The sequence below is a fragment of the Anoplopoma fimbria genome, chromosome 5, assembly GCF_027596085.1.
Source record: "Anoplopoma fimbria isolate UVic2021 breed Golden Eagle Sablefish chromosome 5, Afim_UVic_2022, whole genome shotgun sequence".
NCBI lineage: Eukaryota > Metazoa > Chordata > Actinopteri > Perciformes > Anoplopomatidae > Anoplopoma > Anoplopoma fimbria.
Window position 1 is genome coordinate 6,990,904 of NC_072453.1, and position 122,127 is coordinate 7,113,030.

The 122,127-nt window shown below is 43.0% G+C and overlaps 6 protein-coding genes across 6 annotated transcripts; 4 read left to right on the top strand and 2 right to left on the bottom strand.

The window, feature by feature from the left end:
- Positions 1 to 55,582: 55,582 nt before the first annotated feature.
- Positions 55,583 to 93,297, top strand: capn15 (calpain 15). The gene is given in 15 exon segments (XM_054599393.1): positions 55,583 to 55,798; positions 70,663 to 70,982; positions 70,985 to 71,314; positions 71,317 to 71,508; positions 71,511 to 72,304; positions 77,323 to 77,531; positions 79,467 to 79,650; positions 80,861 to 81,084; positions 81,827 to 81,952; positions 83,560 to 83,712; positions 85,867 to 86,028; positions 86,621 to 86,856; positions 86,955 to 87,124; positions 88,284 to 88,462; positions 89,975 to 93,297. Coding segments are annotated over 14 exon segments (3,435 nt in total). The 5' UTR covers positions 55,583 to 55,798; positions 70,663 to 70,684; the 3' UTR covers positions 90,153 to 93,297.
- A 2,325-nt stretch (positions 93,298 to 95,622) lies between these two features.
- On the top strand, positions 95,623 to 103,251 carry LOC129091725 (putative protein MSS51 homolog, mitochondrial). Its single transcript, XM_054599422.1, has 6 exons — positions 95,623 to 95,780; positions 95,985 to 96,134; positions 98,455 to 98,579; positions 98,923 to 99,486; positions 102,472 to 102,565; positions 103,044 to 103,251. The coding sequence occupies exons 1-6, from the start codon at positions 95,623 to 95,625 to the stop codon at positions 103,249 to 103,251; spliced, it is 1,299 nt and encodes a 432-aa protein (XP_054455397.1).
- Positions 103,252 to 104,944: 1,693 nt separating this feature from the next.
- Positions 104,945 to 108,383, top strand: LOC129091719 (putative protein MSS51 homolog, mitochondrial). Its single transcript, XM_054599416.1, has 6 exons — positions 104,945 to 105,022; positions 105,936 to 106,085; positions 106,215 to 106,339; positions 106,509 to 107,072; positions 107,210 to 107,303; positions 108,179 to 108,383. Exons 1-6 carry the CDS (start codon positions 105,006 to 105,008, stop codon positions 108,381 to 108,383), a joined length of 1,155 nt encoding a protein of 384 aa, XP_054455391.1. The 5' UTR covers positions 104,945 to 105,005.
- A 712-nt stretch (positions 108,384 to 109,095) lies between these two features.
- Positions 109,096 to 109,938, bottom strand: LOC129091784 (myeloid-associated differentiation marker-like protein 2). The gene has a single exon (XM_054599479.1). The coding sequence runs from the start codon at positions 109,936 to 109,938 to the stop codon at positions 109,096 to 109,098; it is 843 nt and encodes a 280-aa protein (XP_054455454.1).
- A 1,326-nt stretch (positions 109,939 to 111,264) lies between these two features.
- Positions 111,265 to 112,131, bottom strand: LOC129090926 (myeloid-associated differentiation marker-like protein 2). The gene has a single exon (XM_054598314.1). The coding sequence runs from the start codon at positions 112,129 to 112,131 to the stop codon at positions 111,265 to 111,267; it is 867 nt and encodes a 288-aa protein (XP_054454289.1).
- A 1,337-nt stretch (positions 112,132 to 113,468) lies between these two features.
- Positions 113,469 to 121,654, top strand: cog7 (component of oligomeric golgi complex 7). Its single transcript, XM_054598803.1, has 17 exons — positions 113,469 to 113,955; positions 115,177 to 115,325; positions 115,601 to 115,717; positions 116,153 to 116,321; positions 116,433 to 116,515; positions 116,657 to 116,779; positions 117,555 to 117,753; positions 117,835 to 117,962; positions 118,141 to 118,295; positions 118,447 to 118,563; positions 118,697 to 118,762; positions 118,899 to 119,085; positions 119,236 to 119,376; positions 119,547 to 119,630; positions 119,828 to 119,942; positions 120,338 to 120,481; positions 120,579 to 121,654. Exons 1-17 carry the CDS (start codon positions 113,790 to 113,792, stop codon positions 120,743 to 120,745), a joined length of 2,310 nt encoding a protein of 769 aa, XP_054454778.1. The 5' UTR covers positions 113,469 to 113,789; the 3' UTR covers positions 120,746 to 121,654.
- The last annotated feature ends 473 nt before the right edge of the window (positions 121,655 to 122,127 follow it).

Sequence of the window (122,127 nt, forward strand, 5' to 3'; positions counted from 1 at the left end):
AAAACAAGCATACATGGCCATGCAAGGACAAAACAGAGCAACAATGCCCGGTATAAACAAACTATCAAAGTAGACAAATTATGAGCAGCGGTCACACACACACACACACACACACACACACACACACACACACACACACACACACACACACACACACACACACACACACAGCACACACACACACACACACACACACACACACACACACACACACACACACACACACACAGCTGTTGTTAGCGGCCAGCCAGGCAGGCTGACAGAAAGGCAGACAGACAAATAGAGTGAGAGATCCCCGTGTGAAAGACAAAGGAGGGTACAGTAGTGGGTAGCAGCAGCCAAGGGAGACTTCATTAGTGAGGTCAGTGCCCCAGGGTACTTAGTGTAACACTGGAGGCCTATGCAGCCGCCCCCGGCCCCCGGCCCCCCACCCCCGGCGCTATGCCGAGGTGGATATTGCATCTTTGCGATAACATCTCCCTACATAGGAGGGGGGCCCCAGCATCACAGCATAAAGACCCCTGTTTTCGGCAAGTTTGAAATAAGGCTTTGTTCCCCCCAAGGCCTCGGCACCCCCCACCCCCACCACCCCCCACCACCACCATCACCACCACCACCTCCTCCTCCTCCTCCTACTCTTTCCTCTTGGGTGGGCCAGAGACTTTTCCAAAAACTGAGCAACTTGTGTCTGGGGATAGACCCCCCCCCCCCCCCCCCCCCCCCCCTTCTGCGCATATACACACACACACGCAAAAAAACACACTCACACAAGCACGTATACAGGCACGTGCACACTGACGCACACACGCATGCATTGACACACACATATCTCCCATCGCCCCTCAAGCCCTGATCCCGATGGTGGCGTCCCCTGGCTTTTGGCACGTCTGCGTGGAGCATGGTTGGTAAGAGAGGTGGAGATCCAGGGCTGCTGGGGGACGAACAGTTCCAGGAGGGGCCCTTTTGGTGGGCTCATCTCACCCAAGGGAGAGTGGAGGGGCCCACAGAGAGGTGTGTGTGTGTGTGTGTGTGTGTGTGTGTGTGTGTGTGTGTGTGTGTGTGTGTGTGTGTGTGTGTGTGTGTGTGTGTGTGTGTGTGTGTGTGTACGAAAGGCCTGAGGGGGCCTAGTCCTGGTCAAAGGTGCCTGGCTGCCTGGGCACTCCAGGGAGCTCCAGAGACAGGCAGCCTTTACATGGAGCCTCCGTCGGCACAGACGCTCCACAGTCAGTTACATACGGTTTACTGTAAAACAGCCCTCACCGCTCATCAATAGCCACACTCACACTCAAACACACAGACAATAATAGTAACATTCATGAATCAACACATACATTTCTTTATAACAACAAACAAGCTTCATATCAACTAACAAAGCAGCAACAACATAACTGTCGCTGTGAAGGTAAAGAGAAGAAAAAAAGCCGTATGCTAATTTCCTTGTCCATTCCTGACATGTGAGGGGTTTGTCAAGGTCTTACAGTAGGATGGACAGTATAAATATCCCTGTTGTGATGCTGGGATGCGTTGCCAGGTAGGAAAGACACGCATGCCCCCATTTATACCCCACATCAGCTGGTTGGATTTATAGGACCCTTAAAACGGATCAATCATTTTCCACTCCCAGGTCTCTACACCTCTCATCCCCTCTCTCCACACTTTCCCTTTTGATTCTACACTTAGAGTGTATATGCAGAGGGGGGTGGGGGGGTTATGTGTGTGTGTGTGTGTGTGTGTGTGTGTGTGTGTGTGTGTGTGTGTGTGTGTGTGTGTGTGTGTGTGTGTGTGTGTGTGGACATTGTCTATGAGTGCACCTGTGTTGTACCAGACTGTGTCTACCTTTAATGTGTCTTTGTCTGTGCACATACATGTAGAGTAGACTATGTGTGTGTGTGTGTGTGTGTGTGTGTGTGTGTGTGTGTGTGTGTGTGTGTGTGTGTGTGTGTGTGTGTGTGTGTGTGTGCGCACGGCTGCGTGTGCTTAGCGGCTCAGTGGACTACCAGCACTGGGTGCTTTTCATGTTCATTATCACTTGTTTTATAGTGGAATATTTAAGTCTGGAGGCCTTGGCACGGCTGCGGCTATAGTTAGAGAACAAAGGGGAGCGCTGGGGGTGTCGGGAGGGTGTGGCATGCCGGAGCGCCGCGCAGAGCTTTTCAGTAAGTGTTGCGCCCCACACTTCATGGAAAGCCAGGGGGCCAGCCGTACAGGCAGACGGGGCTAAATTCAACTCATTCCTGTATTAATGGGAGCTTATGTGCCATTCCGACTCACTGAAGAGGGCATTAGCCAGAGCCAGACAGCCAGGATACACCTCAAAATATCTCCTCGCTCTGGCCTTCTCTGTCTCTCTTGCATTATGTATTTTTTTTCTTCTTACATGTTTGGCTGTACGACTAGAAAGGCTTAAGTTGTGTTTGTGTGGGGAGGCTATCGGATAGATTGTTGTGTCTAAAACACAGCAATTTCTTTCCAATTTATTCAAAGCCTTATATAAACCAAATAAGGAATGTGTCCGCCCGGTATGTAAGTGGTTTGGGGTAAATATCAATATTAATAAATACATTATATTCCACACTACACCAGAAGGAGAGTTTGATTTCTCAAGAGGTGGATCTATAACGCTACAAGCTTTTCTCACCTGCTGGACAGCTCGATGATATCCTCAGTAAGCTCTGTTTTGCTCTTCTGCTTTTGACATGAAACAAACATTAGTTCCATCTGGCAAAGAGTGTGCTGAGCTTTCTGGGATTCTGAAGGAATCCACTTTTCTTTTTTTTTCAAACTGCAAAATTGACATTCTGCTGGCATTGAGGTGTGGTCAACTGGCCTCACACCAAAGACCACTGTGCATGGAGTGACCCTGGACTGGGTGAGAGTCCAAAGTGAATTTACAACAACATAAACAGCAACAACTTAAACTTAGAGGAAAAAACTTAGAGGGAAAAAAAAAATACTGGCCCGTCTTGTCACTGCCATTTCCACTGACGGATTTACAAACTGAGAGGATTCATTTTTACAGTTGAGCTGAAATTATTCTTCCAACAGATGTAACCTGTGGCGCCTAGTAGGTAGGGGGTGGCTAGTAGGGGTCACATATAAGAAAGGTGTACATTTTTTGACACAACAGGAAGTAGAAAGCAGGACTGAGCACATCAACACAAAGTTGCAGACTAGGAAGATTAGCATAATAATGGTCAAATTTAAAACAACAAGAAGCTATAATGGCAGCAGGGGAATAGTATTTATAGTATAGCACATGAAAAGCATCATTTTCAGTGGTGATAATTCATTTTAAAGTGATAATGACAATATATAGTAAAGCAATATATACAACAAAATCACAACTTTTTGTTATTGGGAGGAAATTGCACTCTCCCGATGTACTGCTGTATTATTGTTCAACACAGTCTCCTACTTTCCACCACTTTGTGAGCTGTCAAGAACCGTTCTGAAGTGTATTGTTCTGCTTTGAATTGTTCCGATTTAATCTGGTTTGTTTTGTTGGCTGCCCTCCCGCTCAGGAACGGCGTCTCCTCATGTGTTAAAAGAGATACGAGTACGCAAACGGAACCACATTCATTGTATGAAGGGGAATTTTGTGAACGGAACGAGCCGAGCAGTTATTAGCTGGCAGGGATAATTGGACTCTATGTAGGTGGCATGACCCAGCTGTCTGCAGCAGGAAGGCCCAGAGCTGAGCGCGACCTCGACCGCTGACCTTACAAATGCAATACAGTGACCTTTGACCCCCACCTCCCCACATTAAAGAGACAGCGTTGTCTTTCTGCAGTCAGCCGGCAAATTAGAGCACAAGGGGCCAAAGAATCTTCACCTATTCTTTTTGTTCAGATTGGTGTTGCATCCTCTTGTATTGTCATTAAACTGCTACAAGAAACATCGGGGGGGGGGTCTGCTTTTGACTTGTGGCAGGGAGATGCAAGGTGAATTTTAACCGCCTCTCTCTCCTCCCTCACAATTATTACAAAGACCCAATCCTTTATTGAGGGAGTTCTCATACAATTTTGGTCCTGGGTACAGTAAAATAGCCAGCGTAACCAGAACATTTTTCAGTTCAAGGTATGAAAAATTCATGGTGATCATTTTCATTAAGCATATTTGCTGAACAGCATTCCACTGTTCAGTCTGACTGTTCAACAAGTGTCCATGAATGAGATCTATAACAAAAGTGAACGGTAACAAGGACTACTACTTCAGTTACTACAGACTTTGGGGTACGATCATGAATCTCTACCACACACATCACAAAAAAAACAGGCAAACTCTTCAGACTTTTGCGTTTCCTGATGTGTCCTTTGTCGGGTGATGTAGCACCACTGCTAGCTTTACCATAAGCTTAATAAGACCAATGTTATATTTAATATAAATGTAATATTTAGACATGAGTTGGGACACTCTTTGTCTTGGGGCGGTGATGGATGGCGCCACTATATTCAATCTTTACAACCAGATTTAGGATAACAGTATTTTTGTGATGGGACAAAAAACTAACCATGACAGTTACTTGGTGACCAAACTGAGGGTCAGGTCATCAAAAAGTGTGACTCCACTTGCAATTCATGTATACACAGAGGGCTTACACACACACACACACACACACACACACACACACACACACACACACACACACACACACACACACACACACACACACACACACACACACACACACACAAGGATAATCTTACAAAGTGCATGAGCACCTTGAATCTATGATACAATCTTTTAAGAGAATCCCCCCAATGTCCCTGTTGTCTCCCTCTGTGGATCAGTCACCAAAGAGAGCGGGTGGGCCTCTCTTGGGGACATTAGAGGACAGATATCTGTCAAGAAGGACGCTGTGCTCCCCGAGGCTGCCACTGAGCGACAAGTGTGTCCCCTTTGCCTGCTCTCCTCTATCACAATACTGCTGTTGAGTGACTGGAAAGCCCTAATGGATGCAGGTATCTGCTGTTAGTCTGATCTTCTATAAAAGCCCTTGGCAAAAAGAATATAAAAAAAGATAAGGGGGGAAAAGTCAAGGGGAGGGAGAGAATGTGCGTGGGTTTAAATGTGTTTATATGTAGGAACTCCTTTGATGGGGAAGTGCGTCTGATTTGGTAGCTCACGCATTGGTGTGAAGAAAATATAATGAGGAAGAGAAAGTGTGCACACGCATAAGTAAGTACAGGTGTGTGTGTGTGTGTGTGTGTGTGTGTGTGTGTGTGTGTGTGTGTGTGTGTGTGTGTGTGTTGCTAAGTGAGTGTCCAGCATACACGTATAGTGTGTGTGTTGGGTCATTAGTGGAGCTTTAAAGGCTTGGCGTCCATGCTGAAATCTGCAATAAAGCAGAGGAATTCAACAACTCACAAAGTCATCAGGGGGAAAAGAGTTGGCCAGCCAATCAATCATCTAGATTAGAGTTTCTCAACCTTTTCAGCACGCAACCCCCCAAAAAAAAAGTTTGTTTCAGGCAATAACACACAGAGTGGTGAACTTTAACACCAAAGGATGGATTGTATTTCCTTTCACAGGATATTTTAACTTATTATTTATTGGATGATACTGGATAATAAAACAACATAACATTGAAGAAGCATCTCTGATCATATTTATGATTGTCTTTTCTACAACGACACAAATTGACATAATTGTGAAGTTGTTCTCCTCAATCTTCTCTGTATTTCTCTGCTCACAGACGCCACCATGAAGGTTATTCTCTGGAACGAAATAAACTTTTGAACAGTTGAGCAAAAATATTCCTGTTGTATTTTGTCAAAGGCTACTCTCGAAGGAGACGTGAAGGGCTTAGACTTAAACGGAAAGTTTTCTATTGCGAGCATTGCTTGTGAGACTACAAAATGTGCAAACTGTAGAGAAAGCACAATGCTTCCCCTCACTGGAAGTTTGACAACACCTCAAAATAGTTTTATAGTGTCATAGTCTCTGAGTCTCACTTGGACCACCCTGATTCATCCCACCCCATTTTTCATTTCACAGCCTAAATCCCTCTTTCCTCTTTACTTCATCCTCTCCATATCCTCTCTCATCCCCGGCGCTCTTCTCTTTCTTGCCCGGCATTTCTATCCGAACCTCTCCTTGCAGTTCTTTCATCACCTCCTCCTCTCCCTGTTGTAGTTTTCTTGTTTACTCCACTCATCCATCTGGCCTCCTGACCTGCATGTTGTCTGCAGCCTGAATGAGCTATTGCCCAGCAACCCTTCCGTAAAGAGTATTTTCCGTAAAATAAAACAAACAAAGAGAAAGAAAGGAAATTCCAGTCGGTTGAAGGTGACTGATGTTTAATACGGAAAAAGTTAAATGATGGTGCAAAAGTTGAGAAATTGTTATTGTTTGAAATGTGCTCAGCAGTCCAGTCCTCTTAAGGTGTTGCTCTTAGCGTAGTCAATGCCTACTGAGGATTCTTTTTAGGTGAGCTTTAGCTGGATAGCCCTCATTTAAAAATAGTTGTCTCCACTTTACTATATCTCCATCCAACCCTCCATCCACAGAAGGTGAGAGTGTCCAAGAAGGGATGTGAGAGATTAGAGAGATTAGAGATTAGAAATAGGAAATGAAGAGAGACAGAAAGGTGTCTAAGAAATGAGAAAAGGGAAAAAGTGAAGGTGAAGAGACAACAAAGAACCGACAGAGAAATGGGGGAGAGAAGTTGAGGGACAAAGGAGAACTGACAGATTGCAGACAGAGGCTGACTGGATGGCGTGGCCTATTGTTTCAAGCTAATTTCATGGGATCAAACCAAAGCACGTCCCAGACACAGAGGGAGCTACAGCAATCTGTTGGGAAATCTCCCCTCTAATTGGCCCCATAAAAAAAAAAAAAAAAAAAAAAAAAAAAAGAAAAAGAGGCCACCGCCAGTGCACTGCGACTGGCTCTTGATTGCTTTTACCTCCCCGACATAACCGGCTATACAAGCAGCTAGGCCTGCCAATCAATCAGCGCAGTGACGGCTTTGCTGCGGCTAACACCAAGGTGCACAGGGTTAACAGCGAGTGATTATTTTATGGTGCTGGAACAATGTGTGTCAGTCTAATTTTGATTTAAAAGCAATAAGCAGGGCTTTCACTATCAATCAGTCAGTCTGGAGAACGAAAACACCCAGTTTTGGGAGGAAAGGAGTGAAAACTTGACAGGGATTGACTGTGTGTGTCGGTATGTGCGTGTGTCGGTATGTGTGTGTGTGTGTGTGTGTGTGTGTGTGTGTGTGTGTGTGTGTGTGTGTGTGTGTGTGTGTGTGTGTGTGTGTGTGAGCGGGACAATAAGGGAGAGAGAGAATGTTTTCTAATGAAAGAGTGCAGCAGCTGAAGGAGGAGAGAACAGACAACTCCATGCAATTTGTTTGCAAGCATCCTCCCTCTTTGTTCAACCCCCACCTGCCCATCTATACATCAGTGGCTGTCACCGGAGTGCACTCCACCTCTCCACACCTTCACCCACCCACCCACACACACACACACACACACACACACACACACACACACACACACACACACACACACACACACATACATCCACATACTCAGTATCCCATGAGATGAGGTCATGGCTGGAGTATCTCTACTATGGCGACGCCGAAGAACAATGCAGCTTACACAATGATTATAGAGATCAGTGTGTTTACATGTGGAGGTTTATGTACCTGTTCGTTCTGTTTTTCTTTGTTTGTGTGCAAAAAAAAAAAAAAAACACACACTCACAAACAACAATCCTGCATCACCTCATTCTGCCAAACAGAGCAATTCTGTCAAAAAATGGTGAAAAACAGGGAAAACAGTGAAGATCCACCCGCTCACAGGGGACGTGTCGGTAGCTAAAATGAAAAGCGCCGACATAATCGTCCCGCGCAGAGCAACCCGCTCGGGCCCGATAGCGGCGACGGTCCTGTTCTGGGGTGACTCATTGTTTCCGTGGCCCCTCATGTGTGTCGCATTAGGAAGGAGACGACAGACAAAACAGAGCTCTCCCCCTCGTCTCCTCCTTCACAGCTCCTCTGTCCTAGTCTCCTCATCTCCCCTCATCCTCTGTCCCCTGCTGTCAGTTTGCTTTTACTCTCGGGGTTCGCATCATCTCCACTTACGCCTCACTCTTATTGATGTTCCCCACTTTCTTTATATGATCAATCTGCTCTTTTCTCTTACCCTCGCCTCTCTGCTTCCCTACTTGGACCTCTCCTAACTGTCTGTACGGGGAATTAATGAGAAAATGTGGAAAATCTTTTTTATCTCGTCAACTTCAGATGTGTTAAATGCATCACTCTCCTCACTCACATACTCAATTTCATATCTACTATCTTACAAATGTCCTTGCATCATTTGCTCTGTGTATTGTTACTATTTTGGCAGCAACCTTTACCTTTACCTTTGTCTTGTTAATAACAGGGCTTCTGTCGCCCCCGTTATCAGATCAGTTAAACTTTCTGAATAGGAAACACATTCTGTTTTCACCTCTCACTTTATCTCTTTTGGTCTATGCCAACACATTAAGCAGTGTTTAAAAAACTGGAACCAAAGGTATTCCGGCTGGCAAGTGATCAAAAGCCTGCCCTTGTCCTGTCAACACAAACACTGTGAAAATACAAGATGAGAAAATGAAGAAAGGAGCGAGGAAGAGGTCAAGTGGATGGTGGGGTAGGGAAAAGTCCTGCCTGATTTGGACAGCCAATAACAAGAAGCTTTCCAACAAGTCTGCCTCAGTGTATGTGTGTGTGTGTGTGTGTGTGTGTGTGTGTGTGTGTGTGTGTGTGTGTGTGTGTGTGTGTCAGTGTGTGTGTGTGTGTGTAATGATGCGTGTGTCCCTGGTGACAGGCACTCTTAGTGACTTACAGTATGTGTATGTGTGTGTTATGAGAGTGTACGGGAGATGGGAGGAGAAGGAGGGGGCTAAGTCCTTCTAAATATGCATCTTAATGGCCGCTCTGTTCCCACCATTCACACCGAGTGATTGAGAGAGCGAGGGGGCGAGGGAGGCAGGGGACGAGGAGAAGTGGTGCTGCGTGTTTTCAAGTGGGCAGCCGAGACAGGGACGCAGACGGAGAGACAGCGGGCTGAAAAGACAGAATGGCGCAAAGCAAACGTCAACAAGAGAAAGGCTATGTAAGGAGCCGCCATACCTGACTCCTTCAACCGTGGCCCCATTCCACAGTGACACACACACACACACACACACACACACACACACACACACACACACACACACACACACAGGCCTCAGCCGCAGTAGTATTGAGGAGCAGAGGGGAGAACTAGCCTCCTCAGGCAGTAGCTGTTTGTCGCTAAATGAAGGCCGGCATTCTTTGGTTTCCCAGGGAGCTGGGTGCCTGCCAGTCCCCCTGGCCACTGAGTGCCATTTTATAAAGAACAAAATGGAGCCCCTATGAAAGGAGCCCAGCACTGAGCCTGCACAGGTCTCACTGAGCCCAGCTTCGGCATAAACAAACACCACCTTAAAGAGACAGGCTGGCAGAAAATGAGGGACGGCAGGGGCCCCGCAAGAGCCCTCTAAGAGATACAGACTGCTTTGGGATTGGCAGTGAATGCTACTGATGAGAGAGAGACACCGTACAGAGGTATGCTGAGGGCTGAGCTGGAGAATTCAATAACAAGATCGTTCTCCCATTAAAAAAATAAATAATATCATTTTGTTTCACAACCAGTAGATTACCAGTGGTTGGAAATGGTAAGATGCTTTCGATGAGATAATAAGAAAGATGTTTTCTTTAGTAAAAACAAGTGCCAGTTAATAATGAAAGTCTACTTTAAAATGGCCAAAGCTAAGCTATGTTCTATAACTCACACTGAAAGGAGAGACAGTGGAGGGAAACACCAACCGTTATGGACATGCAAGCACATACGCACACATATATGCAAACTTGAACAATGAAACAGTGCACTGACTTGAGTCTTGAGTGAGTGTGAAGCCACATTATTAGACAGGTGGAGCAGTGGATGGGTGGTAGATCCAATGATGGATGAATGGATGGAGGGATGACAGAGACACTGTTCCTTCTCCTCCGCTCCCATCCCTTTTCATGATACACAGCATGTTTCACTGGTTGTGCGGACTACGACTCCCATCTCTTCAGAGGACATATTTATTAGAGATTAGTGTAAACATACCGTAAATGTGACGGGCCAAATGTCCAATTCACTGTGTAACCATGCGGGGTCAGTAACACGGAGTATCTGCTGAAGATCACTGTCAATGTGTGTGTGTGAGAGAGAGAGAGAGAGAGAGAGAGAGAGAGAGAGAGAGAGAGAGAGAGAGAGAGACCTCTCTGGTTTGTGTATACAAATACACCAGAGACAGTGTTTTTTCAACAGTATGTGTGGATATATGTCAGATTTTTTTGTGTGTATTTGCATGTGTTTGTGCTGATTCTGCTCATAATGTATACCATGAAAATAAATAAAAAATAACGTCTTACATAAATTACAGTAGTGATGAATAACAATTTGTGTCGCTGTTCGATAAATATTATATAAATTATGAATTCATATATAGAGACATAGTTCAAGGCAATCTTTCAATGAACTGATCCTTTGATAACTGTGTATGGAATTGATGAATTTTGTATAAATGTTATAAGCTTTACAAATGATACAATCATCTATTTATTGATATTAGGACTGTAAAATAAGAATGCTAAGATGACTTCAATTTATTGAGTAAGTATTTAAGAATTAAAAGTAACAAAATAGTGTGATGTAAGAGTCATAAAAAACTGAATTCTTTCAGAAATATTTAGTTTTAACCACATGCCACAGCAGTTTAAGTTATTTGTATTTTCCTTACATTTTTTTATTACTACACATGAGTGACAATTATCTACAAACATGTAATGATTTCCAAGAAAACAAGTGTTCCCAAGGGGCTGCATATCAGTACTCTCCTTCTCAATCACACACACACACACACACACACACACACACACACAAAGTATGATGGGACCAGAGCCAACATCTGTCTTTGATATTATTTAACTAACCGCTTATTGTGGGAGCCCACCAGCACCACGGATGGCGTCTAGCGCTGTGTGTGTGTTAGTCTACGAGCGCGCTTCGGCGTCCATTCAGACACTTTGGCAAGCCGCCGTTGTGTTGTTACATCCTTCAGGGGTTGAGCTGTGTGTGTGTGTGTGTGTGTGTGTGTGTGTGTGTGTGTGTGTGTATGTGTGCGTTCGTTCGTTCAGTATGTGCGTCTGCATTTCTGAGAATGTGACTGCATACCAGAGCGCAATGTGTGTTTCCACAGACATGTGAGAACAGTGTGAGTGTGTGCGGTGGCTATCCCCCCTCCATAGTGAAAGCCACAACCTCAAACCACATCAGAGAGTGTGTGGGAGACAGAATGACAAGGCCAGGAACCAGCCAGCGTCTGCCTGCAGCCACACACAGGCACGGACACACGCTCACACACACTCATACTTCCATACACATTTATCACACTTACTCATCTACTTATTGACACATGCTGTCTCTTAAGCTCTCTCCTTGTCCCTCTCTCTCTCTCTCTCTCTCCCTAAAACACACACACACACGCGCGCACACACATGTTTAACACCAACCGTCACTACACCACAGGTCCTATCCAGTGGTCAGCGTTTAGGCCAAGGATGCAGTCTGCTGCAGAGCGAGATGTTTGTGTTTGCATACTTTCTCACAGGCAGACATTGACTGAGCGGAGGGCAAAATAGGCTTTCTACTGTGGATTTGTTTTAGCATCTTGACGTGGTGCAACTGTCACTCATTGGCGCGTGGGATGAATGAAAATGAAAATATTTGAATTATTTATTTATGTTCACCTCACTGGGTACAGAAATATAGGGCACACAAGCAATAACTGGGCTAACAAAAGCTCTGAAAACAAGATAATTACAGACGCGTGCGCGTGTATTCAATAGCAAGCGCAACTACACGTATTTGTCATGTGCATCATTTTAGCATGCATTCAATGTTAATCCATACGAAGCCGTTATATGCACACACTCATATTCATGAACGAACTGACAAACTCATGTTAGCAGCAGAGACGCAGTAGGAGGAGGATGTTGCATGCTTTTTTTGTTACACACACACACACACACACACACACACACACACACAAGCATGCTGCTACTGCCAACGAAAGACCATTCATGCAATTTCTCACGCTGACACAAGCGCGCACACACACGCGCGCACGCACACACACACACACACACACGGACAAAGACGCAGTGCAAGAGTAGATCATCCATGGGTCAGTGGAAGCTAGAAGCGGTGTTTTTCCTTGCGGTGGACACACATCAATTTCAAGGAAATTGCTCGCCCCATTATTGGAAAGTGTTACCGGAATGTCAATTAAGGGGGAAGTTTTTAACCTCGCACCACACAAATAAACAGTGCACCCCGCTCCCCCCTTATTAAAGGCGGTGTCAGCGCAGACAGAGAGTCTGGAGGGGGTAGAGGGTAGGGAAGGAGGGATGGCGGGAGGTAGAGGTTGAGGAAGGGAGGCCCGGCGAAAGGGAGAAGAGGGAGACAGGAGATTTGGTCCTCTCAAAGAAATGCTTTTGGCCCTCCTTTTGTGCCCCGAGGCCCTAGACCCTGAGAACCACTCAAAACCGGGACTCTGGCCCCGAATCAGGCCCACTTAAGGTTAACCTCAACAGGCAGGGGATATGTTTGACAGCTGGTTGGATCCTGTAGGTGCAACTGCAGCAGACCAATTAAGGGAAGGTCAGCGGAGGTGAGGAAGGAGAGAAAGAGGGGGGGGGGGGGGGGGGGGGGGGCACGGAGATAGAGGTGGAAGATGGGGGGGGGGGGGGCAGATGGCAAAAGAAGGGCTGGAGCAGAGAGGTGAAGGAGTGTGGGAGGAGCGAGGTGGGGAGGGTTGACAGAGGTGAGAAGAAAGATGAAAAAATGTAAAAAAAAAAAAAAAAAAAAAAAAAAAAAGGAAATTGTCCGGCCTTCAGAAATAACCCAACAAGAGAGAAAACCAGCGAAAGAGACAAAGATAATATGACGATACCAACAGAGTCAAAGAAAGTATTTCAGTATGAAGGTTACAAATTACAGGGTACAACTCTATTTCTGAGAAGAGACCGTTCTCTATTCTCTGAGACTATTCAGTGGGCTACAGAGCACTGTGGATATATACTTGGTCCAGGAGTACAATTCATAATATAACTACTCTGTATTGGGAAGTTACAGTCACATAACATTACAGCTTGTCTAGCAGGGTCCTAAGGTGTGGTTCATGGGGTAGAGCGGTCGTGCTGCAACCGCTAGGGGGCTGGTTCAATCCCTGGCCTCTGAGGTTCACATGTCGAGGTGTACTTGAGCAAGACACTGAACCCAAAGTTGCTCCCCCAGTGCCTTTCAGCAGCCCGCTGCTCCATAGGGATGAGTTAGAGGCAGAGGCTGAGTTTCATGTGTCTGTATAATGACCAATAAAGCTGATTATCATTATCCCACCTTACTATCAGGAAATACTTGAGTTTTGATGTTTCACGCAGATTAAGCATTTCAACAAGGTGATGTCATACAGTGTGGAAAACCTTCCCATGAATATTGAAAGATACATTTCTCCGCTATGGTTTTGAAACAAGGCTCCAAAGAGAGCCATGAGCACTACAGTTAGCTCCCACTGCTACCTCCACACCCTGCATGAAGCATTTAAGGAAAGTGGCGATGTGAGAGAGCCACTCTCCCTCCATCCAGGTCATCATCACCTGATGACAACCGGAGAGAGTCAGCTGGGGGGTGACTCAGCTTTAAAGGTGAAGCCTGAGGCACAGAGTAGCGCATCATCCAGCGTGTCACCTGACGTCCAGGTCACACTGCGCCAAGGAGTCACAGAAGTGCTGCCGTATGACGAAGGCACGGAAACCGGAGTGCTATTGGAAGATCACGGAAAGACTGGGCACATCCTGGATGTGTTCATGTGAGGAGGGAAAATGGTCGAGCCTGTGTATGCTGTAAGAGGGCGAAGCCAGGGGAAACACAACAAGAGAATTCAAAGCTAGTAAGTACAGCTTGTTATTCCACTGCTCCCAATACAAGTTGCATCAGTCAACATGAAGAGAAGAGAAGAGGAGAGTATTATACATCATCATTAGTGTACTACTGACTCCACAGTAATCCTCTGCAAGAGCAAGAGCATGTCAGAAAAAAGCAAGAGCATGTCAGAAAACCCCCCCCCAAAAAAACTCCAACTCCAACTGCAGGGTGAAAAGAAGCAAAGAGTGGAGAAAGAAAGATAAAGGTAGGGGGAGGAGAGAGAGAGAGAGAGAGAGAGAGAGAGAGAGAGAGTGATGGGCAGAGAGAGAGAGAGAAAGAGGGTGATGGAGAGCTAGAAAGAGGGGCAGATCAGGAGAGGAGCAATTCTGAATCTACATAGTTAATGAACACCATTTCACTGGTTACCAGCGGCAACCAAAGTGGCTGCAGAAAACATTCCCATACCCATTCTTGGTCTGTTTTGGGTGCGCATGTGTGCGTGCACGTGTGTCAAAGAAAGGTCTAACTGGACAAGTAGATTCAAATGAGTGGTATTTTTCTCTGTTTTCCAGAACAACAACCAGAATGTGGTGTTCCTCTCTGCGGCCCGAACTCATTCCATTAAAGCTACAGCTATTAGAGCTAAATCCTTTTTCAGAATTACAGGGAGAAATAACAGGAATACATGGAAAATAGCACAGTGCACAGAGAGAGGACGATGGCCGAAAATGGTGATGAATTATGTGTGACGATGTGAGGTTGTGTGTATGGGTACTCCAGTAAGTGCGTATGAGTGTGTACAAAATAGCCAACCGTAACCATTCTAACCATAAATGCGCATTTCCAAGCCAGACCATAGCTTTAATTCTGAACTACAACTAACTTTCCCCACTGCTTTTGGTGTCCTAAATACACTATAGCCACCGATGAAGTTAATGATAAATGACGTGTTGAGATCAGTTTACTTTCAAACCCTTATTTTAGTGTGGTTGTATTTGTTTGTTTACTCAAAATAATCATTTTTTGCAGCATTTTTCATCCATGTGTATTAGAGGGTAGAGCTGACAGAAATGATGGAGGGTAAGCGGCCAAGGAGCTTAGGAACCAGACCCAAAGCTGTGACTGAATGGGTCCAACCAGTTCACAGCTCCGATTGTCATACTGGTTTTCAGCATAGGAGTGCTGAGCAAACAAAAACACCACTGTTTTTTTTTTATTTTCATAAAGTAGCCAAGGGTCGTGTTTCTCCCTCTCTCTCTCTCTCTCCGTTTTTTCGCCCGCTGCTGTGCATCCCAATAAAAGTCTCCATAGATAATGAACGTTAGTAGGCCGGCGGCGGCCAAACCTTGGCTCCGATGGCAGCTATGACTGTCCACTGTGGTGTCTGTGTGTGTGTGTGCGTGTGTGTGTGTGTGTGTGTGTGTGTGTGTGTGTGTGTGTTAGTCATCTCAGGATGAATGAGTCACCGTAGAGAAAACCTCAAGCACCACCCAGGTAACAGTTCAGCCACACACACACACACACACACACACACACACACACACACACACACACACACACACACACACACACACACACACACACACACACACACACACACACAGAGAGAGAAAACACACAGCACTGAGATGAGCAAGGTGGGGGATTGTGAGGCAGGACTTCTGTTGCGTGGCGCTATGCTGCCCCCATGTGGCCAGTGTGAGGTAGCACTGAGGCAGGCAGCTGCATGAGCATAAAGCACGGTGGAGAATATCCTCCGGGAGTTTGGAGTTAAATGATAAAAATAAAATAAGTGTGCAGACCTGTGTGCAGAACATGCAATCAAGACCCAGGGGACAGACTGTAGGCTGAGCTGCTACTGTGAATGTCTATCATTGTTATTAAGGCACCTACATACCCTTTGTACAACACCACAGGTGCTCTCAATTATCATTGGCTGATTAGAGCTCTTCTGGGGACTGTGTGGGCGTGTCCACTTCCTGATTCCCATTTATTACACCTGTTAGAGCAGGACAACTTCTACCTTTTTTATTTTCATAAGTGCATGCATTTTGTTCAACCTGAGCAGATGACTAGTCAGCTTGCATGAGAAAAACTTTGTAGTTTTTAGGGCTTTTGAAGAGTCTTTGAGGTTAGGTTTGTTGTTTGTCAATGAGGACAAAAATCTGTTATCTTAATGACCAGACCTCATACCCCAAACTCGTATGGCTATTTGCATTACAGCTACATGATACAGAGTCATTGTATGTAATCTAAATTAGAACAGAGCAGGTACACTAAAAACTCACAAATACAAAGTGCAAATTCCTGCAATGCACTGGAGACAAAAGGCAGACAAAGAGCGCCCAAAGGTGGAATTTAAAAAGGCAGGTGTTCAGATAGAAAAAGAGCCAAATGTGACAGAGTCGTGATACGTGGAGCAGATGTGATGCAAAGGGAATAACTGCTGTTACACCTGGCGCTTAATCAGCCCTGACAGAGCACATTGTTTTCCAATCCGCCTCGCTGTATTTTGTACTGGAAATTTGGGGATTTTTAGTTAAGCTTGTTTGTGTGTCGCACAAATAAGAATAAGCTCCATGTAAATGAGAATAATCCACAGTGAAGCAGAGCTCGTCTGCTGATCTTGGCAAGCTGAGTCTAGATTTGTGAACCAGAGCAGCCTTCGGCAGTGCTATACAATACAAACACTGTTGAATATGAGCAAAACTCCCATCTTACAAGGGAATATGTGAAGCTTACTTGGTTGCACTGTATATGCTATATCATATAAGTTGAATCAATGATGGTTATAAAGCATAACAATAACACAAATAAAATATTTTTTTTAAAGAGGGAATATCCATGGAGGTAAGACCTGTTGTAGCTGCTATTGGTGCTCAAATTAGCAATGTGGCAAGTCAGCAGAGATAATAATAATAATAATAATAATAATAATAATAATAATAATAATAATAATAATAATAATAATAATAATAATAATAATAATAATAATAATAATAACTTTATTTATATAGCACCTTTTAAAAACAAGGTTTACAAAGTTCGACAGACAAGCCAGCAAAACAGTGCAATAGAAAAAACATTAAGAACAATCGTTAGGATAAAACTAAACAAAGAAACAAAATGAAATAACAAGTGACAATCAAATAAACGATTTGATCCCTACTTAGAGTCCGGTACCTTGGCTAACGTACTGGGAGTCTATTAAGCAAATAAAGAGTGTGACCACAGGACTATTCAATGCCAGAACAATCATCTTTATAGAGAGTGGAAGAGTTACTGAACACACGGACACAGATCCTGGGAAGGAAAAATTGGGAAAGACAGAGATAAAGACAGTAAAGATGATATCAGTGGAAGGGAAACAGCGTGGAGGAGTTCCCATCGCCGTGCCCTCCCCCTGACTCCACATGCACCACATCATCAGGCTAATTACCCCAGTGATTACTGTACTAATGCCATGAAGGCCTTGGGGCATCCTGTTTTGATTGAGGCTACTGGAAGTTGGGCAGCTCGGCGGGAATAGTAAAGCTTTGGGAACTGCTGCCAGGGCACCATTGAACATCTGTCATCCCCGGCCTTTCAGTGGAAGTGTCTGGGTGTTTGTGCTGTACGAGAACAATGACGCTTTTATAATGCTCCATAGCACAGACTTACCCCCCCCCACTCTGGACTCTAAGCTGGCATCATACTGGTGTGTCGCTACCAACAACCACTTCACCTTTTAAATGACTGTAATCAGAGAATTAAGTGGCGGTGCACACTGAGTATCTGTTTTTTCTCTAGAGCTAGAAGTTCATTATTAAATCACTCATTCATGCAGGCATGAAAATAAAGTAGGAAGCATGTTTTATCATTATCATCATCAAAAAAAAACTTCGTCCTCAGTCCTTAAGGTCACACATAATCAATTTAAGACATGAAAAAGAAGGTATTTTAATTTCAACTAACATCCTTAACTCAGAAAATCTTCTGTTCAAGCTCCATCATGTTGTTACTGTATCAATAATGAATCAATATTCATATATCATTTGAAGGGTTGCTAATATAGCCAACGCAGCAGAGAATAAAACACACAATTAAGCATGTTTGTCCCGCCCTCTGCCACTCTCAGCTCACTGTGTTGGTCAGTATAAAGCCTGATGTAACTGATATTCCTTTATGAAACTCTACACATCCACTCCCCTCTGACAAACTCACTAATGCTGACTATACACCATCTGCTCAGCATCCTCATGGAGAGAAAACTATTTCAATAGGTGGCAGCAGTTGACATAGAACCAACTTTATAGGTTGATTCTATGTTCTTTATCATATTCCCTTTCACTCAGCTACCAATAACTTTATCTGAGCACTGTAACAAACAATAATGACTCAGTGCTTCATGCACCTATTTTGTCTGACTGTATCTTTTGAGGTACTTCATGATCATCACATCTGATCAGACAGCATGCATGTATCAGATGGTGACTAAGCCAATGACATTAAATGAAGAGCTTTACAAAAACAACACATTGCGTCCATAAAGAGGTTTTTATTCTGTAGCACACAACTGATTGAAACAGATTGGAAGTAAACGACTAAACAGTTATCGCGCATAGAGTCCATTTTAAACTGTAAAAATGCTTTTATTTTGCCGAACTAAGGAAGATCTTTCTTCACAGGGACACAATAGATTCTGTATTCTTGGATTTCAGCAGTTTGTGAGGCTGTGAAAGCTATCGCTTTGCAGAAGCATTACTGCTACTCATGGAAATCTCTGAATAGCTCCCAGCAGTCCCTACCTCAATGCTTTCTGTTAGAGAGGCAACTGTGCTGGTTTACAAACAGATCCGGTGGGAAGAACTGACAGTTCTGTATCACTTCTAATTCTTCCATTAAAACCTTGTCACTGCTATTTAATATCTGATATCTGTATATACGCAACACGTCCTCTGGCTATCTCTCATGTGTGGGATGTGCACGCTTGAATGATTATGTGTGAGCACACTCTGTGCCGTGTTTCCTGACAGCAGATCCCAAACAGACACTTAACCACAAGGGACAGTGACATGTTTTTAAAACCAGTCCAGACGACCCACAGCCCTTTTGTCCAAAGCAGCATGCAGAATATCAATCACCTTATTGGAATAATTGGGAACCACTGAGTTTCCTGCCAGTACTGTACTGAGAGCCCTGCATGCGTGTGAGGACGAATTTATGTATATGATCCGTTTGAAATCTGTCTTGTTTGTTTCCTGTGGGGTTTTCGTTGAATCGGGAACAAGTGACAAACAACTATCTAAAGTCCGTGGTGTATGAAAAAAATAAAACTGGAGGAACATTGACTCCCCTTGTTTCATTTAATAGGGAGACTTTGTGAGTCATCACACAAACAGAGTGTGTGTCAGACTGAAGTGCTGCAAATCAGACTGAACAAAGCATGATGTAGTTACAGCCATTCAATCATCAGGAATGACACCGTCCTTACTTTGATTATGTGATTACTCAGCCCCAGCTGCATTTGCACACACACACACATTCCCACATAAATAAAACTCACACACACACACATTTAAAGATTATTTTTTTCGGGTGAATACCACCTTCAGGTATAATTTGTCATCATCTCAAGATGCTTCGATGAGCATTAAAGGTGACTTCAGATCCGTGCCCGGTGGTAAAACCAATAACGGCCGAGCAGTGGGAGGGAATGAGGTGTTACGTCATCAGGGGACAAACTCTTTTCAAAATGTCTAATCACGAGACAGCACTGGCTAGACATATACGTAACAGTTGAGTCAAATACATCCGTACACACACTGTACGTACACGCAGACACACAAATACGGCCGCTATCCAATCCTGCAGAGATATATGTCTTTGTAGGAGTAGCTGTGAGAAAGTGGATTATCGTTTGTTTTTGTCCGCTAGATAAAACGGTTCCATATCCTACAAGTGTTATCAATGTTGAACAGCAAGAGAGGGGGTGACCTTCAACACAGATGATATGTTAAAAGGGAGAGTGACACCCTTTGTTTGGGTTACATTCTCTTTCTCTCTGTGAATTTAACTTTTAAATGATTCAGTGTAACTCAGTATGTGTTGCTGCATCATTGTTCTGATATTAAGACATTGTTGTTCTGCTGTGTGCTGTAAATGAAGACGTACAGTACCAGTCAAAAGTTTGGACACAACTTCTCATTCAATGGTTTTTCTTTATTTTTTTTCATTTTTTTTTCTACATTGTAGATTAATATTGAAGACATCCAAACTATGAAGGAACACATATGGAATTATGTGGTAAACAAACAAATGCTCAACAAATCAGAATATGTTTTATATTTTAGATTCTTCAAAGTAGTTGAATGAGAAGGTGTGTCCAAACTTTTGACTGGTGCTGTAAAAACAATCCTTACAACGGAAAAAAAACTGTCTTTCACCCAAGATTAAACAATGACACCTGTCTCTGAAAGCTGGAGATAGATTAAAACAAGGGTGCTGTTAAGGGGAAGAAACCGGAACAACGCTCCCCTTATATAACCTGTCATTCTGACGATCTGTTAATATGTTTTTATTTTTGTCTATTTTCCATCTGGCTGGCAACATCGTCCCTGTGGAGCTGCACATAAAAGGGACGTTGAATAAAAGCATCCATTAAATGCATCATATGGTGTAAGTGTGTAAATAGTGAAAATGATGTGGTATTGAGCTATTACAGCACAGGAATAATGCTTTTCTAAATGCCCTCTAATGCTGCGTGCTATTACGAGACAAGATTGCGTGACATCTCACCCCAAAACACGTGCGGCAGGTCATCAGATCCAGTGCTGTCCCCATTGCACCAACAGAAAGGGGATGGAAGTTTGTATAGTGTGTTTCTTTCCTTTCTTTTCAGTTCTGTGATGAATCTCCTGCAAAGAGTGCTCGGCCCACGAGATGTGTCCGGGACAACTTGATCAAATATGAAAAGTCCCTTTTGAGTTCCGACATATGAATTCCAATTGAAGTTCAGACGATTCTTTCAACTACTTACATCTAAAGATTACATATAAAAAATGATTCCCTCATCAGTGCAATGTTTCCTTTCCAGCCATATTTTAAACAGCATGCATCCACATCCAGCTCTTTACTTTAGAAATAAACTTCTCCCCCCAGACTATCCCCTACCTATGCTGGCGTCCTCTTACACCTGTGACACTGGAGAATCAATTACAAAGTTCAGGCTGGTAATGAGGTCTCCAGTTACCTGATCCAGTGACAAAGGGACAAAAAAGAGGTCTTCAATCTTTAATGCATATTCACCTGCCCATGTCTGGCACCACTACCCCTGAAAGATCCAGTGGAACACACACTGAGGGGCCAATTCACTAAAAGGATCGTTCATTCTCAAAGCACCTAGAGTGAAATGCACCAAACTGTGCAGCTGAGCAAATAGCTCTCGTTGCTCCTTTGCTATTTGCTCGTATTTGAATTAGGTTAAATGGATACGTTTGACAGAATCTGACCCTTTCTGTACAAATGAGCCTCAGTCCAACGCACAAAGATTGCTAATAGCCACACAATGAGCCTCACACATTTAAAGCTAAGTTATGGGAAATGATCAGCGTCTCCAGAGAGTTGGTGGTAACTGAAGCACATTTATAAGTGGTGTCCGCTCGAACTCAATTATATATAATATCTTCTGTGGCACATAAAGGTTGCAAATGTTGCCCAATTCATGGAGTTGTCAGCAGCCGTAAACCAACTCTATTGAAATTATAACAAAATATACAAACATTCAATTTTCTGATAAAATATATTTATCTAATTATTGTTGCACAGTTACATAAAATATAAGGCACTTGGTCAGGGCTCCAAACTTTTGGAGGATGGAAACTAACCAGCAGCTTTGAGTTGTCAAAGTTGACCGCCAGAGTGACGATATTTAATTTGTTGAAACTTCATAATTTGAGAAATAAAAAGTCATGTAAAATGGATTGATTTGTTAGAACATGTTAAACAAAAAGGGGGTAAGAGAGGTTGTGAGAGAAAAAGAAACAGACGTGAGGTACAGTACAGAGAGACAGATAGTCATGACGTCATCATTTCAGAGCTGCTGTGAATGTCTGCAAGATGGCCCCTTCTCGCAGTGAGTAAGAAAGCTTAAGCCATGTTCTACTAAATGACCAAATGTATTCCAACAACCTCTAAATAACCTTCAATCCACCCAACACTTGTGCAATTGTGTGGTCTTGTGTAGTCTGTGTACATGTGCCAGCGTGGGTGTATGTGAGAACATGTGTCAGAAGGAATTCACTCCTTTGGACATGGGAGGTGTGAAAGGCGAGATTACTTTTTTGAGTCAAAAAAATAGGAAATAAGGGATCGAACTTACAAACTTCCTCTTCAGCTTGCCCTTGCCGCTGCGTGTCGGCTTGCTCTCGACGACGACCGCAGAGCTGTAGTCCGAGCCCATGTCCAGGTGGTCGTCTGCTGAGACGCTCTTGCGGAGGTAGGCGGCTCGCGCCCGGAAGTGGGAAAAGGGTGACTGAGAGCGAGGACGGGCCTCGGTGCACCCACCGTGCTCAGGCTCATCTCCACCCTCCATGTCATCCTCCAAACGCCACAGCTCGCCTGGAGGAGAGAAGACGGGAGGAACAAAAGGGACAAGTGATGGGATTAGAGAAGAGTCAGGAAGGAAACAAGAGAAGAAGAAGAAAGAAAAAGGAAAAAGGGAGGGGTTGGAGATATATGAGAGCGTGACAGATTGGACAGACAATAAATATTTATTTCTACAATGTGATTATTGCAAACGTACTCCCCAAATTGTGGAATGTCATCCACTGATTGCTTTCATAACATTTTTTATGAATGTAATCAAGCTTCCTTGTAAGGTGGAATATTTTTCAGACATTATTCTCAGCCTGCCTCCTTAACAACTCGATTATGATTCCATGCTCTCTAGAGAAACGATGGCTGGTGTATAATGAAGAGGAAGGAACTAATTGGCAGTGACATTGGCATTTTTCTACAGCTCTGACATGATGTCTGAGCCACCACAGACACACAACAGAGATGGATGCGTGCCGTCAGAACGTAGCTCCGCTGCAGCCACTTATCACAGCAGAGTAAAACACTTACTTGGTTCAGTTACTTATCTGATGCATGCTGGGTAAGCTACAGAAACTCTGTCTATCAAGGAGAGGGACTTTGTTGAGTTATTAACAGCATAAATAGACCCTAAATATTGAAGAATGCTCGCATCTAATTCTAATTAAAATGTATTGCTGACACTGTAACCTGAACAGCTGGAACGCTTTAAGCCAGCTAAGTTGCTAACATCTGCTACTGGACAGAGCAGCATTACCCAGTGTGTCTTCTGAAACTTCACCAGTAAGTAAACGCTGGTTTCATCAATTAAACATTCGGTTTGTTGATGACGTTATGACAATGGGTGTGTTTCTATCGTTATCCTTATTAACTAGCATTAGCATCAAGCCTGTTTCTGTAAACAAATGTTCTGACGGTATAACTTTACAGTCAGTGAACTCATCAGCTGTAGTAAAGGATCAGAGAATGGTAATCAGTTACTTTATTTAAAAAAAAAAAAATGAGAATAACTGAAAACATGAATCAGCTTTGATAACAAGCTTCTTTTTCTTCCTTAAAAGTTACGGATTTCAAGTATTTTTCCCCTCCTTACGGTCCTTACGTAGATGACTAGATGTGTCATTTATGATATGTTTTTTACATTTACATGCCACTGATCTTAATTAAGACATATGTTTTATATACTTTTCTTTATATATTATTAATTTGCTGATTTAAACAAAGTATAAAGATCATAAAAACATTACAAACCTAAATTGAATTGTTGCGTTCAAATATCTGTCAATCAATTTGTAACAATTGTACATTTTTTTAACAGTGGGATAATAGATTAGTTTACATAGACCTATAAATACAATAAGATGTTGAAGTTTCAGATAAGCCAGCAAAAGATTTTAGAGCCTTACCCAACAAGTTTTTGGAGTGTGTATCCAATGTTTTTTATAACTAGCATTCTAAGACTTGTGTCAGACTCTATTAAGCCTTAGAATTGCATTGTAACCACATATTCTATTAAAATATTTCAACAGCAGGTCTTTTGGCAGTGACCGTCTTTGTGAGTGCTTTGAATGATCTCCACAGTGAAATATTACATATCAGTTCCACTTTCTGAGCAGCAGCCAAAATGCATCTGGCTTCTAAAGCTGAGCCAAATAACACTGCAACAAATTGACTAGGGAGCAACTCCCAAGGCAAGCTCCCAGGCATACTTCTCACTAATATGGGATGTTGCCTAAATCCGTGAATGAAGTGAACCCTGGTTATTAAACAACTTGAATATATAATATTATTAAAAAAAGTTTTCTCAGCCCCGCTGGAGAGATTAAGAGAGAGCGAGAGGCCGTGCGCTAGACAGAGAGAGAGGCAGCATCCTGGTCGATGACAGCGGTTGCTAGGTAACAAGGGGCCATGTGAGACTCTCCCTCAATTTGCTATTTGCAACAGAGCAGCAGTAGGGCGAGGGAAAACAGACAGAGAGTCAGACAAAGAAAGGTAAAGTGAGGACATGAAATGGAAGCACTTCGGGCTGAATGAACCGATCACAGCGGGAGTCATTGAATCCAGGATCATTAGAGGTAGAAAGAGTAGATTTAGGATCAGAGAGGGCGGAGGCTGTCTCAATGCTCCTCTAAGTGGTGTTATTGAGGACACAGCATCCTCGTATTTCACATTAGAGGTTGGGACTGTAAAAGGTAAAAAGAGTTGGCAGGACAGGGAGAGAGAAAAAGAAAGTGTTTTAATCTTCTTTCATGTTTCCTACTTTAACTTTAACTTGAACCACTGCACACTCAATAAACTACCTCATAGCAAAGGTACTTATGGAAAAACATTTTTTAAGGTTCCAATACTTGGAATATGATGATGTAATATTCCCACTTTCTCTTGGTGAGTTGGAATGGAAGCTGTCAGGAGGACTCACATTTAGGCTGCTTCATATGATAATTAACTTTTGGTCAAAATGTATTTTAGGTGTATTTCATGGTGGCTCTGGGGTTAGCATAAACATAAGGTTCTGAGTGACTGTTTTATTACACTGTGATAACTTTGGGGCCCCTGTAGCTTCTGTGTTGCTGAATGTCTCTCTGTGAATCCAGTGGGAATTTGTTTTGTTTTTTAATTCAAAGACCTGTTTCAATAAGTTCCTTTTTTTTCCTAATGTTTGCAGTTTCTTTTGTAAAGTTACACTTTTCTATTCTCTCAAAAATTACAGCGAGGACAGAGTGCGGCTTCAGGAATCGGAGGGCTGATCGTTTGTTTGCCTACTGTGCAAGCTTCTCTTGTATTAAAGATCACAAGTAAGGATGATAATAACGCAGCATTTTTTTCCCCTTTTCCCGACACTTGAAACATGACAATTGTCATTCATCTGCTGGTAGTGGGGAGCTTTGATCAAGTGGAGTTGTGCGCCGTCAATCAGCAGAGACGGGCTGCTGTCAAACGCGTGTGCGTGTCAGTGCATGTGAAATGAGGAGGAGGTTGTTTAAGGATGTAAGATGTGAAGGCCTACTGACAGCTGTGGAGTCTGGCCATGTCTCATGTCTCGGGTGGTGTTAATGGGTCGGAGAGAAGATTACTTTACAAATGACCCAATTTGGGAAAGTGCTAGAGCTGCTCGAAGCAGAATCAACTGATGTTCAACAATCCGCTGAGAAATTATGAATGCATTAAAACATGCTGTATGTAGGTCGCTTTTGAAGCAAGCTCCAGCATAGACTTCATATCCTTATGAAATGCTCTGACAATTTTTAAATTCTTTGACAATTTTGTTATTACTAGTTGCTAGTTATGATCATCAAATATGTATTTTTATAGAAAAGCTAACCACCTGTAAGTGCTTTCATCCTTGAAAATAACCCTCAACCATCCCTAAGATGAAAGCTATCTCAGTCAGCAGGTTACAGGATTCTCTGTTACAGTTTTCCCTCTCAGGTGAAGGAATTGTGTTTGGTTTAAAAGCAACAGAGAGAGAGAGGCTTTATCTTTCTCGCACACACTTCTTTAGAGACACCTAGCGGCTTTGTGCTCGCCATCAGGTTAGGGAAATATCAAAGAAGCACTGGTAGATATGTTTGACACATTCAAGTTTAAGCTTTAGTGACCTCTTTCATCTTCTATCTCCAGCATGACAACCCTAACTGACCCATAGATCAAGAGGCACATTCATTATGAATTAGGAGGTCAGAGAAACAGTCCCCCTGACACCAACGCACAAGTGCGTCAAACAGTGCTGTTTAGAGCAAGACACTTATCTTATTGGGCCACTTACAGGACTATAGCTTTGAAGACATACAGTGATGTTAGTAAATCAATAAGTGTCTGCTGCTAAAGCAGAATGTATTAATTTCCTACAACATAAGTCAGGCTGAAAAGGGATGTTTTGATTGCCAATACTATAATTGTGCAAAGTGCATTGGGGGCCATTTACTCTCGGCTTTGTCAGAAGTGGATAAGAGATTTGTTAGAGACACTATGTGAACAACGGCTGGGGCGGCTGTGGCGTAGTGGAGAGCAAGGTAGTTCTCCAATCAGAGGATCGGTGGTTCGATACCCGGCTTCGGCAGTCGATGTGTCCTTGGGCAAGACACTTAACCCCAAGTTGCTCCTGAAGGCTTGCCATCGGTGTGGACTGGATGTTGCATGAATGTTAGTTAGAGTCTGATGGTGGCACCTTGCATGGTAGCCTGTCATCAGTGTGTGAATGGGTGAATGATATGTAATATACTACTGATTGTAAGTCGCTTTGGATAAAAGCGTCTGCTAAATGACTGTAATGTAATGTAATGACTGTAATGTAACAACGGAATAACAGAACAAACCAAGGAGATGAAAGAATCAAACAGATGTAGTCAATTCTAAAAAGATGCCTGGTTTTGTTTTGGTAAAAACACACTCCCAGAGCAATGAACAAAAATACTGTCGTTGTTAAGATGTTGGCTGGCATGGTACCTGCAGGTGGCAGAGTGCAGGCCTTCGGGTGGCTGGCGGCAGAGGGCGAGTTCTTCCTACGGGGAGGACTCCCACCAATGAGATCAGAGTGATGGACCCTGGAGACCGTAGGAGACTGGGGGATGCTGGGGAGAGTACGGGACTTAGCCAGTATGGGTCTCTGCAGCTTCCTTTCCAGTGACCTGGTTGGACAGAACAGATATATGAAAATGAAATGTCTATGAAAGTTACCCCCATCACTGGAAGCAGATCCTGGTCAGTATGAACAGGAGGAACGATTACAGCTAGATTCAGGGAGACAAACCGGTTTCAAGGTTCATACAGTATCTGTTTATTGACAGATTGTTAACCTGCAATACAATACCAGCACATACAATGTATACACACACTTGGACACACACTGTTACACACACACACACACACACACACACACACACACACACACACACACACACACACACACACACACACACACACACACACACACACACACACACACACAGCTTAACGAGCAACAAGAGAGCAGCTGCACTGATCAATAGTAAAATTGCTTCCACCTCAGCGTAATCAAGCTGGAGGCCATTTGGAACACAACCAATAGAAATTGCTTTCTTTTTAATGCGTTTGATACCGCACGCTCTCCGGAGGGACTCCAGTCAATAGCAACAATCATAAGATCGGCTTAATAGCAGATTGTTGCCAACTTGAAAGCCACAACAGTCAAATATTCCGCATATATCAATGAAGTGGTTTTGTATGTCAATATTTTTCTAAAAGCAGACACAGATGGGTGTTTTTTATGACTATTATTCGAAGACCAAATAGAAGCAACACCTTTATTTTTACTGCGGCGTCCTTCTGTTACAGCCGTACCTTGTTGTTTCTCTTATTATCTGGAGATAATACATTCTTCAAACCCTTTATGCAAGTCGCTGACACAAACCTAAAAATTCCTAAATTGCCAGTATTATATTACACTCCAACAGATGTGATTAATATTACATGAAATCTTTGTGTCCCATGTATAATAGAACTGAGACAAGACCTGAGAAAGACAAAAGTGTGATCTGGCTCTGATCAGCATAATGTGATTAAATTCAATAATGTGGCCAACATTTCAGACATACGAGTCTGGCAGAAGTGGATGACCTCCAGACTCTTACGTGACAAGTTTGGTCAAAGAAACATGTGAACCAAGGTTGAAAATGAGTCGAGGATATGCGAGCTGAGTCTCCCCAGGCTGAGGATTTCGTTTTCATTAATGTGGAGTGAGATTCCAATATGAACGTAGAAAGCTGATATTGAGATATGAGATTTATTTGTCTCATTTTGATTTTGACACAAGCATCAGTGGCAGATTAGGACACTGCATACAAACATCCTTCAAGCTGATAGACTGACAGAACAGTACATGTATGAGGATGCATGTGTGTCTGTACGCTGTCTGTGGGAATTTTCCGAACTCTCTGTCTTCTTCATGTGTTATTGTTTTTTTGTTCTCTTACACGCCACATTTTTATCTCTTCATCATGATGGATCACCCCAACACCCAGCTTTATTTCCCAAAACCATGCAAGCTTTGGAGTTTGGACACGGTGGCAATACAAATTCATGTTTCATCACCAAGTGAGCATAATCAAATATCATCAACATTAGCTGATGTAAGAGCTAATTATATTAGCCTCTGATTTATGCATTGGATCACATCTAATCCATTACATGCTTGACTTTACAATTGCAAATGATCAATCTTTCATTAATTAATGAGAGAATCAAATGATGCGGTCTCATTCAGTTGCTTTTGCATTATTCCACACTGAATGGCAGCCTTCCTAGAGCCAGCATGTTTTACAAGCTGCTTTTTAACATCATTTTACAGACAAGTGCGCTTCAGTAAAAAAAATGTGCATGTGTTGGTGTAAAGTACTTCAGTTCTCTGTTAACTCCCTCGGATGTCTGGCTCAGGATGTATTTTCAGGCTTGAGGCTATTTATCACTTGGGAGCTATCAGGTAAACCAACAGCCGGCTCTAAGTCAGCACATCCGGAGGCTGGAGAGGGAGAGTACTGACTTCTGCCTGCTGTCCGCTAGTAAACTACTCCCATGATAGAGAGGGTGGGTGTTGCAGTTGTGAACATTTGACCTGGGATCAGAGACATGGATGGTCTGATGATGAATAATGCTTTCATATTGCTGAATATCAGGTGCAGAGCCGATAGTGACTGTTTACATGCAGGCATGGCACACACACACACACACACACACACACACACACACACACACACACACACACACACACACACACACACACACACACACACACACACACACACTTGGATGGTAATAGAAACAGGCAGGTCTCTCACTCCTCAGCAATCCATACTGACTTACATGAAAAAAGCATTTGCCTGAAGCACACACTCACACACTCAAACACACACACACACACAACAAAACACACACACACACACACACACACACACACACACACACACACACACACACACACACACACACACACACACACACACACACACACACACAGACGTGCGTACACAAACTCCTCACGGTTTGCATGAGATGAAATAACTCAGGGTCCACCAGTAAACACATGCACACACATGCAACCGCACAAATGCACAAAAACAGTTGTTGGCCTCCCACTAGCACATCATGATGATCACACACTGGGCTGAACAGCCGGCCCAGGCCACTCTGACAATTTGGGCCCACTAACCTGTTGCTAAGCGACTCTGTCTACAAAAAATAAGGGGGAGCGGAGAGGAGAGGAATGGAGAGAAAAGAAGAGGAGAGGAGAGGAGAAGCTTTTTGTTTGCTTCCGAGCAGCAATCTGCATTTGTACGGGGAAAAAAAACAATGTCTTGCCCTGAGTTGTAAGCATCAAGCGTACCACATGTTTTCTGTTGCCAAATGTTTTATCTCTGGTGCTGCAGTCAGCGGATAAAAAAACTCACTTTCTTTGTTAGAGTCTGTGTGTGTGCCACCGCATTAAAATAGGACTAAAAATGATTAGGATTTAAAGGAAAAATAAAATAATTTCACAATGAGGTACTTATAAGTGGAAGAGAAGAGAAGCAAAAACAATTATAGCATGCCACTGGCTGTTTCCTTTTTTTTCCCTCTTTCCATTTCTGGACTTGACAATGAAGAGCGTTCAGGCGACCTCTGTCCTATTTCTTGCTACAGGGCCAAAACACGGTTTGCTCCCCGACTTCCAGAAGAAGAAGAAGAAGGTTTGAGTGCAGCAGATGTACAGCAATTCGTATCACTGACCTATTTTCAAGCTAAAAGTAGCACATGCAGCCCCTTTGACTCTTCTCTGCTAGACGATGAAAAACAACTGCAACTGTTGAAGTAATGTATCTACTCTGACACTAAATCTAAACAGTAGAGAAGAGACATGCATGGGGAGTTTATACCCCCAACCTTGACCCCCAGGCTGCTGTATATGAATGCTGTTTGATGGCCACAGTAGCTTCTGTAGTGAGAACTATCCATGGTGCTGAATCAACTTGTGACACATACACCGATACTCACACACCCAAAACATGTGTTACCCAACCCACGGAGGGTTCATGAAACTATCTCTGGTACAAGAAGCAGAAGATTTCAGTTCTATGATTAAACCATTATAAGGTTTAACACGGTTCAGACTAACGAGTGATGTTAATGTTTAATAATATTAATGTTATGTTCTGCTAAAGCCAGTTAAATAGCGCATGGTTATTCATTCATAAGTAAAAAAAACTAACTAAACTAACTCCTTTGGCCGTTCATTAAAAGTCTTATTCAGTATTAATGTGCTCTCGCTGTGTTTGAATGGGGATGTGTGAGTTGTGGTATGAGTTGTTGAATCTTGATGCTTCTTTCTACTTTTGTTCTCATCCTTTCTTTTGACTCTTCTCTTGTCTTTCTAATCTCTTTCAAATACTTTTTGAGACGTCACCTTCTTCACAAAGAGATTCCTGGATATTCAAAAAGTTGTACTCTAAAACCTGCCCCTGGTAGCAGAATTTATATATATCTTAGTGCTGAGTAGGTACGACTCTGATAACTCTCGGGAGGATTGTAGAAACAGCGAGGACCCCCATGAGGCAAAAGGGTATGAACGGATTAACCTCTGTCTTTATCCTTCAGTGAATCAAGTAAAAGGAGCAACTAGACTGAAGAGATTGTCGGAGCAGCTTTGAGCAGCTTGAGTGACAGGCAGGAGCAAAGGCCAGGCATTGTGGACTTGCAGAATTATCCCTCTACATTTCCAGAATGATGGATAATAACTTTTAAATTACATAACATTACAGCCTAAATCATAATCATCGTCCCTCATCATTCATTATGGATTGACTGACTTGTCACTATTCATTATGGCTGTGTCCCTCAGAGGGCAGAGTTAGTGCCTACCTGCTGCAAAATAAAGTGCTGAAACTACAGTATTTCTCTTTTGAGAGTAAATTTGCATGTAATCTATAAAATATGGAGGGCGGGATAAAGGGAGGAACACAGCAAAACTGAAAGACCTAAAAGGATGTGAGAAAGTGAAGGCAAAGTTATGGAAAAACATGATGCCTTATTAAACTCAATTTCAAGTTGATAAGCAAGGTGGAATTGTGTGGTTTTATTGTACAAAATATAAACATGGAGGTTAATATGGGCTAACATTTTAATTAAAAAGTTACAAAATATGTAAATGAAATATTGAGTGGAAGTGTGATGGCTTTAAGGCCAACGGGGGCAGAAGTTCTGTACAGTGTGAGCTCCTGGCAAATCTAAATTTAGAAGCAAGGTCATTAATTAGTCTCAGTAGAAGGTGGCAGGTGACATGGGTAGTTGCTCCACAATACTGAAACGTTGGAATATATATATTGTTGCACTATTCAGTCAGAAAGCAGTCGAGACAGAAAGCTCCGCTGTCCCGGTCCATCGTCTACAAACAGACTTGTCTTAACTTTGATACCAACAATCCCCTCCAAGAGACAAAGGGAGGATAGAGAGAAAGAGAGTGATAAAAAGAAACATCAAATAAATGGGCCAAAGACACAGCGAAAAGATGGGCTGAGATGGACGGGCGTAGGCAGGGGGTTGGCTTGTGAGAAAGAGACAGTGAGTGGGAGAGACAGAGACAAAGAGACGGTGGGGATGAGAGAGATGCTGGATTTGTGATGGCAGAGAATCTGAGAGCTTTTTTTGTATCGCACGTCCTCCCACGTTCACACTTGTGCTGTGAGTGAATGATAGGGGTTTTGATGGGCATTATTTCAAGGCTAGAGTAGTGGCAGTCTTTTTTTTTTAATTTTTTTTTTTAAACATTAGCATTCTGATTTATACTTTCATCCTGGTTATGTAATTTAACGTCAGCTCACAAGCAATTTAACAGGATTCTTGTTTAAGCGTAAAAGGTTCCAGGACACTGAAAAAAAACGAAAAAAACAAAAAAACAGGACTCTTCCTACCTAGCGTTCCTGCTCTAACAGCTTTTCAAAATTTTGGATGCAAATTGCAGCGCTGTGATACGAAGCAAAAAACTTGCTAAATTAAGTTTCCGGTGTGTGAACAGCTTCTGTGTGTTGCAGTGCTGCAGTGGAGGTGAAATTTCAAAATCCATGTGAGAAAAGTGCTTTAGACACTGTCTCGTGGCATATTCCTATTCAGAGGTTAGAGTGAGCACGAGAGATTAAACATGTTGCCACACACACACTTCAAAAGTACTTTCACATGTGATTATGAAATTAACATCTTTATGTATGATTGTATGGGGAAAATAACAGAATGCAAAACATGTCCCCCGCCCCCACTCTTTAACACCTGCTGTCAATCTACAGAAACCCCTCCCACTCTCTGCTGGAGTGTGTCACCAATCAACACTTGTGATATCACTGGAAAGCTCCCAGCGTGGAGCGGTATGATTTATGTCTCTCCTCCTCTACATGCTCCATATCGACTCCACCCGGTCTGATTCTATCTATAGAGGAGCCTCAGTATTCCACAGTGCGTCGGTGGGGAAGAATCCATAGTAGCCATCTGCAGCACGCCTGACGAGCACACAATCAATTGCACCTTCACACTTATGTAAGATAACGGGTCGCTCACACACGCATACAGACACATGCTGACATGCACACACACACGCGCACAATGTATACAAACACCTGTATGCATGCAGTCAGAAACGAATACGCGGATAGATTGACTTTTTTTTTTAAACATCAACAACTACCTCCAATATTGTATGTACATGCAAGGATTATCTCATCTTATGTTATCTTATATATGTTATATTCACATCAAATATATCTCCTAAGTAAATTGTGTGTGTACAATGTAGAACGATACCAAAATCCTCTCAAGACACAGCATGTAAACAAGCACATTTTGGTTGCACAGAGAGAGACACACAGGTACGTGAGGATGTGTGTTTACAGTCATAGACATGCCGTGGCCCTGTGTGCCCCCCCCCCCCGGGCATACCTGTGCAAAGACACAGACGCACACAGACGGACGCGCATGTTACCTGGCCTCTGCCACAGTGCAGCAGTAGCTGCCGCTGCGCTGCGAGCTCCTGCCCACCCGCAGCTCCTCCTGAGACTTGCGGCGATTAAAGTAGTCTGTGAGTTTCCCAAAACTCGCCATCTTCCCCCTCTCTCTCTCTCTCTGCTCACCTCCACCCTCCCTCTCTCCTTTTGCCTTTTTCCCCCTTTTTGATTCAAAAAAAAAAAAAAAACTACACAAAAAATGGTTCTGTCTCGTGAAGCTCCTCCTCACACGACCTCCTGACTCGTCTGTCGTCTTCTGCGTCTACCTTCTTCTGCTTGTCGGCCGCAGGTCCGAGTCTCCCCGCGCTCCCTCATCCTCCTCTCGTGCACGGCGCGTAATGTGCAGGAGAACGAGCCGAACCCCACTCTGCCTTTCTCTGCCTCTCTCCTCTTTTGGTCCTCTGCTACGACGCGCAGAGCGCATACATTGACTCTCTCTCGACAATAGTAACGTTTGTAACTGCCTATCAATCGACACGGCAGGAGCAGTGCCCTCCCCCTCCCCCCCCTCACTGGAGAGCAAACACGAAGGAGGAGAGAGAGACAGAAAGACAGAGAGAGAGAGAGAGAAAGGAGAATAAAGAGAGAGAGAGAGGAGGTGGTGGCTCAGCGTCGGTGGTCTTCTTGTGCTGGAGAAAGCAGAGCTAGTGGGAGAATATGAGCTGCTGTGATGCCTATATCAAAGACCCCCCCCCCCCCTCTCTCTCTCTCTCTCCATCTCTCGTCTTTTTTAGCATGCATTCTCTCTGCCTCTCTCTCTCCTGTGCATGAATTCTTTCACACGACCAATCGACTCTTGGTTAGCACACACACACACACACACACACACACACACACACACACACACACACACACACACACACACACACACACACACATACACACACACACAGACCTTCGATCAAAGCTGGAGAGCTGGTGGTAATGGTTGAGCTTTGTGTGTGTGTGTGTGTGTGTGTGTGTGTGTGTGTGTGTGTGTGTGTGTGTCACACTGTCTCGCTCTCCATCTCTCTCTTCTGTTCCTCCCTCCTCTCTCTCTCTCTATCTCACACACACACACACACAGTCTCACATTCAACCTTAAGTGCACCTTCTCCGCGATCATAACTTCCCAATGCTTGTGTGCGTGTGTGTGTGTGTGTGTGTGTGTGTGTGTGTGTGTGTGTGTGTGTGTGTGTGTGTGTGTGTGTGTGTGTTTGCTTGTGTCTATGTGTGCCGTGTACAAGGGTATAGCTCTCGTTAACTATATTTCATCAATAATGGAAAAACAAAGCGGAGAGCTTTTGGACAGAATGACCTCGGCCTCGTGCGTTCATCTATAATATAAAAAAGATGATGGGATGCAGCAAGGGAGCAAGTGAAGGACAGAAGGGAAGTATAAGAGGAAGGAGGAAAAGGAGATATTAAGTGAGGGAGGGGGGGGGCTCTTTGTGAAGAGCTCGTTAGTGAGAGAATGTGTGTGTGTGTGTGTGTGTCGTACATAAAGGCATTCCTCTGTCTAATCGCTGTCTCGTTCTCAATTTCTTTTTTTTAGAAAAGGTGTCTTCTTCTTCTTCTTCTTCTTCTTCTTCTTCTTCTTCTTCTTCTTCTTCTTCTTCTTCCTCCCTCTCTCTTTTTGCTTTAACTGTCAGAATCTCTCAGTGGCATCCTCCGTTTACCTCTCCATCACCCCTAGCTGTCTGCTCCTCCTTCCTTTTATCCATCTCACTCCGCATTACTCCCTTTTCTATACCTCTCATCCTCCCTCTCTCCCTCTCCTTCCCTCTTTTTCCTCTATTCAAACAGCCAAAGGGGAGAGCTTCTTAAATTTTTCTGACGTGACCGTGTGGACTTGAGAAGGTGCACATGAAAGCACAAAGTATCCTATATGTACATATCTATAGACAGTATATGCACTCACACTTGCAACAGGATCTCTAAAGCAGCCAGGACCCACACTTCAAGAAACAACATAACCTCCCACTGCAGTTTATACTTTCATTCTCATATTCACTGACAATAAAATACAGCGCTGATGAAAGTATCCCGGTTCAGCGGCACCAGAGGGGTCCATTCAGGATATTCATTTCAGGACTAGTTTGCTGGAATGATCCTGTGTAAGTACTGGTCAGCTCACATCCACTTTATCAGCCTCACAAGGAATGTCTATGGTTTTAATAAGATCAGCAGCCATCAAAGTTGCAACACTCACTCAGAATATACGCATTGCAATATTAATATGAGTAGGGTAAAACCCATAAGTCAGTGATCATACTATTTTTCTCCCTGCTCAAATATATATATATATAGAGAGAGAGAGAGAGAGAAAGAGAGAAGAGAAAGATATTGATATAGATATAGATTCAATGCAATGTGTAAAGGTTCTTGTCTAAGCAGAGATTTTTCACAATTTGCAGACTGATGTGTGTTTGTGTGCATCTGTGTGTGTGTGTGTGTGTGTGTGTGTGTGTGTGTGTGTGTGTGTGTGTGTGTGTGTGTGTGTGTGTGTGTGTGTGTGTGTGTCCGTGTCCGTTTGCTGTGGTCCCATGCTGCATTTAACGTTGTGTGAAAGGTGTGGGCTGTGTGAGCTTTGCTGGTTCCTGTGCTAAAGAGTTCAGACTATCGATCCTCCTCTACCATCTCCCTCCCTCGCCATCAAAATTCTCATCCTTCCCTCCCTAGATATGCCCCCCCCCCCACCACACACACACACACACAGACACCCCCCCCCCCATCATTGATCTGAGAGGCGTGTGCTGGTCTGACTATATTGCCCAGGAGGCATAGTAATATTTTGAGTCTCTGCGTCAAAAGAGCAGGGAGAGAGAGAGAGAGAATAACCAAGAAACAGAAATAGACAAATTGGGTGAACAACATGGTGTAATATTCATGACTCTTAAAGCCTCTGCATTCCTCATCCTTACTGACATTACAATATTACTAATCCATATATCTGCAGTATCACAAAAGGAACAAACACATTTGCAAAACGAATAAATCACTATTACGTATGCACACCCTTTGCAGGAATTACTTTTGGTACTGAGTATTCAAGTGCATCAGCACAGTAGTTGTAGTTGAAATGTTCTGAAACGGCATCAACAGAATCCTATTTTTGCCTTTTTTCAACCATATGGCAGACAGAACCGGAATGCTTGAAATAGCTGTTTTGTCTGCAACACTGCTGTTACCTAGCACTGCCATAGAGGCAGTGAAAGGCAGACAGAAAACATTATAAAAGAAAGTATTCTGAACAAATAAGACAAAATCTGCCTGTGTTCATTAAATACTTTAGATATGAATAGTCCTATGAATCTTATTTAGAAAAGCTTGTATCACTGCAGCAATCCTTGTATACAAATGTGCACACACCTTTTTTTGAGGATGAATAAAACAGAAAGAGGAAGAGTTGGGAGACAGAAAGGGCTGGAGCTCAGAGGATTGAGGCAGACACCAAAACAAAGAGTGAATCTTGACAAAAGAAACCTAAAACAGTTACGGCAGTAAAGCCTCTGAGGGGAATATACCTCCTCAGCGAGGAAGAGCTGAGCTCAAACTATTGACGGCTCAGGCTTCTTTTTGCCTTTGGTCCGCATTCGGCTTCAAAATGGTTTTGACTCATAAATAAATCATATTCTGCAATTTTTTTAAGGGCTATTTTCATTCAAACATAAAAATAAAAAAAAATCACTTTGGCAACATCCACATGGGAACCCAATATATTTGAGGGGGCTTGAGAAAGCTGTTTCCACCGAGCTAAAAATGGATATTAGGTCTTCTGTCGACAGTCAACTCTGTTTGTAAATGCTGAATAATTCAATCAGGATTTACATATGAATAAATGATTATTCATGACTTATTTATTAAATCAGCTGTCGAAACACAATGAGGTTCATTCAGATTTCAGGCCACCTGAGTAATGCCACAACACTTTGATTTTCCTTGACAAACAGACGCATTAAGTCACTCTGTAACTTTGGTGTTTTCCTCCTGTGTGCAACAGACCGTTTCTTTTCTGACCCGTCTGTTGCCTCCTTCTTTACACATGTCACTAGATGTGTTTTGTTTTTTTAACCGACAGACAGGAGTTTCACAGAGCTGGAGCTGCTGGTGCAGTCAGCTGAACATGTTGCCTCACCAGCAGTCAACTCACAGACGCTAGCAGGGCACAGCTGTCAGGAACTGAGCTGTGTCCTTCCGGCGGTGGACAAGTGTTTAACATTCGCACAACACGGACGGTATCTGAATATAGACCTTTTTTTCCGCAGAAGACATTTTGACATTTCCTAGTAGGTAAAGCACAAAGGCGTATTTCAAAACATTAATGATGGCTGGCTCACTGGAATAGCTAATCAGGAAAACTGAGACGTCGTTAATGTTCCCAGTTTCATGTCAAAATATCTGCAGTGAAAAAGGTCAGAGAAGCCGGAGAAACAGTGTCACCATTAAAGCTCTGATACGTTCATCTCTACACAGTAAAATGTTCTGTACTCTAATAATCAAATCTGAGATATTAACCACAAACGTCTGTTTGTGTTATGAGTTTACGTTAAATAAAAACCCAATATCAATCTGTGTAGGTATTGTTCTGATATCCTGTCTCTGTTGAAGGGCTGGGCAATACTGCCAACATCTTCTATCACCATATAGGTCATTTCATATCTCCATAATGATATATTTCACGATATAGAACGTTGGTAATTCTGGTAGGTTTACAAATAAATTGCTATATGAAATAATATTTGTATACTTCTTTGTGAATAAAATACTTTAAAAATAAAAACTACTCAGTATTTTCTCATTTAATTAGCGAATTTAGTGCAAAATGAGCACATTTTCAAGTGAAATAAAAAAAAATATTTATATCCATAAAAACGTTAGTATGTTAGTATGATCAATTAGACGACGTGATTGTTCGCAATATCTCGATATATGATTTCATTACGTTACAATCCCACTGAAAGATTGAATTATCCTACTGAATTATCGCCCGGCCTTAATCTGAGCATGCGCGTCATCGTGATGGTGAAATCAATCTGGACTTGTGACACATAAAAGTTCAGTGCTTACACCTTGACACATCATTCCACCCCACACCCCGGAGAAAGTGAAAGACAGTTTAGGGAAGCTTCTTCCTGTAATTACTGAGGCAGCAGCACTCACTTTACCAATCCCTACAGAGATTAGTCAGACAGGACCATTCACAAGACGACACACACCGACAATCTGAGCTCTCCTCAGTAAAAAAAAAAAGAAAAGAACACCATCATTTTTTTGGAGCACACTGGAAGAATTTTAAATATCCTCAGGGAATGATAATCACTTTCTTTATAGAAGCGCGCACACACACACACACACACACACACACACACACACACACACACACACACACACACACACACACACACACACACACACACACACACACACACACACACACAGTGCACGCTGAGGAGGAGCCCTGCCACCCTCTTTATGAGTCATGAGTTACGGGCCCCAGGATTAGCTCCCTCTCCCTCTCCCTCTGTGTGTTGGTGCCTTGACGTCGTTGCCTCTAAACCATCACCTGTTTTAACTTTCCTTCCTACTTTATTTCTCATCTTGACTCATTTGTTCCTTTAGCTCTAAACTCCTTTTGCTCTGATGTCTAGCCTCAATCTTTATCATAACAATCTGGTATTACTACTCCTTTAGAAGTTGCATTATAGTGCATAGAATATGTAAAGTCATTCCGAAAGATTGGTACCACACAGCAGCTTGTTTCAACAGCTAATTACAGCTTCCTGTGTCTGCTATTGGAGTACAATCACCCGTTACACCTGTGAGGTTAATAGTTCGAAAAACTTCAAACTGAAATGTAAGTCATTAAGTTTGGGGGTTACCACAGTGTGTTTCTATTAATTGCAACAGTACGTTTCCTGTGATCTTATCCTGCGTTTTGCAGATGAATCATCCATCCTACACATCAAATATTCCCACACATATCAGCAGCTTGCCATTTAAGCATACTTCAATTTAAGTTCACAGATAATTTTTAAGGAGTATCAACATGAGCCCACGCATGTGTGTGTGCGTGCGTGTGTGTGTGTGTGTGTGTGTGTGTGTGTGTGTGTGTGTGTGTGTGTGTGTGTGTGTGTGTGTGTGTGTGTGTGTGTGTGTGTGTGTGTGTGTGTGTGAAGTATCTTCTGTATCCAGCTCAAGGGGTGATCGGGGAGGAAGAAACAACAGCTGGGTTCCACATAATTGAGATCCTCTATTGATTTCACACACACACTATTATGTGTGCATTTATACACAAGAGAGGACTCACTCTTTGAATTTAATGGAGCATTAGCCTGACAACAACTGTATTATACAGAGACAATGTTAGAAATCATGTTTGCCCTTGAGCACTTGAGTCAGAGTGACTTTCATTCCGTGTTTGTAAATGATAAACAAAGAATGTGAAAGCTATTTGCTTTGCCTCTGTAGTCACGCACTTTTTCAATACGTTAATTTGTCATCTCTCCAAGACAAAGTTAAGTGACTTTTTAAAACTTGAATGTTGCATTTTGGAGAACAGTTATCTGCTTCAGAAAGACACAGGTGAGGTTAATCAACGATCCGTGGTATTGTGCCACTAGATGTCAATTAAAACCACTTTGAATTCCCAAAAAGAAAAAAAATTGGGAACTTAAAGTAATTCCTCATGCGATATGTCTACTTTCCAGCTTAAAGTGGAATAAATCGGCCACATATTGCCGTAAATATCACACATACTCACACAGCTCTTAATATGGGTTTCAGTTTACACTACAGCATGGCCATATCATATCACTTTGCAAGGGGTTTGTACCTTTCTCCCCAGAACCCTTCTGAATGTGAAATGTTCTACATCCATTTGATTACAAAAACAGTTGTAGTTTATAGTAAAAAATGATGTTCAAATGATCTGTTACATCATTTTGCCATCTTTCTCCGGCTTACAGTAAAAGCCTTTTCAGTCTAAAGTGTGGGCATAGACAAAAGCACATCAATTCCCAGGGAGCAAAAGCTCTGAATAATCTGTTAGGCTTGATTCTCATCCTTGAGGAGAAGCCGTCAGGAGATAAAGACAGCTCTCTTTTTTAAATGTGAGAGGTTCAGAAGAAGAAGCTGAGGCTGAGGCCTAAGGCTGTCTAACTCTAAAGCAGTAAACCTTTGGCCCTTTTAAGCTTTGTATCTTCTCTTTATTTTTATAAGCTTTTTTGTGTCGTTTCAATAGCCTTGGTGGTCACCAACAGCAAGATCCTCAACATTTGCTTGTATTTTGAATTGAGCACTGCTCTTTAAAAGGACTATATGAGCACTGTTCCATAAATACATTCACACACACAGAGACAGGCAGGCAAAGAGAGTAGAATGCCATATTTCTCTAAATTAATCATCCTCAGAGAGAGAGAAATGGAAATGCTCTGCCCGGAGGACTTGGAACCAAACGCCTATATTTCTCTTTCTCTCTCCCTCCATAACCCACTCTCTTCCTACCCGTCTATCCATCTCTTCCTCCATCACGCTATAACATCACCCTGTCCCTCCCGGTCTGCATAATAATGCCAGTCAGATATGCTGCAATTAAGAGAGCTTCTAGTCCTGAGGGCTGGACTGAATAAAAGATGAAGCGAGGTAAGTGTTGGCTGCTGGCTTTGAACTTGTCTTAAACTTCCTTAACCTCCCCCCAAAAAAAGTCCAATGTTTTGTTAATTACAGCTCTTAACACAAGCAAATACAGTATATATGGAGTTTGAACAGGTGATGAACCTGACAGGTTGGGGATTGTAAATATTCGTTCCCATAGTTCCTGTTCTCAGTAGTGGTTTTCCAGCTAAATCTCCAGGGATTAGAGAGCTAATCAATTCTTCAGGGTGGGGGTGGGGTGGGGGTAGGGGGGTCATTGAGGCCATAAAGTGTAGCTTACACATGCACACGCAAGCTCTATAGCAGCAAGTTGTTGTAATCAGAGCAACACACGTTGATTTCATTTTGTGTAAAAAGTTCACTACAGTTTTATTTTGCTTCTAGGAGACGCACTGTGAACAAGGACCAGTTGTGATTAGTTCTCTTGAATACCTATGTTGAATACACTTCCTGTAAGTCGCTTTGGATAAAAGCGTCTGCTAAATGACTGTAATGTAATGTAATGTAATGATTATCATTCTGGGCCATAATCATGCAGCCCTAATCAGGACTACAACGGCTGTGTAAGTTTGAAATGTTAAACAACCAGTAAAAATCTCATACCTATAGTAACATCGATACTAACCTTTTTTTATATACAAAGCATGTATATGTTTTTAGTTTTGTTTCTCTACCTGCCAGGCGTCCACAGGATTTTATTCATTTCACTATTGCAATGAAATAACCATGCAATGATGATGAAAATTATGTCAATCACCAAGCATGTGTAATAAAGCATATGCAACACTAGACAAACTTCCACTTTGTCCATAAATGCACAGAGGGAAACAGAATAAGTTTGAAATGTCACAGCCGTATTACTGTAATATACCTAAACATATATATATATGTTTTTTTACAACTCCTTAATTAATTTCTGAGAGAAACAGCAGCACAAGCGTGGAAAATATCCCTTCCCCAAAAATACTTAATTTCGGGCAAATAACTTATTTCTCTCCCACTGCACTCAGACACCCACGCTGTGTTTGTTTTTCTCTCACCCTCTCACCCTGTTTTGATGGGAGCCGACCACTGGTTCTGTTTTGCTCATGTCTGATGTCCAGCAGATCGCCCTCCATGATTCATTATGCGTCGGTTCCGATTTGGATTTGAACGGCGCTGTGTGTCACTCGTCATTGTCATCGTTGCCTGGAGGGGTGATTAAGCTGCCGCTGCTGTACGTATTTGTTGTGTGCGTGCGTAGTGTTCTCCGGCGAGAGATGAGTGCTCCTCCAGGGGTTGACGCGACACCTCAACGCAATCAAAATCCTAACAACGCTTGCAAACACTAAAATATACAACAATCAGAAAGAGATGACAGGAAAACATAATGACGATAAGAAGGATCAAGGATGTGTTAGTCCGTAGGCACAAGTGAGTGTTTGAGGAAGGTTTTTACAGAGTGCTGAGATCATGTCTATCAGCAGACACAGACATGAGACCTTCCAGCTATGCTGTTCACACAGCCTCGGAGAATCAGACACAGACGCACAACACGGGGAACAAAAACACAGTTGTTCCCCTGCGATGCAGCAATAATCTGTCTTCTCAACTCAAATGCATGCAGCAGCCCTTCCACTCGGCATGAATTAATAGTGATGAGTGTAAGAAAAATAGGCACCTCAAGGACTGAACGCTACGGATCAAACAAACAGGCCGGCTCGAGCAAAAGCAACTGGTCTGACGTCAGCGTCGGGAGGCCAAACGAATCCTCGACCTGTGGCTTGACGAGGAACCTTTAAGTGTGTTCTCGAAAAAGCTACTTTGTGAATGACGTGTTCATTTCACACTGTGTTGGAGGACTAGAGTAGGTGGGTGAAAAGCGCAGAGTTTTATGATCGTAATTAAAGGAAGTAGATAGTGAGAAGGCACTGCTATAAAGCTCAATGTACCGTGTGTTATTGTTGCTAAAATGGGGATTTGGCAAAAAAAATGGGCATTTTCTGCAGCACCCCATGAATCATCTTAAAAAAAAAAAAAAAAAAAAAAAAAAAAAAACATCCCTGTAAACTGCTGCTCTGCAAAGGCCAGAAGTATCAACATCAACTTGTCTGAGCGCCACCATGCATTCTCTCAGTCTGACAGCTCGGCCCCAGATGACCAATTATGGCCACTCTGGTTACCCGCCCACTGCGACAGATAGTACTCTGCTCATCAGAGGGAAATTAAGAAGTAAACATCTCAACTCTACTCCTCTAGTTGTACACTTCCTATTTGTTACACAGACTAACAGATACACAGGCATGCAAGAGCCTCATGATATCCGTGATGAGCGTCATGCTACATGTTACTCGCAAACCAGCAGTCTAAGTGAGCCTTTTTTATCGCGTGTACTTTATGTTACTTGACATCCTTTTCAAGGTATGTCACTCTTTGGGTTTTGAATAATCAGATTTCCAGTTGATGGCTTTTTCTAACATCAGCCCTCTGCACTATGGTTTTCTTGAAATACTGTGTTCAGTCCCCTAATAGACCGCGGCCATTACCTCTTAAAATAGCCTAAACCTCGATCTCCCTCCACCGATTCCTCCTTAGACTGTGAGAATAAATCTAAAGCCGGAGCCCCTCATCAGATTTCTGCCAGCTTTAACCTCACTGCAAGTAATTCAATCCCTAGAAAAGGGGACTGGGAAATTTGTTCTGGCCAGCTGCTCCAGACAAGTGTTTGTGATGTGAGCAGAGACAAAGAGGGACATTAATGAGCTATTAAAGCTTCCAATCACTGCAGCACTACAGCCATCTCCTTTATTTGTCGCCCAAGGCGGCCATATCTAAACCTTGGGATTAAGCTCTCAGGGATGGACGGTTTATAAGATGCGATCGAGTTGAAAGGTTGACCGCTACTACAGTATCCAGTGAAGAACGAGCCCAACCATGAACACACAACAGCTCCATCGGTCACATGAAATCCAGCACTACTCTCCTGACATTATGATGATGGTGATGACACTTTTATTGTCTCCAAGGGAACATGAATCATCTACTATGGGCTATCAGTTTGCACACATTTCAGAATCCAGCTCCAAAACACAATACAATACACACAGCAGCTTAGAACCATAAAACTTAAGAAAACGTTCAGCTCCTCAGTTGTTTATCAGAATAAGAAATAAAAAAATAAAAAAAATTGCCATTAATGACTCCAGTAAAAGTTAAAATAATAGGGAAATTATACTTAGGAATCTGAGCGCCATATTTAGACTGTGATTTAATGGCAATATGTAAAGCAGTGGTATGGTGTCCCATATAATTAACTTATGGCATGCTATTTCCTTTCACTATAACCTGGATAATTGCATATGTTCATTTCCATATGTAAACGCTAGTGTGATAGATGTAATAAAAGTGAAATTGTTATGCAGACATAGATGAGGTGCCCACTTCTATAAAGCTGTCAACACACCTGTGTTAAACTGTCAAAACATGACAGGTTGTATCATGGGACATTAAACAGGACAATCTAATATTGAGCGCCACTGCCTTTATAAAAATCTGACTGATTTCATAAACACATGTTCCATTTTCTGTGTGTATGAATATTTCAAAAAGATGAGCCTCTTAGGAGTTCAATACCGCACGGAGACAAAGGAAATGCGAAAAGATGATATGAGGCGTAAAGATGAAGTGGCAATATCGCCCACTCTCCAAGCAAATTTAGGTTTGTTTTGCTACAACTCGAGTTGAATTATGAACTGGCAACATCAAAACAAGTGACAAACATCCATCCTTAAAAAGTAAAAGAGAAATATGATGCTGTCATGAAAGTCAACATCGAATTCACATGAAGATAATAAAACATTATTATATTAATACTCACTCTCGACCTTTGATGCTAGAAACTAATGGTGGTGTCTCCCTCTAGTGGATGAATGCCCACCACTCTGAACCCAATTTACCACAAATATCAGAACCACCGTCCTCATCATTATGCTCGGCCTTATCTTACAGAGGCAACAGAACGATAATTGGAATGCACTGAGTGTCAAACTATTAATCGTTGTGCTTTTCAGTTCTCATCTGAAAAAGACAAACTCTATTACATCATGTTGATTAGTTTAAATATTGGTGTGTCTGTCTGTGTGTGTGTGTGTGTGTGTGTGTGTGTGTGTGTGTGTGTGTGTGTGTGTGTGTGTGTGTGTGTGTGTGTGTGTGTGTGTGTGTGTGTGTGTGTGTGTGTGTGTGAGTGTGTATGTACTTGGATACAAAAAGAGAAAAGGATGACAGTCAAATGACATCACAAATATACACACACACCACTTCCTTAAAATTACGATGAGACTCCAAAATACTTTTTCTAACAACAGAGAAGGCGTGTGCTTGTGTGCACAAATGCACCATGTGTATAACTATGTGTGGGTGCACTTGCTTGGGGGTGCTTTTTAAAGCCCCTTTTCCTGTTGTGATGACTCACCAATGAGTCACAGGCCGGAGTTGCTCAAGTCAGGAACCCCTCTCTGTGGTCAGCGGCAGGTTGGTACCCTCATCATTAAGAGAAAGCAAGTCACGTTGGCACAGGAGCCAGGGGGCGTCAGGTTATGACGAAGGTTATTCAACAATCACTGATGCGTCACAGTCAATAAGACACGCCGGGGGGGGGGGGGGGGTGTGACTACTGATATACTGTAAATGAACAGTTTCACTTGACAGGTCGGGGTGCAGTGAGTGGGAGGGAAAAGCACGTAGGCACACATCCCTTCCTGGGCACACACACAGGTATGAATTATACATGTGGCATCTACTCGCACCGGTGAGAGATAGGTATAATGAAATGACAGGAAGTGTGTGACTCACACACACATACTTCAATGAACAGTCACAGACACCCTGCACTTACTGTACGGCGTGTGCACACACCTCAGAGACGCAATGCCAATCCTGTTCCTGCTATCTGCAGAATGTGCTGCTAAGAAGAAGGGAATAGGACATGCAATATAGCCAAGGAGATACAGCTCCCTATGGCTGTTATCACACTCTGCCCAGCCACAGGACGGGAAGTGATATGTTTGCAAAGGACGCTACTATTAGGGGGGAAAGCAGGTTCTGAAGGAAAATAACAACACATGATGAAAGCTCAGTAGGCAAGGGATAGATAGATAGTTAGCTATCTGCAGAATGTGCTGCTGAGAAGAAGGGAATAGGACATGCAATAGAGCCAAGGAGATACAGCTCCCTATGGCTGTTATCACACTCTGCCCAGCCACAGGACGGGAAGTGATATGTTTGCAAAGGACGCTACTATTGGGGGGGAAGAAAAGCAGGTTCTGAAGGAAAATAACAACACATGATGAAAGCTCAGTAGGCAAGGGATAGATAGATAGTTAGCTACCTGGAGAAATGGCTAGTTAGAGCTAGATGGCTAAACGGAGAGCTAGATGGCTAAACAGAGAGCTAGATGGCTAAATGGAGAGCTAGATGGCTAGCTAGCTAGGTGGATGGATAGCAAGCTAGATAGCTAAATAGATAGCTAGGTGGTTACAAGATAGCTATCTATCTAGCTATTTATCTAAGTATCTAGACAGACAGAGAGTTAGCTAACTAGCCAGATAGATAGATAGATAGATAGATAGATAGATAGATAGATAGATAGATAGATAGATAGATAGATAGATAGATAGATAGATAGATAGATAGATAGATAGATAGATAGATAGATGGTTAAAGCTATCTATCTATCTTATTATCTTATTATCTAGACAGGCAATCAGACTGACAGTTAGCTAGCTAGCTAGCTAAATAGATTGTAGTCAGATTGTGTAAATCAAGTCTAGCAGTCCCCCCACAGAGGAGGACTGGAGGTATGTGGGGTTAGATAAATCAGCTCCCCATCCCCCAGCAGTGTGAGGTTGCCTGCACACAGACTCGAGGTTATCCCTCCTCTGTGGCATCATTCCCTATTTTTCATGCTTCTGCTGACTCAATGCTTGGAAAGGAGACGTGGAGTAAAAATGTTTGTGTTTGTGTTCCACAGAGTTTATGTTTAATTGTGTGCCTCCAGGGATTTGGGTGTGCATAATTCATGATTTTATGTGTGTTTTCTGTTGCTGTCCTCCCTGCTTCACTGTGACTGTAAAATTGTGTGTCTAACCCTGATTTGCCGAAAATTCCATTCATTAAATCTGCAACTGCAACCTTTTGCATACAGGATGATGATGATAAGTTCTGTGTGTGCTAAAAATAGGAAATAACAGGCTTTTCAAAATGCCCAGACATGTTGGGCTGTAAACCTTCAAGCTCCTCATCAACCTGTCCTACTAAAACAGTAAGAAACACACAGCATGTTTAGATGTCACCAGCTGCCAAAGAAGGTGTCCATAAAGAACAGTGTGGACTGGGCTTGTTTTCAATTTCTGTCAAGATGTTGTATTTCAAACAGACAGACAGTCAGTCGGATCTTCATGCTTCCTTTTCAAATAACACTTAATTACAAACCTTCAAGGCTGTACTGTCTTTTAAAAATGGGTAAAAATTAAGGTTCTTCAAAATGGGAGTTTTAGATTGCTTTAGATTCATTATATTAGATTCATTATATATATATATATATATATATATATATATATATATATATATATATATATATATGTATGAGGTAATCTGCAATAATATAAAATGCTATATATATGGCTGAAATGCTTCTCCAGTCCCAATGCAATGCTCACAACAGAAGTGTGGGCAAACACAGTACCAGGAAGCCCCAAAATAGAGACAGGAAGTTCATTCAGTAAACACAATAAAACATGTGAACAAACTGTGTGACAGCTACTCTTAAATTAAACAAATGAGTATTCATCTTACTCAATGAGTTGCTCCATTCCAGCACCCTGGGGCTCCAGCGTCTCCCCAGATTTGGTTTGGTAGTCCTCCTCTTACAGTGTGACTCGTGGCTTTCACCTGGGAACACACACTCACACACACACACACGTGTGTGTTAGCCTGGCAGCAGATGCACCTAGAAGTATGTGAAAGAAAGAGAAATGATGAATGAGCAGATTGGTTTTATAAGCACTCACTCATCAAACCATCATTTTAAAACCGGAGGTTTCATTGATGTTTCTGGAAACATACAGGACGTACAATCACTCAAACCATAGCCTTGTCTTTTTGTCTGTCTTCTTTATCTGTCACCCACTCTCTGTCTCTTTAAGGGCCTCTGTAGGCCTCTCAGATCTAGAGGTGTTGAGTTTCAAAGTTGTCTTCATACTGTGTGATTTATGATGAAACAGAGCTAGCCTTGGATTCTCTGCCGTCTCGGACTTTCCTGTATGTATTCACAATTGCTATCCAGGATCCCTGTACTTAGACATCTAAAGACTTTGAAGAGGTGGTAAAGCAAATAAACATTGTCAGGATTATCGTGTTATTATCACAAACCATTGGTTTATGTCTGATTTTCACATTTGGAATATATTTGAACAGCAGTGACAGTGAATAACTTTTTACATGTGTCTTTTGTCTTCTTCTTCACACACACAGCCAGACTTTATTCAATACAATGTGCATGAAAGCTGCTTTCCTCTCAAGAACACATTCAAAACACAGAAAGAATTTCCTAATCATCGCCCACAAATCTTTCAGTACACCAATAACACTGGCCTGTTTCTCACTCAAGGAAACAAACCATGAATCAAATTAATAATATTCATGTTAATGTGAGCTAATTATGCAGAGCTGGAGCACCTGGATAAACTGTGTATGGGTGGTGACACCTTTTCTGGCCCCGAGCCGGCGTGTTAATTAAGCAGAACATCTGGCGAGAAGGGAAACATACTGATTTGAACTGACGGGACTCCCGCTTGATTCCCAAGTGCTGAATGTTTTGGAAGGTGAACTTAAATTTCGGATGCGCGTATTTCATTGTGCCAAGACTTGCTACAGTCAAAATTGATAGGCAGCCAAGCACAGCTTTCACTGATTTTAAAATCCTGGCAAAGCAAAGACAGCCGACGCTGACAGCGCTGCATTGTGCTCTGAGGTCAAGAAATGCAAACTAACTTATCATACCTCAACATGCTCTTACATTTTGATATGTTCTGTTCTGTTATAGGAACGCTGACTGTTATCACAAAACTGTTATCAAACTATTAGTCACATGGATTAAAAGAAAATGAATCTCACCGTCTTTTAAACAGATTACTTTGCGACTTTAATTTGCTGTAGTTTGACGGTTGCTTATTTTTCACTCTTTCATATCATTGTAATTAAATGTCTTTGTTTTTTAGATTCTGAAAACAAAAATAAGCATTTTTCAAGATATACATGATGATACATCTCACTTTTTTGTACAAATGATCAATACAATTCAGAAAGAAGTTGTATTGGCTAATTTGACTGAACTAAAAGATTTTTTTATCTGATGTGGCAAACATAACATTTACCAACAAACCTAAACTCCGAGTGATAAGTCTTGAAAAATGATTTTTAACCCTACAAAAAAATTAACTCAAATAAATAGAGACATTCATTGAGCAATTTCCTAAATGACCTTGGACTGGGCTTAATCCTTGTCTGGGAAACTGTATGATAGAGTTTTTGTAACTGTGTCCCAGAACGACAAAGTTTGGGCAACAGACTGACAACCAGACAAAGGGACTTGTACAAGCTGCTCACAGCTAAAAGGGCAACAATACATCAAACAGTGGGGACAAAAGACAACTGCACAACGGAGGAAAGAGTTATTAACTCACTAGTGGCTCAGCTTTATGAAATGCTGCGGTTCTATCCAGATCTCCATTCACTTAACCCTAGCAGTAAGCCAAAACTTCATCTAACGCAAATTATGAAAGAAAGAGTATTCAACACATTTTGTCACGTTGCATTGCTGCTCTCATGTATCTGTGCTGTATCTACTGTCATTCCCTCACAGAAGTAATCCACATTCAGGGCTTTGCTTCCACCTAGTCATGCATACTAATCTGTGCTGTAACTTGGAGCAGTGGCCAGCCGCTGCCTGCCTGCCTGTCCCATCAAACATGCATAAGAAACAGATGTATCTTTGATGTAGGCTTGTTCATGTTGCCCCATGAGCATGACTGTATGAATGTGTGTCTGTGTGTGTGTGTGTGTGTGTGTGTTTATGTGTCTTTGTCAGTGTGCTTCCAGGCCCTGCGGGTGAAAGCCAGACTGGAGTGATGCGGCTGCATGCCCCAACACACAAAGTGTGAGGGAAGGCTGACATACATAGAACCCTGGCAGGACAGATAACCACTATTCCTATGTGTTGCCATACATTATCTTTAAATGCATAATTCATAAGACAAGAAGACATTTTGTGACTGTAATTTATAGCTATTGCTATTAAACATAGTGTGTGGATCGTGGATTTGGATAGTCTTTGTAATTATTCAGGATTTTCAAGTTTTCTTTTTGCTTTGACTTAAAAGATGCTATCACAAATATATTCACACTTCCATTTTAAGTGGAACTGTTCTGCTTTCTAGCATTTCAGCCTTATTACAGTACATTGTTATGTTAATATGTTGAAAAGGATAAAATTCCATGGACTTTGTAACATATTTTGTTCATCTACCTAGTTTGGAAGGTCATCTTACGCCATGGTCTGTGTGTCAGCACTGCGATTGTCTGGCGACCTGTCCAGGGTGTACCCCCCCGACCCCACATGGTAATAAGATGAAACGTGTCATGCAATGGTCATCACATCTAAAAGCGTCCTTCCAAAGATAAAAACATAAGACGATTGACCAAATAGTCAATCGAGAAAAATACTTGACTATTTTGATAAACTATTTATTGTTTAGGTCAACATTCAGGCAAAAATTCCCTCTTTCCTGAATTTTATGAGACAGGAAAGTGAATATCTTTGGGTTTTGGACTGAATAGGTCACAATTGAACTATAAAAAGGAGCCATTTTTCCAGGTCAAACATTGTTTGCTGTTTATTTTCAAAGCAAGGTGCTACTGAATGTCGCCACTTTGCTTTCAATGGGTTAATTAGAGAAATTAGTCACCAGAAACATTTGAGCCAATTCGATTTATAAAATGCATTGATAATTATACTTTAGGAAGCTTTCTGGCTCTGGTGTGGTTTAAATCTTCCTAGTGTTTTGCCCACCCAGTGTTTTATGTATAAACATGAGGAGGATATTTTGCTGGCATTGCACCTAATGAGGAGTATGGCACTGGTCCATGAGTCTGTCATCTTTTAGCACCTGGACTTGTGAAAACTTCCTTTGCACAAGATTGTAAATAAGAATAATCATGAGTCATGAAAGGTGAGAGCTTATCCTGCTCGTCATTACCAACATTCATGCCAGTAGCTGCCTGATTCGCTCTATCCGGTTGTACTGTATGTGTGTGTGTGTTTACATCAGTAGTGGTGATATAAATAAAGCCACCCGCTCCACTACCCCCTTGTGTGTGTGTCATGTCCTCTTAAGGGATCCATGACCATGTAAAGTGACCATGACCCCACCTTCCTACCATCTACACACACACACACACACACACACACACACACACACACACACACACGTGTATTTGTGAAGGCCCTATGAAACGTACAATGACACACATTTTTTTGTCCCTCAGGCAATTGTTGCCGCCACTCGCCCACACAGACATCTTTTTCCTTTTCCCTTAAGACAATTGTGTTGCTCACTCACTATTGTGGAAGCCAGTCATTTCCACACGTGTGTTGGCCATAAAAAAAAAAAAAAAAAAAAAAAAAAAAAAAAAGAGAGCCGAGTAAAAGCATCCTTTTCCTGGCTAGCGGGGTCACATTTTGTGTCATATAAACACAGGACACACCTTAGCCCAACAGTTTTCACATATCCTCCCTCAGACTCCCCTAACCTCCCAGAGTGCTCTTCTCTCCCACTGACACAGCTTAAGTTGATTTATTTGATATGGCCGTGAAGAAGAATAAAGCAGAATATCATAACACTTCTTGTTGGTGTTGTTTGCAGACTTTCTGTGGACTTTCAGGGGGAGTTTTCGTCGCTAGGGAAAGTCTTCAAACCGAGCTGCACCACTGAGGCCGGTGTCTTTTGTGTCTTCCAACGTGCTTCGCGCTGGGTTTCCCTAGCATTGTCATGACAACAGTGTGTACGCAACGACACTGGCCACTGGAAACAATACAGCCACGAAGACCTGCGTGGAGTGGGCTGGCGAGCAACTTTCAGTTGTTTTGTGAAAAAGTTAGCACACAAAAGAAAATTATATATATATATATATTTGCGACAGCGAAGAGCAAGTGCACAAGTGTCTAATGTAGACTACAAAACAAGTGTACAAAAAAAAAAACCGCATTCATTCGCATAACTACCTTCTTCACGAAGAATCCTTCTTTTCCTTCCAGAGGCGTGTTAGTTAACTAACCGTGTCAGCTTCACTCTCGGTAGTTTTTGTCCCATCGCTAACTTTACTAACATGTCCAAAAGCATGTGTCCTGTAGACACCAGAGCTGCAGGACATGTGAACAACGTCCAGCCGTGACTTTCTCCGCCCAGAGACTCGTTCTCACTGCTCTCTGCTTTCTATCAAAGGATGCTTTGCTCCGCCTCATGGAGATAAATCACTGTAATCCAAGACGTTCAATGATTGTGTATCTCCACTGATGGGAGGATGTATTCTTCCCCAAGGATAAGACTTCTCCTTATTATTCATTCGTGAACTTCCTTTAAGGTTACTATTATAGTAAGTACCAGTCAAAGTTTGGCCAGTAGTAAAGGATCAGAGAATGGAAATAACTTAGAAGGATATCTGAAAACATGAATCAGCTTTGATAACAAGCTTCTTTTCTTCCTTAAAAGGATTATGGATTTCAAGTATTTTTTCCCTCCATATGGTCCTTACCTACATGACTAGATGTGTCATTTATGATGTGTTTTTTACATTTACATCCTAATTAAGACATATGTTTTATATATTTTCTTTATATATTATTCATTTTGCTGATTTAAACAAAGTATAAAGATCATAAAAAACATTACAAACCTCAATTGAATTGTTGCGTTCAAATACAGTACCAGTCAAAAGTTTGGACACACTTTCTCATTCAACTACTTTGAAGAATCTAAAATATAAAACATATTCTGGTTTGTTGAGCTTTTTGTTTGTTTACCACATAATTCCATATGTGTTCCTTCATAGTTTGGATGTCTTTAATATTAATCATACAATGTAGAAACCCCCCCCCCCAAAAAAAAAAAAACAGTGAATGAGAAGGTGTGTCCAAACTTTTGACTGGTACTGTATTTCCTGTGGAATCACAAACCCTGGGTTCATTTACTACAATGGCTCAAACACACGTCCAAGTAGATTCTGGCGACTGATGGCAAACAGGAAAATCACCTTAATAAGAGATTAATGGGTTTTTAGACTGCACTCTGCCATCTCATTATCGGAGAGCACCGACCCTCTTGATATTGGCCTAATCCTCTGAATTTCCCCGGTTCAAACAACCCGGGTGACACCGGCATTACCAGAGATAATCCAGACCCACTGAATGTTTCACATGCTACTCTTTACCCTAATTATATTTACATTGCACTTGTGGTTTTAAAGGAATAGCAGGCGGTTCAATCTGGTAAACAAAATGACGTGGTAAGATTACATTTTCATTAAAATCATATTCTGTGGACATCTTTCTTGACCGCTTGGTGTTGGGGGAGTCAGCAATTATGCAATAGAATGGAATTATAGTAAAAGAAAGAAAAATCAACTATGATGTTTAATGAGTGAACAGCAAAAGCTTCTATAAAGATGTTTTATGAGTGAACAGCAATAGCTTAATCTATAAACTTTGCTGAAAATGTAGCTCCCTTTAGGAAAACAAAAACTTTGAAGGTTATAAATAATCCCAAATATAAAAATATAATCCATACAGCATTATCCAACCAGGCATATCTAGCTATAACATTGTACTAAGCGCAATATATCCTCATAAACTCACTTCATGGTACAAAAACAGTAGTTCCTTATTTTAGAGCCATATTTCATGATCATTAAGCCATATTTCCATGATCATGCAGACAAGGCAATTAGCATTTATTTAAGAAGCGTTTTGCTTACATCCATACATGGTGATGTAAAAGCTAATGTATGGCCTGCAACTGTGGTTGATCGAGTTAAGGTTATTAGAAGTAACTGTGCTGGCCACAGTAGTCATATACTACAATATGTCAAACTTCATTGCTCCTTAGGGCCAATGCATTTCAGGCTGCAGTTCAAGTGCTTCAAAGCGATCACACACAATGGATCAAAGTACAGCACCTACAGCATCAGCTACACTTGTGGTGGGTGGTTGCAACAGCACGTATAACCACCAATAATATTGTACAAGCACCATCAAAAGTGGTAGTAATATTATTACAAGCATTTTATAGGTAGTCAGAAGGACGTATTTGTTCAGCCCTTATATACAGTATATAGTTGAGTCCAGTTGTTACTCTTTTTTTTGGGTGTCAGGGCTCCTGTTTACATAAACCATAGCCAGTGAGAGAGAGGAAGCAGGTGAGGATTAAGATAAAATAAGATAATCCTTTATTAGTCACACACCGGGGAAATTCACAGGATTTACAGCAGCAGAGAGGATAGTGCAAACAAGAGACATAGTAAAAAAGTATTATAAATAAGCAAATGAGCAATAAAAACAAAAGTAAAAAACAGTAAAGAACAGTAAAGAATCCACAGTAACTGAAATATTATATATACAGACAGAAACTATTATAACTATTGTATTGCACAGTGTATTAGTGTATTCTGCCCCCCCATCTACTATATCATATTACCATTGTTGCATGCTTTATATAAAAGTAAAATGATCATTTGAGAAACATATTTAAAGAAGTTTGCAGAGGACATGTACATTTTCAAAATGTGAAATGATGTTTTAAAGATTAATTGCCACTAGATGACACTAGAGTGCCACTCTCTGACACTGGCCTGAGGCAGAAGGGGGTAATCTACTGTGACATTAGAAACTCAAGATTTAAATCTAGCCACCACCAGGGCATATGTACAAAATAGGGTCACAAAAGGAAAGGGAAAGAGGAATGTACACATCTCAAGATAATCTTTTTTTTATGTATAATATACATATTTATATATACATTTGCTTGTTTATGTTTGTCAAACGTGACGACCCTCGTACCCGGATATCCTTGTTGAAGACGTCCGTGCTGCTTGTGGGAAATCGAGTTCCCTACCGTCGGTATTCTGGATCGCGTTTTACGTCACTTTACGTGCGCTCGCCGCCTTTAACAACCACCCGGTACGCATTTGACGTCCGAGCGCTCTCTCTGTTTGCTCCTTGGGAGATTCCCCTTCCTTCCTGGGCTGTTTGAGGTAAGCCTACGCGGTTGGCATCAGTCTTGCGGAATACCTGACTGAGAGACTCAATTAAAACTGTAACCTTCATGTACGTGTTTGTCACAAATGTCTGAAACATGCTGCGGCCGCGGAGAGCGAGAAGCTGAAGCCCGGGGAGGTTACGGCGGATAAAAGTAGGACCCGGTGGAGGAACTTATCGTCTGGATGGCTGTGAAAAGTTAACGCACAGACGAGCTCAAAACAGGACTATTCCCCCCTTTCGACCCACTTCAGGTAAGAATAGCCGACCCGTGAGGGGACTCCACGGAGGACCGGTCTGTCGGGCAGCGTCGATAACGTCGATCAGATGATTGAATAAGAGTGTCTTTGTTTACAAGGTCCCCGGCGTCCTCGTCTCAATGGGACTGTTCAGAGTTTTGCATGTGGCTGCACTGTGTTGGGTCACGTTGATGCTGGTGACAGTGGCTCACAGGCTTACAGTCTGGACACAAATAGATTGATTATGTGACAGTGGCTTGTAATCAAACGTGGTTACACCTCAATGTCTGTGGAGATCATTCATCACTGCACATAACATGGTACAATGCAATAACAACATGGGCATGATTCTTCCACCTGTCTATTGAGGGGGTGGTCAGGTCAGAGGGCAAGGTCAGGTACATGAGGTTGTATCTAGAGGTACTATAGAGACACATTGACTTGCCATGTGGGCACTTCAGCAGGGTGGATGATTTGTGACCTGAGGCCTGACCCCCTTTATAGCTTCTTTCCAGCGGAAGGTTTGGCTGAAGAATCAACATCAGACTCAAATCTTATGTGTTTTCATTTCATTTTCATTTTTTTTTTTTTACGTGTACTCTCATCTTTTTGTGTTCTGCTTTTGCGAAGGTCCACTTGGGAGAAAACAAGTTTTGTGGCGGTCAGGACATTTTGGGTGGTGTAGAAGAAGAGACGACTTACAATGTACCGTGAAATCGGCTCACATCCTCCCTTTCCCCTCTTTTCCCTCTCCCTGGGGAATAGAAATGAAATCCAATATCTCTCCCTCTCTTTCTTTCTTTCTCTCTCTCTCTCTCTCTCTGGCACTGCCTGTGTCAGCTGCTGTATCTCTGGGGTGCCGACTTGCAGTGGGACAGGTGGCCCCCTGACAGGTGCACCCTTAACAAAGAGCCGCAGTCCTCTGACTTCCCGCCTGGTTGATGTGCAATTTGTTCTAGTGTAGTTTCTGCTGTCTACAATCTGTTTGTCCTTTTTTTTTTACGCTTTGTAATTGTGCATTGAGTGTGCTGTTAACGTAGTCAGGCTAAATCGAAACTACCCAAATGTGATTGCACAACCTGCACTTGTTTTAGGTAATGGAGTTGAGTTTAGGGAATACAAGGAAGCCGTTTGTGCCTAGCTTTCTGTATGATGCATGCATTCTTGACAGCTACAGCTACTGCACTATGGACTCGGGCTTAAGACTTATTGTAAGTCTATCAACAACTTGCATATCTTAGCCCATTGTGTTCTCTGCAATTTCAATGGAAGACAAGTTTACCAGACAAACCAGTTTACGTTATGTACGCACTCAACAAGGAAAAATAAACTATAGTCTTGCTCGGAGCTGTGCATCAGGAACACACCCTTACTGTGAAACTGAGAAGAGTTCCAGAGAAGTGACGTCACGCAGCCAGCCTGCTTGACCTGCATGTGGTAGTTCACAGTTAAACATTACATTACATTACAGTCATTTAGCAGATGCTTTTATCCAAAGCGACTTACAATCAGTAGTATATTACATATCTTTCACCCATTCACACACTGATGACAGGCTACCATGCAAGGTGCCACCATCAGACTCTAACTAACATTCATGCAACATCCAGTCCACACCGATGGCAAGCCTTCGGGAGCAACTTGGGGTTAAGTGTCTTGCCCAAAGACACATCGACCGGGTATCGAACCACCGACCCTCTGATTGGAGAACTACCTTGCTCTCCACTACGCCACAGCCGCCCCGGCTAACGGTTAACCCACTGCTTTTTATGCAACAAAAGATGCTTCCAAAGAATATGTGGCATAGGTATTTCCGTGTCATGGTAAGGCCTGTGCTTCGTGCATTGGTTTGGTGGTGATTTTTTCAAAGAGAGAGTGAGGGATCAGAAAAGAGGTCAGCGAAGGGATGTGAAGTGGAAGGGAGAGGAGAGGGAAAGTTTGAAGGCTTATCTCAGTAATGTGCAGGGACAGTTGAGCAATGATGTGTTGCCACTGTCTTCTACTTAACCCTTCACTTCCTCCTCTGGCTTTTGACTATTAGAAGATGAAGCTCTTCTTAAAGAGCCAATTGGAAGACAAAAAAAAAAGATGGATATTTAGCCTGTTAGACAATTGTGTAAGGTTGACATGTGACGTGTAAAAGGTTTTGTGTGTTTTTCCCCCCCAGAATAATTATGCCGCATCCTTCCCCAGACTGGTTCTGATACACTGGTCAATGCACTGGGATCCTATTCCCATGAATGAGTGAGTGAGTGAGACCTCTGCGTCTCTATTGTAGGTTTTATTTGAAATCTCTTGAACGCAGCCTTCCAAAGCTTTTTCCCCCCTACTCTGCTCGCCGGGGCCAGTGCGCATGCGCCCTGCTGACACTCCAGTAATCCGCTGCTACAGGAGGAGATCGCATCCCCCGTCCACTGCGCTCTCGCTACCAGTGAGGGGAGAATTAACAAACAAAAAAAAATCAAGAGCACATAGCGGGACCACGAACCATGACACCGTCACAGGCTGGCATTCTGGGATGGAGCAGCTCTCTGACACTATGACTGGAGCGAGGATAGCCTCCTAGAATGTGAGACAACGAGGCTCAGCATCTACAGCCCAAACGCAGGGGATGTGAGATGAACGCAGGCTGTAGAGGGACCCGGCGGAAGATGGGGAACTCGGCTACTTCCTGGATGAGACCTCCTCGGCTGTTTTGAAGGCTGCGTGTCGGCTCCTGCACCGGGCTCTCTCTCTGGCCTCTCTACCGCTCTGTGGAAACGGACTCAGACCACCTTTAAAAAAAATATATATATATATATATATAAAGTAGGCTAACGCTTTGCAGTGCAGTGCTGTGATATGATATGGGGCTTAATTGAAAGTATATTCGTTCTCAGTGATCGATCATCTTTGAACGACCTCAACTACAGCTCGAAGCCCACCAGACCACTGCTTCACTACATGTGGAATAAAGAGACAGGAAGCCACCGCGGAGCATCGCCCTCCTTTTAGACTTTTGCCTCAGGGTTTTTTTTTTTTTTTTTTTTTTTTTTTTTTTTTTTTACAGCTGTCGATACTCGTACCCTGTAGAGAGACGTGACATGACGGGCTGACAGGTTCCACATACATCTCAGAGCAAGTTGATGAACTGTAGACTGTACCGGCCTCGGCAGTGGGAGCAGACATTAAGCCGTGTCTCTCTCCCAGACAGCGGACACTAGAGGATCATCTCGGGTCCTCAGGGTGGCAGAGCAGCCTCCAGCCTACCACAACGCTATACAATCCATCTCTGGGACCTTTTTTTCTCGGATATTACACAGAACTTGAACGCTTTCGTTGAGGTTTTAAAGAGCAGTTCATGTGAGGTTGTGATTTATGTGGATATCTAAAAATTCTGCAAATTCCAGAAGTGGTCTAACTTCTGAGAAAAAAAGCCCCCCCCCAGCTCCCGAAGGGGTTCAGACATGACTCTTCATCCAGCGGGAGAACTGCAGCTGGGGTGTTTCACTGGTAAACTTCCACAGCAGCTGTTGGTCCGACTGGATGTCCGTAAGATGACACTTGGATATTAACATACTTGTAGTTTTTGGCAATGTATTGATTCCCATCATTGCTACCACATTGTAAATAACTCTCTGGATGTGTTTTGTAGGACTTTTATTCCCCCCGTTGATCACTATCGGCTGTCTTTATGGACCACGATGCTGTTGTGCGGTCCTGGATGTTTTATTTTATTGAACCTTACATTTTTCCAGAGGTGTCGCAATGTTTGGCTGCTGAGATTCTGAACTGCCATGAACACGTCGACTTCTGCGCCACACCTTTTTCCTGCTTTTGCTGATCGTTTTGATTTTCTAAGCATGTGCAGAGGAAAGACGAACCCGGCATGAGGCTGCACAGCCTGGGGATATGTGTCAGAAGGAACGCGGGGAGGAGTTATGAGTGGCACTGTGGAAGACGCTGTGCTGATTGTTTCAAGCTTAAAGTCTACAAGAGAGAGAATGCAGAGCCTTCGCTGTGAGAAAATTGTATTTGCGCCTCTCTGAGACCACTCACTGAATGGGAATTGAGAACTTCTTCCTCCTACGCTGTGGGATATCCGCCCTGCTCACTTGTTATGCTCGTTTTTTTTGAGTACTCTTATCTTGGATTCCCTTTTGCTGTGTTTTTTTTATTTGTTCTAACTCCAGCGCTCTCAGAGGTGTCGCGCAAGAGGAAACTCTACCTATTTGAAGTATATAAAGTTGTCATCAGAAAGTTTACAACAAATACAAACACATGATCGCAGTTGTGATCCAGACAACCCCCTTTTAGTGTATCTCAGTTCGTCTCTCTGAATGCCAGTGTGGATCCCTCGGCAACCTGAGTGCTCTAAGGAAAAGCAAAAACAAACCGGATCAGCCCATCAGAGTGCATTTAGAGACGGACTTCCTGTTGCCGTGGCGATGGGGAGCTCGGCCTCGTCTCTCACTGCAGAGACGGAGTCGGACCATGGCTTCCGCAGCACCCCGTACCCGTCGCCCCCCTGTGGGCTGGCTCAGGACCAGCCACAGCAGCCCGGTGTGGGGCACCACCTTCATCCCCCGTCAGCAGCAGCCCGCGCTGCCTCACCGGGAGCGCAGGTAAGAGTTGGCACCGCGTACCCTGCTGGGTGCTAAAGCATTTCTCAGTTGGGTGCACTCGTGGGCACAGAGAGCGGCGGTGGCCTGTTCCTGGCTGAAGCAGTTGTTAGGGGGGGGGGTGTGTGAATGAGACAAGGTGTTGTGTTACGCGCTGCCATTTGTGAGCGTGAGCGTACGAGCTGATACATTTTGAGGCTCGTGTTCTGATGTCGTCTCGACTTCGCTGCGAGCGTTGTTCTTTTGAGAAAAGGCACTACTTTTCCTTCCACTGGCTTTTAGAAAAGGCTTATTGAGGATTCGATAACCTCACAGGGATGGATCAAATCCCTGCTTCATCAAAGCTTATCTAATCAAAGCCTGCATTTTGGATGTGTTTTTACGAAGCGCCCAAAATCTGACTAAGCCGGATTTGTAGACCAAATCTCACCCCGTTGGTTCCTCCTGGCACAGCTGTACAGTACGTGCTACTCGTGCCGTGCTGAGTGGATTGCCTGGACAGATAGATTGACCTGACCTCTGTGAACCCAATGAAAACCAGCCCAAGGGTCATGGGAGGATGAGTTTTGTTGAGTTCTTATTCATTTTTTTTTAAGTGATAAAACACTGTTGTGGATACGTTATCTTGGCAAGTGTGGCTAGACTGCTATTGTTTTAGAAGACTCAAATCTGTTGTTTGTTATTTGCTGTGAATAGAGGCTCCCTTTTTCAGACTGTAACCTATCCAGAGTTTCTCTAAAAACAAACTTTTTTTATTGAGCTAGCAGCAGCTGTGTAATTGAGTGAGTCTTAACCATTTGTTAAGGCAACATGCTATTCATATACGCAGTTTTGTCAGTATCGGCCGTTTGGAAAACGGTTACTGTAAATACACAAAAGACAGTGCTGCAGTAATCCATTGTTCCAGTCACTGCCTTCTGAGTCACTGTCAACACGGAGAAAGGCCCATCAGCAGCGTGTAAGAAGCTCAGTTTTGAATGCGCGGCTCATCCAGCAGTTTTGACTGACTCTCTTCCAAAGGATGATCTGCTCAACCGCCCTCGCAGAAACTTCTTGTGGAAACTGTTTTTCCAGTTTTTTCCCTTCTTCTGTCACGTCTCCCAGAACGAGAACAGGCGGTAGTTATCGACCGCCTGTAGTGTATCGAAGTTGTTGCTGAGTCACTCAGGGCATCGTGGTCCGGTTGTTGCTTATTGATTTTCAGAGAGCTCGATCACATTTCCCCACAATGGATTGTCATTATTTATTCAGCATCAGCCTCCAGTTGGGCTTTCGTCTTTTCTTGATTCCCGCCCCGGCGCTGTCGATGCCTTTCTTTGCGGTTGCTCTGCGTTTCATAGTTAAGGCAGTCGTGGTTTACACTTCTTGCTCTTCTAAGAGTTTTAAAATCTCGACGGGTTTGGTTTTAGCCCCGCACTCACACACGCTTCCATTAACCATGCATGAGTCAAACGCTATCATAGCCAGTACTGTCAGCGCAGCTTTGCAGCGTACAGTCAAGTCGTCTTTTTTCATCCAGCAGACCCTTCCATTGCGTCCACGCATCTCTGTGGCAACAGGCCTCTGCCTCCATCACCAATCAGACTCCACCCTCGGTCAGCTGAGCGCATAAACACACAGGCAGACATGCAGAGACGTACAGCACACGCCGTTTCAGTCTACTGCTAGGAGGAGGAGGAGGAGAGAGTCAAACACACACACACATACTCTGACAATAGATGTTTTAAAATGCCATCCTATCTACCCCCCCCCACACTCCCTCTCTCTCTCACACACACTCCCTTGCAGTCTTATGCACATATACACACCGCTGTGTGAGCCTAACAATGTTAGGCAAGCTTTGCTGAGCTGTGACAGAGCATGAAATACAGAAACAACAGAACACTATGAGCCCAGCTTAACTTCAGCCGTTCTCTTATAGTTTTATTCTCCAATATATTGTCCTATAAAACATTTTTTTCTTTCCCCCCCTCTTGTTTTTTCTTAGCTTGGAGACTGCATGAACAGTCTTGTCCTTTTGGGAGATTCTCAATTTGTTCTCATCCAGCAGCGACCCATTGACTTTGGGAAGTGTTTGCGTGCACTGAATCAGCGCCTCAGCTGTGACGTTCCACTCAAGAAAACCACCCACTCACCGGGACAAGGATGTGCAGCAGAGGTGTAGTTGTGTGAGACGCGATTGTTTCATAGCTTTGGAATCTCAGTATTTTCACTCCCTTTTTAATAGCAGCGTGATGCAGTTTTATCCCCCGAAGCTATTATTGTTTTAAGTTAACAATGTGACTGGGCTCAGACCTTTAGTGCTGGTGCAGGTTTGCGCTGCCCCACGGCCTTCGGAGTCCTTAAAGTCAGCCCCTGCTCTCTCCAGAGTCGATTCCCGGTGTCTCCACTGTCCCAGCGTGATGGATGATGGTGTTTATCGCAGCTCCGTTCCAGCAGGGCTCTCCTCCCTTTAATTGGATTAAAAACGGGGCCACTTGGACTCCACCGGCATGGCCACTGGCCGTGTTTATGTCTGACTCGTTTCGAGGCATGTCCTCCCTGGCCATAGCCCCGGCGTTGTCTCACAGTGTGGCTTTCTTTGTAAAAACAGAGAATTCATGCGCACAAGAAAAAAACTAGCCTATTGGCACTGAAACTGACATGGTTCCAGATAACCCCCACTCTTGTTGCCATGGAAATCTGTAGCATATGTTCAGTAACCCAATTCCGTTGGGCCCCAGATAAGAGAGCACATGGTGACTTGGCAGCCTCACAAGCGGGAAGAAACACGTGCTGGCAAATTGCACCTCTGGAGGAGAACATACAACCAGCCGATTAACAAAAAACAGAAGCCAGTGAGCTAGAGGAACCTTCTACGGTTCAATGTGTGTCTTGGAAACAGGAAGTAGAGCTCCACTCTGTATGGCCTGTCTGAGAAGTTCCCCTCTGGCTCTTCCCTCCGGGTTTCGGGTGCCCTTCCGGAGCTTCAGATAAGCAGAGTGACGGCCGCACCACCTCTCCCCTGCCCTCTACCCCCCCCCGTCTTTCCTCCCTGACTCTCGAGCCTCCTGCCAGCTTCCTGCTTTCCCCTCGCTTTGCTCTGGGCCACTAATGCCTGCTGAAACCCAGTCAGACAGTTTCCTCTGTTTAAAGATTCAAATGTCTGAAGCTGTCTCCAGCGCTGACAGATCCACTCGTCAAAAATGAGCACTGGTCGTGAAATATTCACCGAGGGCACGGCTAGAGGTCACAGGCTTCTGTTATTCTCTCAGTTTTCTTTTCCCCTCTCTCTTTTTGACCACCAGTATTTGCATTCTTAGTGTCTACAGTCTCTTATTCAGCAGAAAAAGGTGGTGAGTTCGTATCTTATTTTGAAAACAGCTCTGGGGTTATGAGGCCTTTATCATAAGGGGGTGTGATTATCTGGGTCAGGCTTGCATAAAAACTTCAACTTCACGTCATAAAAAAAAGGCTTAACCAGACCCAGATATTCTCATGCGCGGCATTTCCCTGACATATAACATTTACACAACAACACCCTTGTTGCTATAGCATCACACCCTTCTTCCTTTTTTTTCATAGTGTATAGCCTCAGAGATGTTTTTTTGAGAAAAGCCTCAGCCGAAGGGACCTTATTCAAAAGACCTTTTGTCTAATTTGCTCTGGTCTTTGTGCAAACACTGAAGCAGTTTATCAATATTTTCTGTCTCAAAAATCCTCAATAAGAAGTGTACTGCTAATTGTCACAATGTGCATGAAAACTTCCCCAGTTATGTTGTTGTTGTTCTGTCCCTTATGACTAACGCGTCGGGGTCACCGATCCCTTATGTGACGTCAACAAGTCTCAACACGTCACAGCAGAAACTCTTCATTCTCTGCTCTTGATACTCCGCCTCAAGAGCAGCAATTTCAGTCGTCAGCTCCATCATGTTGGTTGGAACTAATTCCTTCTGGAGACCTTTCAGGGTTTAGTAATGAGTCATGTTCATGTCACAGCATATAACCAGGTAGTCAGGTAGAACTGAGGCTGTTACAGTTAAGTATTCCGCCTTTGGCCCCTCAGCTCATCAGAAAGACAATCAGGAGAGCAGGCTTGGGGAAAATGACTTCATTGTGAAAAAGGTCTTCTGATCTCCCGGACAAGAAAATCTCACAATGAAGTGACAAACAAAACCTTTTGCCCGTCAAACTGCTGACAACAGACTTCATTCATTACTAAAGGGGTGAGTAAATAATACATTCTCAGTTGATTCCCTACAGTTTGGTTAGAAAAAGCTGTGTGAAAGTGTTGATCTAATCCCTGTCAGAGAAGTTTTCTGTTCAGATGCAGTAGAATGTTTCAGTATCCATTTTTCTTCTTTTTTTTTTTCTAGAGCTTGTCTGATCAAATAACAAGCTGTGCTCTGGTAAACAAAAGACACCACTCGGCTGGCATCATCGTTCTGTCTGCTAGTGATTTCTAAAGTAAAAAAAGAAACATAAAAGCACAAGCAGTAACGTCAGAGCTCTTAATGCCTTTGCAGCTGCTAGTTATGAAACTACCTTCTCACTTCTATGGTTCATCGTCTAGTGCAAAACAACCGAGGCGTTTTTTCTAACATAAACATTTCATAAGCTGCAGTATCGACGTCTATTTCCCCGCGTTTAATCAAAGCTTCGGCCTGTAAATATGATTCACAAGAGTGACTCATTTTATTTGTGTGTGTGTGTGCGTGTGCGTGTGCGTGTGTGTGTGGGGGCTTCATCTGGAGCTCAACACAGTCGGGCTACTCTGAGCTGTCCAGCCTCACACCTCTTATCAGGAAACGCTGATGAGTGATGTTACAAAGCTGGTTATTAAGAAGATCAAAAAGGCAAATCAAAGACATTATCTAAGATCATGTTTAATATGACATAGGTAGTAAGAGAGGACTAGATAAAGCAAAGCACCTGACTGAAATTTTAAGAGGAAGCAACAGAAGTAGCAAAATGATAATAAAGCAATTATAATATAGGCCCTAATACCTTTTACGTAAATATAAATCTACAATACATTTAGGTGCATTACAAAACATTATAAAGGTAACACTGAGGCAAGCAGGGATAACTGGAGGAATATTGGTTTTACAGAGTAAGCGAAAAGGCAAGAATACCCTATTGATCATTTATTAGGCTTAGTTGACTCCACATGAGTGTCTTAAAATCGCTTTAACTTGCAACCCAAATATCCGTTTGCTAAGGATCTAAAACTTGTAAAGCTGTTGGCATATTTGATGCTATAACTTTAAATCATCGCTATTAAAACCGACCAGTTTATAATAAAATATTAGTAAATACTCAAGTTTTTGAATCGTTTTTGTTGTAGCAATCTGTTGTGTGAGTGGACAGACATGGTTCTAAAATCTGTTCTAAAACCTAGGAGCGCCCTCAAAGAGACAAACCACATTCAACCACTGTTGAGGTAGTTTGCCAGTTAGCAAGTTGAATACACTAGGAAACTCCCTTTGCCTTCTGGTTAAGCTTGCATGTTTGGACGAGATACACATAAAAGTTAGGAGTTTTTTTATCTGTCATCATGTTGTTGTACCAGGAAGTTCACTTGGTATTTTCCCTCAGATACACGCAGCGCGTTAGATAAGACAAGCGGAAGTCTAGTTTAGTCATCAGTTATCAGTCTAAAGTACTACTAGAGAATAGAGTAGACAATATTGGATTAATTAATTATTAGTTAAGGCATTCTATGTGGTTACTTGTCTTTTTATTCAAGGCCTTTCTTTGTTTTTCAATTTATCCAGCGCATAGCCAGTCACAAGATGATCTGTCATGGAAACCCTATGAGGCATGTACTGTGCTCCGCTGACTGACGGGCTTTGTGTTATATAATGTCTGTGAAGTGCTGACTGACTCCGTTTGTGTTTTTGTAGAATGCCAGGATTCTTTTACGAGACAGCCGACTAAGTGTTTGAATTGTTGAGGAAGAATTAATAGTCTGACATGTTTGTTCTTTCATTATTAATCATGTTCTTTGTTTTTTTTAGATTAGAATGAAACCAAAGGCATGTCTGTACTGTACAGCACATCAGCTACAACATCATCTGGTGATAATATAGCAAAAATAGAAAAAATGTTGAATGTAAATGTTAAAGCAGTTCAGGCGTATTGTCAAGATTAATCATCAGAGAAAAGGATCATCGACGGAATATAAAAGTATACATTTAACAGCCTCGGCTTCTGCTATCACTGTGACAGTCAGTTTGTGGGGATGCTTGTTTTTGTGTAAATCAGATGCACTCTGCCTCCAGTGGCCAATGGAGGTACCACGCTTCCCCCCCTCAGGCCTTGGGCTCAGGGCCAGCCTTAGAAAGGCAGTGCTAATGACTGTCGCACAAAGGCCAAATGTCTCGCAGCGACGCAGGGAGAAGCTGGCGAGACTCCGTTCACTTGAGCTCGCAACCGAGTTCAGTACGTGGAAGGAATCCAAGTAGCCAGTCAGAGGTGGCCCACCCACAACCACCGCTGCTTTTCAGCGCTCCTTAAAGCCTCTCTGACCCATCTTACATCCTCGATTGTGTACAGTGTCTATGTCACAGGTATCTTTTTCTATAAAGATTTCTCTTAAGATTTCCTTGCTGGTGCCTCAGGTGTGGCCCTTAAACTTTTATTTCCTCTTTGCTTGTTTTCACTGAGAGCTGTAGAGCTCTCATTCCTTGTGATGGTCTGCTGAAGTGCTCTATGATTGTCTCACACCCAATGATGCGTTTGAAAAAACTGGCCAGGTTTCATTGATGCTCTTACTTTAATTAATTTAGACCAGGAGCCGGTACTTTATGGGCAGCAGGCAGCACTGAGCGGCCTCATTTGAAAAAAAGACAGGTTTTCTAGAGGTGAGCGCTCTCTCTCTCTCTCTCTCTCTCTCTCTCTCTCTCTCTCTCTCTCTCTCTCTCTCTCTCTCTCTCTCTCTCTCTCTCTCTCACACTGTAAGCTATTGGCTACTCGCCCAGGTCTGCAACACTAAGGAACTGAGGAGCTGAAGTGGGCACTTTTTTAGAGCAGCGCCACTCTCCACTGAGCACGGGGCCAAGGACAAAAGGGTTTGTGAGTGTGTATATGTATATATGTGTGTGTGTGTGTGTGTGTGTGTGTGTGTGTGTGTGTGTGTGTGTGTCTGTGTGTGTGTGTTTGAACACACTCCTGGCGCATGTACACTGAGAGCATCCTTTTATGTGGGCTTCAGGGATCACAGGCTGTAGTGGGTTTATTGTCCCGCTGCGGGCATGTACTGAACATACAAAAGGTGTGTTTTGTATATGTGTGTGTGTGTGTGTGTGTGTGTGTGTGTGTGTGTGTGTGTGTGTGTGTGTGTGTGTGTGTGTGTGTGTGTGTGTGTGTGTGTGTGTGTGTGTGTGTGTGTGTGCACTGATAATGCATCCTTTTAATTGAGAGACAGAATAAAGGTTGTACAGTCGTTGTTCATCATGCGTTACTTAAATTTAGTATTGTTGTTCTTACGACAGATAATAATGAGATAATTAGGATAAGATAATTGCAAGGCTGATCACTTTGATGAAAAGCTCAGACATAAACATAATGAAATTGCGAAGCCGAGAACAAAATCAATTGCTCTGACTGAGCATCCGTGTGGCTGGTAGCTCGACTTTGCACTCCCTCGCTTGAGATGAAGGAGTCCTGACAGTTATGAAAAGGGCCACGGGGAAGAACCCGTCATCAAGCGTGAGGTGTTGACACTCGCTGCGGTCGTTGCCGTCGTCGTCGTGATCGCTGTTTGCAGCCCCTCAGATAGGCGGGCCTTTGGAGAGCTAAGAACGGTGTGAACATGTGCCATCAATGCTGGCGTGGGGCCACCACTTAATGCAACCACGCTCAGCTAAACTGGGGACGGGGGACGTGTTGTAGTGTGAGGAAACAGCCCAGGTTGTGTGGGGAATGAATGGTATATTTTAAGGGTATAGTAATTTATTTTTCAGGAAATATCTTGATGCTTTTTAAAATTCTTACTCAGTGACTGATACTGCTTATGTTTGAGGTCAAGAACGCTTAATATTACAGAGCTACCAGGAGGAGGGGGGGTCAGCAAGCAAAACAAAGAGCCGACCGCTTATTTCCCAGTGTTTGTGTGTCTTGATAAAAATGGTGTTTTCCTCGTTTTACTTATTGTTATTATTGGCAGAGTGAGTTTCCTCCTCACGCAGCGGGCCCCTGGTTTATGTTGGAGTGCTGCTTTTAGCCCAGAAACAAATGAATGCAGTGCTAATGGCTCCTGACATAAAGCATCAGGACGGCTGCTTCCATACTTTTGCCGCCCTGGGCCCACACACACACACACACACAATGTAAAAAGCAGCTATGCTATGTCTGCAAATAGATATATAGCTACATGCCTGCGTACACACACCCAGCGGCAAGGACCCCACACACACACACACACACACACACACACACACACACACACACACACACACACACACACACACACACACACACAAAAAGCCACCCAAAGAGCCCCCTGCTGTCCCCCCCCTTACCTTAGCGAGGAGAGATGACGAGAGGTGAGGACAGTGTGCTGAGAGCTGGAGGTTTTTTCTGGAGGAGGTTCCCCTGGGTTCTGAGGATTCGCCTGGTTTGAAAGGGCTTAATGGACTTGAACTGAGGGGCAATTAGCTGTCCACGACACACGAGCCGGACACACGAGGGCCAACTAGGACTCGTACTTTAAAGACTCTGCTGGACTTCATCAGTGGAATTAAAACGTCATATCGACTGTGAGGTTGTTGTTTTTTCCGTCCCCTTATCTGAAAAAAATGAAGGATTATCAGAATATGTTTTTCCTGGAAAATAGGCTGTTTCCACTGGGAGTAAAGACATTTTTACAAAAAGCCCACAAACCAATCTTCCCCACCAAAAAAAGCTCTTGTGAAATCGGCCTTAGATTTCGGCATTGTTCACTCCAAACCAAAATATAATAACAACAAGGGATAACCAGATCCAGGAGCCTGGCGGCCATTTTTGAGGGCAACATCTTTGCCACAGTGATCAATGTGAAGAGCATCGCAGAAAGTCCAGCCTCTTACCCCCACACACCACCCTCCAACTCCCACATTAACATCTCTGTGTCGGTGTTCACACATGAGCAGCTTGAGTGACAGTGACATTTATGGACTCGTCCGGGCAACAGCCCCGTCCGTCCCTCGGGGCCGTCCCTCTCCAAACCCCCCTTTTGCTCTCTGGAGGTGTCCCACTGTGCTGCTTCCCCTCCCAAAGGCCCTAATATACCCACTATCAATATGTCAGATTGACTGAACTGCAGGCTCTGGACTGCATGTACAAGTCAATACACCATAACAGACTGCTTTAGGTTATTCTGTGTAGGAAGTGAGTAGCCAGACTAGTGGATAAATTGCTTCCGAATCAAAACTTTCCGAAATGGATTTATTCTCCTCTCCATACATTTACCTTCGCGCTGTTTGCGCCTCAGACGTAATGAAATAGATGGTGATAGTTGCTTTAAATGCAGGAGTGTGGATGATTTGTCTCTAAAATATGTGCTGCCAGAATGAATAGCTTCATGCATTCGATATTCATTAGGGAAAGGATTGATATGACCTCATGTTGACCCCCATCTACCCTGCATTTGCATTCACCGAGTGAAAGGGGGAGAGAAGTGCTGAAATGAAGTGGAGGATCTCCCTCGTGTGTTTTGTTTTTTATTCCATTCTAATAAGTGTCAGTCAGGAGGACCGCAGGAAACGCTTTCCTTGGTATTCTGCAAAAGCAGCGTCCTCTCCTCTGGCTCCTCCTCTCTATGTGCTGTCTCCCCGGCTCTAATCATGTGGCCATTGTGTATGGATTTACTGCCCTCAGAGCCCCCAGGAGGGAGATTTGATTTTTTTCCCCCTGCACTGGCTAATCCTTCCCTCTCACATTCTATTATTCTTTTCTCGTTTGGCCTGTCTCTCCTCCTCTTGCATTCTCAGATATTTTTCCGCTGTGCTCTCTTCCTTTTAGACAAGCACTCTTATTTGACTATGAGCATTTATTTGTTCTTTCTTTCTCAGGTTCGCTCTTTCGGATCGTGTCTCCACCTCTGTCTTTTCTTTTCCTCCCGCTTTGCACCACCGACACCACCTTCAAACATGGCACAGAATATTAGTGACCGAAATGGCTCAAATGATTAAACAGTTGCATACTCAATAGGCATGTATTATTGCTGAGCGATCACAGTTATGTGGCAGAATGGACTGCTGACTCATTTGTTTAGTTGAAATTTGTTTTGAGTCATTTTATTTTTCTGTTTTCCAGCCACTCCCACTCTCCTGGCTCCATGGCAGCAGCAGTGCGAGGCAGCGAGTGGTCATGTGGACGCTGCACCTTCCTGAACGCCGGCGCAGCGCCTCGCTGCTCCATCTGCGAGGCGCCGCGCCAGAAACCCGACCTCAACCAGATCCTTCGGCTGAGCAGCACCGAGGAGCACCGCTGGGCGTGTCCCCGCTGTACGCTCAACAACCCTCAGGGATCGGGAGCCTGCTCCGTCTGCGGCTTCGGGCCGTCTCCCGCCACTCACACGCCCCCGACAACTACCATAGCTGCTACTGCCAACGGCTTCCTACCTGCACCGCCCGAACCCCGTCACCCGCCGTCACCCCGCCAGTCCTGCTCGAGCCCCACGGACAGCATCCAGCCAAGGAGGAGGTGCTGCGACGGTCTGAGAGCAACGGAGAGGTGTGCGGTCTGGAGGTGCATCACCCGGGCTGGGCGTGCCCGCGCTGCACGCTTCACAACACACCTGTTGCTCTGTCATGCTCGGCCTGTGGCGGGCCCAGGAAACTCTCTTTACCTAAAATCCCCCCTGAGGCACTGGTGGTACCTGAGGTGCGCACTCCTGTTCTGGGGTTTCCTGTTCACACAACAGGGGCTGTCCCGCTACTTATAGACCTCACAGACGACTCTCCCCCGCCCCTCCCTGCGATCCTCAAGAGCCTCCCCACGTCCCCTCGCAGTCCCTTTCCTCCCCTTTTACCTCCTTCTCCTCCCTCCAAAACAACCCTGTGCCTCGCAGCAGGAGAGAGGTGCCCCCTACAGGGCGACCGCCGAACCCAGGCACCAACACTCCCAGCCCCACCTCCCCCTCAGCAGCCGGTGTGCCCCCCAGCCGGGCCCACAGCGGCCAGCCAAGCCCAAACACGCCCAACCCCAGGAGCCTTCGTACCCCAGCAAGCGCCTCAGTATCTTGGAGGAAGAACTTCCTCAGCACCACCCTCTGATCCCCCACCTCCCCGTTGCCTCCACGGTCGCCCCCACCTGGAAGTGCCCCAGCTGCTCGTCGCTCAACCCAGGGAGTTCGTCCAAGTGCGACAACTGCCGCTCATCGCGGGCCGGCGCTGACCTCATTGACCTGGTAGGCTGCGAGACGGTACGATTCACCCCGGCCAGCCCCTCCAGCCCGGACTTTAGCACCTGGGCCTGCTCCAAGTGCACGCTGCGCAACCCAACAGGTGCACCCAAGTGCTCGGCCTGCGGTTCTTCCAAGCTGCACGGCTTTCAGGAGCAGCAGGTGGCCCTGCCCCGCTGCTGTACACACTGTGGCACTGCATCGTGCTCCTGTACCCCCGCCTCGTCCTCCTCGGGTCACAAAGCACGGAAACTGGCCCGGGGCTACCCTCCCTCTTCCTCTGCTATAGCTTCAACGAGTTCCTCATCCTCCGCCATCTCATCTAGCCTTCAGGAGAAGGTGGGACAGTGGAGCTGCCCGGCGTGCACGCTGCTCAACGACCTCAAGGCCAAGAACTGCGCGGCATGCCACACACCGCAGCAGTACCTCACCCTTCGCAAGGTGGTTAAGCCTCTCAAGAGGCGGGAGAGCATGCATGTAGAGGCCCGTCGACGGAACGATGAGGGCGAGGCCAAGGAGCTTCTGGAGAACATAGTCAGCTTCTGCAGAGAGGTAAGAGAAAAAATCTGTTTTAGCTGGCAAACATCAACACTTTCATGAACAATGTCTCTTTGTTGTGTCACTAGTACATTATTAGGGCTTTGGGCTGTACACGATAAATCACTCTGACTTTATCACTTTGTTAATATTGAATTAACATCGTCTTAAAAGGGTGAACAAGTCATTTGTCATCATGTGTCTTTTTTTTTTTTTAAATGTATTTCTTTACAATTAGTTGAGGTCTCCTTGACCCCTTGAGAAATCCGAGTCTGCTTATTTCGATGTGCGATGCGTCACAGGGTGCACATTGCCTTTCAGAGCACAGCTCCCTCATTGTGATTCCTCTTTTTGTTATGTCCCTGGCATTGTTCCCGCTCCCTCAATCTCTCTAATTTCAGAGAAATGCTAATAGGCTGTGTCATTACCTCTGTTTGCACTTGCTTCGTTAGCTGAGTTTTAAACGGCCAGCGGATGAATCTTGGCAAAGGAGCTGCAGATACAGAGTGTCTCACACTGTCACTATGTCACTACACTAAAATCTGATTCCAATTTTTCAGAATTGCAACTCTCATATCAGTAAGTCCATTGTTTGTTCTGATTAGACTTTGCTGGGATGTTTTGTTTTATTTTTATTTCTATGCTGACAGCCTAGTTTGATTCAGACTCTCTATTTTCTGTTCTCACACCGCAATTCAAAAGTTCCCATTCGGGAAAATATGAATTAATGTAATACATCTTACTGTATAAAAGCAGACCTTTCTGTAAAAGATAAAAACATCATTCAGATGGTAATTCCCCTTTTTATGTGAACGTCACTGAATCAATTCTGCAAAGTAATTAACTGTGCTTCCTTTTAAACAGACACTCCTCTTTTTTTTAATCAACATCGTGAAACAGAACATTTTCATTAAGCTGCATAAATGTCAGATGTCACAAAGTTAATCATCAAGTGTGTTTTTTTTTTCTTAAGGGAGGAAAAACATAATTATGCTTTTGTAATTAGGGGCTTGTCTGTAGTCATAACAACCGAAAATAATGATGCATTTTTTTTTTTTTTTACACGCTCAAACACCTCGGCATTTTATCAGCACCTGGATCAGGAAGACTTTTCAGATCAGTTGTGTCATTCATGAGCCCTGATTGGTCACATCCTCACAGCTGTATGGAGACACTGAGATGTCTTTCCTAGCTTAAGATGTGGTAACCTTTTTATGCAGCTTCTTTGTATCACACCACCTCCTGCTATACTGGACCTTTGATAGACCTGTATTATGTTGTCATGGATATATGCTAAGAAGACATAATTGGTTTGATAGCAGGCTTATATCCTCAGAATTTTAATTGGTTGTCTCATGCGTGCCCCTTTTACCACACACACGCATGGCACCTTTCAAGCCATGTTTACAATAGCATGAAGTGAGCTCCAGCATGCATTATTAATGGCTTCTTTGAAAGTCACCGGCCTCATTGCCGCGAGCGTGGGAGGGAAGTTGGCTCAGTAGGAAAGAAGGATATCATAGATCCCTCTCTCTTCCCCGCCTCCCCACTCCTCCTTTCCCCAATTTAAGATCAACATTTAAGCAAGTCTTTCTTTTACCGTCTCTCCACAAATATTTTGAGGCCTCGCTCTCTCTAGCTCTGCCCCCTCTGCGCTCTTCAAAGTTCTTTCCCCTCTTCATCTCCCTTTTTTTTTTTATCCCGTCTCCCTCCGTCACATCTATCCTCGCATGCTCATCCTGCTTTTTTTTGTTGTTGTATGCTTTCCCCTTGCCACCCACTGCACCCCCATCCTCTCCACACGACTGCACTCAATTCTTCTTCAGCGTAGCAGTCGATGTGTGTGTGTGTGTGTGTGTGTGTGTGTGTGTGTGTGTGTGTGTGTGTGTGTGTGTGTGTGTGTGTGTGTGTGTGTGTGTGTGTGTGTGTGTGTGTGTGTGTGTGTGCTAAGGTGAACACAGGGGCTGGCCTATTTTTAGCTGCGGAGCTAGCGAGGAGAGGAGCAGAAATGATTCGCTCTCCTATAGTGAACGCAATCACCGATAGCATCAACTGCTGCTGCTGCTGCTGCTGCTGCTGTACAGTTGTAGGGGTCAGAGAGATGAACGGAGGGTGGATCCATCACTGTCGAGGCTTTAACACTTGACAAGCACCATAACATCAGCGGTTAATATTTGATAATGATTAAAGCCTTTGGTTTACCCTGCTGCAAGGCGCGTGGGCAGCCCGAGCACAGGAATACAGTAAAAGTTTCAAACTGTGCTTTTTTAAATTACTTTAGTTCAAGTTTTCTTTCTAGACTTGTTGGATTATAGCAGATGGTGTTGCTGATGAAATTAACTTCATAAATGACTCAAGAGTTTGCCAGCTTGCAGCAAACAATAGAGACTAAAACTAGAGGTGGAGTCTCAGTGTAAGAAGTATTTCTTTTCTCTCCTCACCTCCTTGCCGTTTGTTTCCTTCTGCCTCCTTGCTCTCTGCTCTCCTTGATTGGATTTCTGAGATGCGTGCTGGATGCCAGAGCCCCGGAGCGTGTCCGCTTACTCACCGTGCCAGACGAGTAAACGCTACTAACAGCCATCAGCGCCGCTTGTGAACTGTAAAAAAAAAAAAACCGAGCATGGCTGGAACTGGTTCCTCTGTTCCCTCTCCATGCCACCCTCTGGGGGAGCAACAAAAAGATGCTACATGGCAACAGATTGACTTTGATTTTGTTTTTATTTTCCTTCTTAAAACCGCTATGCTACTTGTTGCTTGAATTTTTTGCCACACCAGGGATTTTACCCGGGTTTGTGTTTTTTCATGTTGGATTGTGAGTTCTGAACAGCATGCAGTGACAGCTTTTCTCTGCCTTTGCTTTTGGTTTAATGTGTGTGGCACTTTGCCAGTGCTATAGTTCCTTGTTACCACATGTGGGGAGATCAATAGGTTGTCTGTAACTCAAAGATATCTAGCTACAAGCTTACTAGCTCCAAAAAAGGCCTGCCAGGTCTCTGTAGTCTGGGAGATGACAGGAAGGCAGCAGCAGGTTTTTTCTGAGCTCAGCATCAAATTGGCTGATTGCTGAGTGGTCTCGTTTGCATGCTGGCATGTTCCCAGTGATAGAATCAGACAGCAGCACCAGGTTTACTCAATGAGGACAGTCAGCTAGACTTACGCTGACGGACGTCACAACACGGTTACCTGGACGACAGGAATATTTTGTTGTGTATGTGAATGATATGCGTCCTCCTGGCTCAATCCAAACAGGTTAGTTTCCCATTTGGTACTAATGTAATGTATTTCATAAATGCATATCCCTTTACATACTCTGCTTTATATTTGCATCACTGTTAGTATATTTTATGTCTATCTGCTTAGTTGTGAGGGACTGCTTAGAAAATGAATACATTTTAGCTTGAATTAGCTAATAGATTCTGATCACGTCTTCTTATCCTTCCTATTATTAATGCATATGAATATATATAAATAAATAAAAAACATAAAACCAGTATATATACCATCCCGGGTGAGCCAGATGTGAACAGGCTAATTGCAGCGTGTACAGGGTCTTTTCCTAATGGGCAGACTGCAGCAGACCGGCCGGCTGAATCATGTATTATTCCGAAAGACTAATCCACTCAAATATGATTTGAGAAGTGAGTGCCACAGGATGCTCAGTATGATGCTAACATGTTATTGAAGCTAACCTGTATCCATCCATTAGAACAACAGACTTTCTTAAATGTATCCTCTTACCCCAAATGATGATGTTTGTGTCTTTGATATCTCAGATTAGAATGCAGTAAAGATATTCCTGTGCCTTTTTGGAGCAGTTTAGTCTTGTTTATGTGCCGACAAGTTCGGTCTCTGTGTGTGTGTGTGTGTGTGTGTGTGTGTGTGTGTGTGTGTGTGTGTGTGTGTGTGTGTGTGTGTGTGTGTGTGTGTGTGTGTGTGTGTGTGTGTGTGTGTGTGTGTGTGTGTGTGTGTGTGTGTCTAGGGGCCAAAGCTTTCCCCTCCACCTCTATAAATCTACATTGGCCCCTTAAGCCCGTACAATAAAAGCCAGCAGAAAGGTCACACATAAGCCAGTGAGCTACAGAATCGGTGAGCTTCGTGGAGACCTCAGATGGCCCGGTCTCGGCGAGGTGCAGTCGAAGTGATTCTGTCTGGTAACTAATGCTGCTCGGAGACCCCAGAATTGGATTGTGGGTATGGCAGCTAATCGATTCGCCTCACTGTGAGCCACCAGTGGGTTCGCCCGCATCACATCCCCTTCCTGCCTCGCAACACGACTGGCCGAGCCCACTTCTCACACCACAAATAGGAAACCGGAGAGGTTTGCCAGCGTGGCTGCTGGCCCTCTCGGGTTTGTGTACAGGAGAGTTTTTAGAAAGGCAGATAGTGTGTCAGATTGGGTGTCTTGATCTGTTAATGTATCCCTGTAGCCCCGGGTTTTGTGTACAGTAGGGAGGCCGCCACTTTGCGAAGTGTTCAAAGATCCAGTGTGTCATTTTAAAATGCTATTTGCTCCGCCGGGGAATGTGTCAGAAGGCGAAGCGTTTGAAATGTTTGAAAGTGTTTTGCATTCGTGTCCTGGCTGCTACATGGCGCCACATTTGGACTCATGCTGTGCAGATGTGTGATGGCACTCTAACAGTGGAAGTAATTCATCCCTCCACGTGGCTGAACGTGGGAGGCAGTAGTTTGTCCTTGTTCCACCCCGAATCTACTGCTCATGTGGCCGCCTGTAGTGTCCTGTATGAATCATCATCCACCTGCAAAAAGAAGGGAAGAGATTAACAGTTGTTGCTCAAAGCTCCAAGTGTCCTTCAGGCTTGTATTATGTGTTTGAAAAGCTTTATTTTGATGTGCTCTCATCAACTCCCTTTGGGTTATGATTAAAACATTGGTTTTCAGGTTTTTAGGTAAGATGTTTTCTCCTAACAAGTGACTTCTTTTTTTGAATCCATTTTAAACACAAGTTCAGGTTCAGTCGTCTCACCCCTTTGTCTCACCATCTCTTTTTCCTCTCCTCCCTCCAATGTGTCCAGAACTCTGTGAACTTCGTGGATGACAGTTTCCCCCCGGGACCTCGATCCGTGGGCTTCCCCGAGGGCGACAGCGTCCAGCAGCGTATCAAAAAGTGGCTCCGCCCCCACGAGATCAACTGCAGCAACTTCAAAGACCGAGGCGTCAAGTGGTCCGTCTTCCGCACCCCGCGGCCCTCCGACATCCTGCAAGGCCTGCTCGGGAACTGCTGGTGAGCTGTCGGAACCGCACGGGACACTAATCAGTGTAGATTACGGTCGGACACATTCACATAAAGATTTTGAAAAAGAAAGAAATCCGCCCTGATCGATGCTTTAACCAAGGAGACACAAGAATAGCCAAAGTAAAAGAACATTTTTCATTCCGTTCAGTCCCTGAGTGGAATACAAAACAGACAACAGGTAGTATTTCATGTCAGGTTTAGATGAACACTGCAGCCTGAAGCTAGCAGAGAGAGGGAGAGAGACAGGTGGAGACAGTGACGGAGAGGCAGTGAAACAGTAAGTTAAGAAACAGAAAGCGAGAAGCTGAAGAATTGGGAGGCAGGGGAGAAAAGAGAAAAAGAAGGCAAGCATTAAATGAAAGAGGGAGCAGGGCGAAGTTTGACAGATGTACAGATACACCTGACAAGGAGATTATTCACGGGAATGTGAGTCTGGACACATGCTTTATCTCCCTGCCCTTGTTATGTGTGTCTTTTTGGGTGTGTGTGTGTGTGTGTGTGTTTTAACAGTCACAAAGTTGTCCCAATACAACTTTTCGCTTCATCTCCAGCACACACAGCTTATCAAAAAATAACTCTCCCCAGAGCCAAATCCTCTCACACGCGACAGGATGTAACCCTAATTCATCTCTCTAACTCTCTCTCTCTCTCTCTCTCTCTCTCTCTCTCTCACACACACTCACACACACACACACACACACACACACACACACACACACACACACACACACACACACACACACACACACACACACACACACACACACACACACACACACGATAGGACACTGTCCTAATAAACCAGCAAACAACCCGGCTCCCCTCAGCCAGCCAATGACAGCAGAAAGAAAAAGTAGTGCCAGAGGAGTGCCAGTCACCCTTGTCCTTGAGTACAAGCTGACATTAGAGTCACATTATGACACGCCTAATTGGATTTTTATTCGATTCTATGCAGCCTATTGGTTTTTCATCAGCCGCTGAATGGATTGATCGGCCTCACTCAGCTGCCACTTGAACAGATGGGTTATAGCTTTAATAACACACATTTCCAGCCACACACAAAGAGTCTTTAAAGGCTGCTCCACTGACACTCATTGACGGCCGGACTGAAAGGGATATAACATTCATCCTTCATCTGTAGATGTAGTGACAGCACTGCCAGTGGCGAAAGTGAGTTTGGACTATTTAGTGTTTTGTGTTTTAATAAAGCGGGTCAGGATTTGTACAAAGAGAAATATTTTAAGCTCATTGTGCCAAAACCTCCACTGTTTGTAGCCATTTCATCATACTGTATGATCTCTTTCCACACTTTCAGATGAACTAATGTTCACTTTAAAATACATTCCTTTTAAGTCTGTTCGTGTCCCCAGCCGCGTTTCTCTTGTGTGAGGAATTAGCATTTTCTAATGTATCCGGATTTTTTTTTGATTAACTAATTTCTCTTGCAAGCTAATTAGAGGAGGAGAGCCAGTTTGTCTTTGCTGCAGGGGGAATTAACAGTAATGGAGAGGTAACCGGGAGGCACAGAAGCTTCACTCATCAAATGTGCTTGATTTTCAATGAGGGGAAATTGTGTTTAAAAAGAAAACCTGCTAGAGGTACCTTTTTGGAATGTTTTATTTCGACATTTAGAACCTCATGGCTGCTTGTCAGTCTGTTTCTTTTTGTTTTCTCTGATTTCGTCTGTCAGTCGACATTCCTCGTTCCTGCCTGTCTTTTCTACTAAAGCAGGCATCCACTCAGCCATCCAGCTGTCCTTCACGATCAGCTGATCATTTATTTCTCATCTCCGTTTGTTTCACTGCTCAGTTGAGATTGTCTTTTTTCGCTTTGTTTCAGTCACATCCTCTCATTCCCCCATCTGTCTACCCTGATCCGACGTTTCATTTTCCGACTCATTGGGTTTTTATCCCTCTCGCCTAGGTTCCTGAGCGCGCTGGCGGTGCTGGCGGAGCGTCCGGAGCTGGTGGAGAGGGTGATGATCACCAGGACAATCTGCACGGAGGGCGCCTACCAGGTCCGGTTATGTAAAGACGGGACGTGGACCACGGTGCTGGTGGACGACATGCTGCCCTGCGACGACTACGGCTACCTCCTGTTCTCCCAGGTCAGGAAACGGGGGAGGGATGTGGGAAACCCCGGAGGGGAGGGCACTAGGAAAGGAAGTAATGGAAGGGAAAACTGATATTCAGTGAACAAGATACACTATTAATGTCAAAGGTTGCCTGGGCACTGCAGAATGGAAAGACAAAGTATAGATAGAAATGCACCAAAAACTCCTCGTATAATGTTTGTTAGACGTTAAAGAAGATAGATGGAATAATTTATTAAGACATTTCTAACAGCTCCTCTTCTCTGCTTCAGACTCCATACTGCATTAGCCGCTGCTAGCATAACGAACTTAATCTGCAACCATTATGTAGACTATCGAGTTGCATTGTAGGTAAAGTAAGCGTCGGGTTTTGATAAGGAAGAAGACTGCAGGGAATGAGATAGACAGGTACGGTTCTGTTGCATGTTTTTGAACTGTCCATCATGAGTCCGACATTTTTTAAGAGGTGCAGTTTCATATTGGTGGAGTACTTTTTTTTTCCGGGCAGCAAGGTGTTCGACATATAGATCCTCTCTGATTCATCAGTAAGCAGGGCATTCATAAGTAGTCATAATCGCCTTGTTGATGGAGTTGCGACCTTACATCATTGTAGTATTAACCTCTTAATGTAAGTTCAAGCTAATTTAATAGCTTTTTATCACAAGCGTGTCTCAAAGGACACCACAGAGGAGGATTGTACCTGGAGGTCTAATTAAACAACAGTCAATTACAGGAGGAATGATAGTAATGCATTATGCAACAAATAAAGCACAGGGACACTAATCCAGGCACACACATGCTAGAGAAGCACACTGTAGAACCTATGGCACCTAATCTACATAATGTTGTTGAGACTGCCTGGCACCACCAACCTTAGATCTCAAAGAAGACAAGGAGAGAAAAGAAGGTAATAGAAGGTACATTGTGCAGGACAAGTGAATAAAGTCACCATGATGACTAAGCGTATAAGAAATGAGGGACAAAATGTTAAGAGAAAAGCTATATGTGATGATGATGATGAGAAAGAATATGAGAAGGCATAAATAAGACCTTTTTTATAGTGTATGTACATAAACCTTTAAACGTTTGAGTCATTGCCACAGGTTCAGGGCCAACACCTAAAAACGAGCAACACAAGCAAAGACAACATCCTGTAACCAGCGAGCTGCACTCACACACTGAGGCATGACTAAATACTTCCTACTCTTCTTTCCCATGGTTCCAGGCCCAGAGGAAGCAGCTATGGGTGGCGCTGATCGAGAAGGCCCTGGCCAAACTCCACGGCTCCTACTTTGCCCTGCAGGCAGGGCGTGCCATTGAGGGCCTGGCCACGCTGACGGGGGCCCCCTGTGACTCGCTGATGCTCCAGGTCAGCTCCACCAACCCTCGGGAGGAACCCATCGACACGGACCTCATCTGGGCCAAGATGCTCAGCTCCAAGGAGGCTGGGTAAGAGAGGGAGAGGAGGGGATTTTTTTGTGGAATGAGGGCATGAAGGGACATTGTTAGCTTGTTAGCTTTGCTTTTCACTTATAACTTCAATTCACCACTGTGTCCTGATAAATAACTGAAAACATTCATCTACAATAGATTTAAATATGAATTTACAGCAAGGACAAAATTATAAATAGCAAAACATCTCATTGGAAAATCAGCGGATCAACATCCTGAACTACAAACACTCAGGTGTTTCAAAAGGACAAATGAGTTGAATGCTAATTAGCGGCATGTGTTAGTAATAAAAGAGGTCTGGTAGTCAGCGCTTTGATATGTGAGCTTTCAAAGCAACATGAGACAGCTAGCAGAGCTCCAAAGGGGCCGAATCATCTGTGGGCAAGCCGCAGGTCCATCTGTCAGAAAACATGCAGGATTATTGAATATATCAAAGTGGAACAGCCTGGAAAATTATGACAGCATTGGTATACTTTAGTAAACGGAAACGATCTTTTGTCTTTAACTCTGTATTGCTGCCAATTCTGAGGCTTTCCTTATTAAATAAAGATTAAATAAGTAAGTAAATAATGAATTAACAAAATTAGCTATGCAAAAGCAGAAGAAGGTCAAAATGGGAAGGTTGAAGGTTTTTTTTAGACCTTTTAGTTATCTTTGTTACAGAAAATAGATGGAATAGAGACATTATTTGCAAACTTTATGCGTCCTGGTGATAGTTTTTTTATCTTATGTCTGTTAGATTTCTGATGGGGGCATCTTGTGGAGGGGGCAACATGAAGGTGGATGACGTTGTCTATGAGTCTCTGGGTCTGCGGCCTCGACACGCCTATTCCATCCTGGACGTACGAGATGTCCAGGGTTACAGGTACGAAGCCATGTGAACTAGAGGGATTATCTGTCTCTCTCTCTCTCTCTCTCTGTGAGTTCTTCTAGTTCTTTCCATCCTGGTTACTTGGTGTTTTCTTTGTGCACCTATCTATCTGCTCCCTACATGTTTTTCTACTTTGTAACAGTAAATATAGTAGACTTTTAAAGGAAACATAAAATGTAATGAAACAAACAAAATTAGCACCTGTATTTGCCACATATGGCCTTAAAGAATACAGTTTGTTCACTGAAACAAATTTAACAGGGTCACCTTAGTTGCATGGGAGGACATGAAAGTCCTATTCATTTTCTCTACGGGCAGTGTTCCACGGCTTGCATAGTAATGAAATTCTCTCAAGTTAGTCATCAGTGCAAAAGATTAACAACTACGCTAGAAAATATCATGCTTTTTGATTCACAAAGTCGAAGGTACAACATATAACACCTTAAGGTGAGAAATAAACTAAGACTCCCACAATACATTTGAATTAATTCAATTCATTTTTTATTTTGGAAGAATTCAGCCACTAAGGGACTCCTGATCTGTTCACAACAGCGACGACAAGAAATTTGAATTCCCTCTTGCTTCTCTCTAAAGCCGGCTGAGGCCCATGGGTATTGTGGTATTTAAAAGCTCGCCATTATAAAATAATGTGGGAAAAGAAAGCCTGATTTCTCAGAAACAACATTTAAATATTAATACTGGAGGCCATAACATAAACCTATTGAATCATAACATTATCCGCAGTGTGCTGTGTGTCTCCGTTAACTAATGTTGAGGACATCATAAAGAGCAATGTTTGAAATGGGACTCTCAATCAATCTTCCTTTTTCCTTCGTCATCTCTCATTTATGACTGTAGTAAATTTCATAGTGGAAAACAATGAATCATACAGTATGTTGGGATGGACTTGCAGGTTATATTTGATGTCTTAAATATTTGGTTCACTCATTAAACAGGAATATATTCATAAATAAGTATTCTAGGTTTAGCATTGATAGAATAGACGCATGGTATTGGAGGTACTTGAATGATTCATAGGTAAATGGGCTAAAGGCTTGATGCCAATAGATAACAGGTGCACACCAGTTCAGTCTAATCAGCACTGTGAGTCAACACAACGGAGGCCTCCTCTGTCCTACCTGTGAGAGGAGGTTGAGAGTAGCCGTAAATCTCAGATGTAATTTGCTCAAGAGTCCCACACAGGCACTTTAATTTACTACCATAAAGCAATCTGAGTGGAAGATTGGGCCACAGCCCTTGATCGAAAACGAGTCGGAGTCCTCCTGCTCGGAGCCAGAGGAGATGAAAAGCAGCTTGGAAACAGCCGTTCATCTGCACCGGAAAGAGGGGGACTCTCCAATATGGTTGTCCATTACACCTCCTAAGTTTCTCACTGTAGGGAGGAGGCAGTAAAATGAAATGGGTTGTTAAAAAGTAGGCAATGATCCATAAGAGGAGCATAGACGGAGATACTGCGTTGACTGAAAGCTGTTGTCGCTTTAAATGGTTCCTGCAATTGCCTCTCCCTCTCCCTCTCCCTCTCCATTCATCGATTCATCCTCTTCCGCCTCCCTAACACGCACTCTTTGGCCACGCTTCAGGTTGCTGCGGCTGCGTAACCCGTGGGGTCGCTTCTCGTGGAACGGCAGCTGGTCGGACGAGTGGACAGAATGGCCGCAGCATCTGCGCCATGAGCTGATGGCTCACGGCAGCAGTGAGGGCGTCTTCTGGATGGAGTACAGCGACTTTATAAAGTAAGAGCCATGTTTACGAAGAGATTCTGTTTACTATTTTAGCGGTAATTGTGTACATCTCATCTCTTTGTTTACCAGGACAGATGCAACCAAAATGCTAAAATCTTTAATCCACAAGTGCCTCATCAGTAGATGGGGATCATCTCATAAAGTAGCTCACCTTTTCAGACTTCTTATTCAACTATTCACTCATTCCCAGTTGACCTTTGCTCCCCCTAGTGGCCACCAGGAGGCACGGCAGCATCTAAAGTCGACACTGAACCGTAATATTTTGGCAACATCTCTGACGATACGTCATCACCATTGTTGTCCTTCGTCTTAAACCCCTGTGCCCACATGAAGGATGCACAGATTTGATTTCTGCTAGTTCATTTGATCCATGGTGGCTGTGGCTGCTGACGCAGGAAGACCACACTTCTTGTGTTTATTCCAAACACACCACTGTTACAAATGTAAAATGCATAAACACCTGTTGGGATTTATCCCAGGAAAGATCTACCCAGCACCAGCTGTTGAGCAAATGTCAAAGCTTTTTTTAACTTAACACAGGTGAAATAACTCTTTAAAATGCCCTTTAATTGTGCCATGATGGACGCACGTAATGTGCTCAAAGTGATGGATGGATCAGTAATCTCATGCCTTTGTGGATTTTTGCTGACCATCTGGTATTGACACCAAACGGAATGACGGCGTTGTTGTTGTTTTTTTTTAAATCACATTGTGTTTGTTTGTGCATCACACACTGGTTCCCACGCACATCATGGTGGTATTATGGTATTGTGTGTGTTTTATTTGTGGTTGCTTTGGTTGCCAGGAGATTTGGCAGACAGAGGCTTAGACTTGTAACGGCTGTGAGCGTGTTTTGTCACATTAGATTAATCCTGTCATTCAATCACACAGAGCTTCAAGTGTTGACTGGTGTTTTTCTAGCGACGTGTTTTTTTTGTCATGTTTTTGTCAATGCATGTCACTTGCCGGTGACCTTGTGGAGGTCGGTAAACACTGTTGCCTGTAACAGCTTGATTGAAAAGTAATCTGAAACACAAAAGGGAGCTGTTGCCTTTGATTGCCCCGAAATCATAACTGACTGAACCGTAATGTCAGAAAAAATAACCGTACTGAATCACAGCCAAGAAATCAAAATAAAGCTTGAAGAGAATACCTGTGACCTGCCAACGAGAACTTTTCACCAATTTTGTTTATATAACCTGATTTTACACCTACAAAAATTTCCCCCCCTTGTGTACCGGACTGCACTTCCTGAGAAAATGTTTTCCCTCACCGTCAGCAAACCATCTGATCTATGACCGTTGTTACAAAAATCCAGCCAGATGGTAGGCTCGCCTTGAGATAAATGATGTGTGTATCGGGCTCTTATTCATGTCCCTCGTGTCTAACAAAATAAGAGTTGCATGAGGTCCAGAGGGATCAATGTGGCTGTCCCCCTGAACGACTCAAACCTGAAAAATGTGTGCGGCCCAGACCAGAATCCCATCTGTCTTCTGACAGTTTATTATTTTCTCTGACGGACAAACAATCTCTCCGCTTTGTACTGAATGACAAAAATACAGCGTGCGTCTGCCTAGACTTTTGTCAGTCTGGAAATAGCAAAAAGTGGTCAGATTGTTGTCTAGGCCCTTATTTTGAAAATGTAACTCAAGTGGACAAATAGGTTGATGGTGCTGATGTTGATTATTAAAAACATTTCAGAATGAATAAACTGCTAAAAAACAAGACATATTTATATCTAGTCATCAAAGATTCAGCTTGTCCCTTTTTCTCTTCTTCCCGAATTGTCAGGAAGTCAAAAGTAAGATGTAAGACAGTTGTCAGTGCGAGGTTAGGAAGAGATGAAACAATGAAAAACAGACTGAAAGCGAAGGAGGAGAACGTCCCTCGGGTGCTCCGTCTTTGAAACAGAAGGTCTGATGTGTTAGCAAGGTAAATGGTGTTTGTACAGCGGCACCCTCAGAGGCTATGCTAATGTTAAAAGAGAGTTCATTGTGATGCGTACAAATAGACTCAGCTCATAACGGGGGGGCGGAGCAGCCGGTCAAACTGTTGGCGTCTCACAAGAGCAGGGTCCTTACGCAACGCTTCTCTGTCGATGCTGGGTATACTGTTGTACTAAAGAAAGGCTCTATCCTCCCACAGGTACTTTGACTCGGTGGACATCTGTAAGATCCACTCAGACTGGCAGGAGGTGAGGCTACAGGGCTGCTTTCCAAGCAAAGCCAGTGGGCCGGTCACCGTCACGGCCCTCACCGTGCTGGAGAGGACGGCGCTGGAGTTTGCTCTGTTCCAGGAGGGAAGCAGGTAAATGGGACGGACAATCTAAGAAGAACACTCAGATCCTCCACAGCTGCTTTTCTAGCTCCTCAAAAACCCCCTCGAAAAAAGGAAAATTAGAGATGCAGCTTTTGTCACGTATGCTCCCAAACTGTGGAACAACCAACCCAAAAACAATAGAGAGGCAGCCTCTGTTGACAATTTCAAACATCATCTAATAACATATCTATTTCGCCAAGCCTTTCTTTCATAACAGCACTTTATGATGATATTTTATGTACTTAAACACTTTAATGTCTTTAATGTCTATACATTTTTTATTCATTTATTTAATTATATGTTTTCCAGTTTTATTCATATGTTGACATTTTTGGATTGCACTAAAAATGTAAGAGCAAAAAGCATGCTCTGCACAAGCAAGTTATTCTGTTAGTATTTTTCAATTTTTTCAATCTACAGCACTTTGAGCTACATAGTCTGTATGAAATGTGCTATATAAATAAAGATTATTATTATGATATTATTATCAATCATGTTTTAGTCCATCCTCCCCTTCTTTTTTTTTTTTCCTCCATCCCCACCTTTGTTTTTGCGTTAACCCCTCCGTCCCCTTTTGCAGGCGTTCAGACACAGCCGACAGCCACCTGCTGGACCTGTGCATCATGGTGTTTCGCGCCTCTTTCGGCAGCGGCAACAAGCTGATCCTGGGCCGCCTGCTGGCCCACAGCAAGCGGGCGGTGAAGAAGTTCGTCGGCTGCGATGTGATGCTGGAGCCGGGGGAGTACGCCGTCGTCTGCTGCGCCTTCAACCACTGGCAGATGAACGTCAGCGGGTCGGGAGGGCCGCCCACACCCAGTAGGTGTACAGGCATGAATGTGCACGAGCAGTGCTTTTGTTGCTCATGGATGTTCGGTTCATCCTGACCCGTAACCCTGTTTATCTCTGTCTTGCAGTCTCCAGTCCCACCAGTGGGGCAGCGCGGCGTCCCAGCCAAGATTTCCCCGGCTACATCCTCGCTATCTACAGCTCTAGACAGGTGATGGTGGAGCAGGTGGAGGCGATGGCAACCACGCTGGCCGACGCCATCATCCTCCTCACGGAAAACAAAGGCGAAAGACACGAGGTGAGACACGTGTACACACTCGCCTGAGAACGAGAGACTAACTTGTCTCAGTCCCCCGTATCTCTGTCTCACACACACACACACACACACACACACACACACACACACACACACACACACACACACACACACACACACACACACACTGTTTGACTATAATGCTTGTGAAGCTAGAGAACTCTTGCAACTCTGTAAGCCACTTTTGAGATAACACTTTAGATTTCCATAGCAGAGTCCCGAATCCTATCCTTTCTTGACACATGCAAGTATGTGTGCATTATCTCTCTCTCTCTCTCACACACACACACACACACACACACACACACACACACACACACACACACACACACACACGCACAGAAATGCACGCACACAGCCCCTCACACCCAAGGAAGTAAATTATTCTGGCTCTCCTGAACAGCGCTTTCCTGAGAGTGCTGTCACATTGGCTGGTATTTCAGAGGATGACAGAGCTTTTTAAACACTTGAGATCATCTTTGTTAAATCATTCAGCACTCGAGCTCTCCAGGAATTCGCCGCTCACAGTGGGTGGGCCAAGCACTCGCGGGTGCATGACAGCCACTACACCAACAGTAGTGTTTAAACAATATGGTTAAAAAAAGATACTTGATTTTTTTTGAGGGGTTGGGGGTATTAATAAGTAAGCTGTATATTTATATTATGAGCACATACACGTGTTGGTTACAGATATTACAGATATTGGGTGCAGTGGGGTGACTGGATGCTGTTACTGGTCCATTAGACAGCAGCTAAATGACAGCAGCTGAAGCGGTTTAGCTGCACTTGTATTAGCACAATTACATGCCCCGAAAGAGAGATCAGCAGCCACTGCATGAGAGAGGAAAGTCATCTCACCCTTATGGAAATGTGCTATTGTGAATGCAGTTTTTTAAAGCATTTTTAACACAATAGTGATGTACCTTTCCGATACAGCAACATAATGCAGATTCTTTTCCAGACATGGGCCCATCAAAAGACTTGAAGGCTTCTCGTTTTAAGAGTCATGCAAGCATAAATCAAGCAGTCTCTCTGCTGCCTCAATAGTAAAGAATGCATAGCAGGTGCAAGATATGTTGTTTTGGGGGAAAAACATCATCTTGCTGACATTTCTGCGTGTTTTTTTTATGTGTGCTCTCAGGGCCGCGAGGGCATGACGTGCTACTACCTGACCCACGGCTGGGCCGGCCTCATCGTGGTGGTGGAGAACCGCCACCCCAAATACTACCTCCACGTCTCCTGCGATTGCACCGACAGCTTCAATGTGGTGTCCACGCGCGGCAGCCTCAAGACCATAGACAGCGTGCCGCCTCTGCACAGGTACACACATATATCTTGATTCTTTCTTCCTCACATACTTTTTTTATTAAGCTATATTTCACCTAGTAAAGAAAAAAAAAAACTGAACAGATTGCAAATGAAGAGATGAAATGCTTTGGGAACATTTGGTTCAGGTGCAACAAACATGCAGACGATTATATCCGTACACGCATCCACACTTCTTTAAACGCCGGTGATCCCAGAGGATTAGCGCTCTGTGTTTCTTAATCCACCTTAGGCTGGTCTCAGCACAGTTAGAGCTGCCTTTTGTTTTTCTGTTGGTCCTCATTGTTCTCTTCCCATTATAGCTAATGATTTAAAGACCTAAAAAATATTGTATGCTCATAGTACCTTATGAAATGCAGCATTGTTTACACATTATTAGGTTTATCTGAATTAAGGTTCTTTTGACATCTACTGTATGGATGTTTAAGGCATACAGATACCTTTCAGCACACATTAATGTAAATTTATGACTTTATCACCTCGGAGTTATGTCCCACACATTATGGGAAACTGTAAAAAGTCACCATGCATGAGGGCCGTGTCTTTTAATGTCATTTTCTCTCATCTAACGATGACGATTTGTTGAGAATACTCTGCTGCAATAGTCTTATTTTTTTAATTCTTACTCACTTGCTATTATACAATCAGTTCATCGGCTAAAACATAAAGCAGCTTGGTAACCATATTAAGAATTATCTCCGGGATGTTAAGACTGTGGAAGTGTGAATAACTGTCGCCCTGTTACTTCATCTTGTTCTCTAAATAGACTGAAACAGAAAAACTCTAGATTGCTGACTTAGCAACTTGTCTTCCTACACTCATAGCTTTAACTTTGCTGATTAGCTAATAAACAGTTCCAAGATCAGTGGCATACTTAGTGACTGTAAAATAATTATCGGCCCAAAATAATATTTTTGTTAGAAGGAGAGAAGTCAGACTTTTTTGGGAAAGCAGTGATTTTATTTTTCTCATCCTGGATTTATAGTTTATTTCAGTCTTCCCTTGTGAGATTTAAAAATAAATAAATAAAATGGTTACATCAAAAAGATCAAAACTTTATATATTTATTTTGATTGATTGGAATACGGAGCGGTGTGAAAGTGTTGGTGGGCTCTAGTTCATCAGCAGCTGCAGACCTGTTGTCTGTTTCTGATTCACCCTTTAGTTAACTGAAATAACTGTTTATTCAGCTTTATATTGTTCAATAAATATATTATTTTAATATATTAAAAAGGGGGCGGGGGGTGAAGAAAGTATTAATTACGCTAGGGAGGGTCTTGATTTAAAAAAAATGAAATATAGGATTTAGCCCTCCTCCTCAGACAAGTCATTTATATACAGTCCCTTACTTCACTTCCCCATACACAATGCACAACATGAAAATACCACATTTGTATTCAGAATGGTCACCGTGTGCTTTTTTCTTGCTTAACTGAAGCTAGAGAGGCCTCGAACTGGATCTGCTCCATGCATTTATTCCCCATCGCTCTCTGTCTCCCCCTGCAGGCAGGTGCTGGTGGTGCTTTCACAGCTGGAAGGAAACGCCGGCTTCTCCATCACCCACCGCCTGGCCCACCGCAAAGCAGCCCAGGCGTCCCTGGGAGACTGGACCCCCACCAAGGCCACCCACAGCCCCCAGCTCACTCCGGACATCGATGGGCTGCACCGACCCCGGCCGCTATGACCACCGCCCACGATCTCACACATACACACATGGACAAATATCCAATGAACTGTCAGACCACTGGAAAACCAGGCAAGGGAGGTCGAGTGGTGTGTGCAGCCCCAACACACACACACACACACACACACACACACCTGAATGTAAAGCATAAACGGGCTGCATTTATCTGCTGTCCTCCTAATGCACCATAAATGCTTTCATCCGGTCTCCACCCGCGCTCTCTCCCTTTGCCAAATGGATGTGCCATGTCAGGATGAAATGAGGGAACAGGCCACATGGAGTGACCTGTACTTACTCGCAAAACAATTTTTTTCACCCAGGCACCTAACGGGATCCAGCTCAGACTACTTAGAAAAAGTTCTGGATGTATTCTGGTACGAGCGCTGTACGTGGGGAAGGGATGTCGTCCCTGAGTTACGTATACTTGAAGACGACCCTGCTTTCTTCACAGAGAAGAGAAGGGGTGGAGTGCCGTAACTACTGAGCCAATTTGCCGGCCCACAAACTTTGAGCCAATCACCTGCAGCGATCAGACACTTGTCCCTGTGACAGTGAACAAAGCGGGAGACTTCAGGGGGAGTTTTATCTCTCCCAGCCCTCAGTACGGTACTTAATGAGCCAAAACCCATATTCTCGTTTAACTCATAGTCAAACGTGTTTTTTTTATTCCAGACAATACACGTCGGTCTTACTTGTTTTGTACACGGCCCTTGTTAACGTCTTGTCCATATTTGTGTTTTCTTTTGAGGTCGTAGAAAAGCCATCTTTCGTACAGTACTGTCTGTCCCCACTCTCCATCACCTCTGCATTGCTGTCTAGCTCTCTCTCTCTCTATAGCTCAGGACCAAACCCATGATTTATAGTGTAAGTTAGAGTCGAGAGAAACCCTCACGCTGATGAAGCAGATGTACGGTGCTCAGTTAGCTGGAACATCATCTTCCTGTAAACACTTCCCAGCCAAGCCGTGCTGGAGAGAGAATTTACCTTGTGAAATACTAACACATAATAGAATTCCCTTCCTGGTGATTCAATGGACCAACATACAAATTGGCCTTTTTTTCCCTTCAGAGAAACAACCGCTGTAGCTCCTTTTTTTTTCCCCTGTCGGTCGCATACTTTAATTCATTTTCACTCAGCCTCAGTTCTGGGGTCGAAACACTGGCGGCGAGTCATTACATGACCATCTTTGTAGTTCACCCCTCGGGGCACCCTGGCTTTTCTCGTCCAGATTGGCAGTCAGTTTTTATCTTCACACATAAATTCACACTTTGGGAGCAACTCTCTCGTTACACAGAGTGAATTAACGCTGCTTCTTGCACTCTCCGATTGTGTCACCCCAAAACTTATGTCTGATCTTTTCTTGGTACCGAAGGTCAGCGAGTAATTGTCCATTTCTCACACTTTTGCCAGTATTTTGATTAACACTTTAGTTTACTAAGGGAGTACCAGAGGAGCTAGTGGCTGTTTGAACAGTCAGTTTGCCAACTGGGAGCTCTTACGCCGAGCTGCAGAGTTTACTTTGGGAGGTCAGGGACCGTTTTTGTTTGCTTGGGTGCAGCATGAGCATCTGGGCCGACCCTCCCACAAGGATACACCGACCGCACATTAGCGACAGCACACGGCGCTCGTGTAATAGCAAATTAGCATTTTGTCAGTCTGCCTGCACACATAACAGGAGAGTAAAGGGACCCCTGAGACATGTTGGGACACAGAAAATAGTTAAGTTTTCATCTGCGTCCTTTCAAAGGATGGGGCCTAAAGTGGGGCCCTAAAGTAGGTCCCCACTTTAGGGCCCCAGATGTTTTTTTGTTCCAATTTCTCCAGTGTCAAAGCCATTACTCCTACTTCACTTAGGATCTTTCTGTCCTCACCATGGCAACATAGATGTTTCATCAGAGAGAGGGCGGTACTATAGTAACGGGATGGAGTGGGAGACTTTATTTCAAGTCAAAGTTGATGTATTGTGTGGTGAGATAGTGGGGGGGAAAAAACTTGAAAAGCTGATAAGCAAAATCGCTGGAGCATTCATGCAATGATTGATTGTTGGCGAGAGAAAATTGCTATTCTTTTTTTTATGTAAACATTAAAGTTCCCACATGAGATGATTCAGTCGAAGACTTAAGCTCGGCTGCCTTGAGTTGAGAAAGCGCTGACACATGCATCATCTCATGAGCAGTTTGAAATGGTAAACGGCAACGCTGCGTCCCGTGCGCTTGCAGTCTTACTTCTGCACAACCACGACTGATAGGCTGTACTCCACTACATCTCCAGGACAGCTCGTGAGAATGACAAAAAAAACTACCACAGCCGTGTAATGTGTCTTTGATGAAACCCGAAGCCGAGGCTGCTGTAAATATGTTTTTTCCAAAGAAACATAATGTGTAATGATGTCTGTCGAGTGTGCGTGATCACAGGCAAGCAGCTGTGACCTTTAATTTATTTGTATAAGTGATTTGCAGGGCCTGTTGTCAAATTAATGTCACTGAATACTGGACTGATCTATGGCAGATGAAGGAACGTGAGAATGTTATGGCTCTAGTTTTTGAGCCAAGAGGGATTAGCTTGACAAGAAGTGAAACTGCACTGAAACACCTGCAATGACGAGGCACCTCAAAATTCAGTGTCACAGCTGGATTACTTAACATTTACATGCGATTGATTGTTTTATACGATGTGTTTTTTTGTTTTTTTTTGTTGTCATAATTGTCATTTTGGCTCTTGCTGGTGTCCTTGGAAACCTACTCCTCTTCTGTGAAGTTGTGGTGGTGACTCTTCTGTGCGTTGGAGGCGCCCCCTGCTGCCGAAAAAGGCTGCAGCCAGAGGAAAGCTGGTCGTTCACAGACCAGCCGACACAGCGCCTTTTTCTCTCCTCCCCTCTGTCTGGTTCCCTACTTGTAAATTGTACAGACTGCAAACTAAAGCCACAGATACGATAGAAATGGGGAAAAAAATTAACTGAACCTTTTAAAGTTGTAAAAAAAAAAAACATGAAAGTATGATAGAAACAGAAAAAATTTAACCTAATGCTGAAAATATTGAACTCTGATGAATGTGATATATATATTTTATTGATCTTTTCTGGGATGGGAATATGAGTATATGTGTACAAACATATGTATGTTTAATTTTCAATCTCAGGTTCCGATGGACCAAATAAATTTTTTTAAATTAATGCAACATTTGTCATTATTACCAACACAGTGATTTTTCCACATGCAAATTTCCATTTACCATACATAAACAAAAGCTTTTACAGTTTGTGACTCGTGGGAAACAATCTGACAGAATCATGAACTGTCAGAGCAGAAATTTGTTTTGATTTGGTCTCCGTTCAGGCTTTTGTTTTTGATGAATATTAAGAGGAAGTCAGAGCTTTCAAGTTGTAAATATTGAGGTGGAAAAACAGTCTGATGAAAGGCTAATGTGTTTACGTATAAAATATGTGTTTTCACTTACATGTGGACTTGTTTACAGCACTATTATTTATCCAGAAATCCACTTTCTGGTGTGTTTATCATTGGTTCCTGTTTGCTCTTCATTCCCTGCCCTGTGGTGCTCCTCTTCTCATCTTTAGACTCCCTCCTCCCAGCAGACTTGAGTGTGCTTTTGGCTAATTTTCTTCTTTTTTTTTTAGCTGAATACATATCTCTGGTATCTTGTGTTTATGTGTCCTCTACCCCTTTCAGTCTCCACCCCCCAATCTCAGATGCCATGAGCACTCGACAGTCCCCCACCCTTCTCCTACTTTGGCTCTGTGTTGGTAGGTTTATTACTGACCCCAGCCGGCACACAGTGACGACTCCCAAGTAGTGGTGCCATCCAGCAAAGTCAGCTGTCAGAATCCTCTAGAAGGCTCTCTGCTCGTCTGGATCCAAAGGTATGACTGCTAAATTATCTGTCTGAGTCTTTAATTATTGTCTCCTTAGTCTGGAGTGCAACAAGGCAGGGTGAAAATTTGATAACGCTGTAGCCATATTGTCAGCAGAGAGACTTTGCATGCTAAAAACTTGTCAGTGTCACGGTCAGAAAAGTAAAAAGAGATTAGGGTAAAAAAAACCAAAAAAAAACTGCCCTCTCATGGGAAATCTGTTCATTTCCAGCCCCAGCTCTGTAGATATAAAGGAGCTAATTAGATATAGGCCTTTCAATTTCGTCTGCAGACACGATAAGGCTAAATCATTCCCCAGCAACACTTTGGTATGAAATTGAAAAGATACAGAGTTCCTCAAAGTAGAGGGAAAGTTGTTGTCATTTAAAACTGGAACAGAATTGGTGGCTACACCAGACTGTCTCAGTGTGATAAAGTGAAGCATAGAGTTTCATTGCTGCAAGCTCAGGCAGTTCAATGCATATTTATGTGGGGTTTTTTTACAGCCAAGTTAAGCATAGCATTACTTTAGAGACAGGTAGATTATGTTTAATCATAACGAAAAGCAAAAATAATGTACAGACCAAATAGAAATGTGATTAGATGAAGCATACTTGGAAGACATCCATGAGGGCCTGGATGTTCATAGAATCTAAAGAAAGATTATCCGAGCTACTGGGAGTGTCACCACCAGGTGATCATATTTCTCTTCCTGCATCTCAAGCCAAGTAAATATAACATGTGACACGCAAGTAGAGAGGACAAGGTTACAAACACATGGTTGTTTTTGTCAAAGGCAGAGGCATGATGTCAGAGCTCAAGGAACATGCCTGTCGCAGCCTCTGCCTGTCTGGGAATCTGGGTGATCCTCTTGTCATGAGAGCCTCTGTTGTCAGGGCCATCAAGCCAGAGTGTATGCGAGTGAGATACTTTGTATTTTAAAGGCCAAAGGTCTTCAGCCCAAAGTGTGTGTCCTTCACACCAATGTGTCTATGATGTGAGGAGATCAGACCACAGAATAGGATATGTACTGTGTACAGTTTATGTATAGCCTGTATCCTTGCTGCTTGGTGAGAAGTTCACATCCTTGTAAACGTCATTCTTGAATCTGAAGCAGCTCACTTTGTTATTTACTGTGTATTCTTTTTTTTTTTGTGTATGTTATCATCGGTTCTGAAATAGCTTTTGTGGGTCCTGGCAGCAGTGATGTATTATCAGCAGGAGCTTTTCAAACCCTGTCTGGAGACTTCTAATAGTAGAGCAAAGCGTATAACTTGGTCGTCAGGGCGCATAGAACAAATACCTCAGTGAGCCTGGGACTGTATGTCCATCCGCCAGAGTCAACATTACCAGCCCTGCTTCTTCTCATTTCTCAGTGTGAGCTCTTCAGGGGATCGTGGGGTCCACTGTCTCTCACATCCCACTGACTCTGCTTTGTGTCTGTCAGTAAGCACACAGCACACAAACCAACGGATTTTATGTTTTTAGAATGTAAAGGGGGCCTGTGTTGTTTCCGGGAGCTGTGAGACGTGTCTGAAATAGATTACCTTTATAAATAAAGGTTAAATCACTCTTCTTCTAGTGGAAATTGAAGGCCACAACATGACGTCCCAGATCCAAGCACTCCAACAGCCTGACACTCCAAGGACCGACAGCGTCTTTTCTGTCCTGTCTGGGTTTTACTCTCTGGAATCTGGTGTTCCTGGACTCTCCAAGGTGATCCTCAACAAGCTCAACATGAAGGACTACGGAGAATACAGGTAAAAAAAACTGCTGTTACTAGCTTACATCCGCCAGCGTTGTAAGCCCAGCTGTGTTGTTAATTCTCTGTTTGATTTTCACCAGACTTTGTTTATATGGCATTTATTGTACGTGATAAGTTCCTCTATATCTTACTTCTGAAGCTCCATTACATTCTTGAACATGTGTCGTTCTTGACAAGTGAATTGTCTGGTTCTAATAAGGGCTGCCGTTGAGGGAAAGGGCAAAGGAATCTCGTTCCGCAACTACAAGGAGATGTTCAAGAAGATGGAGGAGACCTTCGAGTTTTGCACCAGCTGCAACAAACTCCCGGGGCATCTCTCCGAGGGTCAGACCCTGAAACGCTGCGTGAAGTAAGTGCTATATAGTGGATTGTCTGATTGTCAACACTGATTAACGCGTTAATCAGTGTTGACAATCAGAATGTTTCAGGCCACTGAAACCTACACTGTTCTCAGATCAGCTCGATCATCACCCAGTTGAAAACATTTGTCCAATAGCTGTCATGTATGTGAAGCATTACCAGTTGCTATTGTGACAGCGACAGAATGATAGGCTACCGAGGTGTTGAGCTCTCCGCAGAGATGGACATTGGCCAATGGCAAATATAGCTAAGTCCCCTGATTGTGTTTCATAGGCAGCCTATTAAGAGCAGCAGTTCACAATGTCACAAAATTACAGAGTGTATTTCAAGGAGTGTATTGAGAATAAGGAGTGGAGGACAGTAGGCTTTCTTCTGGCTCTCCCACTGATTCACACACACTCACTCACACTGTCTTCCATGTGTATTCATCGAAATTCTCAGCTGCCACTGCCTCTCTCAGAAAAGTTAGAAAACCTGTTGCAGCAGATAAAAAAACTCCTGACAAGGAAAACCCTCAAGACCTTTGACATCAGAGAATTACCAACAATAGTCCCAACGGTGCCTGCTTGTGACTTTCCATCAGCTTTTTCATTCTGATTCACATTTATTTTCTACTACTTCTACTACTACTTTAACTTTCAAGGGCACCTATGTTTTTTCACCTTGTTTTGTCTCACTTTGTAAGCTTCCTTTGGACGATTAGTACACACAAAGTGTGCCATGACAGAACACGTAGGCTAGTTTAATGATTTATGTAAATGTGTGAGCCTCGAGGGCTGCAAATGATTGCGAGGTAAAGTAATATGGTGTCCCAAAGCACCAACTGGCGCTGGCTGTCAGACCGCTAATCCAACACATTACCTCGCCACTTAAACTTTGTGACAACACAAACGCCCACATCCGCACAAAGAGGTCGTATAAGCAGCAATAAATTCGAACATCTACCTAAGGCGACTGTCTTGGCCAGCTTTCATCTAAATGAGGACAGAATTCATCCTCAGTGTCATGAGATGGCAACTGATAGAGGTCTAATATAAAAATAGATTCTAGATAAATGTTAGATGCTTTATATGTCTACGTCCAAACAAGACTATCTATCACTAAAGGTGGTCATCCCTATGGCCCCAGGGTACTTTGTTATAGATATACAATAAGATTGTAAGAGACTGGTAAGGGCTATCTTTGCAGGTCAAATTGCATGAATGAAGGGAGATGAACATTTCAAATGCAGTTCGGATGGTAAAATTGTCTTCCTTAACTGTGTTTCCTGCAGATTCGAGTGCATAGTTTTCAAGGAGTATAACTGTAGGCTATAAGCTTTAGGTGGGTGATTTCAACTTTTGACATATGTTTTTTTTAGAGAAATTTACTTTATGCACACATTAAGGATTTTATTATGGTCCTCAGCTGATTAGGTAATTGATACACAATGACACAATCCATCACTGATGCAGACTTTCTAAATATACTGTGATTCATGTTCAGGTTATAATTTAACAGTTTATCCAGATTCAATCTATCAGGAGACATTTTCCCTCTCATCCTATCCTCGAACAAAATCATTTACAGCCACGGAAGCAGCTCTGTGAGGCTGTACTTGAGCTAATGCTAACGTTAGCATACTAACACGCTCACAGCGACATTGCTAGCGTTTTGATGTTTAGCAAGAGTAAAGTTGTAACATCTTAGTTAAGCATGTTAGTGTGCTAACATTTGCTAATAAGCACTAAACGCAAACGACAGAATGATAGGAAAGTCCTTAGTTTTCCAGGTATTCAGTAAGGAAATTTTTGACCTGGTGATGGCACTATAGATGAAAGGTCACAGGCTTACAAAAGTCATCAGAATATATTCATTATGGACCTTGAATATTTGCAGTTTGGGGATATAAAACTTTTTAGGGGGATCTATAAGCAGAAATGTAATATAATATTAATACGTATGCCTAATTTAGTGTATATCATTGTGTTTTTGTTACCTACATATACGTTTTTATCTACATACGGAGCGGGTCCTATTCATAGAGCCGGCCACCGAGTTTTTACAGTAGCCCAGAACGGACAAACCAAAGACTGGTTCTAGAAAGGGCCATTCGCATTTTAACGTTGGCCACCGTAGTTCTCCTACAAGCTTTGCACTCTGGTAAAGGTTCAGTTGGTTGCAATATTCAACCTCACTGTTGGATGCCACCAACGTGCCACAGGCGTAAAAGTTAAACTGCTTTTTTTTTTTGTTTAACTTATTGTCTTGCATTGCTTCTTTCCATTTAATTTCCCTGCATTGTTTTCCCACCCATCTTTCTCTCACAGATGCTTGAATGTGTACTACTGCACCAAAGACTGTCAGAGAAAGGACTGGCCTCAGCATAAAAAGGTCTGCAAGATGCTGCACCTGGTGGCCATTGACAGACTAGTGGAGTGGCTGATGTTCACTGGTGAGAAATGAAAAGGCGGGGCTGTTGAGACTGAAACGCCTTGATAGCTGTTTGAGTTCACAACTCACACCAAAAAAAAAAAAACCACATTCATCATCATTAATGAGATGACATATTTTAAAGATGAGCTGCAGAAATTAAATGCCTGAGAGACATACACTGACAGAAAGTCACAGAGCTATACTGGTGCATTTCTGAAAATGTAATTAAAGTTCCCCAGCCTTTGTAACTCTCTGATTGCTTTTCAAACAGCATGTAAACTCACCAGACAGTATAGACACTAATCTGTGTCCTCAGCCTTTTGTCACATACATCCATCATAAATGTTCTGCCATCAACACAGGAGACCTTCCGCTGCCCATGGACAAGTGGTCCAAGCCAGCTGCTGAGGTCAAGAATTGGGACGACTGGCTTCACATGCAGGGGGACCTCACGTCACGTCTGGACGCCATCTTGTCTGGTGCCAACATGGCAACCCTTTGGAAGAACGCCAGCAGGCCAAGGCCGGATGACTCTGACCTGCAACAGTCTTTGTGGCGGATTCAGAGCGAGTTCCTCTCCAGGGTGCTCACAGTTGGGATGGCCATGCGACACTTTGGCCTTGACCCGCATGCTAAACCGCTGACTATTCACATAGCAGGGGCGTCTCACAATGAGACCATGGGAGCCAGACTGACAGACTACGATGAGCTGACCAACATGTTACCCGAACACCAGGGCATTGAGATAGTCATGGTGGGACCAGAGGTCGTGGACGGCCCCATCGTGAGGCCACCTCTTACGGCGTTTGGCCCCAGGCAGAGAGTCTACATCAGCGCCCACAAGGGCCTCTACCACCAGTTCTGGGAAGACGTGGTGGAGAAAGAGGAGGCAGCCAAGCCAGACCTGGTGGTTGGATTTCATCCTGGTATGTACATCCGACATCCTGCCAAACATGAACAAACAACAAGTTAGAGATGTGATTGTGCTACCACTAAAATCTTGGGACAGGTTTGGTTGAAAGGAGACTTTCACCTCAAAAGGCTCTTAAATCCCACAGTAAAAAGACATAATGATCCCTGCGGCTATAAATAGAAACTGCTCAGCTAAAGGGGGTCAGCTGTCTTGGAGAACCGGTGACTTGTCTCCCTTCATGCTCATTTGACAATAACCTCTCTCAGAGAACAGAGCGAGCAGGAGACGTGTAACTCACTCGATATGGCCTATTCATTAGCACCAGGCTTTTATTGGGGATTTGGATGATTAATTCGAGCAGCTGGGAAAGAGTTTGGCTTCTGATTGCTTGGCTCAGCACAATGTCAGTAAGCTGCCCTTTTCAAAACCCCTCCCACCCACCCCCCTCAGATTGACTCTCACCAACATTGCAAGCTCAAGGCGTGTGCAAAAAGAATAGATCTTGAACAATTTCACAATTTTCAGACTGAATTTCAATTTTCTTAATCACGGATATTCTTAATACTTTGGGATTTCAATATAAAAGGCAACTGCAACTTTTTCTCCATTTCATAACAAACTATGTCTAAAGAATGAGAAACATGTACCGTCCACTCTCGCAAACAACCACCTCATTAAAGTGTCACTTTAACCCTAAACCTGTTAAGCTCTTGCAGCAAACCTGCTCAATGAGTCTTTAACCTGCAAAGCAGCAGTAAAGCCCCGACCCAGCCTCACCCAGAACCGACGGCTCAGTTATCACCGCAGGCTCCACTGGAGCTAAATATACAGGAATTAGTCATCCTGCAAGTAAACTGCCTGAGTGCCTGGCTGCGTTTCATACCGCAAAACTGGCAGAGCACTGCATTATGACACTGTTTAAGTGATAGGGGAGCCGGCAGCGTGACGGAAGGAATAAAAAAAGGAAGGTGTGTGTGTGTGTGTGTGTGTGTGTGTGTGTGTGTGTGTGTGTGTGTGTGTGTGTGTGTGTGTGTGTGTGTGTGTGTGTGTGTGTGTGTGTGTGTGTGTGTGTGTGTGTGTGTGTGTGTGTGTGTGTGTGTGAAAGTCACACTGAGAATGAGAGAGAAAAAAGCTAGAAAGCAGTAAAAAAACAAACAGACATTGGCCGTAAGAGAATACGAGACGGAGAGTGATGTCAACTCTCACAAAGAAGATGGATGCTGGCTTAGTAATGCCATCCATACAAAGATGGACCACTAAAAACAGGCGCCTTCTTGTTATCCATGAAATACACTTGATTTTCATACTTCTATAACTTTTTTTCTATTACCAAGTCTATTACCATTAACAGCCGTCCACCATGTGGCTTGGCAATTATTGCATTGGCATTAACAGTCGGACTGTGGCGTCTCTTTGTCACCCTATCCCCAGAAGGTCTAAATGGCTAAACGCTTACTCCCCGTTAAATGTTTTATAATGATGAGAAGTGTAACCCTCGGGGTTGTTCGCATGGTGACATACATTATTCAAGTCCAAATCCTCTCTTTCCTGCAATTTGAGTTCCCCAGACTGATGTGGCAGGCGGTGGATAATGTGATACCGTCTGTGTGTGACAGTATCACAGGCCTTATATTTCTGTAAGGCCTGTGATACCCCAACACTCTTACAACCAGTATACACACCAGTAATGCACTGAACAGCTGACGCTTTAATAAATCACATGCAGAGCTTTTCCTCGATGCTGATTGAAATTTAGTGAAACGTAGTTCTCTTGGACAAAATAATGTGAGACTTTATTGATTAGCACAGGGAAAATCTGTTTGCTCCCTTTGTTTTGCTCACTCAAGGACACTAAAGCCGGATGGATTTAGAGTATTTGCTGCCATGGTGGCTTGAACCTCGGTCACAGGTTGAAGGTCGAGCTATAAACCCCGCTATCCTGCTGCTCTGAAAAGAAGAAAAAAATACTACTGATATAAACCCGAGTCAGGGGGAAAGTGAATCTGTCAGTTAATATGCTGAAGGATCATGAAACCTAATCCAGCATGAATTTAGAAGGACTGCTTCACCGGATCGTCAAATATCCTAAATTTACAGCTGGTGTGGTGCAAGGTTAAGTTAAAACAAGCTTTCTCCAGTCCAGCTGAAGTTTTGGAACGATGTCAGCTTGTTTGGAGGGAGGTGAAATTTGTCATATCGACCGATAATTAGGCTGACTGCGAAACAGTCAGTGACGCGTCCTGAAGGAAATATATTCTGGAAAACAAGAGAATAAGAAGCTTAACCTGTTCGATCTTCACCTCGCTGCCATAAAAACCTGACTTTTTCCTTTGTTACTCTGCAAAGACAGTGTTTTTTGTGTCAGTGTCATTCACCTGACTTATTCAGGGAAGTATGTATGTTGCAAGAGTGGCTTATTCTAAATTCTTTCTATTGTTTATGGAATGCTATATGAACACACTATTCTCTGTCAAAGTGTAAAGTTTTGGATTACTTCACGATTTTTTTTTTATTAAATGTGCATTTCTGCCTGGGTTGAAGTGGGTGGTTTCAGTTGGAAAAAAAGTGATGTCACATACTTTCAAGCACCAATCAGGATTTAGCAACATTTTAATTAATCAAAAAAACTAATTTACTTAGAATGGTTATTTTATTATTATAGACAATTAACTATGACTTTGAACTGGTAATGAAATTTAATAATGATGCCAGTTAGACCATCAGCAAGAACATTATTATATTAATATTATTATTATTATTATTATTATTATTATTATTATTATTATTATTATTTCTATAGAGTTATTTAAATGGTTACAGGGTACAGATTCCTCAGGAAGTCGGAAAGTTTCACATAGGTTCATCCAACCCAATGTTTTAAAAACTTCCCGAATGGAGAAATGATGAAGTTGGTGTTTTCATAGCTCAATGAAGTTCACTTTGATCTTGTCTAATTGAGGGCCTTAACATGTATCTCAAACATGTGTTTTTATCACAGGGTTCCACGCTAACCAGGGTCTGTTAGAAGGTTGGCTGCCCACGCTTCTGCTTCTCAGAGATTATAACATCCCTTCATTCTTCACTATGTACAGGTAAGTTACTTTACTGTAACTCTGAAACATACACTTCTTACACATATTATAGTTTGGATTATAAAAACCGTTGCCTTTAGAACAATACTAACTATATAATGTTCACATTGCATTCAATCTGCTATCCAGAACTACTGTACTACTCTAATTCTGCCCTCAATGGACAGTTGTTGTTGCTCTGCTCTTCACCTTCCTGACCTCATCACCACCGTCAGTCTTAATGCAGTTATCGTCCACAGCCTGATCACACCACTCCATCCACACTTAACACTCCCTCCCTTTGGTGGCAAATAAACTGTTTGTGCAAAGGCCAAGTTAAAGAAAAGATGTATTTCTTGAGCTGCAAGCAAACACCCCCTGTAGACTCTAATTTGATGATATATCAAAGTATGGATGGGGTTTATCTCTCCTCAGTCTCTCGTGGTCAATAAAACTCACTTGGTTAATTGATTTTTTAGCTGTGTCTTTGTCTCCACAGCGAGATGGAGCTCAAGTCCTCACTCCAGATCCTGTTGGAGTTGGAGATGCACATCAGGGAGAGCGGGAGCAATCCATTTACCTCACAGAAACCAGAACAGGTCCAGTCTTGCCCAAACAAAACCCCAGTCTTCTGTAACTCTCATTACGTCAGTTTCCAAGGATTCCTGCCTCAAGAAGACTTAGAGGAGCCTGGGCTAGACAATTAAGAGAACATCATGTGGAAAAACAAATGCATATTTGGTCCTGCCCTTTAAAGATGTGGTTTCCGAAATAGGGTTTGTGTACTTCATCAGGTCTTTGGGGGGCTTCCTGCAGCCTTTAAGAGGTGGACATTGCTCAGCTGTGCTGCTAGCTGCAGATATAGACGCCGAATATGAGACAAAGGCCATGAAAGCGAGAAAAACACACCTTTATTGTTGCATTAACTCACTTAACACACTGAAATAATGTATTAATGAGACAGATAACAGAAATGACTCAAAGCTCAGTAGTGTGATGGCTCCTGAGGGCACCAGCGGTGTACAAAAGTGTGTACTTTTTCTTTGTATTGGTTCCCTGAGGAAGCATGGTAGGTGGATATAAAGGGTCATGTGTGTACATATGTAATGAGACCAAAATTAGTTCAGTAATCTTTTTACAGTTCCCTGTAATTTGGTCTGAGGCTAGACGTATTCCCAAATCTCGCAATAGCTGCATGAAATCAGATCATATGCATACTAATGTAACACCTGATCTAAAATTACGCCTAAATAAATTATACAGTGCCACAGAGCCTGAATTTGTGTTTATGTTTTTTCTTGTGATGCTGCTTTGTAGCTGTTGCTGGACTCTGAATGTTGAGTCCGTGTTCTGGATTTACACCACAGACAATAGGATAGTTATTATGCACTGAGTGGAGAGTCTCCATAAGGTATTATTCCTTTTTCCTAACGCTTAGAAATAATAATAAAAAGTACATAAAGCCAAGAAACATTCGTCTGACAGCAGTTTTCAGTTTTATTCTGGGCTGATAACAGTAACACAATTCAATCCAAAAACCAGCATGAGCCCCAGGCTTAAATATTACAATGAGATAAGTCATTGCCTGATTATCTGACGCAGTCTCAACAAAACTGCACATTATATGCTTCACTTATTGCAGGCCTATTATAAGGGATTGCATATTATTGCGATGCATGGAAAAGTCACAAGATTTGGCCTTGGTAGTATCCAAAGGTATCAAATAATGGTTTATGTGCCCTCTTTCTATGTTAAAAAAATCCACATTGATTGTCCTATAATTTAGCATTAGTCACTTGAATTGGCACATTAAGACAATATATATATATATATATGACAGACCTGCTTGAGAAACTGCTATGTGTAACAATGAAAACTGAATTGCTCTAGAGATTTTTGAATTTCTGTGTGAAAACAACTTATAATGCTGAATCATGACACTGATACCAATGTATTAAACATACCATTACACTTACTGTATGTGTGTTCCTTGTTTTGCTCCATCAGAAGTGAATGTCTTGCAGTCTGTTTTTACAGTGCGACACTGCCCTCTAGTGGAGAACAGTGGATGCACATAAACATATAGGTACCATTGTGATTGTAATAGGAGGGTAAGGGCTTTTTTAATGTCCTAGTGAGTTGTAATTAGAATTAATGAAGGTAACTTCAATAATAATAATAATGATGATGGGTTGGCATCTTTTACTACAGTAATGGATTAGTTCATGGTGTTTTCTTGCAATGAAAACTATGCACAGATATTAGCACGTTGTTTTGGTCAGATGTATGGCTGTAAAAGTCAGGAAGGGTCTGGAGTTGTCGGATCTTTCTAGAAGGAAAAGCACAGGTGCTATATATGTGTCACCAGCTGCCCCCAACAGGCCGCTCAGATGACCAACCCGAGGAGAAGCAGCAGGAGAAGAAACAGTGCACAGGCCGTGAGTGGCAGACTCGTTCACAAATGACGGAAACTGAGAAGTAAGTAAAGTCATTGCCACAACTTTACTTTCATCTTGAAGAATAGTTCTATATTTACGCCACCAACACCACTTTACGGCACCATAGAAGTCAGAGTTCAGGTGTCTCAAGCCGCTGCTGCCTGTTTCATATCATTCGTTATCTGTCGGGGTTGTCATTATTCAGCTTCAGTGCAACTATTCAGAAATGTTTTTGTTTGTACAGTACCAGTCAAAAGTTTGAACACACCTTCTCATTCAACTACTTTGAAGAATCTAAAATATAAAACATATTCTGGTTTGTTGAGCATTTGTTTGTTTACCACATAATTCCATATGTGTTCCTTCATAGTTTGGATGTCTTCAATATTAATCTACAATGTAGAAAAAAAAAAAAAAAATGAAGAAAAACCATTGAATGAGAAGGTGTGTTCAAACTTTTGACTGGTACTGTACAAACAAAAACATTTCTGAATAGTGCACAATTTATTTTTTTTATTTTATTTTTTTTTTATTTTTTTTTTTTATATTTTTTATATTTTAGATTCTTCAAAGTAGTTGAATGAGAAGGTGTGTCCAAACTTTTGACTGGTACTGTATATTCGTTATGAATCTCTCCATTCAGTTACTCCACTGCTAGTCTCGCACAGCCAGACCCCTGTGTGTGTGTGTGTGTGTGTGTGTGTGTGTGTGTGTGTGTGTGTGTGTGTGTGTGTGTGTCAGCGTTACTGCTCCCCTCTCCTCACACTGAAGCAAATGTTCCAGTCTAAGAATAGAAACGTAGCCTTAAGTTTCACATGCTATGTCATTGTCTAAAATTGGCAATGTTATGCTAGCCTGTGGTTTTTATAACTTTTTTTGTCCAATTTACTAAAGAGTTACTGGTCATTAATTCTATTGTATTTATGTTTTTTTGTTTTTATTTGTCCGTCCAGAGCTGGTCTGGATACCAAGGTCAAAGCCATGACCTTCCAGTCTCAAAAAGAGATGTTTGAGAAGATGGAGGAATCTTATCAAATCTGTGCCTCTTGCGATAAGGGTCAAAATCAACTTTCAAACTGCCAGAGCCTGAAGCGTTGTACCAGGTGAAATACAAACAAACAAACAAACAAACACGATCTCAGCCAGCAGGCCTGTGCATCAATCATATTCCTTCATCAGTGAGAGTCATGTTACAATCTCAGATCTGTCACTTTCCTCATGTCTTTGCACAGATGTCTGAATGTTTACTACTGCTGTAAAGACTGTCAGAAGGAGGACTGGCCCAAACACAAGAAGTTCTGCTCACAGCTGCGTCTGGCTGCCATTGACAGAGTCGTGGAATGGCTTTTATTCAAAGGTAACACAGAAATGAAAGACAGTCCACACAAACAATCACAAAAGCCAGAGGATGTTATTTCTTCTTCTGCCAATAAGTAATATGTAATAAAGGATAGTTAACATTACTCAAACTGTCTTTACATCTATTAAACTACTAAACTAATTATATTTTTTCCCCCCATCATCAGGATGCCTTCCATTCCCTACAGAGAAGTGGTCAAAGCCCCAGTCAGAGGTTAAAGGCTGGGATGACTGGCTTGCGATGCAGGGAGATCTAACAGCTCGCCTCGATCCCATTTTGAAAGGAGCAAACATGAAAGACTTGTGGACCGACGCTGGGAGGCCTCAGCCTGACGACCAGGACCTGAAGCAGTCACTGTGGAGGGTTTGCAGCGAGTTCTTCTCCAGGCCGCTGACCATAGCCTGGGCCATGAGGCTGTTCGGCCTTAACCCTTATTCCAAACCTCTCACCATTCACCTGGTGGGGGCGGGCCACAGTGAGACTCTGGCAGCCAGACTGACGGACTACGATGAGCTGAACAACATGTTCCCTGGACACCAGGGTATCACCATAGTCATGGTGGGACCAGAGGTGGTGAGCGGCCCCATCGTGAGGCCTCCTCTCAGTGGGGCTGGACCCAGGCAGAGAGTCTACATCAGCGCCTACAAGGGCCTCTACCACCAGTTCTGGGAAGACGTGGTGGATAAAGAGGAAGCAGCCAAGCCGGACCTGGTGGTTGGATTTCATCCAGGTGAGAACATCCTTTCTGTCACAAAATATACAAAACTCACTTTTAAACTCTAAAATCTGATTTTTTTTTTTTTGTTTGGTTCACACTGAACTCTTTTTTTTAATTATTGGTTTTCATTCACATCTTTTTGTTTCAAGGATTTGATGCCAGTCAGGGCCTGGATCAGGGCTGGCTTCCCACACTACTGCTCCTCAGGGATTACGAGATTCCTTCCCTTTTCACTGCTCTCAAGTGAGTGTTAACGAATAACAGCCACACACACACACACACACACACACACACACACACACACACACACACACACACACACACACACACACACACACACACACACAGAGAATATACCTCACAGAAATGCACAGTGGTTGAAAGTAACTAAGTACATTCACTCAGGTTCTCTGCTTCACTACAGTTTTAATGTAATTTTACTTGAATAGTCCATTTAAATTCTTTATACTTCTTCTTCTACATTTATTTTACATTTTTAGACCAAGATTTTATACAAACAGTGTATAATCAGGATATACAGTAAAACACTGTAATGGCCCAAAAGTACATAACGTTGTTAAAATGAATATGTTGATTCAATAATGTAATATTATAACACTGACAGGAGCCAGTCAGCATAATGATCACCTCTACTGTCGTACTTAAAATACATTTAGGGGTATTTTATATTATAGTATTGCTTTTAATTAATAAATTAACTTAATACATCTTCCTCGACTGCAGAATTATGATATCTAAATTTAAAAAAATGTCACAGTAATTCATTACAGATGAAAAACAGTTACACGTTTAAAAATTCCAGTAAGTTAATTATAAATGCTTTGAGCTCTGGATTAAGAGTTCACAGAATTTATGAAACCATATCGGATCATTACTGTGTATAGTATACAAATTGGCACATTGACGCATTGTTATTAGCATATAGCTGTAGTATATGTGTTACACAAGTATGTGACAATAGGCCTGAATGTGCTACGTCCACATCCAACCCAGGCCACCCTCTATTATCTCCCTGCTCTCTTGTCACCCACGTGAATTCATACATGGGTGTGTGTAATGTGTAATGGCTGATGATGCTTCTTGTGCTCCACCCGCAGTGAGACAGAGATGACCTACTCCCTGCAGATCCTGTTGGAGTTGGAGATGGACATGAAGGGAAGCGGAGCCAACCCCTTCGCCTCGTTGAAACCAGAAGTGGTGGGCTCGACTCCCAACAAGCCTCCAGTCTACTGCAACTCCCACTACTTCTGTTTTCAGGGTGTGCTGGAGACTGTGGAGTTTGAGGAACCAGAGGAGGCCTGAAGGAGCTAGGTGCTGCAGTGCACACTCTGTTGCCTCACAACCAGAACTTCTTTTTGGGGGGTTCAATGAAGCATTGTTTGTATATGCCTATTTTTACTGATAATGGAATCATGTAATGTGTGTAAATACATTTTATGTTAAAAAAGTTAGTACCATTTTACTTTGGTAACAGCTATAGGTATTCGCTAGACATTTGCATTCACTATCTCAGTTTCACGGCATGTAAATGCCAGAGATGTGAGATTTGAATATACTTTCTCTGATCTATTGTTGTGGTAACAGAGAGGCAATAAAACATAGCAGCAACAGTCAAATGTCTACTACTGACTCTGGCAATAACATTTTTTAAATGATAACTACGTGTGAGACTGCATCGTCCACTCTGGTGAAACACAGCTTTGACATAATTTCAAAATAAATGATACGCCTTTAGTCATTTCAATTTGACAAGAAATTCACATTATTCATAAATGATTCACAGTTTTTACAATTAAGTATGCAAAACAATTTGACATAGCCAAAACAAACAAAAACAAAAGCAGCTGAACACTCCTTTACAGCAATGTAGGAGACTAATATTTCACATGAGTTTGGGCATCATGCAGTACTTATATATATCTACTATCCAATTAGTATTTTCCTTGTCACCGAAGTAATTAAACACAAAAAGAAATCAGTATTTTCATCTTCATCCCCACATGAATATCATTTTCTAGAGAGATCTGAAGGATAAAACCAGGTCCACGATGTAAAAGACAATATTGACAATGGCTCCAATGTTAACAATATTCATATCTACGAATGAACACTTTTGACAGATGTAAGGATTGTACATTTTGCGCTTGTAACCAAAGACGGACCACAGAATGACAGCCAGCAGGTACAACAGCACTGTCACGATGTTAAACACAAGCTCCATCACACTCAGCTTGAATGAGAGCAGACACTGCAGTAGCTTGAGCAGATGGAGAACTATGATGACCACAGTAACCAGGAGGCAAACAGCAAACACGATGATGCTGCATATCATCCAGAGTGGGCGAAAGGACCATTCACCATTCACAAAGTGGTCACCGGCAGCAGTGAGAATAATACACGTTATGAAGGCCTCTGTTGTGCGGAGTCCTCCTCGCAGGCTGGTCAGGTAGCCGCTCGGAAACATCTTTTTTTGCATGACACCGTCGATCAGGAAGAAGACGGTGGCGACCAGGGAGATGAGGAAACACAGGATGTTGACGAAGCAGGAGAGGCAGACAAAAACAGCTGCAAAGATGACTGTGGCCGAGGTGATCATCACAGCACACACGGTGGTCAGCCCGCAAGTCAGGTCGGTCCAGTCGGGGAGGAAGACAGCCAGGAGGATGTGCCACTTTTTGGCCTCCACCACGGTCAGGACCAGGGGCACAGCGATGCAGAAAAACCAGACAAACTCACACCAGACTCCCCACGGACTCACCATCCGTCCTCTGAAGATGACGATAATGAAAGATAAAGCGCTGAAGATTATCTCCAGGAGGCGCAAAATGCCCTGACAGCCCTTGAATGGGCCACACATGATGCTCAGATTAAGGAACAAAAAGTAGGAATTTAAAAGTGTCCTCAGTGATACCGGTACTCTTCAAAATGAACCGTACTTTGAGGTCATTCTTTGTTCTACTGATGTCCCATTGTCATATTCAGGTAGAGCCACGTCTTACACGGCAGGCGGGCTTCATTTGCATACTTCCCTTTTAATCAAAACTCAATGATTCATGAATTGCTCAGTGTGCCATTGTGTTTTGCTTCATGTGCCATGAATGTCTGAAGTGGAAGGAGACAGCTTTTGCACTCTTGACTCTTTCTAGTTTGTTCCAGTTCTAATCTGTAGGTTGGTCCAGTATGTTGTGGTAAAAAACCTATAGATGCTGCAATTCATGTCTATGTTTTTTCAGTAATTGATCCGTCAGGCAAAAGTAAATTTACATTTACTCTCTTATGGGTTAAAATGAACTTCCCTTTCCACTTTTTTTTTCATTTTTCATCTCTGTTACCTTTATTTTCTAAGGATCAAACGCTTGAAATTAAATGAATTGTTTGATTTCACCTTAACCAGATCAGAATGTGTTTTTCGAGATTTAATTGGGAAATTCAACTGCAAACTGACAATTGTATATCTCTCTTTCACATCCAAATACGTACACATTACTTCTGTCATTTTAAGCCTTTTCATCTACTATGGGAAAAGATGAGGTCACAAATATGTCATTATCAGAGCGTCACTTTATTTTTATTTCGGTACTCCAGCCCTCATCTGTCTGTGGCTGACAGATCTCAGGAAACACAGGTGTGTTCATTCATCATTTCAAACAGATTAACTGCAACACATTTTACCCCTTTAAATGTTAATCGGCAGGGCCATATACAGTTTATATTTCACAGCAGCACATTAGGAAATATAAAAACAGACAGTGACAAAAATATGCATAGAGCTGAATTATACATTAGTGTTAATTGTACATCAAACAATAAAAACTTTACATTGAATCTCTAATAAATTGGACAATACCCACCAGCTTATTGTTAAATTAGCTGGTATATGTAAATTACATTTTATCTCTGTCTGTACACTAATAATGGATTTTGAAGGCCAAAATCCATTATTAGTGTACAGACACAGTGCTGTTTCTGCTCTGCTTTTATCTGTATGTGAGGTCCCAGTAGAATACATTTACAATGTTTGGAGGTTGGTAGCTCACCAGGGAGGGTGAATTTGAAGCCGACCCGTGGCCCTTTGCTGCATGTCGTCCCCTCCCCAATTCCTGTCCATCTGTCCTATCCAAAGATCCCCATAAAAATCTTTAAAAAAATCTCAGGAGGTTTAAATAAAGAGGATGGAAAAAGTCTATGTGCGTTTAAAGCCACAGATGCCAAGCACGGTAAAAATGAGATCCAGTGTGAAGAGAATGAGATTCACATACGTCATAAATGCAACCATAAACTGTATGGACCAGATACAGAAGCTGGGTGGACACTCACTGGGTCGAGGGTTGTTCCTGAACATAAATATGGGCCACATGATAGCAGCAAATGTATACAGCACAACAGAGATCACCAGAAAGATGAACACAAACCGGTCCAGGTTAAAGGGCAAACAATGCTTCAGTTTCTTCAGGATGTTGGTGGCTATGATTAGAGGGAGGATGGGGAAAGGAATGGCGTATGCTATAACACACATGATCAGAGCTGGCTTGTCTCTGTAGCCCGTCAGTGATATAAAAATCATGCAGCTCACAAAGGCCTCCATAACCTTCCAGAATCCAGGCAGAGCAGCCAGGTAGCTAGCTTTCTTCTTGTCCATGAATTTGTCCTTCACCACTTCAAGGGTGTAGACAAAGCCACACAAGAAAGCAAATATACTCACTATCCAGCCGTACAGGCATTTCAGGCAGGCATAGAAGTTGGCATAAGTGATGGCGACAGAGACGGTCATGAGCGTAGAGGACATGGCCATCCCGGTGGCGAAGTCAGACCAGTCCATGCAAAACAAGTTGAGTATAATATCGAGCTTGAACATCTCAATGATGGTGATGATGAGGGTCATGATGGGGCAGAAGGCCCAGGTGAACATAGCGTAGTTCCAGTAGGTGTGACTGCTCCCTCCTCTGAAGGCAGCCAGGACAAAGGTGACCAGAGACAGGATGATCTGGGCCATGTGCAGCCCGCCTCGGCCGGATAACAGAGTAGAAGGAGAAAACACCGCCTTGGACATTGTGTCCTTAATATCACCAATTATTCCCATTTCATTAAATGATGATGGTATTCCCTCACAGAACGCGGCTAGAAACTGGATGAGGTGTGTTTTCTGTAGCTTCACTGCCTTTCAGCTCCACTTTCCATATAGTCATTCACTGCCCTTCTCATTTGAATAATATTGATGAAACCAGCTGTGTGTGTGGTCATAAATGTCAGTTGCAGCAGATATGAAATAACCAAAGCAGAATTTGGTTGGGCCTAGGACGTGGGATTACAGTTAAAGCGGCCTCGGTGAGGACTTGTTAAAGCAACAGCACGTCTCCAATGGCTCCCTGACCTATTTAATGACCTCTGCTGTGTGCCCATCGCTTCCTGCCCAGTGCCATTTTACAAATACATAAATATACACTAATGTGTGTTTGTTAACTATGATGAAGGATGATTTTCTGTTGATGCTCAGCAGCATTAATAAAAGTTTGAATGTATCAAATGTTCCTTTAGGGCAGTGGTTCTCAAATGGGGGTACGTGTACCCCTGGGGGTACGTGAACGCACTCCAGGGGGTACGTGTACGTATATTTAAAAATATATATATTTAAAATTAGCATCCATTCAGAAATCCTTTAAAAATTGTTATTTAATAAATATTCAATAAAATATAAGTGTAAGTTCATAAACTGAATTTAATGCAACAATGCAATCGTCAGTGTTGACAGTTTAATAAATCAGACACTGATGGCAGAGCGCTTAGTATTACATCTTTTTTTCAACCAAAAATGCTTTGCGCTGGTTAGGGGGTACTTGGCTAAAAAAGTATTTCACAGGGGGTACATCACTGAAAAAAGGTTGAGAACCACTGCTTTAGGGAATCCAGACACACTGTGCAAAAACTCCATAAATCAGCTGTTAAGAACAGTATTAGTTACTTGCTGCCCAAACTTGGAAGTAAATAAAAAATGAACTGCAGGCACACTGAGAATTACTTGTCTATTATGTTTTTGCTGTTGCAACAGATGATAGTTATAAAAAAAGAAATGCATTTTTTTTTGCTCAAACCTGGTTTGTTTTAATGTTCGCCTCCAGGGGGAGACAGAGCTCCTACATTCACGCTGCAGACCTAGAAATACCAACAAAAAAAAAAAATCACGTTTCTACACGGATGTACTTAATTGTGGCACTACTTCAAGCTAACTGCTCGTGTGTTTCTCCTTTCTTTTTAAATCTAATTAAATACAACTTCATTCAAAAACACTAAAGGAAAACATTTTCTTAACGTAATGTCACTTAAACAACATTTTGGTTCAACATTTTATTTCAGCAGGTCACTTTGTTTCGTTGGCTCTTGTTTTCCACGGAAGATAAATAGAAAGAACAAAGAGGAAGTTGTTGTCAAGTGTCAGTACCGCTGCCAGCTATGTGCCAGCATCAAACACTCACAACTATGTGTTTACTTTTCTCCCTTTAAAGCCGTAGACATTTAGAAACAACTCTGGAGGAAGCCGTCGCCTTGCTGGAACTATATTTAGTTGTGATGATCATTTCATTTTCCTGGGCTATTTATTTTATATTCGTCTCGAAGCCATTGTTTGGGAAAAATTAGCCAACGTTAGCCATGGCTCGATGACACAGACTGTACTGTGTGAGTGAACGACGCCCAGCTTCTCGAAGAGGCGACATGGATTTCTCCAAATTCCTGGACGATGAGTTTGATGTGAAGGACTGGGTGAACGGAGCCTTCAAGGTGGTGCAGAAGGACGCGCCGGGGAAGGCGGACACACACGCAGCCACGCTGGTCATGAAGCTGCAGCTGTTCATCCAGGAAGTCAACAATTCCATTGAGGGTAAATATTTGAAGTGAAGTAATGACGTTTGTAGTGTGTATCTTTTGGGCATTTCCTCCTTGCTGGCACTCAGTGTTCAGGGTTGATGGTGACACCTGCAGTATTGCTCTGTTTGTTTCTGCTTGTGTCAGGTGTAACGTTAGACTTGTCCTGACTATTAAAAACATCCCTTAGTATTTGCACTACAAGTTGACAGCAACACAAACTGCGTTTAAAAAAACCTTTTTGTGATACTGTTGTATTAAACTGTACTATCTTATAAAGCTGTCAGTTTATTGAGTGAGTTTATTGGGACTTGGCTGCTTGCTACTGACATGACAGTTCTTCATCACGGACTAGACTGTGATATGTTATGTGGTGATTTGTTGTCCATCCTTGACTTGAATTTGATGCAGTTAGAGAAACCCCTGTCCTAAAATATGCAGCTTTGTGAAATAGTTTGTAATTTTGCAGCAATTCAGATAACACGATGTCATGATGGCATTACCAGATTCATCATCAGAAAACGGGTTAACCTAAAGGACAATGGCAAGGGACATAATAGTAGATCTTTCAGCTGTTTCAATTGATCATTCAAGGACAACATTGTTTATGTGAATCCTTTAAATACACTCAGTTACCACTTTGCTAAGTACACCTACTTAAAACTAACACAGTCATGGTAGTCCTGCAGTAAATAGTCCCTTACTGTTTGGTTGAAACTGTTTAAGTGAGGTGATGATTCAACTTCATGAATTTTGGAGGATGCAGTTTGTGGTGGTGTTTTAACTGTAATGCACCCTCATTGATACAGATGGGGTGGACACAATTATATAAACATCTGTCATTGAATCAACACCTCTTGAACACTTTGAACAAACATTCATGAAGGTAGGATAGATTGTAAGACTGCTGTGTTAGGTGAACCTAATAAACTGGCAACTGACTGTAAAGTAAATAATGAGTGAACAGCTGTGCAGCCTTTACTTGAAACATGGTGAAAGTGAAACATTTCAGATGTAGAGAAGATTATACAAACCACACCAATCTGTAGATGGTGCAGCAGTAAGTTGTTTTTTCTTCTTTTACTCTTTTTGAAACCCATACCAAAAAGAACTGCATGAAATGACCGTTGGCAATTTCTTCTTAGAATGGCACCCACTATGATATAATGTTATGGAAGTTATACTTGTCTTGTTATATCCTTCATTAACTGAAATACTCCTGCGTTTCTTTGTGTAGAGAGCAGTAATCAGGCACTCCAAAATATGCCCAGAGTGCTACGAGACGTGGAGGCTTTGAAACAGGAGGCTTCTTTCCTCAAGGAGCAAATGGTTCTGGTCAAAGAGGACATCAAGAAGTTTGAGCAGGACACTGTACAGTCTATGCAGGTATGCATAAGTTCAAGCACCATGTCATTACTACATACTGTATATAGCATATGCATACTTGAAGTATATTCATGGTTCACAAGTTATATATTGCATGTAAAACAAAGCAAATCTACATAGACTCTTAAAGTGTTAACCCAATGTTTTTGAACTCATGATGAAATCATTTCTTTGATAATAAGCAAAGCCTGACAGTGGCAATAAAGTGTGCATGGTGCTGAGATGCTCTAAGGATGTTTCTCAGACTTTTATATTGTGTTTTTCCTATACACCAGGTCCTGGTGGAGATAGATCAAGTGAAAAGCCGCATGCAGCTGGCAGCCGAAGCTCTGCAGGAGGCTGACAAATGGAGCACACTGAGTGCAGACATTGAAGAGACCTTCAAAACACAGGTATAAATGAAAGACGACATCACAGGTCTTTACTTGTTATATTTCTGTCTGCCTTGCCGCTAAGGGATCATGAATCGTTGCTACTCGTCCTGGCCCACATCCATTTAAATTAGACTGTTGGAGTGGAATTTAAGCTTTTAATGTAATATGACTCTATGCATATTCAATTTATTTTAATGTTCTAGGAATAGTTCCAATTCATTGAAGTGTGCAAGACAACCAAGGCAATGGCCCCTCACAGACTCAAGCATTTTTCTAAGCAGTTGATATGAACTGATTCTATTTAGGTCAATTAAGACCATTGAAATTTTCATATTTCTGAAAAATAATGTATGTAACTAAAAGTCATGTATTTAGCAACTAACAACCAATGATATAATATTAAAATACTACTTTGCGGACATTGATCTTTAATATGTTATCTTTCTTTTCCAGGACTTTGCAGTCATTTCCTCCAAACTGACCAGCATGCAGAGCAGCCTGGCCATGCTGGTGGACACACCGGACTACTCTGAAAAGTGTGTCCACCTGGAGGCTCTGAAAAACAGACTGGAGGCCCTGGCCAGCCCGCAAATAGTATCAACCTTTAATTCCATGTCTATGGGTGAGTTGGGCTTTTGTGTGTCATATTTATTCCAGCTTCACTTCCTCTGTTCACTGTAGTTCACTTTCAGCGTAAACTAAGAATACTTGTTTCCACGTGTTTTCTCTGCAGACCAAGCCAAGCTGTTTGTTAAGGTCTTCACAGAGATAGATAGAATGCCACAGCTCCTTGCCTACTACTATAAGTGTCACAAGGTAGGCGGCACATGCCTCTCCCTTACCTTCATAATGAATTGATAAAAAATCCAAATAATATCCTTATATGTTTTACCTGTTTGGTGTAGGCATGGTCTGATGTTCTTTTTTTTTAATGAACGTCTGTTTTGGCATCTCCAGGGCCAGTTGGTGAGCACGTGGCAGGATCTCTCTCAGAGTGAGCTCAATCTGAATCAGCAGCTGTCTGAATTCTACGACACCTTGCTCTCTTCGTGGCACTCTCAACTACAGTGGAGCAGCCAGGTGAGGCACACCTGTAGACACTTAAAGTGGCCCTATTATGCTTTTTCACTTTTCCCCTCTCCTTTAGTGTGTTATATATATTTCTGTAAAATGGTCTATGGTATGTAAAAGGTCCGTAGAGTGTAAAACCTGAAGTCAACGCCTAAAAGGAGTTACCCTCCCCATCAGAAGCTCCTGAGCTCCTGAAACGGCTCCATTGAATTCTCTCCTTCGCTTCCGTAACTTCATGAGGTCACAATGTTACAGAAGTGACGTAAAACTCCTTCCGGCTAGTTTGGCCCTCAAACAACAAAAGAGAGAGATGGAGCTGAAGCTCTGGAGGAAGAGTTTTTTGAAATGTGAAATGTTGACCAATCACAACAGAGCGGGCTAGTTGACCAATCAGGGCTGACTTTAGTTTCTGGAGGGAGGAGCAAGCGCTACAACGGAGCATTTCAGAGAGAGGGTGAGAAGAGGTGCTGCAAGACAGCCAGGATGAGAAAAACAAGGCGGATTATGAGCATTAACGCATGTAAACATGTTGTAACTGTAACTTGAGATAAAAATATGCACAAGGAAAATATCATAATAGGGACTGTTTAACCAGTTGCACTGGTAAAGTTCCAACAATGCTCACACACTATTTAAAAAGGATGGATAGGGATCCAAATCACGGGTGGTATGTTTGTTGTTAAGGTTATTCATATAGCAATAACGGAGGCAATGTTTGCAGTCTATAAATACTGTCCGTCAGAATGCTCTTTTAAATGTTTGCACATTACCCATACTGAACCAGGTGTTCAAGAACCCGTATGAGGTGGTGACAGTGTTGCTGATCCAAACTCTGGGGGCCATGGTCCCATCCATCCCCGTGTGCTTGAGCTCAGCCGTGGAGCGAGCAGCCCAAGAGCAGCGCCTAGACACACTGCTGGAACTCCATCAAACCACTTCCACCTTCGGACACAGCCTGGAGGCCGCCATGTTGCCGCACCTGGGTCAGTGCAGAGACATGAGTGTGGATACTTCAGATGTGGGTGGAGTTAGGTCTTTATGTTTTTTCTGTGTTTCCTCGCCAGGTGAAAATAATCTGCTGAAGGTGACTGAGCTGGTCTGTGCGCTGTATGACCCCTACAAACCTTATCAACTACAGTATGGAGATCTGGAGGAAGCTCACCTCCTCATCCAGATCAGTGCTGTACCTTTGGTTAGACACCATGCATACACACACACACACACACACACACACAAACACATAACATAACATAATAGTTTTACTAAAACTAACACAGCCACAACTGTTTTATTCAGATTCACATCCTATTTTCACTTGTTCTCTCTGTGTTTATGTCGCCTCTTGTCTCCATATGTTCTCCTCTCTTTAGGAACATGGTGAGGTTATTGATTGTGTGGAAGAGTTGAGCCACTCTGTTGGCAAGTTGTTCGGCCTGGCCAGCGCTGCTGTGGACCGCTGCGTCAAACTGACTGACGGACTGGCCGTGTGTGGCCTCCTCAAAGCCCTCAAAGCTCTCTTCACCAAGTAAGAATCCTTTATTGGCAACTGTCATAACATACTACAACACATACTATGCATTAACCCCTTTGCATTATTAATAGAAATTGTTTGCTTACTTTTTAGTATATGTGGACCTTACTTTCTGTAGCCAGCCTTAACACTGTGCTTGTTCTAGGTATGTGTCGGACTTCTCCACAACACTGCAGTCAATCAGAAAGAAGTGTAAACTGGAGGATACACCAAGTGCATCTGTTTTCCAGGAGGACTGGACAGCCTTTCAGAACTCTGTCAGGTTAATGTCTTTTTACATTTGAGACAACTTCATTAAAGTAAAGATTTTTGTATTACTAAGCTGCCACCGTGACCTGGCAGAAAAATTGCAGAAATGGATGGATTGATAAATGTTTTCATGGTGTGTTTTGCAGGATTATTGCCACTTGCGGAGAACTGCTCAGACAATGTGGAGCCTTTGAGCAGCAGCTGTCAAACAAGTAAGAGACATGTTTATTTCATAGTGTTCTAGTTGTAGTTTCTTTTGACATGGGTGTAAATCATGGGCCCCCCTGCCAAAAATCAGATTTTAAGGAATTGTGTGCATTCTCCTAATATAATCAATACTTCCCATAGGATCCTTGGCACGGCAGGTAAGTACTTGTCAGAGTCGTATAGCCCGCGCAGCCTTGCAGGCATCCAGGAGGCCAGCTCTACAGAGAGGAAGAGCGCCACCAAGAACCCCTGGCAGGAATACAACTACCTTCAGAGGGGAAACATGACTGAATACAACAGCCTGATGGAAGTCCTCTACTCCCTAAAGGTACGGAGCGGAGCAAGATGTCGGAATGATTCTTTTTTGTTGATGTCATATGAAGAGAACTGACTCTTGTTATACTGCATGTTTTCAGGTGATTTATCGAGGTTCCTCTGCAGCTGTTTTTTAATCTATCTGGTTCCCATTGTCTTGCAGGAGAAGGGCACAGGTAACTCCAGCCTGTTAACGGAGCCCAGAGCAGCTCTGATCAGACTCAACCAGCAGGCCAACCAGCTGGCCTTCGACTCCGTCTTCCTGCAAATCAAACACCAGCTCTGTCTTGTCTCCAAGATGGAGGTGATTAAGAGTCAAGTTACTACGTAATTCGATTTCAAACAGTGATTTGCACGATTTGAGTGCATTGCTGAGAGCTTTTGGAATGCCTTTGTGCGTGTGCATTTGAGGAATGGATGTACTGTGTCTATTTTTATCTCGCGTCAAAGTGTTTGATTCTTGTTTTTGTTCAGAGACAAGAGGCACCTGGTCTTGGCGAGAGCTACACAGAGGACCTGCCAACTTTCAGCCTGTCACCGCAAGAATACATCACAAATGTTAGTCGGGCTTGGCTGGAATATTAACATAACTTTATTAAAATAATTCCTAAATCATAATTGATACTATTTCAAATATGCAGTGCAGACACAAAACAACTTGCCTCATAAAATAAAACAAACTAGCAATCTTTTGTACATATTCACAGCTTTATACTGTAGCTCCCAGACAAAGTCTGTCCTTCCTTCCCTTCCAGATAGGACAGTACCTCATGTCTCTGCCTCTCCACTTGGAGCCATTTGTGACTCAGGAGGACCCGGCACTAGAGATGGCCCTACATGCTGGGAAGCTGCCATTCCCTCCAGAGCAAGGTGTCTGGCCATCGACCCTGATTCTCCTCCAAATCTAATGTTCCACATGATGTATTTTGTCTCTGTTCCCTTCCTCCTATTTCTGCATCCTTACAAATCGTTTAGAGATTCAAGGATAATTTATTGTCATTACGCAACACAGAGCTGCCAAAAAAAACAAAAAACTTAAAACGGTAGTGTATTACTGAAGTGCATTTTTGGTGGTGCCTTAGGGGCCTTATTTTCTTCACATCATTTTGACCTTTATCCTCTCCTGTTTCCTCTTTCTGCATGAAACCATATATTAAATCCCCCTCTCTCTAAATAAAGTATCTACATCTCTTACCTCACACCACTTACCCTTGTTCCCTTTACACCTGGTGCACTTATGAAACATCACCTTCCTTCTGTCTCAGGCGATGACCTTCCTGAACTGGACAACACTGCAGACTACTGGCTGGGCTCCATTGCTCGGGCAACCATGCAGACCTACTGCGATGCCATCATGCTTATTCCCCAACTGAGCACTCATTCCACTAAACAGCTGGCCACGGATATCGGTACAGTAAACCAGAATGTTCACAGGGAACAATTCATTGAAATGGTGGCTCCCAGTTGTGTTACTGTGTGTGGATGACTCCTGTTCCTGCTCCACAGACTATCTGAGCAATGTGATGGACGCTCTGGGCCTGCAGCCGTCCCGCGGCCTGCAGCACATCGTCACCCTGCTGAGGGCCAAACCAGAGGACTACAGACAGACGGCCAAACTGCTGCCTCGTCGGCTGGCCTCCACCATCGCTGCCGTACGGTGCATCGACTACTAACAGCAAAGGGAAAAGGAAGATGGACTCTAGGTATAGTGGCTCTCAGAGCGGCACTGGGGACTCGCAGGCATGTTTGAAAATGAAGAAGAATGTGTTGTGAAGAGTAGCTGGTAAACATGTTACAGTCACTTAAGTCTCACATTTAGGGCGGGAGCATTTTAGGATAATAGTCCTGTCCAAATAAGTATGGCATTTAGGGGAATGATAATAGTTTGAAATCAGAGTTTTTTTATACTGATGATTGTTGAACTAGTGGGACTTTGAATGATCAGTGGTGATGATGTCTTTAAGTCAAGCCAAAACACTGAAAGTTGCTTGACTCTACATATTTAATTTCTGATTCTTTTTAAGTTGCTGAAGCATTTAAGGAAGTAAATAAATTGAATACATCAGGGGATGTGTGAGAGCAATTTATATGACTGATATACATGTTGTTGATGTCTTGTCATACTTATATTATTCATCTATGATATTAAATTATATTAAGGTAATAATTCTGATAAGAGCTTTGTTGTTTTTGGTTAACTGAGCTTCACATTCAGCAGTTAAAGGTGAACGTGAGCTCTCTCTCTCTATCATTCTCTCTCTCTCTCTGTCTCTTGCTCTCATGCAGTATCATGAAAATCTGTACATAAAACATTTACATCAACACTACAAATGGAGCCTGTTGTGTTAATACTTATGAAACTCTTTTGAATCAAATAGATGAAATGGGGGTTGAATTAGTTTGTAATGGAATCAATCTTGTTTAATAAATGTATGGCCTTTTCTGTCTTTTGTAATCCCACATTGCTCCTTGCTCCCTCACGTCATTTTAGTAAGATGCATTAAAATCCTACGTTTGAAGTCGTGCTTAAAATTATAAGACTGATTGTAAGACCGTGTTGGGCTTTTTTCACTATTTCAGACTACGAAAATATTTTTGCTGAAAATGTTAGTTTATTGAAATAAACTGTTTTGATAATGGAATCATCATTTAACTTATAATGCCAAACATTTTCTAGTTCAGGCTTTTCCAATGCTGCTGCTTTACTGTCTTTATGAAGATTAAATAACTGTACTAAAACAATTTGAAGACTTCACCTTGGGCTTTAGGTAATAGTGTAAAACCGTCAACAAAATGATACTACCTCGAGATTACTGTTCTTCATGTACGGTTATAACACTACTACTGTAACCAAAAATGAAGTAAATACTTTCATTACTTTGTTTGATTTCACAATCAAAACACCGCTACTGTATAAAAAACAATACACTGTAACAACTACCTTTATTTTTATTTACAGTAAGTTACTTGCAAATGGCTGCCAGTAACTTACTGATAATATTTTAACAGTATGATACTTTACAATAAGTTACTTACTAAAGTTACTAAAAAAAAC

Coding starts and splice junctions, on each gene's coding strand:
- LOC129090926 (XM_054598314.1), bottom strand. CDS start 112,131: ATGTCCAAGGCGGTGTTTTCTCCTTCTACTCTGTTATCCGGCCGAGGC.
- LOC129091725 (XM_054599422.1), top strand. CDS start 95,623: ATGACGTCCCAGATCCAAGCACTCCAACAGCCTGACACTCCAAGGACC. Junction 96,135..98,454: donor ACCCTGAAACGCTGCGTGAA/GTAAGTGCTATA, acceptor TTTCTCTCACAG/ATGCTTGAATGTGTACTACT. Junction 102,566..103,043: donor TCATTCTTCACTATGTACAG/GTAAGTTACTTT, acceptor TTGTCTCCACAG/CGAGATGGAGCTCAAGTCCT.
- LOC129091784 (XM_054599479.1), bottom strand. CDS start 109,938: ATGTGTGGCCCATTCAAGGGCTGTCAGGGCATTTTGCGCCTCCTGGAG.
- LOC129091719 (XM_054599416.1), top strand. Junction 106,086..106,214: donor AGCCTGAAGCGTTGTACCAG/GTGAAATACAAA, acceptor GTCTTTGCACAG/ATGTCTGAATGTTTACTACT. Junction 106,340..106,508: donor GGAATGGCTTTTATTCAAAG/GTAACACAGAAA, acceptor CCCCATCATCAG/GATGCCTTCCATTCCCTACA.
- cog7 (XM_054598803.1), top strand. CDS start 113,790: ATGGATTTCTCCAAATTCCTGGACGATGAGTTTGATGTGAAGGACTGG. Junction 115,718..116,152: donor AAGAGACCTTCAAAACACAG/GTATAAATGAAA, acceptor TTTCTTTTCCAG/GACTTTGCAGTCATTTCCTC. Junction 116,322..116,432: donor CTTTAATTCCATGTCTATGG/GTGAGTTGGGCT, acceptor TTTTCTCTGCAG/ACCAAGCCAAGCTGTTTGTT.